Here is a 144,179-nt window from a genome sequence, read left to right on the forward strand (position 1 = left end):
CAGCTAGCTCTAAATGTAGAAAACTGTAAGTTAATCCAGATGAGTAGGAGAAACAAATCCATAAAGTTCAATACACTATTAGTAGTGTCCTGCTCGACACATTCATGTTGATTAAATATCTAGGCGTAACATTGCAAAGTAGTATGAAATGGAATGAGAATGTAAGGACTGTAATAGTGAAGGCGAATGGTCGACTTTGGTTTATTGGGATAATTTTAGGGAAGTGCGGCTCATCTGTAAAGCAGAGCGCATGTAGAACACTAGTGCGACCTATTCTTAAGTAATGCATGAGTGTTTGAGATCCCACCAGGTCGGATTAAAGGAAGACATCGAAGTAGTTTAGAAGTGTGCTGCTACATTTGTTACCAGTAGGTTACATCAAATGCAAGTACTACAGCGATGCTTCATGAACTCAAATGGATATCCATGTAAGGAAGACGTTCTTTTCACGAAACACTATTGTGAAATAAAGAGCCCATGGGTGTACTGCTGGCTCATAGCGCCCAGCGAGCACAATATTTCGGCGATCAGATATGTCACCATCGTCAGGTGCTCTGACGAGCTGAGATCCTGAGGATGCGCGGCCGACTAATATAAACTGGCCCCACGAACCATTACATCCCTGGTCTGCATCAGTGCCCGCACGTCGGTGGTGGTGGAGACTCTAGCGTCGGCGTCTGTGATAGCATTGATGTAAGTTCTCTGTCCATACTGGTCGCCATACCTGACTTGTTGGGATGCATCAGTCGGGTATGCCTGTGGTGTTCTTGGCAACGATCTTCGACGGTGTGCGCTGTCTGTCCAATATATGTCTTCCCAATTTGTGATGGAATCCGCTATACGCCGACCTCCCGCAAGCCGAGATCATCTTTGGCACTTCCCAGTAATGCTAGTCTTTTATTAGGTGGGCAAAAGACACCTTCACTCGGTGCTTCTTCAATATTCGTCCCATTTTTCCCGATAGTGCGCCAGTGTATGGTATAAAGGGAGCAGCTGCATCTCTCTCCGTAACTTCTTCCGTCTCCACAGTTTGTACTGTTGTGATGGGGAAGACAGCGCGCCTAATCTGCCGCTCTGTGTAGACGTTCTTTTTTTTTTTTTTTTTTTTTTTTTTTTAAAAAATACAATTCTGAGGCGTTCCAGGTCGAGGCAGACTTTCTGCATCTGAAATGGAGCACACCTTAAGTACTAGTGTTTTTTCGTATCTCATTCTTCCGTGAAGGGTGGAGGCAGCTATCTGCATGCAAATACAGGTCACTGCACGTTTTCTTCCGACACACACCGTGACCCAGGGTACCATCAGCTTTTCTCTTGATCATGACTTCCAGGAATGGTAATCTTCCTTGTACTTCAATGTCCATAGCGATTTTGATGCTAGGACGTATGGAGTTCAGATGTGTAAGCGTGTTAAAGGGTTTGTCCCTTCCATGGGGCCAGATGACGAACGTGTCACCTACATAACGAAAAAAACACTTGGGTTCCCACTTGGTTGACGCCAGGGTACCGTCCTTGGGATACTCTATACAAAAAAACATGACCACAGGCGAGAGCAGACTGTCCATTCTGACTCCTTCCATTTGGTCATAGTATTCTCCATTAAATAGAAAATACATCGAAATCCTGGCCAATAAGCTCTAGTGACTGTCTTAGAGGTACTCTGACGAATAACGAAATGACGTCAGAACATACCAGGATACCCGTGTTTTTCACACTGGAATTATCGAGGCGTTTGGCAAAATCCACAGAACTGCTGATATGATGATTGCATCTATGCACATAATTGAGTAATATTTCTGACACATATTTTCCCAGCAAATATGTAGGTTCCCTAAAGTTGCTGACAATGGTGCACAACAACACCCCATCCTTGTGAACTTGAGTGAGTCTATAAGTCTTGGCTGTACAGGTCTTTGAGGTAAAAGCTTCTTGGCGACGCCCTCTGGTAAAACCACGTCCTTGAGAGGAGCTCAGATCTTATTCTCCACCTTCTTTGTGGGGTCAACCTTGATCTTCATATAGGAGTCATCAACTAACAGGCTCTACACTTCTCAGTGTAATGCTTGTGGGAAAGAACAATAGTAGGGCTGCGTTTGTCATTAGGTAAGACAAGTATCTTAGGGCACTCTCTCTGGTCCCGAATAGCAGTCCTCTCTCTGTTGATAATGTTCGACTTCATAGGCTTAGTTCTCGTCAGAGTATGGCAGGTTTCGCAAAGTACTTCTTCAGCTGCTTCAGGCAGTAGTCGCACTGCAACTGGAAAAGCGTCTACAAGCAATTAAATTCCAACTGATTACTGAGTTGTAATATAAACATTCCATAATTGCATGCACCACTCCTGCTCTCTCAGAATGATGACAAAGACTACAATCAGAGAGTTGCACATTCACACAAGCTTAGAATTTTTACCAAGCCAGTAAATCAGACTACAGAAACCTTGCACTCAAAATGTCTTTAATGATAATCATCATGAACTGTTACTCAGACTGTAAATTTAAATGATAGAAAATATGAAATCAACTTCAGTTACAGTAACTGACTCTGAGAATAGTAAAGATTACATGTTCAAATGGAGTTTAATATACTAAGACAAGAAAATCTCATTTCAAGCAGTAGATAATAAAATATAAAAATGCTAATGTTCAATAACTCCTGTATTATCAACCAGTTTTAATTCCAAAATGATAAAATGTTATGCACAAATGGCGATAATAGTAAGACGAAGAAACCTTCATTTTAAACAGCAATAATTAATCACAACAAATGTTGGGTATTTATTCAAACAAACAGTTTAATCCTTGCCAATCAGCCATTTATACAATAGGGTATTACAATAAATAAGCTACTGAACAACCGACCACTCCTAACATGTGGCCAAACACTCAAAAAGCACAACAAGGCACCATCACTGCCTCCATGGGTGGAAAGGCCAGACAGAGGGAGAGGTATATCTACAAAACAATACATTGTTCATGAACAACTGGTGGACAGTGTACCATAGCAGATTACATAGGTATAATGTTACGTAAGAACACATTGTCACAAGAGCTGTTTCAAGATACAGAGCAGAAAACCACAAGCACGGAAGTGACTTATACAAAAGTGTCTGTGATGGCGGCCATGTTACAAGGAAGCAAAACACAGCTGCTGTGGCCCTTAAGACAGACACGTGAAAGCACAAAAAGGGAGAAAAAATCTATCAGAATGCACATGACAGATCAATCTTCGTTAATTGCCAACAGAGCAGTCAACCTAAATAATGAAATGGCCAGCCAACTAACAGTTGTATGCAACTAGTCTTGGTCGAAATAAACTTGGCGCCAAGTTCATGACACCTCATTTGAAGATATTACATAAGTTAATGTTGTGTACCCTTGCATGGTATGATTGAATTAATTACTGGTAAATGCTCCAAACCGACACAGTTCATGTAGATATTTACAACAATTAACTGACACTGGGCCTTTTAAAGGAACTGACTGACGTTTAAACATCGCTCTTGTGGTATCGTGTAATCTTAAGCTCAGTTTAGGTTCTGTGCAAGGCACGGTCAAGAAAACATATAATCAATTTAGGTCCAACAGGGATGGCTAACAAGGCACCAGATACCCATACCAATGGCCCACAATTCCATCACCAAAACACTTTCACCAACATGCAAAAAAAAAAAAAAAAAAAAAAAAGGTCACTGCATTGCACTGAACAGAACTCAGTCGGTTGCAACCCTAAACATAGCATTCTCATCCATACTCAGTTGACAAAATCAGTGTCCAGCAATTCCGGTGGATCGAAAACTATCTATTTGCAGCATACCACTCTAACGACGCCGCTGAAAACACAGTGATGTGCTGCCACGCCTGTTCCTCATGTGGCTCAGCCGACTGAAGAAGTACCAAAGAGCTGCTCGCACTATAGCTTTCCTGTTGCAGAACAGCAGGGAAGGTGAACACAAAGCAACACTCAGGTATAGAACTGGTATACAAGTTACCAGTTGCCGTCTAACGAAATGTTATTTCCAGCCTTATCGCTGCGGCTTCTCAAACAGACAATCTAAAATCTCACTGTGACTTCCTTCTGAAATTTGGAAACAAAATGTGGCCGTCACTTGTATCTCTCGTATCTCTGTTATTTAAATACTTCCTTGCCTACAGTCGCTTTTGCGTTTTCTGTTTATATCTTCTTTTCTTTGGAATAAATGCAGAAGCAGCTCCCAAGAGGGGATCCATAGCAGACTTATTGCACCATTGAGAAACGTGTGGACATGAGGGTGTCCATGCGTACGTGCTTTCTTTCCATAAATTTTGTGCATGCCCTTTTATTCCCGTGCGTTTCCGATAGCGCACGAGGAAAAAGGCAGCGTGGGGGCTAACTTTCAGACACACACACACACACACACACATATATATATATATACACATGCAAACTCATACGTCGAAGTCAGAACTTTTTACTCAAGTGATTTTAACGTCCCATTTCGATCCGTCGCTCTCAATTCCGTTGACGGTCTCGTTGAATGTTGTCATTTCAAATGCATTGTAGAATCTTTTGGGTTTCCATTCCAGTAATTGTGAATCGAACTTTCGTATTTTGTGAGGCCTGTAATTATTGCAAATATATTTTGAAGACACTGATGCACTGTAAACTGTCTGCCGATGAACGAACCAAACCTCGATCTTCTTGTTGGATTCGATATGAAACATTGTTGTCTCGAATTGCATGGCACCACTGACCAAAGTGTATCTTCGTGTGTGCAGTCGGTGAGAGGTTAAATCCTCCGAGAGGAGTGTGATACGCGTAGTGAAATTAAGGATTGTAATAACATTAGTGTTGACACCATGGGAAATGCGTGGGCTTTGTATGTGTCAGATCCTCAGGGTACTCCTCAGCCAATGAAAGAGCCTTCATTTGATCCGTTGCTTGGTTTCCCTAATGGGAGAAAACAGAGAGGTAATAACGTATCGCCCAAGCTCCCATTGAATTGTAGTAATTTTAACAACAGTGATGACAACTGATGATGGGTTGTTTCAAATAGAATAAAAAATAAATGGAGATTATTTTCGTTTGGCATTGAACGCTAGTTAATTGTGTAGCTGTCTAATCTCATTCTGCGATGGGTATTTTGGGTTGCAGTTTAGTCGTATGTAGTGGGAAATCCAGGTACTCCTGTTTGTGGATGTGCAAAGGGAGGTACGGGCGCTCTAATTTTGGTATAAAATTATATATGGTTTTAAGCCAAATATGTTGACCGTAAAACAATTACTTATTTCAATGTTACTCCAAAACACGAAGGCAAAGGTAGTCAAGGTTTTCACCCTAAAAGTGTAGCAATAAGCGCTATTTTCAGAAGTTCTAATTGTAACAAACAGATTCCTGTGTGAGATTTCACATTATAAGCATTGTAATACTCTACTTGAGTCATATGAAACTTTTGCTCCCGGTTGAAATTTGTCACTGACCTTTCGCAGTTTTAACTATGACATTAACAAATTTAGTATTGGACAAGTGCACCCATCCGTTAGATTATGTGGGAGGGGGCCAGGCCTGGGTGTATGTTTTATTTTTAATATTTTGGAAGATGAATGGTGACTTGTTAAGTCATAAAATGTTTAAAACCTATGTAATGTAGACTTTTAGATAAATTTGTTGAAACAAAAACACTTGTTTACACTTTTTTTTCTTTTCTTTTCCCCATGAGCTGGGTGGCCCCCATAGCTCATAGGTGTGAGTGCCCTTGGTGTTAGAAATAATTAGTCTTCGGCACTGCTCTTATGTAACACAATCAAATTTCTAGAGTGATACTAAGTGCCACTTCTAGTGGTTGTGGGTTTCTCCTTAGTTAACTGTGTAGAAACTGTGTATTATGAGTGCTCAGCAGGCACAAATTAAGTTAAAAGGCAAATGCAAAACATAGTGGTTACCATTACAATGGTATATAGTTTATTTAGTTAATTTACACTGATTTAAGTGGATGTGGTTAAGTTCCCTCTCAAGTGTTTCAAGTACTGAACAGTTAAAATACCAGTTTTTATGTTGGAGTGCAAGACCTTTGGCTAATCAAGACCTGTAGGAAACTTTTAGTCACATATTGTAATTTTCTTTAGAGACCCTATGTGAAGAGACAGCTTAATGAAATACAGTGAGTTATATGGAAGCTACTATTTAACTAAAGCAGGTGTTACGGAAATATTGAATCTACGGGTAGCACTAGTTAGTTTTGGCCCTTGTCATGAAATTGGTAATAATGAACCGCTTTCCAAAGTACAGTACATGTAGAATATGCACTGGAACAAAAATTATGACATAGCCTACCATTCATTGACTTTGCCAACATGCAACAAAACTATCTTGAACTATGCTTCACATTTGGAAAAAAAATTTATAAAAGAATAATGTTGTCAGTGTCTTTTCATATCTCGTTGTGTGCATGTGACATCACACGCATCATTATTGCCACAAGTCAAAGCCAACAACCAGTAGCACTCTGTTTGATAGACCCAACATTGTCATATTTAATGTTGTTCCTTAATATTGTTTTAGTGATGCTCGCCACTGAAGAAGAGATGATATCGGCCAAGATTCCACCAGAAAATCGTGATTACTGTGCTCATCTATTAATCAAGTACCAGGCTTGCAGAGCAGATGTTTGGCCATGGGCTTACAAATGTGCGCATGAAAAGCATGCGTACATGACCTGTGAGTTTGAGGAGTAAGTATTTAACAAGTCCAGAACATATTTACCGTTCTTAAGTTTCTTACCTTTGCCGCAAATAATTTATATCAATATTAACAGCAGTGCCTCTAGTCAACATGTTTTCTTTTAACACTTCATGTAAAAAGCAAAAATTTTTGATCTACTTTTCCCATTTGTGAATGCCTAAGTTGTCATATTAGCAATAGGTGATACTTAAAATACTGTTACAGTCATGCCATTTAAACAAATAATGTGCTCCTCACTGTTAAATTTATAAAGGGATTCTCCTGCCATCAAAAAGGCAAGTGTTTGTCATTCACCTTCCAATTAGGATAGTCATTAGAGAATTGTTAAGGTTTCATTCCATTGTGTTAACAGTAATTTAAAACAAATGAATACTGTTAGTGCTTTGTTACTGTAATAGCCAGCCTCAGTTTCATTGTGTAACCTGTTAAGCACAGAAGAGATCTGTGCAGTCAGGATGTTACTTGTGACTATAACGTATTTGTTTCTTTGGTGGCAGTCGACAGGATTTTACTCGCCCAGTGCCAGATCACTGAACAAGCAGTGCTACAAATCCCTTACAGAAACTGTGACAGTTTCACAGCTCAGTAAAAGTTGTGCACTCTTGCGGGCATCTATTTCTGTTTTAGCTGAAATCATTCCTCACAACATCCCATGTCTTTAGTTTCCTTTCAAAGTCTTCTTTAATTTGTTCCTACCATCTCTTTCTTGGGCATCCGACTGGTGTTCGTGTGTGTGTTCTGGTAAATTCCTCTCAAAGTACTGTTGGGAAATTCAGTTAGGTTGCATTAATTTCACATGACATCGGTTCCATTTCTCCATGGGCAATTCAAGATATAGTTCTCTCCATATGTGCTTTTATTATTTTGTTGTCATTATACAAATTAGATTCTTTGGCACCTCTGTGGATGAAACAGCAGTGAAAAATGCTATGGGAACAGCCAGGTTTTGTTTCTTGTAATGCCAATGATTTTACCTTGATAGAGCTGTATTCCAAACAACTGCATGAAGGCAACAGAGAGACTATTGTACAGCTGTTACACTTCAACCAGTGGCGCTACCATCTGCTCTACATATGGAGATGGTGTCACCTTGCCTTCTTCGTCTGTTATTTGAACTAACGTTGTCATTTTTCTGTCATGAAGTTGCACAATGCCTGCTTGTTTTCTACAATGGAACAGTAATAGTTGGCCAGTTAGTTGATTCAGTGATTTCTGTTTAAAATTATTTCAGTCTTTGACCATTTGCGTGGCACAATTTAAGTAGCATCTACACTTAGCTGATATAAAATATACTTAACATTTTCCAAAATACTCATCAGTTATGTCACATAAGCACTGCAACTGTTTGGAACTGGCAGTAGCAGTCTTATAACGAAAAATATGGAAAAAAGTAAACATCAGGTAATACTAGAGAGTACACTGTTTCAACAACTCCTTTTGAACTTAATTGGATGTGTAGGCATAACTGTTACAGTGTTTCGCTTCTCATCGTGTTTTAATATTTGGCTGGGTAAGGAGTGCTGAATTGTGAGATTTTCCCACATTTTGTATTGGCTACTTTTGGAATTTAGTTCCCATATAAATCGGAAAGAAGGTTACCATGCTGCCAGTGAAAACTGATTCCTGGTGTGCTTTCTCATACTCATATATATGCCTGCACTAATTTTTGTCTTGATTCCTGTTCCTCTTTGGGTGCTGTTTCAACAAGGCAATGAATAATAGCCTACTTTAGCCATTATCATAGTACACAGCTAATGTAATAATTAAATTGGATAGATAAAAAGTCTACTCACCAAGCAGTGGCAGAACACACACATAAACGAAGGTTCTAAGTAGGCAAGCTTTTGAAGCCAGTGGTTCCTTCTTCAGGTAGAAGGGTTGAAGTGGAAGGAAAAGGGGTGGAGGAAAAGGACTGGAGACATCTAGGAAAAGGGGTAGATTTCAGGAAAGTCACCCAGAACTGCAAGTCGGGAGACTTACTGCACTGGATTAGAAGGAAATTCATTCTTTCTCATCCAGTGCAGTAAGTCTCCCCTGACCTGCAGTTCCCCAAAATCTACCCCTTTTCCTAGACCTCTTCAGTCCATTTCCTTCACCCTCTTCTTTCCACTTCAACCCTACTGCCTGATGGAGGAGCCATGGCTCCATAAGCTTGCCTAATTTCAACCTTCTTTTATGTGTGTGTTCTGCCGCCACTTGGTGATTAGATTTTGTATCTATCCAATTAAACTGTTGTGTCAAAAATTGACAGCTGATATAATTACATAGATATTTTTAATTCAACTTTATACACAAACTCACACATTCAAAAACTCTGTAGGCTCTTGATTGCTATGCACGCATGTGGATTATATAGTGACTGACACACACATTCCAGTTGCTTTTTTTATCTAGGCTTGAGGTCCTTCTAGGGAAGACATCCATATTAGTTTCCATAAATCAAAGAAAATTATAACTACAGAAATATGACAAAACTTTTGAAAAGTGTAGATAATTTAAGGTGGCATAGGTAGAATACGAATACACCATTACAAGCTAAAGTTTAATGTAAGTACATGCTATGCTCATGTAATCTTACATGTCACATGCCTTTATGTCAATGCCCCACATGGCACAACAATTAAACATTGACCAGTATTTCAGTTTGGCTGCCTCAGATAGCACAATAATTGAACTCTGACCAGCATTTTAGTTTGATCATAGTTATTAGGGTCTATTCATGTTGTCAGCATTAATTCACAGTATAATATGCATGAATCAATATTTGAGCTAAATAAACCAATGGCCACATAACCCTTTCAGGTACATAAGAAAATCAAAGGGCTAAATACTTAGTCATCCACCCCCATGTTAATTGGAAGGTTTATAAACAAAATGTTATTATTTCAAATATTTTTGTTTGTACTTCTGGAAAAAATCTGGGACATGTTTGTCACTGTGTACCTTAAAGGACAGTTATGGAAAAAGAGACATATTATGTATCAAAGAAGTACAAAGGCTATGTATCTGTTGCCTGTTTGATGTGAAATTCCGCAAAACAGTTTCTGCTTTAATTAACGCATATATTAACACCACACTGCCATAGATATTCTAAGTGTGCTTTTTAATAAGCTTTGAAGCACAATGAACACATATTCTCACCTTCGATTTTATCGTTCAGTACTCTAAACTCTTTGAATTACAACACATTTCTAATCTTCTTTAGGTCTTTATGGCTAATGATAAATTCCTTTATTGACTTGAGTAGTTGCTGATTAGACCTCTTGGAATATATCATCTGAACTCTAGAGATGATGATGTTGGTTTGTCCTGCTTCTGCTGTCAATGTTGTATATATTATATATGTATTGTTCACACCAATGTCAAGAAGGTCAAAGAAAATTCTCAGGTAATACTTAATTTTTGCCTTCCTGTCAATCTCATGAGTCACTTTCTTCTGATCCATGAGGTACACCCCTCCCATCAACTTGTTGTACTTCACCACAAAGGGACACTGAACACTGATCTTCTCAGAACCAAACTCACACCCCTTCACAGTTGTATTTGGTATGGGGGTAAAAAAATTAGTCAGTAGATAAATTGGTTTGGTATCCATCCAGTTGAGGATTGTCAGTGTGTTGCTAATAAGACTGTGTGCATCACTGATTTTCATTTCTTTGTCTGGAGGGAAGGACATAAGGATGTTTTTGCAGTTGGTGTGTACTGTTCCTCATTATCTAATATCTTATAAAGGAAGGTAATGCTGCAGAACAGGAGAGTTAAAAAATTATCTATGTAAATTCCACATCCTGGTCTGGATATAGACTTTTGCCAGTTGTAGAACTACTGACTCACCGAGACCTACTTCAGGACATGAGTTCTTTCTGCCAGTTTTTAAATCAAATAGATGACCTGTGTCTGGATGACACCTCTGCCACATTTTGAAACCCTGTTTGATATACTATCATATAATATGCCCTTTGAACCAGAACACACGCTAATCAACAGATTGAGCCCTAGTTGCTCTAAGAAATTCCTGAAAGGTTTTTTCAAATGATCAATTACAGCTTTTACTTTGTATGAAGGATCATCCTTTATTGATTGCTCTTCATTGTTGGAAAAATGTAAGTTCTTTTGAATGTCTTCATATCAGTGTTGTCATAATCTGAGTTAGATAAGGAACATCTAAATCAGGCTCAGTTGGCAGTAGGTTCTAACTGTATGTAAAATATAAGGTACCTCATTATTAGGTTCATGCCAAAAAATGCCTTCATTTCATCTTGATTTGTGCTGAAAGCATTGCCAGTTTGTTCTGCTTATTGAATACATTGAGGAATTAGCATATCTTGCAACATGGCTTTTAGGCCCATTATTGAAGAAAAAGGCCAAATTGGTTTGGTATCCCACAGTTCTCACTGATATTAAACAAAAGCACTTTCCCAAATTCATCATTCACATTGTCACTGAAATGTCTTTTTCAGCATAATATGTTCACTTCCATTTTCCATCTTTCTTAGAAAATTTTTATCCCCTTCATCTAGTAATATCTTCGTCATCACCACTGCAAATCTTCAAACTCTGCTCAACACATGGATCACATTATCTAAAAGATGATTTGAAATCGTACAAGTTTTTCGCTGAAATACAAAGAAAAATAATACACTTACAACTGAAATTAAGATACCTTTCCACTACATGTAATATTAATGACTTCATATCACAAGTTATATTGTGGTACATTGGGACTATTGCCCATGGAAAGAAAATAAAATTTTTCACTTATTAAGTGCAGTTATTTTCCAAACATATGGTCCAAAGTAAAAGAGCATCTTACCCGAATATTGTTTCAAGCCTTGAAGGCAAGGCATAGATCATAAAACACACATAATAAGTGAATGATTATGTACGAGGGTTGGAACTTAAATAGTGGCAACTATTTATTCACAACTGATACAACAGGGTTACATGTTTGTACCTGTTACTATCCTTCAAAGTAGTCACCAGCATTGTGTAGAACCTGTTGCCAGCAATGTGGAAGGCGTCGTATACCATTAGCAGAGCTTGTTCTGATGATGGTGTGAATGGAGCGGTCTACCGCTTGTCGAATCTCTGGAACAGTTCTGAAGCGAATGCCACAAAGTGGTTTCTTCATCTTCGGAATCAAATCGAAGTCACAAGGACTTAACATCCGGGGAGCATGGTGGATGGTACAGTACTTCCCAGTCCCATCGACCGAACAGAGCAGCCACAGTTTGCGCTATATGCGCACGCGCATTGTCATGCAAAATGATGGGTGGGTTGAGCAGAAAGTGTTGCCACTTCTTTCGCAAAGCTGGTCACAGGTGATGTTCCAAAAACAAACAGTCCTTGTGATTTTGATTTGATTCCGAAGATGAAAGAACCACTTCGTGGCATTCGCTTCAGAACTGTTCCATAGATTCGACAGGCATTAGACCGCTCCATTCACACCATCATCAAAACAGGTTCTGCTAGCAGTATACTACGCCTTCCACATTGCTGGCAACGGGTTCTACACAACGCTGGTGACTACTTTGAAGGACAGTAACAGGTGCAAACATGTAACTCTTTTGTATCAGTTGTGAATAAATAGTTACCGGTATTTAAGTTCCAACCCTCGTATATACACTTGAAGCAGGTATCACCAACAATATACAACAATTGGTGGCAGTTATAGTAAGTTTTGCCCAGAAAAAACTATGAAATTAAAGAAAACAATTATCTCTTCTATAAGTAGAGCACCTGCAGCGCATCTACTGTCATTACAATCCAATTATTGAGGAGATTTATAAATAGGCCAAATGTGTCCCAAGTACGTGAAAGGGTTAATTCTGATATCTCGTAATTTTGCAAAAAAAAGTGATGTCCTTCATCGTTCTTGAAACTGTTGTTGTGTTCATGTATAAAAAATACATTGATTTTGGAATCTTTTAAAAAAAAATTTGATAGACAGGACAAATCTGCCTGTAAGAGGAATATGCTTGCTGGGATGGCATTCAGAGAATGAATTGAATGGTGATGTAGTGTAAGGTGCCAGATATCTCGTGCTAAAGTAGTTAACACTTTTCATAAAGGAGAGGATCCTCGGAAAGTGGACAACATCAAATCTATGTAATCCATTAAACTGTCAGTGCTAGCAGAGTGTATGTGGTGTCAGAAGGCATGCTTGAGATCTTTGGCCAGTGTTAGTTGTGTGATGATTTTCTTTTATTTATTTATTTTTCCAGCAAGAAATGCATCAGTATATATGACTAAAATTATAGACGAAAGACTGCTGACTTCGTTCCACATTAAATTTATTGAAAATTAAATGCTGCTTTGGCAAAGTGTGTATATAGTGTTCATTGTACACGAATAAGAAATTATGTATGTATGTATGCAGAATGAAGCAACAAACAAAATTTGTACTAAGGCTGGATTCAAACCCGGGTCTCCTGCTCACTAGACGGATGCGCTAATCACTACACCACCCTGATGTAGTGGCTTTGCACAAGTGTGCAGATCACCCTTGCATGCCTCTCTCCTCAATCCAAATTTTCCTTCATGCTTCAGTCCACTTGGTATTCCCCTGAATTCAACCAGAATTGCATAGGCTTTCTAACTACGTTGGAATAGCATCTCAGCATTGAATGAAATGGGGGAATCTTGCCTGAAACCCAGGCGTAGGTGCTTAATAAGTTGAAACTATGCGATTCCAGAGATTTTTCAAGTGAGGCGAGGTGTGAATGGGAATTTGGATTGAGGAGAGAGGCATGCTAGGGTAAGTCCGTGTAGTTGCGTTAAATCACTGTGCCCAGGTGGCATACTGGTTAGCACATCCGCCTTGTGAACAGGACACATGGGTTCAAATCCTGGCCTGGATACAAATTTCCATTTGTTGCGTCAGTCTGCAGATTGTACATCATAGATGTTTGAGATGAGCAGTGTTCATTTCACAAATGGTAAGTAAATTCATCTCATCCACAATCTCTTACACGAAAGCCTAGCAGGATGAATGGCTTTAGGATGAGCCACCTTGAACCAATTACCATTCAGTCGATTCTTGTCCCCTTCCGTGACCCCACACCTCTCTCCCTCCCCCTCTCCCCCCCCCCCCCCCCCCCCCAAGCTTTGATTGTCCACTTCTGAGTAAACATAATCTGTGAAGTTTTCCCAAAGTTGGTATTTCCTTGTCTTGTTCATTATACAGCAGCAGCTTTTGTGTGATAACATGTTTATGCATCTGGTCAGCATCATGTTTATTTTGTACCTCATGGTGCTTTTTCTTTGGGACTTCTACCCACACAATGAAGATACATAACCTGCCCCCGGATTAACTCTCCCTGAGTTCAGTATCTCTATCTTGGGCACAGCACTGGAGCAAGTTGACAATTTTTCATATCTTGGAAGCTTCCTGTCTAAATGGTGTACTTGCGAACAGGGTGTTGCTAAGTGAATTTGGGCTGCCAATGCAGAATTCAGATGGTTAATGCACAGTATTCATGAACAAACAGCTAAAACTGCATACCAAATTCGGATCCCGTATGGCTGTAAAACATGGTCATTATGGCCATGATATCCAAACACTTCAGTGCTTCCACCAGCAAAAAAATTACACACATCTGGAATTTTAAGTGGGAAGACCATGTGACCAACACTGTGGTTCTCGAGAAAGTGTATCTAAACAGCATTGGGAACCATCATTGCTGATGAGATGGTTGGGCCAAATTCATCACATGAATGATACAAGGCTTTAATACTATAGTAACCACTATAGTCGAATATCTAAATTCATGGAACAAAAGAAAATTGCCTCACTTACAGTGTTTGAGGTCAAACAGCTGTTGATATTGTTTAAAATGTGTGATTTTGACGAAAATGTAGTTGGTTTCAGTTTTGCCAAAAATGAAAAAGTGCAAACAAATGACTTGTTATGAGATATCTTAGGAGACGTATTAGGTAAAGTCTGTGCATGGCAGTAAGTTCAAAGCAATATGCTTGGTAAGCAACAGAATTACATCTGCCTCTCATGGAGGTAAATTAGACTTTTGAAACAGCATGCTAGGAGTGGAGGACACAAACTTAACGTGCCTCCACAAACTAAACCCCTGAAAGTAATTTTATTTCTTCCGCCCAATTAGTCCTTGTGTTCCACATAGTCCAATATAATCAGAGTTTTTAAAGCACAGATTGTAACAATACGTTAATGGCTGATATATTTGATTATTCAAAAATTGCAAAGTGAAGTTTCATGTGGCAGAACCAACGCAGAAAGCCAGAGTATGAATGTGCTAGCCCCCAGATGTATTGGAGATATCCATAGTGAAAGTACTCAGTTATGAAGACCTGTACTTTTTGATTGCAAGTATTCCATTAACAAAGGTAATTGTAAATGCTTCCATTGTGTTTAAGATGTTTCCCAGTAGAAAATGGGATGGAAAACAAATTGCTAGACTTTTACAACAGTGCAAATGGATCTGCTAATTCTTTTCATGAAGATGTCAATAATATAATTAATCACAGCAGTTTAAGCATGTACAAGATACCTTTGTATTTTGCTGATAGTAGTAATGTAACTAATGGTTGTCATAAATGTCTTTAAGCTACTTGAATCTACAAATGGAAAAAATTTTCATCCAGTTGTGTGCAGAAATTGGGCACAATACAATGATATATGACAATTACTGCCTGGATGTTGATGTGGAATCTCTTGTCATGAAAGTGTATGACCATTTCTCTGTATGTGCTAAGAGAAAAGTTGGAAGGGCGGGTATTGAATGGAGAGAGATTAAGGCCTGTACCAGCTCACTGACTTTCTTTGGATGCTGCAGCAGATTGACTGCTTCATAAATGGCCTGTTATTAAGTCATTGCAAGTCACTTGTATTTTGATCCTGAAAACGGTACGAAGTGTGTGTGTGTGTGTGTGTGTGTGTGTGTGTGTTTTGTTCTTCAGTGTTACAAAAATTTGTGTAGAATGTCAGTATCTTTGAAAGAGATATTGTCTCTGTTGTACAAGCCTATAAGCGCATGTCGTTATTAAAGCTAAAATTAGAACACAGAAGAGCAGATAATTTTTTTGGATTTTCAGTTAGAAATAATTTGAAACATTTCTTAGAGTCTTGCAGAAATAAAATTGAAAAAAGTTTCTTGCCGTTCTATGCTAAAGCTGTTCAGTACCTCTCACATGCTTATGATTTTTCTGAAAATAATGTTGCCAAAGGCCCACAAGTTAAGAACCTGGAGGGAGGGAGGGAGGGAGGGGGGGGGCAGCTTCATCTGACAAATGACCTTGGTATGGAATAATATGAAGAGCTTTGCATCTGTAAGATGATCTACATGATATTTATGGATGGGAAAATAGTTTAGTAGAAAAATGACCATGTTATTATGAAAGAACATGGTGCAGCTAACCTAAAACAATTCAGGAAATTAATGTTCTTCATTTTGAGTGTTACAGGTTGCAATGCATTTGTTAAACATGTATTTTCTCCATGGCGAATAAATGGGCAAATACAAGAAACAGATCTTCAACTTCTCTTATGAAGAACAAGCTTCTAATTAGCATTAATAATAATATGTATTGTAAAGAAATCTATAATGTGGTGAAAAATGACTTTGCACTCTTGAAAGCAGCTAATTCTGACATGTCAGTATTGTTGACAGTTCTTTCGCATTTCCGAGCATGTTCCATATTTTGGTGGAATGTCCCTCGTTTCGTTGTTGTAAAGATGGCAACCCTACATGTAATAAAGTTGTTTCCACTATGACTGGGTCTACCATTTGCCTACCCAAGTAAGAATTTGATACGGGATAAATAATATCAAAATTGAATGTTGTGGAAGTAACAATATAATAACATTAGCATCTGATTTGTAGAGGAAGTCGTGTTCATTTGTAGCTGAACCTGTGGATGCTGGACATGTAGTTAGCATATCATCACCTGACCATCACTGAAAGAGTTTGACTGTTGCTTCCCATATTATCCCAATTCTTTTCTGGTAGGTACAAGTGTGTCTCATAATCCAGGAAAATGAGCACATTGATGGCAGCCAGTAAGGCCTACATGGGATAGAACTGATCAACATGCCATTGTCTTGTGGACTGGAAACTGGCATAGAGGTGGAAGGTCATGTGCACATGGAATATGGAACAGCCGAAAGGGAGATGAAAGAAGTTACAGTTAGTAAAAGGTAATGTTCATGTATGGTGTTCCTCCTTCCAGTAACTGTTCAGGGCTGAATTAATTTCAGTGCACCACTTTGTAATATTGCCATTGTACATATTATAGAAGGCTGCAATGTTATTGAAAATATTGTATGTTCTGATAATACAACATTTGTAAATTGAAATATAACTGTGCCCTATTAGGTGACAACTAAACAGGGGTCATAAAATAAGCTAGAACTATGGCAAAACTGTTAGGATTGACACTTTAATGTTGAGAATAACTGATTGCCTATTTTTTGTTTAATCATCATCCAGACACACAGAAATCTTTTTCATAAATGATCATCTTCCTGTAATGCTTCTAAAAATTTTGTGCCCAGAAAACCAACCATTTATGTCATTATTTGAAATGTTACTGGAATGTCTTGTGTTTGAGATTTCAATGCTAGAAAATAACTATCCTTGAAAGAAAGTAAATATGAGGTGAATTTTTGAGCAATTTCACAAATAATTGGCTTTTGTATGTAAATGCCTGAAATATTCTGGCAGGCAGAGAAGTGTATCACTATCAGAGCAATACCAGCATGTTTCTTTCCTGCATGCTTTGCCAGTAGATTGTTGCGTCTTCTTTGAAAAAGTTTTGCTGTCCTGTGTTGGATGCTGTTTCATCTCAGTAGCAGAAATTTAACAGTAAGCGGTAGTTCTCTGTCTGTTGCCGATAGTCATAGGAACGATTCTTCAGCCAGTGTTGTGCCTTTCTGGAAGAGTCCACCAATTTCTTCAGACTGTTCCTGCTCTGATATTTCTCATTCCAACCCAGTCCTTCATCTAGTTTCCAAAATTTCTTACTCAACAGATGTGACATACTTGCAACAGAAATACAGAAAAGAGGCAAAAGTGGCTTGTGCACCATGAAACATTTCAGCCTGAGCTATACTAGAGTGCAGTCATTTGAAGGCAGTGTTGTGGTCAGAATTACACTTGGGCTTGGTTGCCAAAATGTTGAAGATATGTATTGGAGATTTTTTATGATAAGGAAAGTGTTCAGGGTACTGATTTTATGTACAGCTTAGTGCTGTTTTAATGACTATAATAGTTTCAACCACAATTATCTCATATTTCAATGTTAGGCCTTTGGAGTAATGCCCAGGGACAAGCAGTTTTCAAGAAATGATTTGTGTATTTATGAATAACACTTTATTTACAATTCATCTGGCAATGTGGTTACTGAAAACCATACTGTTCAGTGCTAGAACATAAATATTGTTGTTATAATCAGCGTAAAAGTGCTATATTCTGTAGACAATTTCTTATCATTCAACCACAATGGTGGTTTCATTATTACCTTAGATAGTAGGTTCTTTCTTAAAACATTATCTTTTAAATCTGCGATGAATGAAGAGATTTTATACTCCTAAGTCAGATACAGCACAGTATTTCAATAATGTAAGTGGATAAGAGTGTAAAATTCACATTGCATGGAGCCCGATATATTTGTCGCATTCCTGGCATGATGCTTTATGTGGCTGAAAGAATGAGATGCTCTTTTACTATAAAAGTCAGAAGTTTATAAATTTGGGAAGTTATTGTGACAGTGACTTGTTTCTAACCTGTATAATTTAGTTTTGACTGCAAATTGCGCAGTTCCATTAATTCTTCCTTTATAAAGATTTATTAGTGTTAATGCAGCTGCTGAAATAACTTTCATAGAAAAAAAATTATTTATTGCATGTTATGAGTATTACAGTATTCATTGTTTTGCCTTTTAGCTATGTTCTCCGCATGAAAGAGTATGAACGAGAGAGGAGACTGCTGCAACGACAGAAGCGCATTGCTGCCAAGTCCCACAAAGAGGAATTAGAGGAATGAAGTTATTCATAGTTTGGTGCCTCACATGAGTCGTATTTGTATTTTGTTGCATATATGTGTATATAAAACTTGTTTACTTTAAAAGAAAGTGTGTTTTAAATTTTTATTCTTCATAGATATAATTGAAAACTATAACGAAAGTAATTAACTTATAATTCTAATAACCTACCATTAGGGTTGCACATACAATACTATTATTCAAATGTATGAACATTTTTTTGTATAAAATTTAGATTGTTACACTATGGGCAGACTCCACGTTGCCAATGTGCTACACACAGCCATTTTGGGGACATTTCAGCTGGTAAAAAATTCGCCTCATTGAGCAGAAATTTAAATATTTAGCGTAACTGTGTCATACAAAGGTCTTCAGTTGTGTGAAACAGCTCTCATTATGTAGATTGTGGTATTTCAAATCAATACTCTCTGCATTCTTTTCGGAGCTTCAGTACTAGAGGCAGAGCCCTTCAGATATGCACTCCTTCGTACTATGTCTTGAAAGATAGGAGGCATTTTAATGATCAAACACGTAACTTCCAATGAATCAATACTACGGAAAATCACAACAGTTGAATTTTATTTTTTTTTAAATACATTTTCCTTATACACACATTGAAAGAAAAGTCTTACAACACAGACTTTTTCCAGCCATTACTATTCAATGTGAATGAGATTCATTCTGTGTTGGAAACAGATATTAAGGTGGGCCTGCCTGATCTGCTCATAAATTATTGAGCTGGAACTGAAGAGGATGATCTATACGAGGCTCAGTGCAGGAGTGGCTTAACCCCAACCAAGGTGTTATGAGGAAATAATGCTAGATAGTTCTTGGCATTGTCAATTATTCTATAGTTCCATTTTCGCTGTGCATTGGCGTGACTTAGTTATTTCATGTACGAAATATTATGTATACATGTGTCCAGGATGGTCAGAAACGGTCCATAAAGCTTGTAAGGATGTTACAAGGTAGGCCATTTCAGAGTTATTAGCAATGATGTTAGGCAACCAAGTTGTTTATGTTGTTGCTGTGTACAGATTCAAGCAGCTCACCAGAAACAATTAGTGTCATTCTTAACAATAATTTCTCAGTGCAGCATACCCTTACAAGCTTTCCAGACTATTCCTGACCATCCTGTATATGTAACAAAGAAGCAAAACTGGGATACCAAACAATTTGTCATTGGTTAGGCCCCACTACAGTTTTGGTGAAACTGTCAATAAGATGTAAAACATTTACATTAGGCCACTAGCAGAGTCTAACTTGGGTTTGTAATGCTTGTATCTCCTTCCCCAAATGTTAGCATGAAGTCCTGATCAAGTGCCAGGTATGAACATACACGGACTCGGCTCTTATGATTGATTTCTTCTCGTAGGAAGTCTGAATGAGCAAGTATACACTCGGAAACATTGAAAACAGTGCACCTGGAGGAATGAAAGTACACAAGCAAAACTTTGCAGATAAGAACAGTGAAATCCAACATGCAAATGATTGAAGTTTGGTGTCAATGCGCATGACCACAGACCCTGCAGTGACACTGATATTGGGCAGGGGAACCCTATTAAAATGGCATATAAACATCCCTACTCAAGGGGTATGTTAGCATGCGAGAATACCGGGTGGACATGTTAGACAACATTTGTCACAGTTAAGCCAGTTTGAGAGGGTCTAATCATCAGCATGGAAATCGCAGCCTGGTCGACATGCCGTGTGGATCATCAGGTCGATTGGAGGCTTCTGTCAAATGATGTTGGGAGCAGTGGACGCAATAGATAGGCACTACCAGGAAGACGAAGACATAAGATGATCAAAAGATCGTCTGCAGGTGATCAGGGATCCTAGTGACTCGCTGCAGGATACAAGCAGATGCACATGTGCATGTAGTTATTCCACAAATGATTCCCAGTCACCTTGTGGATCTAAATTTGCAATCTACATGCCCTTGTAGCGTACTGCCGTTAACATCAATACATTGGCAACTCCCGTCTGCTGTGGTGCCAAGCTAGAACGAAGTGGAATCAGACTGGCAAAACATGGTGTTTAGTGATGAATCCTGATTTGTTTTGGGGACGGATGAGGAGGCAGCCTGGTGAACAATACAGTTCCAACCGTGCTGTCACTTGCCACATTATCCACATGGCCCATTGTTGGGGGGGGGGGGACTTAGCCTAAGTTGTTCTTCAACCTTTCCTACATGGCCTACCAGGGACACTTTTCCACCTAGATAATGCTTTTCCACATGCAGCTCAAGTTGCTCAAGACTTCCTACATCATGTTCTGGCTCTTCCATGGCCAGCCTGTACCCTGGACTTGTGCCCTATAGAGCATGTGCGCGACCAGCTGAAATGCCAGATACCGCCATGTCACGCTGTACATGATTTCAATGTGGTTGTTCAAGATCTGTGTGCCAGTCTGCCCCAGGACGACATCAGACATCTAACCAACTTGATGCTGGATCGTGTTGCGGCATGTATTGCAGCAAAAGGTGTTTCAACGCACTCTTCACGTTGGACTGTGTTCTTTACTCATCTTCATTGTGAGATCAAGTGAATCATTTGTATCATTATGTCTAGTAAATTTAATTATGATCCAGTTGTTGTAGCTGAAGTGTTAATTTACAATAACATTCATTTTTACTAGAGCATCAACCAAGCTTAGGGACATAGTTTGGTACAAGATAGCCTTTAGCAATTGACTTATTCCTTTTGGCTAATTTTCTCTTTGTATATTTTGTGTCCACTTTTTTCCATTTGGACTTATATTCTTCCACTTTGATGTCCATTAACATTAGGGGGTACCAGGACATGCTTCCAATGTCACCACATCTGATGTCTGTTTAGTATCAGTATTAATATTGGTGAGATTGTCAGCAGATAAGAGTGAGCAGGATCATCCACTATTAAACACCTATCTGTCTGGATGACGTGGTTTTATCTTTTGAACTGAAGTTGTTACCCAGAGGTCCAAGGGGGATGTCTACAACAGAAATGTTACATTATTATGTACCTTCAACAACTTTCACATCAACAAGCCACACAATACAGGCTGTGAGCATGTGGTTATTACCTGTCAGTGCAGTTTCTGTATCACTTCAGCTTCATTTCATTTTACACTTGTTTCCTGCTGCAGTATGGTGCCCTCAACATGGATTTGATGGTCTGAGTCGAAATACGCTAACCATACCAACTGTCATTTTGTTTATAATGTCGCGGCCACATAACGTGTGATGCGCCATGGTATTACCCATGAGCTGCCATGCCCCAGAAAAGATCCATAGATACACAGTGCATTAGTGGTCGGTTTTGTGTAAGCCAGTATTGTGTCGTCCTCTCTCACTAGATCTCAGGAAGGGTGTCATCAAGAATGGGTAGGCTTGTGCAGCAAGATCTTATACGCGATTAAAATTTCTATGGCATTTCACAGTGTCGAGTGGTAGGTCAGCTACTGTCCAAACGTGGCTTTTCTCGAGTGCCACATGCCTGCTGTGTTGCCTGTTTTGTAGGTACGTGCAGCTCCTTGTGAAGCAAGGCTGGCTGCATGCCAGCAACACTGTTCACTACTGCTGCAGTCTGTCAATCAAAAAGTGATTTTAATCGGAGTATAATCACCTTGTGAGAAACATATTATTCCATCACATTTCGGTACTGCAGCCATTTTAAGTTGATTTCTTGCCCTATCTGTATCTAAAGGTGGGTGTGGTTGTCAGTCGAAATACTACACTATAAAGTTGATGTAATCTGGCTGCAATCCCAAAATCTTACATTATACCCATACCTTCTTATCTTGGTTTTATTTCACTGTAACATTTCTTTTTTAGTACTCTTAGGCTTACACTTTTGTTTCCTGTTCCCTTACGCACGCGCATATGAATGTAAGTGGTGTGAAACCATGTTAATAAAATTGGTGGCATTACCTTTTACTCTTCTAGTTGTACTTTGCTCTGTGACAAACATTGTCCCCATCTTGAATGGTTATAGAGATGAATTATTTTCTCATGTTGTCCATCCCCTCATATTGAAGTGCAGTATTTGCTTTTCATTAGCAAAATTACAGGCACATCAGTATAATTCTGAAGATAGATCTGCACAGAATTTATGTTTTCATAACAAATGGAATTATCCACGGCTCTACGTAGTTGTGCATTTCATTATATATAATTTTGTAAGTGTGGTTGGTCCATGTATACCACCAAAACTCCGCAACCCACCCCCACAGCCAAGTGGGGGTTATGTTATTCCCCATCTGTGAGAAAGGCCCTCCATTCTCCATCCATGGAGGAGGATTTAGTTTCGAACTGCAGGGGTTGGGTTAGAAGATACGGATTTCTTATGGAGTTCGTGAAGTACTTGAAATAGTGCCGAAGTCATCAAAACTGGCCAGAATGTTCTTGGCTATTCCATTATCCTGGCGTGGTGGGAATATGTTCCAGCTCAGAAGGGTATATGTAAGTAATGGTGACATGCATGCTTCATTGTACTTTAGGAAATCGATTACAGTGGATCAAGGAAAAGTGAAAGTGATAAAGTGAAGTAAATTTAAGTGAATTGTTTAAGTTAATGAAAAGTATATTAAGTAGTATTTTAGCTTATGTAATACAATGTAGCAGGATGTTGAAAAGTATTAGAGGAAAGATATTAGAGGAACAGATATTGCCAGTGGTGAACGGGGAGGGGGGGGGGGGGGAGACAAAAAAAAAAAAAAGTGAAAAAATCAAACAGATGAGGAGTGAGAAGCATGTTTAGTTTCGCAATGAGAGAAAATGTAACAGTTGAACAAGAAGACGCTAGAGTGACACACACGGCAATCAGGCATACAGGAAACTGCTGGCGAAACAAGACTGTAAAATGAACTACACAGAGGGATACACACGAACTAAACCTTTCTTTTTATCTTACCTGCCACCCACTTTCATATCTCTGTTATAAAATTTTCTAATCAACCAATACTTTCTCAGTGATACTGATTTATACTGTAGGGAAGTAGCTTTACTGTACAGAGTTTATGGAGCAGAGTTTAGGCAAGTTAAATAATAATAATAATAAGGATGAGATGGTCAGATGAAGTTAACTGACACCTCATGTTCTGTTATTACCAAGCAACAAACCTAGGAACCAACACAACTGGATACAGATCACAAGTATACACAACATTTATTACCAGATACCCAGAATTAAACTTTTTAACAGAACAACGGCTAGCTGATCAGATCCGTGTAATAATCAAAAATAACAGGATACCCCAGTCAGAATTAGAAAACATCAAACAACAAGTACAACAAATACTGGAACAAAATAATGTGCAATCAGAAGAAGAAGAAAATACAGTAATGGACTCAAACATCCCAGAGCAAACAAACGAAGAACAACACGCATCAATTAAACAATCAGAGGAAAACGAAATCTTAAGACAGCCACCAGAACAAGCACAAATAGAACACGAAGTGACACACATGTTAGATATAGAAGAAAAATTTCAGCTGACATATATAGAATACAAAGACACAAATACAGACATTAGACCATTCTTGCATAGACCACCAAATAAACCACAAGTCGAAACAACAATAAAAACTATCAACAAAATCATACACAACAAAATAAATGAAAATACAACTATGGAACAGTTACAACTACTGGTTGATATAGGAGCACTCACTACACTAAATATACACACTAGGCAGAGATCAAAACAACCCAACACACAGAAGAAACCCACAAAACCAGCATGGCAACACAGGCTACAGATCAGAAAAGAAAACTGAGAAAAGACATCGGACAACTAACACAATTTATAAGAAATGAAATATCAGACAAAAAACGAAAAAGGTTGGGTAAAATCTCACAACAAGAAGTGATAGAGCAATTAGATGAAAAGAAGCAGAAATTACAAGCATTGGCCAAATGACTTAGAAGATACAAAAAAAAAGTGAAAATAGAAGGAAACATTCAACACAAACTAAAAGAAATTTTACCAGACAATAGATAACACACACATTAAAATAGACAATCCACCAAACATAACAGACATGGAACACTTCTGGAGCAACATATGGTCGAAACCGGTACAACATAACACGCATGCACGGTGGATACAAGCAGAAACAGATACATACAAGATGATACCACAAATGCCTGAAGTGATAATTTTTGCAACATGAAGTCACCCAAGCAATTAATTCTACTCGCAATTGGAAAGCCCCTGGAAAAGATAAAATAGCAAATTTCTGGTTAAAGAAATTCACCTCAACACATTCACATCTAACTAACAGTTACATTGCAGACCCATACACATTCCCTGATACACTTACACATGGAATAACTTATCTGAAACCTAAATATCAAGCAGACACAGCAAACCCAGCTAAATATTGCCCCATAACATGCCTACCAACAATATACAAAATATTCACTTCAGTCATTACACAGAAATTAATGACACATACAACACAGAACAAAATTATAAATGAAGAACAAAAAGGCTGTTGCAAAGGAGCACAAGGATGTAAAGAGCAACTGATAATAGATGCAGAGGTGACATATCAAGGTAAAACTAAACAAAGGTCGCTACACTACGCATAGATTGATTACCAAAAAGCTTTTGATAGTGTACTCCACTCATGGTTACTACAAATATTGGAAATATACAAAGTAGATCCTAAATTGATACAGTTCCTAAACATAGGAATGAAAAATTGGAAAACCACACTTAATATCCAAACAAATTCAAATAATATCACATCACAGGCCAATACAGATTAAGCCCCTTTCTGGTTCTGCCTTGCTCTGAACCCACTATCCAACATACTAAATAATACAAATTATGGATACAATATTACTGGAACATACCAACAAAAAATCACATATTTGCTATACATGGGTGATCTAAAACTACTGGCAGCAACAACTCAACCAATTACTAAAGATAACAGAAGTATTCAGCAATGATATAAATGTGGCTTTTGGAACAGACAAATGTAAGAAAAATAGCATAGTCAAGGAAAAACACACTAAACAAGAAGATTACATATTGGATAACCACAGCGACTGCATAGAAGCGATGGAAAAAACAGATGCCTATAAATATCTAGGATACAGACAAAAAATAGGAATAGATAATACAAATATTAAAGAAGAACTAAAAGAAAAATATAGACAAAGACTAACAAAAATACTGAAAACAGAATTGACAGCAAGAAACAAGACAAAAGCTATAAATACGTATGCTATACCAATATTGACCTACTCATTTGGAGTAGTGAAATGGAGTAACACAGACCTAGAAGCACTCAATACACTTACACGAAACAGAAAGATTCACATTAAGCAGAAAGGAAGGAGGAAGGGGATTTAACGACATAAAAAACCTACATTATGGACAGGTAGACAATTTAAGAAAATTCTTTCTAGAACGAGCGGAAACTAGCAAAATACACAAAGCAATCACTCGTATAAATACATCGGCTACACCACTGCAATTTCATAACTGCTTCTACAACCCTTTAGATCACATAACATCAACAGATACGAAGAAAGTAAATTGGAAAAAGAAAACACTACATGGCAAGCACCCGTATCATCTAACACAGCCACACATCGATCAAGACGCATCCAACACATGGCTAAGAAAAGGCAATATATACAGTGAGACGGAAGGATTCATGATTGCAATACAGGATCAAACAATAAACACCAGATATTACAGCAAACATATTATTAAAGATCCCAATACCACAACAGATAAATGCAGACTTTGCAAACAACAAATAGAAACAGTAGATCACATCACAAGCGGATGTACAATACTAGCAAATACAGAATACCCCAGAAGACATGATAATGTAGCAAAAATAATACATCAACAACTTGCCATACATCATAAACTAATAAAACAACACATTCCCACATACAAGTATGCACCACAAAATGTACTGGAGAATGATGAATACACCACATAACAAACCTGACATCATACTCACTAATAAAAAGAAGAAATTAACACAACTAATCAAAATATCCATACCCAATACAACAAATATACAGGAGAAAAAATTGAAAAATACATCCAACTGGCTGAGGAAGTCAAGGACATGTGGCATCAGGATAAAGTTGACATTATACCAATTATACTATCAACTACAGGAGTCATATCACACAATATCCACCAGTACATCAACGCAATACAGCTACATCCAAACTTACACTTTCGTTTCCTGTTCCCTTACGCACGCGCATATGAATGTAAGTGGTGTGAAACCATGTTAAAAAATTATTGATACATGTACAATTACCCGAAAGTTCCTAAATGCAATGTAACATATACCGTCCAGTTAAAAGGAAGTCACGCTTGATCAAGGTCCGCGTCATTTTCTATTTTTAACCAGACGTAATGTCTGAGAAAGGAAAGACGGTAGTAATAATATTAATAATGTTACCAAACAATGGAAAGTCCAGAATGGAATAATGACAATATGATGAAAAGGATAGTTGTTACTCACCATCAGGGTGTACATGACCCAGTACATATGGGAGAAACTCTGAAATTTTTCATTGTTTTAGTTTTCAATTAAATTTTTATTTGTAAGAACTGATAATCTAACACAGAATTTTATTTTAGCCTGCTACTGCAAAACAATATGCAGCAATAAAACATAAACGAGAGAAAAACATCAAAATAAAACTTCGGTTGCAAAGAAAATGCTCCTTTACAGCAACAAAACACAGTGAGCAAACAAACTTCTACCTACAGCAAAATGTGTCAAAGGGTTTAGGAGGAAGATTATGCAATACTTCGTAATGACAAACTGCTTTCGATGACCATGACTTCACAACTGTTTACATTTCTAACGTGTCTTGGGAAAATATTGTGAATGGTGGTTTGGGAAACGGTACTTTCAAAGTAAATTAACTTTTACACAAGATGAAGTACATTACGTGTGTGATGAATTTCTTACATCACAGAGCATTTGACTCTCATTCAGAACTTAATACTTTGAGGAGCAGCCAGTTAGCAAAATTTTGAACCCATGAGACCAGACGCTCATATCATTATTTAAAATTTTACTGGCACATTTATATTTGATATATTTCCAAGGTTAACACATGCAAGAAAAAGATCAATATTATATGTGAAAGCTTAGCTTTTCTTGTAGCTGGACTCTGTGTATACTAATGTAAACTGTTAACTGTTACTTAACAGTGATGTTGCTAAGGGCCCGACTACATCACACTCTGAATATCAGCTCTCATTGGCTAGCAAAAAAGCATTGCTATCTCGATTTCTATGCTTCGGAAACTAATGCGCTGTGCTTGGTGGACTGCGTGTTTATACATTTGTAAAATGCAGTGTGCATGTTGCTGCATGTCAAAGATCTTCCCAAATTTTTTTTTTTTTTTTAATACTGGGTTGTGTTTCCAAAAGTGGTGGGACGTTCTGCACCTGTGTATAAAACCTTTCCCATTCAAAGGATTGAGAAGTTTCACTGTCACTTACAATGGAAAAAGTGTATTTTTAATCAGGAAATCTGGGAAAGATCAAGGATTTTTTCCCCTTGTCCACTTATACACCTTGATATAGCAGAGATGCTGAGTTGCAAATGGGCACAACAAAAAGACTGTCAAACACAGCTTTTGCCCAAACAGGCATTAATCAGAATTAAACATCCCCTCTGCCCCCCCCCCCCCCCCCCACACACACACACACCACTCACATAAACACCCATTTATTCCACTTCTAACAAGAAATAAAAACATAATGATAAATGAATCATCAATTAAACAATTAAATATTTTATTGTCCAAGCAATAGCATCGACAATACTATTATTTTCTACTCTGCTGATTCAGATGAAGTATCCAGTAGGATGAGAAAGAGAATTTATTTCCTCAATTATAATCAGATCCAACTCTCTCTCTCTCTCTCTCTCTCTCTCTCTCTCTCTCTCTGTGTAATTCTGATGGCTTCTTTGCTGAAAGCTTTGTTTTAATCTGTTGTGCCTATCTGCGACTCAGCATCTCTGCTATAAGGTGAGTAGCACCTGTCCTTTCTGTAATGTTGTAATTAGTCACAAAATACTTTGTCAAAATTTTATGAAAACCCAGTGGAAATGTTTTTGAAGCCCCTACCATCTATTGTCCACTGTGAAATCTGGAAGCCCACGAGTGGGCCGTAGGGACCATGTTGACTTCCACTGAACTAAACAGTATACAAGAAACAGCCATTAAATATTGCAGAACAACAATTTCCAGTCTTTAATGTATTTAGAGCACCTGTATGAGGTCAACTTTTAAAACAGTGTAAAGTAGTTAATGGTAAATGGATTAGTTACAGTTTCTGGAGATTTTCCAAAATAAACTCCTGCAGATGAAATCAGAACTTCAAATGTTAATCATTTCTTCAGCCTCAAGTGAAGAAGGTATAACTGAGAACAAATATCGATGAAGGAGAAGAGACATATTTTGTCGAAAATCTCTGATGGTGTAATTGGTGAAATTGAAATGACAAATGATTTACGTAACTCTGTCAACAATCTACATGAAATAGTAGATAATATTTACCCAAATATTGTTCAAAGTTACATAAATATATGTTGGTTATTTTAAAGAGCCATTTTAGCAGTAAGAAATGTAGTAGAATTTAAAATTCTAAACAACATTCCAGGCAAGGAAAGAATACATTAATCAATACATTTAATGGTTAAATGCATGAGTTAATTTTCCCATCAATTCAATGCAATTGCCAGGGATGACTTCATATGGTTTAGATTAAAAATGGAATCACCAGTTCTTTTGTGGTGAAATTTAAGATTCACAAAGATTATCTGGTGAAACAAGAATGGGTGCGACAGTTATCCAACAAAATAAACGAAGCAAGCAAAAAATAATACAATGTGCAATTGCCAGTAAGATTAGCATTTTGTATCACACTAAATAAGGCACAAGGCCAAACATGAAGGTATTGTGGTATTAATTTAAAAGAAATGTGCTTTTTCTTATGGTCAGTTGTAAGGAGCTTGCTCGGGTGCAGGAAACAAAACACACATACCAAATAATATAACAAATGTAGTTCATAAGCAAGTAATGTAAAAGAATAAGTGTAAAACAAAGTGAAGACAAAGCAGAGTTTTCTTTCACTAAATCAAACAAATACAATGGTATTGTGAAACACTTTAAATACCTAGTATTGAGGATAGAAACACTCTACAAGCAACAGAGAAGTCAAAACCAGAATAGCAATGGTGTGAGAGGCATTATATACACACTACAACAGAAGTTTGGAATATCATACAGTTTACTACAATGGCTTCTTATGGTACACCCACTGAGGTTTGTAAAGTACCTTATTAAAAAAATAAACACATTAACTTCTGTAAACAACAATTATCATTAGTTTTAAAAAAAATCATTACAAAACAAAACAGTCTGTCTCCTGCGTGTACATTTTGAAAGCAAGAACACTTAAAATCTCAATCTCTCTCTCTCTCTCTCTCTCTCTCTCTCTGATGATGATGATCTGTTTTTAGTAGTGAGTATGTCCTCCCCACACACAGATGGTATCTTCCACTCTGCAAGGGATGCTCAGGATGAGACAATCAAGTTTGTCCCACACCTCAGTTGGGTCCCAAAGATTGTCAGGTGGGTTCGGATGCTGTGCAATGGTCACCTTCCACAGGTCCTGTGCATACTCAATTGAATTCGTCTGGGGACTGTACTGGTCAGTTCATTTGACTGATGCTGCAACATTGAAGATACCGAGACACTGCTACAGTACAGTGCAGTCTTGCATTGTCATTGACTAGGATGAAATTGTCACCAACTTCATGTCTGTAGGGGCTTACAATCGTTTGTACGACCTCTTTTAGGTATCTATGACCTGTCAAATTGCCATAGATTGGCTCCCAGACCATTACTCTTCCAACTGCAAATGTATGGACTTCCTGATGGATAGAGTTTCTGGTGCCGTCTAGCGCGTCTCCAAACCCTAACACATCTAGTGTCTGGTCACAAACCAATCCTGGTCTCATCAGCAAACATAACATTACTCCATTCTGGAATGGTCCAATGCTGATATGTAAGAGACAAGGTCCTTCGATTGTTTCAGTCCTGTTGGTTCAGTGCAAAACTTCTCATTGGTCTTCTGTAATGAAGACTACTCTGGTGCAATCTTTTACTCACTGTTTGGTCTCAAATACGAATCCCTGTTGCTCAGGAGAAGTCATTTCCAATATTTCTGACAGTTGATGTTTGGTGTCTTGCGAGGTGACAGTTGGAGGAAATGATCCCGCTTTGCTATTGTCATACGAGGACAATCACTGTGTGGTCTGTCATTTATATTTCCTCCCTCCCTGTACTTTCTCCACACCTTAGACACACCACTTGAGCGATGTGTAACCGATCGGCAACATCTTGCTGTGTATAACCTGCTGAAAGTAAAGCCACTATCCTGACTCTATCAAAGTGTTGTATGCCTCTATGTGGCATGTTAGTGTGGTGCTGAACACAAACTGAATGAAGCTGTTCTTGATACTGGACTGCTTGTGGTGTGCTACTGCAGCAGCAGTATGCTTACCTGGCTGAGAAACAGTCACAAAGCATGCTAGTAGAAAACACTGTCCTCTTTATGGGTTCTAACTAGATAACGCATGAAGTCCCTAGGTCAATTATACCTCTAGTGTCGTAGATTAAATTCTACAATAATATTCCAAACCTCTGTTCAGCAGTGTGTGTGTGTGTGTGTGTGTGTGTGTGTGTGTGTGTGTACAAAGAATTTGAAGAAAGAGACTAATATAATGTTTTGTATGGACTGTCCTCATGTGTGGTGCTGAAATGTGGACATTGAAGAAGAAAGATTGAGCAAGGCTGGAGGCTTTCACAATGTGGACATGGTGGAGGATGGAGTAGTGAGTTAGATGGATAGAGTGAAAAATAAAGAGGAGCTGAAAAGAGAGAGAGGGTAAAACACTATTACTAATTCTAAAAAGGAAGGAAAAGAAACTGATTGGCTGTATACTAAGATGGGAGGGGCTTATAATAACAGCCATGGAGGGTTATGTGGAAAGGGGAAAGGAGGTAAGTGTGGGAGAGATTTCAGGTCCTGGGTGATGTGATGGATGACAGCAGATACAGCAGCAGTACGAAGGAAGCAGTGGATCACAGGAAATGGGAGTTGCAAAGGATCTGCTAACATATTACAAAACTTATATATTAATGTTTGTGCTTGCACAGGATAGAGTAGCTTGGAGAGCTGCATCAAACCTGTCTCTGGACTGAAGACCACAACAGCAACAACAACGATGTTTGTGAGAGAAGTTTACGACAGCTCCAAACCCACTAGCTGCCAATCACTACTATTTGTATCTGGTGGTACCTTTGGTTCCCCTGTTGTGCACTATAGCAGTTGTGGAGACACGAGTGTTCCAGGTGGCTGCATCACAGTGTGGTTGTCACCAGAATATCTTGCTTAGAGCTTTTACAAGTACTCTTGAATGTTAAAGGTTGTTTTCGTGGTTTCTAAAATACTCCAATGTATTCTACATGATTTCAGAATGTTGTTTATGAATTTCAATTTATGAATGTTTTGGGAAGTTCTCAGTTTTCAGTAAAGAAATAAATGAGACCAGAGTACTTTATTTCAAATTAGGGTATTGCTGAATACTAAAGGGGATTTAAGAGCACTCAAGAGTATGAAATACTAATTTTTCTTAAAAGAAATGCTCATTTTTATGACGGTCATGAGTGATTTTGACTGTTTGCAAAAATAGAAATTAAAATAAAGGCCAAGTGAGCCAGGTCATTTTCAGCTATTCAGAAGAATAAAATCAATCACAGGCCAGTGCAACATCCTTTGGTTAGCACAGTCATGTATTAGCAAGAAGCACATCATAACTGCTACAGAGTGGAAATCTCATTCTGGAAACATCCCCCAGGCAGTGGCTAAGCCCTGTGTCCGCCAATATCCTTTCTTCCAGGAGTGCTAGTTCTACAAGGTTTGCAGAACAGCTTCTGTGAAGTTTGGAAGGTAGAAAATGAGGTAATGACAGAATTGAAGCTGTGGGGAAGGGTAGTGAGTTGTGGATAGCTCAGATGGTAGAGCACTTGCCCGCGAAAGACAAAGGTCCAGAGTTCGAGCCTCGGTCCGGCACACAGTTTTAATCTGTCAGGAAGTTTCATATCAGCACACACTCCATTGCAGAGTGAAAATCTCATTCATCACAACTATTAATAACTGTAGGACTTAGCAAATGAGGATTTTGTACTTGCAACATAAACTACTTGACCATTAGAGAATTAATTGTGTTGTTATTAGGAATTGTGCTGGCATCTGCTGGACACATCTGTGGATATAGCTAAAAATTAAACAGGGTTGCTACTACATTATAGGCTCAACAACTTGTTAAATCATGTTAACTAAAATGAATAAGACAAGAACTGACTAATATTGGTATGAAGTATCCTCTATTTGCAGAGCACTTGGTAGTTGCTTATTGTAATACTGTAAACCAAGTAAAAGTGGATACACATTTAATGGCCTGGTGGCAAAACTGATGCAGCACAGCATGTTGGATATGGAACAGTCTATGTGGTATTTGTGAGGTGTAGTTCTTGTTGGTCGTACTGTATACAGCGTGCTACATTTTTTGCAGTTAGTACCAGTCATCAGCCATTAGACATTTCTGACATCAAACTCTTGGTTTTGAAAGTGCTTTTTAGTTTATCAAAAGTATTCAGGGCCATTTGAACCTTGTTTATTACTTTTACTGATCACTGTTTTCAACAGTTGTAAATACAAAACTGGAAATGGTGCTATGTCTTCACTGTTAATTTGTACTACTTTCTTTTCATTAATAAAGTTGTACATTATCAGTCTTTTGGCACAGATTTTTCAGGTCTGCTTTCAGGCTTGTTAAAGTTTGGCTGTATTACAGCAAAACAGTATATTGCCATCTGCTAGTGGTTCCATAGTGTACCATTAATATACAGGGTGTATAAAAAAGAATCATCCTATTTAAAAATATCATAACTATTAAGTTATTTGAGATATGTGTGTGAACAATGTACTGTTGGAATGAGCAAACTCTTGAGTTTTACATGGTTCCTGCTAGGTAGCAGCAGTGTGCACCCAATCCAGTTTTAGTAAAAAAGATGTCGGGGCAACAGAAAGCATTTTGTGTACTATGTTTTGCGCAGTACATGTCAGTAATAAATGTTCAGTGTGACTTTCATACTAGGTATGGTGGGGATCCTCCTACAGCTCAGAGCATTAGACAATGGCATGAACAAATCCGAGGAACAGGTAGTTTGTGTAAAGGCAAGTCACTGGACCATCCCCGAGTGTCTGACACAGATGTTGAATGCATTCGCCATACTTTCACAAGGAGTTCACATAAATCCATTTGCCATGCAGCTCAACATGCCCCCAAATGTCCATCTGGTGTGTGTTGCGTCAATGTTTACTCATGAAACCATACAAAATTCAGCTACTGCAAGCTCTTCGAAGTTGACGAACAACAACAGGTGCAGTTCTGTAATTTCATTCTTCAGTACAACCTATCCTTGGTTCTCGCCACCCTCCTGGCCTTCATTTATGTTAATTTCTTCTGTCCCAGCATGTCTTCACTGTAACTACTATTTGCTTCACTCTGTTTTCATTTTCTACATCTTTCAATGTCTTTCCCATCTATTTTTCACTGGTCCCCTCCCACCTCTGTTACATACAACGCATTCAGTTTTTCACTCTTATTAACTCACGCACAATGTTTTAGCAGTAATCTCTGTCTTGCTCATTACCTGTCTTCCAGCTTTAAGCTCTCAGGTTTTTGCATCTTGTCCAATACAGTCCCCAACAATCAGTCTTTCCTTCTCATTCCGTGTGGTAGGTCTCTCCTGACCTGCAGTTCTGGGTGACTTTCCCGAAATCTACCCCTTTTCCTAGACCTCTCCAGTCCCTTTCCTTCATCCTTCTCCCTTCACCTTCAACCCTTCTACATCAAGAAGGATCCAATGGCTCTGAAATTACAACAGTCTTTTGAGTTCTGCCAAAACTTGGTGAGTAGATTTTTGTCTATCAAATTAAATAATTTTGTCAATATCCAATCAGAATTACTTCTTTGTACCTTTCATCATTTCTACAGTTGAAGGAGTGGAATCATCACCCATAATAAACTCGATATCTATTTATATTTCTCTGTACATTATTTGAGCCATTTTAAAAACTTCACAGTATTTTATTAATATTGCATGCCTTGTGTTAAGAGAAATGCCAGTACTTTGCAAATTTAGATAATGGCAGTTTTTTGTACCTGGTTTCGCATGATTTTATCAGATCATATTAAAGATCAAGGATGGTATTGTACAATGTTTGCAATAATCAATCAAATGAGAAATAATATATTTATTATGTGTGTTCACAAGATACACAGATGCCAAAGATTAAGTTATATAGCAGTCGTGACATTAAATTACCTACTATCAGACTATGAGAAATAAAAGTTTACATCTAACAATGGAAGATCGTTAACATCCTATGAACACTGGATCCAGGAAGGAAATCAGATCCATACTAGTGTAGTTCCGAAGAGTTTATTACAACAACAAAAACCCTGATAAGCTAAATGGCTGGTTATCTGAACCACACTCATCCCACTTAAAAGTTCTCTCTCTTAATTACTGCTACAACTCGTGGACAAACAAAGAAAGGGATAAAATCACAATGACTAAAGTGCGATTCAGTATAACATTATAAGGAGCCTACTGCAGGAAAGTATTAACTAAACGAACTAGTTTCTTAGAGCCTGCCAGAAGTTTAAATAAAAACTGAGACAATTTTCATTTTCTTATGATCTGGGAAGCTCAATTCATTCTTGAGTGAATCTAGTCAAATATCCTCAAGTTACACAGCAGTAGTACAGAGATATTGAAACTAGATTTTAAACATTTCCAGGGCGAGATGTGGGCTCTGACCATCATTTGTTGGTTATACACTACAGAGTAAAACTGAAAAAATTACAAAAAGAGGGAATTCAAGATGGGACCTGGATAAGTTGAAAGAACCAGATGTTGTGGAAAGTTTCAGAGGGAGGGGGGAAAGGAATACAACAGATGATGAATGGGTAGCTTTGAGAAATGAAATACTGAAGGCACAGAGGACCACAGGTAAAAGGACAAGGCGTAGTAGGAATCCTTGGATAATACAGGACATATTGGATTTAACTGATAAAAAGAGAAAATATAAAAATGAAAAATTAACAGAAGATGCAGAGAGGCTAAACAGTGAAGGCTAGAGAACAAAAGTGCACAACTAGTGGAAAGACAGATGCTGCCTATCAAGAAATTAAAGAAATTTTATGAGAGAAAAGAAGCAGCTGTATGAATATCAAGTTCGATGCAAGTCAGTACTAAGCAAATAAGGGGAAGGTGGAAGGAATATACATACTGTCTATATAAGAGAAAAACTTGAGGACAAGGTCAGAGAAAGAGAAGAGGAACTAGCTGAAGATGAGATCAGAGATGTGATACTGTGAAAAGAATTCGACAGGGCACTGAAAGATGGACCCTGGAGTGAGGGCATCCCCTCAGAATTACTGAGATCCATGACAAAATGATTTCATCTGGTGTGCAAGATTCATGAGACAGGGGAAATACCCTCAGTCTTTAGGAAGAATGTATTAATTTCAAAGAAGGCAGGTGCTCACAGCTGTACCATCAGATTAATAAGTCATGGATGCAAAATATTGACAATTATTTACAGAAGAAGGAAAAAGTGGTATTAGTCAACCATAATATTATTGCACCTGGGAGTGGGGGCACTTCAGTCGGCTTGGTGAGAGTTTTTATCGTACTATTTCACGAGGAGATGCTGAACCATATGATGGTATACGAACAACTGTCAGTCATTCAAAATGCGATGTGTTTCCCTTAGTCATCACTGTACTTGTTTACAGTAAATTTGCCGTGTGCTTCTGACAATGGCCACAGGAGGCTAACTACAGTAACATCAAGGCCAGGTAATGGAAGCAGATCTTGAGGAATGTAGGAACATGTGAGGCAGTACTGAGTCTATGTCTCATCTTGGAAGACAGGCAAACCTGCACTTGTAGCTTTAGAGGAAGCTTTTGACAATGTTGACTGACCTACACTCAATTTTTTCAAAGCTGCAGGTGTAAAATAAAGGAAGTGATGGTTATTTACAACTTGTGTAGGAACCAGATTAGTCACAGGGTATAGAAGGGGAGCAGTAGTTGAGAAAGGTATGAGACAGTGTTGTAGCCTACCCTCAAAGTTTTTCAACTTGTACAGTGAGCAAGCAGTACAGATAATCAGGGAAAATTTTGGAAATGGAATGACAGGTTAGGGAGAAGAGATAAAAAATTCGAGGTTTGCTGATGACACTGTAATTCTGTCAGGGGCAGCACAGGACTTGAAAGAGCAGTGGAACATAATGGATAGTGTCATGAAAAGAGGGCATTAACACAAGTAATGCAATGTAGTTAAATTTAATAAGGTAATGTTGAGGGAATTACATTAGGAAATGAGATACTAAAACCAGTAGAAGAGTTTAGCTACTTGGGTAGTAAATTAAGTGATGGTCAAAGTACAGAAAATATAGGATGCAAATCGACGACAGCATGAAAAGCATTTATCAAAAATAGGGATTTGTGTACATCTAATATAAATACAAGTGTTAGGAAATATTTTCTGAAGTGTAGACTTGTAGAGCAGTAAAACATCGACGATAAGCAGGTCACACAAAGAGAATAAATACTTGGTGCTATAGAAGAATGCTGAAGATCAGATGGGTACGTTAAATAAACTAAAGAGGAGATACTGAATCAAACTGGAAAGAAAAGAAATATATAGCACAACTTGACTAAAAGAAGGGATTGATTCATAGGACAAATTCTGAAACATCAAAGAATAGCGAGTTTGGTAACATAGGGAAGTGCTGGGGAGGTAAAAATTGCAGATAGAGATATAGGCAGGATCACAGTGGATGTAGGTTGCAGAAGTTACTCAGAAATGAAAAGCCTTGCACAGGAAGACTAACATGGAGAGCTGCAGCAAACCAGTCTTTGGACTGAAGATCACAACAACATCCTCATATTCAGTCATTATACAGTTAATGCCGACCAGGGTCTAAAGTAGTTAGTCATACCTACAGAACACAGAGGGAAAACAGGTTATTCAATTGTAGTACTCAGTAACACAATTTTATTCTCCAGCGGTGAATGATGACAGCTCTGTAGGTTTCCTAGGCCATGCAGGAAAACATGTTTTCTGTACAATGTTCCATGCTGCTCTGTAATGTTCTGCCATTCCTTTGATTTGTGCGTAAGTCATGTTGGAAATGTCAACACCATTTATAACATGCGTGCAATGCATAAACTGGCATAACAGTTCTTTCTTACATATCATCAAGCAGCAAGTAGAATGCAGTTTTTCTGATTTCTTTGTTGTACCCTTTTTAATTCCATTTACTGCAACTTCCAGAGGCCTATGTAGATAAAACAAAAAGGGAATTTTAAAAATATTTATACAATAATGAGACATCATATACTACTTTATTACTACACTTGTCTTAATAATATCTTACTAAACTAATTTAGACTTACCCCATTTGTTCCTACTTCAATTTAACTATTTGCTACTAAAGCGAATGTCCCTATGATTCAATTACAGTTGCCACTGTAAATCTCTATGATTCCACAACTGTAAGTCCAAAGAAGCAACTAGATTTATGTATGTTACAAAATTTGTGGACCCTCTTTGGATCCTGCCCTAAAAGCAATCATGTTGAAAATGAAATATATATGATGAAGCCACTTCTGGAAGTCGGGGCAAGATATGGACAGTGGAGACATTGAAACTGATATAACAAATTAATAAATGCCCCCAAAAACTACTTGCACAGAAAAAAGAAAGCACCTGTTTACAATGACACTTAGTAAGTTGTTCTCTGTTTGTTGATACTGTCACAGTAATTTAGGTCCATGCAACCATCGTCTATTTGCCTTCATGCCATAACACTATTTTTTAAAGGTCACACTAGAAGTTGACCACAGTGACCAAAAATAAACACCTAAGTATTTGCACACTTGTTGTGCTTCTACAGTGAATGGCTGCTTAAAGTTTTATTTTAATAATGTCATGTCATACGCAAAGTAAATATTACAGGAGGTACAGTCTGCAATGCACAGTCTTGTTAATATGGTGATTCATATCCTAAAAAATTTCAAAGCTGAAATATGTAATTGTTCAAATATTCTCAGTGTATGTAAAGACAGAGCAGAGGTAGAGAAGGAAGTAACTACATTAGGCTAACACAAAGAAAACAAATATTACGCATAGGTACCATACCTATATCTGAAAGGTTCATACCACAGATAATGAGTAACATACTGTCATTCTTCATCATACATACAAAGCAAGGGCTACTTTACCATCCATAGTCTAAAGGTCTTGTTTTAAATAAATTTTTCAGAAACAGTTTTGCTCATTTCTTTACCACATAGATAATTTAATTTTGATTTCATTTTCTTGTTTCCTTAAACAGGTATTAAATAATTATCTACTGGAAACTGAATTGAAATAAAAATTACTGTATTCAAATTTCTGTGAGAACAATTAGTTTACATACAACCACTAAGAATAACTCAATGTTTTATACATATCAGGTTATTCTCTCTCGAAGTAAAATTGTTACAATGTAAACCAGTGTGTGAAGTATCATCAAAATATTTGTAAGGTTTGAAAAGAAAACATGCTCTTGAGGTAGTAACTTGGAGGAACACAAAAGTTGTATATTTTACCTTCATTCCTACTGTTGGCTTCCACATTGTTAAAACTACATATACCTCTACAAAAATTATGTTAGACAACTGCCATGGAATGTTTGTTTCTAGTTTAAGCATGCACACACATGCACAAGTGCACTCACCCATGGCTATGAACAAGAGTGTGTACTTACACTAGGAGAAAGTGCTAACTAAAAAAGTCATGCTTTAGATGTGTTACACAATGTACATCAATCTGCTAGAGGTGAGTGGCTGCCTTTCTTCATTTTAAGAGTTTTCATCCTGGAATTTCCTTAATAGTAGTATTAGTAGGACGGAATGCATAACATTCAATAAATTTTCACTGTATAAATGCAGACTTATCTGTGGAAATAGACAACATGACAGCCATGCATACTAGATTTGCTGTAACTGAACAACTATTTTATATTGTTGTGGGATCAATTAGCTGCAAAAGTTGATGTAGAAAATGAAATTGAGACCAAGTCTTTGTCTGTGAGCTCTTTGGACAGACCTTTTGTGGTATCTAACTTAAATATATGTGTATTGTGGTGTCTTGTATTTATGCAAATGAAGTGGATCAATTTCATTATAGCAGTACGAGAGTATAAATGCACCTACTGACATGCATAGAATTTCCCACTTGGTAATAAACCAAGAGCCATGGTATTTAGGCATTTAGTAGCAAAATTTGCATCTGTTACATTTTTTATGCCAAGGATTGCAATCTGGTTCCCTTCAGACAACTCTATTCATTCCAAGACAAAATGTAACATTATGTACATTATTGTAGGTTGATATGGAAAGCTAACTGTGACAAGAAAGCACTGCTTCTTTGTATGGGAAATGTCAGTGAGTCTTTAAACAATACGGGTGCAACCATAACATTGACTAAAAACAGGATACCCATGTTTCCAAATAACGGTTTTTCTTTTTTCAATGTTCTCACATTCATAATACATGAAAACAATTTTTTAAGATAAGGAAGACGTCATTAGAATTATTAATAGAAACAGAAGTTAAATACTTGATGGATGTTCTCACCTATCAGGTACTGCACTCCACACTATGCTTTCAGCACAAGGCAATTTTCCTGGTTGACGGGCATCTGAGAAAGGCAATGTAGAATGTAGAAATATAGGTGATGACAGTCCATATGGTGGTTTTAGGCCAACTACGCCAGTTGTTCTTCCCACAACTGCTCGATGAAGTGCATCATATGAGTATGGACTGCTGCCACCTATGTTGAGTGTCTTATAGTAAACAGGTGCATGCAAAAGCAAAGACAATAAAGCACCCTGCAAACCCACTGCTGCCCACCTTGCTAATTTATCACTACAGGATAATGATAGACTGCGCTCTCCGCGACCTGGTTTCCCTCGAAGTACTCCTGTTACATGATAGTTTGCTCCAGGAAGTTTAGGATCTTGTAATTTTTCCCCTGGGAGGCACTTTGAACCTGTTCTGTAAACATCGGAGAAAGCTGGTTTTTTTGACAATGGGCTAAGATTTTCTTCGTGCTCAGATGCACGTTTCAGTCCAGAGCACTTATAGTTTTCATCAGTTGAATTTGTATGAGTGTGGGGTGACACAGAATGGAGCTCACTTGGCTCGATCACTGTAAATTTTACTTCATTTCCACAGTGGACTGCTGTTTTACACTCTTCACCTGTAATTTCTTGGAGCCTTACTGTTCTTGGCAGTTGAACTTCTGAATCAGTATTTAACTGCTTAACAAATGGTCCTTTCCCGGTTGGTAAATGGTTATGGGAGCAACTGGCTTGACTCACATCAGACTCAACTCCATCATTAGTCTGGAATATAGTTTCTGCTTCTTTGCTTACTGTATTTTTAGATAAATGTTTATTTGCATTGGCATCCTGCATCTTGGATACTTCCTTTAATGCATGTGAAAATGAAATATTAATTGGTAGGGTGCATGTGCCATCTGAATAATCATCAAATTTTGGAAATATTGAAGCATCACCACAAGGAACATGGCTGGTGAAAAAATGGAATGTAATATCATTTTTCATGATGCAGCGACCTTCATAATCAGTGCCACTAAAGAGGGCTGATTTACCCGTATGCAGCTGTTGAAAGACTTGATAATATAAGTAACGAAGAAATCCTCGTCGCGCCATCACTTCTGCATGGCAGTCATTCAGTCTTGTAGAAGACATTTTTGACTGCCCCACACATTTTGATCCAGTTCCAGCTGAAATCACTTCAAACACTGGATCTATACCCCAACCATTTACTTTGACAATTGCTGCAAGTAGAGTCCACTGTCTATCATTTGGTTTTCCATTCTTCGGAAGAGTGTCATATTTACTATAACAAAGTTCTGCAATTTTGTTGCAGAAACCTTGATCAAATGTAGCAGCCATAATTAAAGAACATGAAAAACAAATGTTTCCAGTTTGGTGTAGTGCAAAAATATTAAGCAACTATTTCAGGATCCCATGCAAACTTTTTCACAGTTTTTAAACTGTTCAATAACTCCATATCTTTTGGTAGAAGCTCAAAGTTTAGAGCTATATTAGATGCAATGCGATCTGGGTTCACAGATTTTGGAATCACAGCTGGAAAAAAAGAAGAAAAAAAATAATTAAAACTCAGTCTTTGCTGCTGGTGTTATATTTAAAGACAATGTACAAAAATTAGCAATTTTTTTTTAAATATAAACTCTGTGGACTGGTGGACTTTCATGATTACAAAACAAAAGTTAAGGAAAATATCTACATCTGACATATGTAACAAGTAAATTTCAGCATCACTGTGTGACACAGCAAGTTGGAACTATTCCATGTGTGATGACTTTTATGGCTGATTTTGCCTTTGGGCTTGTTATATTATGAACTTTGACACTGCACTTTTGTTGCTCTATTTTTTTCCAAATCAAGGGTCATCCCTCACTAATTATATAATTGATATTTTGAATAATTTATCATTATGTGAAATAATTTTCAATACTGCACCTGTACTCTTAAGTACATAATTACCACTGTAAATTCATAAAGTGATTCCTTGCTTACCAAATGTTTTGTAAACAAACAAAAAAACTGTCATTACTTATACCACATCCTAAACAGCAAAGTTTTACATAGTCATTTTTAATGACTGTATAATATCCAAAACAACTCTACGTTAATACATCAGTTTTTAAATAGTCAGATGTCACTCAAAGTTAGTCAGTCTGCACCCAGTCGTGAGCAAACTGTCAAGTATGTAATACCTATGATAGTGATATTTGCTCATGTTACATGTTTGCACAGTTCATTCGTGAAGTGCATGCACTTTTACTAATGAAAAATCAGTAACACTGATGTCTAAAAACTTCAAGTGATTTCTGTAACACAAATTAATGGATATTTTGACTGAACTGTGTGGTACTGACCTGACAGCAAGCGACAGTAATTTCAAGGATGAGGAAAACTCGTCGCAGTTTAAACAGCACAACTTTGAGGCTAATAAAATGTGTGAAAAAGTGCAATCTAAATTGTAATATCCTGTACATTTTTCTTGAGCAGACATCATCAATTATTAAGAGTTTCAGCTTCAGGACAACAAATGGATGTGCTGCTGAGGAGGTGACAGAGATTACAGATAATCAAGTTGGTGCTTTATAATTAAGCACAAACCAGGGTATGTGAACAATCTGTAAGAGGAATCATGGAAATCTATCACAAAAAAATACTGTGCATTCAAAGGAGTTTCCCCAATATAACTAAATGGTAATCAAGATAAAAGGCTTTTTTTTTTTTTTTTTTTTCAAAATATACCATATTTACTCGAATCTAAGCCGCACTTTCTTCCGGTTTTTGTAATCCAAACATCCGCCTGCGGCTTAGAATCGAGTGCAAAATAAGTGGAAGTTCTGAAAAATGTTGGTAGGTACCGCCACAACTAACTTCTGCTGTTGAATAAATGCAGCGCTAAACAGGCATGCTTTGCAGGCACAAAGATAAATACTGGCGCCAAAACCTCTGCGTCAATAAATAAATTAAAAGGAAAGGTGGGAAGACGAGCTTTTTTCTCCGCCCCGAGTTTCGACCACTGCATTTTCATACTTCATCCAATGAAGTAAATACAAATTCTATATTGTTCGTCTTCGAATGTAGCAGCATTTCAGTGTACTACGAAAATCCGACTGGCAAGACGATTTGGGATGTTTGATGTTTGTCAATATGGCCAACTCTACATTCTGAATTTTTTCCTACCTGTGAGAAGAGATGGTTGCTAATAGGAACTTTTATGAATTGTGAATCACATGCAGTATTCTCTTCACCATAAGAATAATACAACTATAAACATATATAAACATTTTGCCATGTATTCTTTTGTGTTTGCTGCTGTCTCATTTAAATCCTGTCTGCCTAATAAACTACGAAACTAGAATGCCACAACAGTGAACGTAGAAGAATATACATATCATGTCATGTTTATATTTGTATTATTCTTATGCCTAATAGTGATACAGTCACAAATGAAGCACGGCAATTGACTAGATTTTTGAATCTAAGATGACTCTAATTTCTGTGCAGAATGTAATGTACTAAAGAGGCGTCTGCAAAGATTTTCAAACGGAGAAAAATTTTCGCTAAACTCTCGTTCAGAACATCATCTATCATACGCAGTCTATTATTTGGTTCTTGTTGATCATGATCAAAGAAAGCAGCAGTGTAAGTAACAACAAATAGCAGTCTCTTGCCATTGTTTTGCTAATGAGACGATTCCTCTCTCTCTTTTTTTTTTTTTAATTGTAAGCAGCGGTAGCATGCACAAAAGCATGCCATGCCGTGAGCGGCGACTGGCTGTAAACACTCATTATCAGAATGTGACAAACAGTGCATGACACAGTACAGTAATGCATTTTCAGCTTAGAGTGACTTCAACACGTATAACAAAGAGAACGGCACTTATCAGATCAAAGTAAAATAAACAATCAATTCAAACCAGATGAAGCACGTGAAAAAGGAAGGGTACCCGCACAAATACAGACGGAGCGCCTGACGCATAGCAATGGCTACCTGGTAAAGCTTAACTGCTAAACTTACGACTCGAACCAAACTACTGTAATTGTATCATCATTCATTTGACCTAAATTGTGTCTCATATTACAATGGACCAACTTTGTTTCGATTTGGAGGTGGGGCCTAAAACTTTTCTCTCACCTTGAATTTCAAGTCTCAAATTTCAGGTGCGGCTTAGATTCAGGAAATTTTTTTTTCCTTGATTTCGAGTCTCATTTTGCAGGTGAGGCTTAGATTCGAGTGTGGCTTAGATTCGAGTAAATATGGTATGAAACAATTCAAAACTTCCTCATCTGTCAACACGGTGATTTTCTCCAACATTGGCATATAACATTAAAATTATTTTTGTGAAAAAAAAAAAAAAAAAACATTATCTTTGAAAGGCTGTATAGTTATCCTTTATTGTTGCGCAATTGACCAATTTTTACTCTTAAGTCATTTTCCAGCACTTTCATAAGCAGTACGCTACATGCCCTAAGTGTTGTGGCGGCATACAATTGAAAAAACCATTACATACGTACATCCATATGTGGAACACGAGAAATAAAACATCTCCATTGCAAAACATTGCGCTTGAAGCAAATGTCATTTGTAAACTACAAGACCCCAATTCTAAGAGGTTATTCTTTCTTCATAACCCTAAGAGGGGTGTAAACTAGCTCGCGTCCGTGGTGAAATACTACATGTGCACCCCGGGAAGTGCTAAATAAGCTAAAACGAAATGGCAGTCAGACCAAATATTGGATTTCCTGGCTAAAAACGTGCAAATCAAAATCAAAAGTCCCTAAGAAATGGAATATTTCAGGACTCTGTGTGTTCAAGTATGCCATTTAAACAGAGAAAGCATTAGCCGAGCTAAAAGCAAGTACCTATCTAAATGCCATGTAGATAATAATATTGATGTATCTGTAATCCGGGAAACACACACTCCAACCAAGGAAGACTCACATAAAAGAGGTAGGAATTTCCGCAGGGCTGACTGATGGAGTTTTCCTGATGATCTATATCAATATATCTGTTCTATTCCACCAGAACCTAAAAACTAGCCCTCTGTTTCTCAGGGCTGTTCCAACTGCTGCTAAGAAGTTTATCCCTTGTGAACGGGGAGAGGAATATACAGGATGTTACAAAAACGTACGGCCAAACTTTCAGGAAACATTCCTCAGACACAAAGAAAGAAAATATGTTATGTGGACATGTGGCCGGAAACGCTTACTTTCCATGTTAGAGCTCATTTTATTACTTCTTTTCAAATCACATTAATCATGGAATGGAAACACACAGCAACAGAATGTACCAGCGTGACTTCAAACACTTTGTAACAGGAAATGCTCAAAATGTCCTCCATTAGCGAGGATACATGCATCCACCCTCCGTCACATGGAATCCCTGATGCGCTGATGCAGCCCTGGAGAATGGCGTATTGTATCACAGCCATCCCCAATACGAGCACGAAGAGTCTCTACATTTGGTACCGAGGTCGCGTAGACAAGAGCTTTGAAATGCCCCCATAAATGAAAGTCAAGAGGGTTGAGATCAGGAGAGTGTGGAGGCCATAGAATTGGTCCATCTCTGCAAATCCATCGCAGTCACCGAATCTGTTGTTGAGAAGCGTACGAACACTTCGACTGAAATGTGCAGGAGCTCCATCGTGCATGAACCACATGTTGTGTCGTACTTGTAATGGCACATGTTCTAGCAGCACAGGTAGAGAATCCCATATGAAATCATGATAACGTGCTCCATTGAGCGTAGGTGGAAGAACATGGGGGCCAATCAAGACATCACCAACAATGCCTGCCCAAACGTTCACAGAAAATCTGTGTTGATGACGTGATTGCACAATTGCGTGCGGATTCTCGTCAGCCCACGCAGGCTGATTGTGAAGATTTACAATTTGATCACATTGGAATGAAGCCTCATCCGTAAAGAGAACATTTGCACTGAACTGAGGATTGACACATTGTTGGATGAACCATTCGCAGAAGTGTACCTGTGGAGGTCAATTAGCTGCTGATAGTGCCTGCACTTGCTGTACATGGTACGGAAACAACTGGTTCTCCTGTAGCACTCTCCATACAGTGACGTGGTCAACGTTACCATGTACAGCAGCAACTTCTCTGACGCTGACATTAGGGTTATCGTCAACTGCACGAAGAATTGCCTCGTCCATTGTAGGTGTCCTCGTCATTCTAGGTCTTCCCCAGTCGCGAGTCATAGGCTGGAATGTTCCGTGCTCCCTAAGACGCCGATCAATTGCTTCGAACGTCTTCCTGTGGGGACACCTTCATTCTGGAAATCTGTCTCGATACAAACGTACCGCGCCATGGCTATTGCCCTGTGCTAATCCATACATCAAATGGGCATCTGCCAACTCCGCATTTGTAAACATTGCACTGACTGCAAAACCACGTTCGTGATGAACACTAACCTGTTGATACTACGTACTGATGTGCTTGATGCTAGTACTGTAGAGCAATGAGTCGCATGTCAACACAAGCACCGAAGTCAACATTACCTTCCTTCAATTGGGCCAACTGGCGGTGAATCGAGGAAGTACAGTACATACTGACGAAACTAAAATGAGCTCTAACATGGAAATTAAGATTTTCCGTACACATGTCCACATAACATCTTTTCTTTATTTGTGTGTGAGAAATGTTTCCTGAAATTTTGACTGTACCTTTTGGAACACCCTGTATACCAGGGTGGAATGAACATGCGAACAATTTTACAAACAATATAGTGAAACTGGCGACAGCAATACTGCAAACAGCCTCCTCCAAAGGCTTGACGCTGCTAGAAGAGTACAATGGTGTGAGACGGTAGGAAACATAAGCTTTAAACATTCAAGTAGAAAGGCAAGGAGCCTTCTGCATAAGCTTGGTGTAGCCTGCAATAAACTGGTCAGAAGTTGAATTTCAGATAACCAAATCAGTAGCCATATATAGTTGAAGCACCTACATCATCCAGTGAAACAACATACTTCCAAAATAAAATGAGAACTCACCTCTCTAAAAGCTCAGTGCCCAAACAAATCTGATTTCTCTTCACCATTTACACTGACTGAATTGGATGAGGCCTTGAAACAAACTAAACATGGTAAAGCACCTGGTCCTGATTAATATACACATGGAATTTCTGATAAGCATGGGTAATGGTGGTAAAAAAAGGCTAGTCTGCTTCTTCTCCAACAGCCTAGATAATGGATCACTGCCTAATGGGATAAAGAGAACAAAAACAGCGGCAATTTTGAAACCAGGTAAACCAGCTGACCGCCCTCAAAGTTTCAGACCAATTTCCCTTTTGAGCTGTACTTGTAAACTCTTGGAGAGGGTCATTTATAATAGAATTAAAGGCTTCATTCTGGAACATATCCCAGCTGATCAAGTAGGTTTCAGGCCACAGAGAAGTTGCTGCAACCAGGTACTGGCCCTAACAGCTTCCACAGAGGCTGGTTTCCAAGAAAATGTGAAGATGTGTTGCATTCATAGACCTAACCATGGCATATGACACAGCCTGGAGAGAAGGGATGATATACAAGTTATTAAACATGACTGGCTGCCAAAAAACTGTAACTCTCATCACCACCATGATAAACAATAGATATTTCCGCATTTACATGGGAGAAAAAAATGAGCAAGTAGAGGAAATTAAGCAGTGGTCTACCACAGCCCCCCTATTACTCAACCTATATATCTCCAAGCTTCTCTATACCAGGTTAACAAAATTCTGCTACACTGATGATATCACTTTTGTTTGTAAAACAAACTCTGTACAAGTAAAACTGAAGTACTTACATTCCATCTGAACAACAAACAAGCCACTGTAGAGCTCAGAGTGAAACTTCATAGAAACTCTCTTTGCCATAACAAGTACTCTAAGTACCTTGTTGTCACCCTTGACCACAACCTTTCACACAGAAAATATCTTGAAAATACCACTGCCAAGATAAAAACTCATATCAATATTATTCAACAATTGTGTGGAATGACATGGGGAGCTTCAGCAGATACCTTGCGCACATCATCAACTGTGCCTGGTCTTCTCAACAGCCAAGTACTGTGCCCCAGTACAGCTAAACAGCTGCCATGCCAACTTGATTGATATCCAGTTGAACCATACTATGCGGTTAATAACACCCATTTATTGGTTTCCTCTGCTAATCAACATCTATCCACCCACAATCCATAGAAGTGAGGCCTTGCTTACAGAATACTGCAAGCTGCAGGAGCACCTGGAGTCACCCATACAGGAAGACATACCAAGTCTACTACAAAATAGACTGTTCAAGAAACCCACTATTGCTGCAACCAGAACATCTAGATGTCAGTAATATCGAGGCGAGAGACCTGTGAGATCAGAACCATCAACTTACTGAAAATCATGAAGACTGTGAGTGATTCTAAAAGAATAACTGTTATACTGCTGGCACAGACTTGGCAGGAAACTATGGGTCAAACTGAACAACGCTCACACTGGGCATGACAATGTGCAGATTCTCTTTACAATGGGGTGTTACAGAGTCTCCAGTTTGTGACTGGGGTTCTAAACCAGACAGCGCATTAGAGATGAATGCCCCTTGAGTTCCTATCAGGGTAGTTGGTACAACCTCATAAAAGCTGATGATACAACTCGGATTAGGAACTTAGATACTGACATTTAGTTAGTTTTATATATAGTTTTGTATTTTGTATTCTTGTTATATACATACACTAATGTTATATACCTGTATTTTTAAACTGAATGTGAGTCATACAAATAAATAAATATCCCTAAGTCATTCCATGAATTGATGATTGCAGTATGAACAACAGTATGATACTACATGCAGGTGCGTGGGGTACCTAATGTGTTCTGTATTGTATGGTATGCTTATCACACCATGAAGACCTGCTGCCTGTTGACAATGCCAAAGTTCTCTTTCTGCTATGGTTATTCTTCTTCTTTTTAAGATGTAGCCACTTACCACAATGGCTTCAGATATTTTAAAATGCCTCTCCTGGAGCCACACCATAAGGGTTTTCCCTGTTTTAAAAGTTTCAGGCTCTCCAAAAATATTCATGACCTACTAGTGTTCCATTATTGCATGCTTTTCCAGTTCCAGTGTGGATCCAAAGGCACAGGTGGGTAAGGGTGGGCAAACAGCTACTTCTGGATGGGCAGTCTGGAGACACTAGCTCAAGCATGAAAGAAAAGTGTGGGGTTTGGTCGGACAGAGGTGGTCAGTTCGCTAGCAACCGGAACACACACTGGTTGCGCTGGGCAGTGGAGGGTGTTGATTTGGAAGGACAGTAGATTTTCTGCTTTAGGAGTAGCTACATGAAGGCCTTTATGAGGAGAAGGACTTTTCTGATGACAAGATAGAAGAAGAAACAGGAGTCGAAAGGACAGGGATCCAATATTAAAATCAGAATTTAAAAGAGCTTTGGGCAACCAAAGATCAAGTAAGGCAGAAGGGAAAGACAACATTTCATCAGAATCTCTAATATCATTGGGGAAAGTGGCAACAAAACAGCTGTCCATGTTGCTTAGCAGAATGTATGAGACTCGCAATATAGCATCAGACCTTCGGAAAAACACCATCCACACAATTCTGTAGATAGCAAGAGCTGACAAGCGTGAGAATTATCGCACATTCAGCTTAACAACTCGTGCTTCCAAGTTGTGGACAACGATAATGCACAAAAAGGAAGGTAAAGACACCAGATAGGCAGTTCTCACATTGTGGCTGATAATGGAAGCAAGACTGCAGAAAAATCAAGAAATGTTCATATGATTTGTTGACCTGGAAAAAGAATTCAACAGTGTAAAATGGTGCAAGATGTTTGAAAGTCTGAGAAAAATAGGGGTAAGTTATAGAGAAAGACAGGTAATATACAATGTGTACAAGAATCAATAGGGAACAGTAGGAAGGATGACCAAGAACGAAGTACTCAGATTGAAAAGAATGTAAGGCAGGGATGTAGTCTTTCACTCCTACAGTTCAATCCACACACTAAGGAAGCAATGAAAGAGAAATGGAATGGATCAAGAGTGGGATTAAAAATCATGGTGAATGGATATCAATGATAAAATTTTCTGACGACATTATAATAACTGAATTGTGTCAACAGCAAGTGAATTTAGTAGCCCTCATGGGTGTTCCTGGTTGGTTGGTTGGTTGGTTGGGTTGGGGAAGGAGACCAGACAGCGTGGTCATCGGTCTCATCGGAATAGGGAAGGATGGGGAAGGAAGTCGGCCGTGCCCTTTCAGAGGAACCATCCCGGCATTTGCCTGGAGTGATTTAGGGAAATCACGGAAAACCTAAATCAGGATGGCCGGACGCGGGATTGAACCGTCGTCCTTCCGAATGCGAGTCCAGTGTCTAACCACTGCGCCACCTCGCTCGGTGGGTGTTCCTGTGACCCATCATTGATATGTAATTTTATTTAAAATTCTAAGGCAGTGTCAGCAGTAACTTGTGTGTGCTTTGGGTGATTTAAATGTATCAAATTATTGCACCATCCAGGCAGCATTTTGTCATAAAAAGCATATGCTTTAAACTGCCTGAGTTGGTACACACTTGAAGATATGCTATTTGGCAAAAGGGGCCATATAACAACTGATTAATCATTGCTAAATTTATTCATGCAATTTAGCAATGTGAAAGTTGTAAGCCCAGTTCTTTATCTTAAATGATTTGCAATTGTTTTTAAGGTACTTGTATAAGTTGTAACATTATTGTTTTCCTGTATTAGAGCTCTAAAACTTAACTGTTTTTATTCCATCTGTTTCAAAATTACCAGGACGACCTGTTGGGAGCGTTGTTAAATGTTAAAATCAACTTATGTGGCAAAGCCTTGTTGTTCATCAACTACTGTCTGAGGATTTTGATATAAACCAAGCATTGCCACTTAACCTGTCAGTGTGACCTTATATATATGTAGTATGAGTGTTTGACTTAAAAGATCAAATATGTTCAGGTTTCCAGTGTGTGCCTTGTGTAAATTGTTTCATCATCAAATACATTTATCAGGTCTTCTGGTGAGTCTGCGCTCACTTTTTAACCACATCCAGATCCCTGAATCCTACACCTGTAAGGGAGGACAGAGACTGAAGTTTATACAACAAATAATTGCAGGTTATGAGTGTAATTAACACAAAAGAGGAAAGTGTGGAGGGCCATTTCAAATCGTTACAAGACAGCTTTCCACTCCTGCTCCTCTTTAAAAAAAATCTAGATTTAAGTGTTTTCAGTACTTGTCATTATCTGATGGCCAACAGCAGTCTTCAATACATGCTGGGATTGCCTGGTTGCTAACACTGATGTTCGGTACAGGCAGCTTCACTGCAGGAGTGAATAACTCCACACAAGTATGTGGCCGAGTGACCTTAAATGCCTGATTTGCCTCAGAGTATGAGTAGTTGGATAATATTGATTTACAGAGTCTTTTTCTCTTCAGTGAAGGCTTAGCAGTCTCAGTTTCAAAAGGATGCTTGTCAAAGCATTTGGCAGAAGTAGGTGGAGCAGCACATCGAATGGTCATTGGAACTGCACAGGTCAGCAGGCCTCTGCACACTCCATGGTGGTGTACCTGAAGAACTGACACTTGATGCAAAACATTAGATTTGATGGGTAAGCCCTAATTTTGTAGTGGAAGAAATCTGCTGCTATGTTCTCAAGTAGCTTTGGAACATTGACTTTAAGAGCAAATATGGCACTCTCTTTGAGTTAGCCTATTTGTCTCTTCATAGCTTCCTAACTACATGCACACCACTTTGATAGTTAATGTTGAGCTCTTTGGTGGCCAGGCACATTAATGTCTGCATGGGATAATTATTTACTTTAATTATGAACAGTGTGCAGCTCAGTATCACAAGGATTGGAAAGTCATATAATGGTGCCCGTTTCAGTTTTCAAAATTTATATCTGTTGAGTTATGAGTCCAAGTTTTTCTATGAAATCCAACACTTCACGTGAAATTAATATATAATACTATGGAGTGTTTATGATGCTTGCCCACCTGCATTGAGCTGCAGTGCCCAGCGCAATAATACTTGTGCTGGTGTTCTACCAAGACGCTGTGCTACTTCAACCACAGTGGAGTCATTCAGCAAATGGTTTGCTCCTGCTGATCCACCTAAAGAGCAGTATGCCTGGACGAGAATGCCAGCTTTTTCACATGCAGTTCTCAGTTGTTCTTGTCGAAAATATGGATGAAGCTCAACCTAAAAAGTATCATACATCATCAGATATGTTGGGGAAAAAATGACTCTCTGTAACTTTATACAGTCAAGATCATATTCTACACATCTCCTGAAATGATAAAATGTTCCTCACAGCAGTTGCAAGAAAATATATTGAAATTAATTGTTAGTGACAATACAAGCAATTATGAACCTACAACAGTTTCTTTTGTCTGACAATGTAATGTCATATGCTGTTTACAAAATTAGACAAATTGGTGTTACCTTCTAAACCAGTACAGATGTGAGCCTATGAAACTGTCACCCAGACTGAAGCAATCACTCTCTGGGGATATATGTATACCTGCACAGTTCTACTCAATATGAAGAAGATACAGGGCATAATTAGAGCATCTAAAGTGACACACAAAGTATTTTATGTGACAGACACCTTATGGATGACTAAATAAACAGCTGAAGTGATGGTAATGAATCCTTACTTGACACAAGCTAAGAGAGACTATGAGGCTTGTGAAGAATGTAATTCATATATGAAACATACTGCTTGTTGCCATATAAAACTCCAGCAAAAACTTTAACAACATCAAAGAGAGCTCACTCTCCATTTTCACCACCAAATGTAAAAGTACATTCATCTATATATATTTTATGACAATATTTCATTTTGATATGATGTCAAGTTCACTGCGGCGAACCGATCAGAGATGGTTACAAAATGGTGATTATAATGTTTACAGATAAAAAAATACATGTACGAACTCCCCTCTAACATTTTCGTATTTCTGATTGGCATTAAAAACTAATACCCAAACACAAAAAATACAATTACATTAAAATGAAGTGAACTATTGGCACTAAGTAAAGAAATTTTTTGAATGTTCTCCATTCTGTAGCATTAATTTACTGCTGCTTCAATGAGGAAACAGCCTTTTCATTAGAAACTGACTGATCATCTGACCTGATTAACAGCAGGCTTCACAATGTTGTCCTTGTCAAGCAGCTCTGCAAGATGCCGCACAGTGTAATTAGACACTCCAATGGCACGGAGGCAACCGGTGTTGTACAAGTTTGTCAGTGTTTCCCAGGTTTCAAAACGTTCCTTACGATGGACACTGCTGTCCACTGGAACACTTGACACACCAGGCCAGTGAATCAAGTACAGATCAATGTAATCTACACCCAAGTTCTTAAGAGACTTCTCAACAGCTTTCACAGCTCTTTCACGGCCAAAATCAGATGGAGCTAAATTTGGTTTAAAATGCAAATTTGCTATTATTACAATCTGTTATTCAAGTACAAAACAGAAAATTAAAGGTACATCTTAATCACCAGCAAGAAATCTATTACTTTAAAACGGCAGAATATGGCTTACATGAAGACTATATACATTTATAAAGTCAGAGGTTTACTAAGCTACCCAAGATGCATTTACATGATACTTCCAAAATTAAGGGAGTTGTATGGTAAATATTTTTTGCCAATAAAACATTGGAAGCAATCAGAAATGGAATATCTATAATAATGTGGATGGGCCTTCATCATCACAAATGCAAAAAAGTTTTCTTATCTCTTGCAAGAAAAAACAGTCTCAGATACTAATCTATTATGCTGCCTAATCCATTGGATCTCATCCACCCTCCTCCTCCAAATGACCTAGTCATCAAAATATCCTTTTTCAGCTGCATCCCAACCACAATCTAGTCAGCTTCCATCAGTCCTTAACCCTTACCAACCTAATCGTCCTAAGCAACATATCATCTAACCTTGTACAGTAGGTAAGTGAGAATATGCCTATGAGGCGCGAGGTGTGGAGCAGATACAGAGTTCTTTCCCTTTATCTCTTCTCTCCCATGCCTGCCTGAGAACCGCATTATTGGCCTTCCAAAAAACATTGCTGTATCAGTGGACTCGACTGTCAGCCTTGTCGTGTGTCACTATTCACTAGTTGTGGTCTCACAGTTTCTTTCTTTTTTATTATTTATTGCTCCACAACAAAGGAGATAATTCAAGTGAAACATGAATGCAGAATTCAAATCCACATTAAAAGGAAGAAGCAGATGAAAATATGCAGCCATTGGAGATGTTTTAAATGGGAAATGCCGTGTGGCTAGGGCCTCCCGTTGGGTAGACCGTTCGCTTGGTGCAAGTCTTCCGAGCTGACGCCACTTCGGTGACTTGCATGTCAATGGGGATGATATGATGACGATGACAACAACAACACAACACCCAGTCCCTGAGTGGAGAAAATCTCCCAGCCAGGAATCGAACCCAGGCCATTAGGTATGACATTCGGTCGCACTGACCACTCAGCTACCAAGGATGTTTTAAATGAATAAAATGAAATAAGTATCATAATGAAGGAAAAAAGTCAGCACCTACATGTACAGTACTAGTATTATTGATGCAGTAATTATTGATTCCATTTATGCAAGTGGAGGATTTCACCAACATTATTTAGGAAGACACAGTGCAGAGACAGTTTAAATATTTATATTACTCGAATCTCTTCATGTTGGTCAAAGTTACAATTTTCATATAGGCCAAGTAATCGAAATGTTTCAACTGTCCACTATCACCACAACAGCCTCTATCAAATCTTCTCATCCACCTCTCATGGCCACTGTAGAGAATCCCTTCCATCACACAACCTAAAAATAGAGGCCTCACACTAGATTTAATTTTACTGAATTTATCATGGACCTACTTTTTTATCTAATTCATACTACAGAAACATTTGTATGTCACCACCCACCCCACGCGTAAGAACTATTAAAATGTTCATCACTCAGTTAGCTTATCCAACCAGGCTCTTCCCACAATCCCACATGATCATATCCTGACAACATTTCAAGAATACTTTACCTCCAGCCAAGACTCACTTTCTTTCCCTACATCTCTTACTAATGATACAGTTATTAAATGACAGAGGGCTGTCAGAAAAAAAGCAACATTAGGATTTAATGTATCGTGGAAGATGAGGTCATTAGAGAAAGAGAAAGAGCAAAAGCTCAGATTGAACAAGGATGGGAGAGAAAATAAGCTATGTCTTTTTCGAAGAAAAAGTCTTGACACTTTCTTTAGTCATGGAAAACCCAAATCTAAATGAACTGATTGGGCTTTAAAACTGGGAATGTGAGTCCAGTGTCTCCATCATTGCGCATCTTTGCTTGGTGCCGGCTGTCAGACACACTGACATACAAGCCCTGTTGCAGTGACTATATCTCGCAAGTTCATCACAGCCTACAGTCCCTTCTCAGATCCCTACACTATTTTCAAAACCTCTGTCCCCACATCACTCCTATAAACACACTTTCAGTAAGCCTCCAAAGACCAATAAGTCTAACACATGATATGCCTCAGTGTGGCTATTGCTGCACACCAGTGAAAGAATCTCTGCTGTTGTAAGCCAACACCTTAAACCTATTACTTGCAGATTACTCTTCACTAGGGACTAACCAATTCCTCACCCATGCTACTGAAAGATATTTTAATCCTTGGTTCTCTACTTGGACAAATGGATGTGATTTTGGTTGCTAAACACCAAGGTCATTGGCATCCATCTTTTGATATAACAATATGAGAGTAACTAAAATACTTGCAGAGGCAAAACAGCTATTTATAAAATCACTCGTCAACATGTTGCATACACATTCATTAGTATCTCAAAATAAATTATGGTTTTGAGACCCACACTTACAAAATTCACTTCTAATAATTGTTGTAGGAAAGTTCCTGTAGAATGTAAATAATATTGCATTGAAGGAGACCACTCACTGAAAATCAGATGCCTTGAGTTGTTGTTGAGCTAGTGTAAAAAAAACACACACACACACACACACACACACACACACACACACACACACATACACACACACACACACACCTATGCCTCTACATGGTACCAGCTTAATTAACGGTGCCAATGCTATTTGTCAGCAGGTGGACTGGTTTGGTAGGGGTAGCACCAGGAGGGGTGGGTAGAGGGAGGCAGGGAGAGGGACAAGGGGTGGGGATGCAGCCAGTTTCCCAGCTAAGAATGCAGGAGGGAGGTGTGGTAGGTATATGGGATGGCACAATTGTAGCAGCTGGTGGAAACTGGCACTTGCTGAAAGTGATGTGGGGACATGAACTGGGAGAGGGTGACAGGATAGAAGAGGGGGAAACTCCTGGTTGGAGGGTGCAAGGACAGTGGGTTACCTGAGACTAAGGCCAGGATGATTAGAGAAGAAGAGGATGTGTTGTGAGGATAACCCCATTTGTGTAGTTCAGAGAAACTGGTGGTGGACAGAAAGATCCAGATTGCTTGGGTTGTGAAGAAGCCACTAAAATTGAGCATGTTGTGCCACCAGGATGTCAACTCTGTTCTTGCCATCAATTTGGTGGTGGCCATTCATCCTGGTGGACAGCCAGTTGGTAGTCATACTAACATAAAAAGCTGTGCAGTGTTTGCAGTGGAGCTGGTTTGTGACATGGCTGCTCTCACAGTTTGCCCAGTCTCTAATGAAGTAGGGTAGGCATGTGACAAGACTGGAGTAGGAGATGCTGGGTGGGTGAATTGGGCAGGTCTTGCACCTTGGTCTGCCAAAGGGGTTGGGAGTGGGTGTGGCACAGGAATGGACTAAGATGTTGTGTAGGTTGGGTGGGCAATGGAACACTACTTTAGGAGGGGTGGGTAGGATCTTGGGGAGGATGTTCCTCATTTCATGGCAGGATAAGAAATAATCAAGGCACTGGCTAAGAATATGGTTCAGTTGTTCCAGTCCAGGGTGATAGTGGGACACAAGGGGGGGGGGGGGGGGCAGTCCTTTATTGCTGATTCTTGGGAGAAGTGGGAGGATTGGACGTGTGTGGGGTATTGGCACAGAAAATCTGTTTGTGAACTAGGCTTGGAGATAGGGGGTGTAATGCCTGTCTGTGAAGGCCTTTGTAAGGCCTTCAACATACTGGGCAAATGAGTTCTCATCACTCCAGATACACCGTCCACAGGTGGCTAGGTTGTATCGGAGGGAATTTTTGGTGTGGAATGGATGATAGCTGTTGAAATACAGGTACTGTTGGTGATTAGTGGGTTTACTGTGGACAGAGGTGTGGATGGAGCCATCAGAGAGGTGGAGGTCAACATCCAGGAAGGTGGTGCACTGGGTAGAGGAAGATCTAGTGAGGTGGATGGGAGAAAAGGTGTTGAGGTTGTGAAGGAATGTGAATAGGGTTGTCTTGGCCCTGAGTCCAGATGAACCTGAACCAGACTAGAAGCTGGAAATTTTGGGAGGCCAGGAGGGTTTCCTCTAGATGGCCCATAAGCAGATTCACACATGCAGGTGCCCAAAGGTGTGCCATCAATTTGTTTTTAAGCCTTTCCAGGAAAAGTAGCTGTGGGTCAGGATACAGATGGCAAGATGAATAAGGAATGAGGTAGTGGATTCAGAGTATGATGGACACTGAGAGATGTAGTATTAAATAGCAGCAAGACCATGGGCATGAAGGTTGGTACATAGGGAGGTGGCATCAACATTGACAAGTAGAAATCCAGGAGGTAAAGTGGTGGGGACGGTGGAAAGTTGGTGCAGGAAGTGGATAGATACCTTTGAAGTGGGAGGCTAGGTTTCACACAATTGGTTGGAGATGTTGCTCAGCAAGACTGGAAATATGACTGATCAATCACCCACTCAGTTGTAAAAGTGAACAAAAAATGCTGTCTTATTATCTAAGGTACAGGAGTTTGTTTCAATGGGTAGAAGTCTCCTCATTTTAAATCACAGTGTGGTATTGGACGTTATCATTCTCATATGTAAAATTCAGACAAATCACTCAGTACTTTGGAATTAGGGATTCAATAAATAATGATTATATCAAAGAAAATAATCACTTTTTGAAAAATATAATATAGCTAACTAGATAAGGAAACAACTCACCAAGCAGCAACAAGATTAAAAAGCATATAAAAGCTAAGGAAATGTGCAAACTTTTGTAGCCAGTGGCTCATTCTTCTGGTATATGTGTTGGAGGGATAGGAAGAGGGATGAAGGAAAAGGACTGGTAATGTTTCGGAAAGGGGGAAAGTTATGGAAAAGTCGCCCAGTACCCTAGGTCAGGGGATTACTGGACGGAATGAGAGCTCTTTGCAGTTTTGGAGGTGACGTTTTTCTGGCCTTGACTCATGATCCATGGGACAAACTTAGCAGCAACACGATGCCTTACAAGATGCTGTGTCAGGATTTCATTACATGATCCAACTGAAATGTTACACTCTTCTGCAATCTCTCGGACAGTCAGTCTTTAATTGGTACGCATGATTCCATTGATGTTCCAGACATGAGTGCCAGCAGTAGATGTCGAAAGGTGTCCTGAGTGACAGCCATCTTCAACTTCTGCCCGGCCATTTTTAAATCGTGTGAACCATTCAAAACACTGAGTATGGCTTAAGAACTCATCACTGTAGGCTTTCTGTATCATCTGGTGTGACTGTGTAAAGGCTTTCTTTAGTTTCACATAAAATTTAATGCAGGCGCATTGCTCCTCTAATTTTGCCATCTCAAAATTCGCAAACTATGTGACACAGCATTCTACTCAATACAGAACTGAACAATAGCTAAAGGACATACAAAAATGAAACTTCCGGCAGATACACATTAAACAGAGGCATTGCAAGGGTGCCAGCTGTGTTTCACTCCAACACACCACTGACGTGAAATTACAAATGATCAAGAATTTTTTGAACAGATCTCGTATGTCATTGTCTTTGAAGCTGCAAAATAAGTCAAAAAGCTAGTTGCCTTCTTTTACATCCTAACTCAACCCAGGACATATTTGCCTTTTTTTTTGTATTATGATATGAGCATTTTTCATTCTAATTCCCAACTTTTACTCACCATAATTGTGACATTAGATTGCCATAGCTTGGCAACTGATTCAAATTTTTGTTGACTTGGGTGACTTCTGATCTGGTGTAGGTTTTTTATTGTCTTTCAAACCACGGTGCTTATATCATGGCAATGGATAAAACTTTCACAAAACAACAGGACAACCATTAATTACACATATTTGTCTACATTCTTGCAAAATTTGAACCGATTCGTACAAGGCTTAAACACAGAAGTGGCATGTACTGCATTTAGCTCGACTCTAAACCATCATATCTCAACAATGGATAAAGGTTACATGGAAAAAAATAGTTTTGACTTTATCCTTTTTTGTTTATCTTCATGCAAAGTTTGAACTGATTGGTACAAGTTTGAAGTATAGAAGCGGCATGCTTCATAAACATTCCAGAAAAACATAGTTTTTGCCCGTAAAATCCAGCATGTATAAAAAACTCACAAGCTAGCTTTCAATTTTATCATAAGAATGCATTTTTTATTTATCTGATCTACTTCTAACCATTTCTGCACATTCAATTCACATAAGAACACATTTTACATGCTACATTTTACTCGATTTTAAACCACCATATCTCAATAACAGGTAAGGATTACTGGATGAAAAAAAAAAAAAAGTTTTCACCTTATCCATTATTTACCTTCGTGCAAAGTTTGAACTGAGTCATACAAATTTAAGGTATAGGAAGTGCTCATTTCAAAATCCACTGATAAAAAATGTGTTTTTTGCATGTTTTGGACATAAAATCCAAATGGTTCACATACAAATAATGCCATTGGCTGAGTATTAATTTCAGCCCAATTAAAATATTTTGCAAAAGGAATTAATCAATCCATACAATGTGCCTGGGCATCCAACTTTAGTTTGTCAAACCTTGCTTAATACTGTATAATGTAACATAGCTAAAATAAAACATGTGTTTGAATGGCTGTACAAAAGGCTGCTGATCTGGGTCTAACTAGAAACATTTTACCCTTTGTTCCTTGCCCAAATGGGAACTAAGTGTCAGGACAACCCTAATCCCAAACCATGATTCTGCAACATATTTGTTTTTTCAAATATATTAATTAAAGCACTTCTGTTGCTGTTGCATCCAAAAACCAGCTATTAGTAAATTTCTTAGTTGTTTTTTCTAATTACAACACAGAAGAATGTTTCACAATAATTATTTCATTTTACAAAATTAATTTTCATAATTTCAAACTATTGTAACAAGTGCCTAAGTGGTGTATTATTTTATGTTAACTCAAATAAGTCTTTGTAAAATATTTTCTTTGTATGTAAAATATACTTTTATTTCATTTTGTGTTAGGAGTCTTGGCAAGAGAGGTGTTTGTTACACACTTCACTTAAAATTTCTGGGCTGAAGGCCATGGTTGATATGTAAGACTTTCCCTTAATGTTTCAACTCTGGCTGCAGGAGACACCCACAGAGGTGAAGTGACAAATAACAATCAGAACTCAAGGGAGCGCTGAATATATAGGCATTATAGAGAGCACCACAGTCCACCAAGTAATGTTGGCTATGAGACTATCTCTGATAGTGCCAACATTCTCCATTGAAAGTAATCGATTATCATTCTGCCAGTGCAAAGACGACATCCATATTTTATCTAATTTTTCTGTTAGAATTATTACGATGTTTATAAATCTCAATAGCCTTCGTATATATGCACGCATGACAGTGTGATATTTTCAATATGACACTCATCTCACTGAATTTTATTTCATGACTACCCTCTTGGCACCCACGTTCTGCCATGGCCATTTTAAATGTATGTGCCAGACAGCAATTCCTCTTATGTTCAACTAGACAGTTGAAGTCATTAAACTGGAAATAGCAACTGTTAGTGCCTGCTGTTGCTTGAGAAGAGATTTAAGGACTGCCTTCATGGAAATTAAACTCAAAGGACTGGTGGTTGAGGTGGAATGCATGGAGTTGAATACCATATTTATCACCAAAAAGTGTTCGAACCCAAGAACACAGAAAATTATTGTTTGAACAGTACACACGCATGGAAGGCAAGGTATAATACAATTAGCAGTACACAAATGGCTGGTGGAGCCATGTGCTCCGGTTTATGTATTAATTTGCTCCACAGGGGGTGCAGCTGACAGGATGCGCAAGCAACTACTGTCGTATTAGCAGGCCGGGTGGCTGAATCAAACTTCATACGCAAACTATGAAGCAGCACACACACGAAGTTTCATTGCAAAGAAGTAAGCATGGTGATCAAGTCCATTTCTTCTGCAGTTGATGCAGGTTGTTCAGTCATGCAACATACTGCCACCAGTGTGTAGGCCAGGAAATGGCTCGAGTGTGGACAGGTGTAATGCCCACCCCCTGTGAGCAGCCCATATGGTAGGACAGCTGACACTGGTGCAGTGTCCCTTTTCATATCCAATTCCAACCCCAGACAAGGAAGTTTGAGTGAAGGTGGCAGAACAGGCAGTAGCAACGGAGACCTCAGCTGTGACAGCATGAGAGCCGGGGTCCCACTGGGGGCCCCCAGCAGATGGAGGGGGCTCCCCACAGCAGAGGAGACAGTGGTAAAAATATCAGCAGTAGCAGTGAAGAAGGAATGGGCACTGGAAATAGCAACTGTTAGTGCCTGCTGTTGCTTGAGAAGAGATTTAAGGACTGCCTTCACGGTACTCTCGATTACCACCAGCACCCATTTCGGCTGGCAGCCAAACCTGTGAGCCAAAATAGCTGTGCCAGGCTGGAAGCATTTCACGCCAATGCCAGTGGACAGTCTTGCATTGGCCTGCGCAAGCAGATGTAGCAGAGTCGGGGGCTGACAACTGTGCAACAACGCTGCCATACTTTTATTGCCAATATGGGTGAACCCATAATAATTGAGAAACTGGTCAACAGATACCTCTGATGACACATCCAAAACGTATATTTTCATCTGAGTCTTAAATGTTCATACTACTTATTCTGTTTCTCCGTTTTATTGGGGGTGGAAAGGAGGAGCTGTGGCATGGCAAACACTACCTTTTTAACAAAAATCTTCAAATTCCCAAGATATGAACTGGAGGACGTTGTTGGTAACTTTTGTATACAGAAGACCTTCCAGTGCAAAAATTTTTGACAAAGAGGAAATTGTTGCTGCTGCAGAAATAGACAGACAATGCACCACATACGGAAACTTAAGAGTAAGCATCAATTACAACAAGCAAGTAGAACTTCCAAAAAGATCCCGCAAAATCAATATGAATTCGTTTCCAAGGCTGCTGTGTATCAGGCCACAGTGACAAAGAAGCCCAAGGAGCTACCTGATAGATGGCACACTGTGGGCAGGCTGCAACAGCTCACGTTATTTGCCCATCAATGCCTGGCCAAAAAACATGTCTGCGTGCAGTGCTTTTGTAAGTGACAGACCCCAGTGGCCCACTTGTAATAAAACCATAACCTCAGGCGGAAAGGCAGATGGGACTAAAGCCCAAGGAGCAGTGTTTTCTGTAGCTTACAGTAACACTCTGCCCCAAAACAGGAAGACTATTTTGTAATGCATAGTAATTTCTCAAAAGATCAGAGGCATGGCCCAGAGGTTTGTCTGGCCAGCCATGCTGCACAAAAAAAAAGAAAAACTTAAAACAGGATCTGTGGCTGCAATTTTAATGCTAGTAGTAGGAAACCCATCAAAAACATTCGGAGCTTCGATGTCTAAATGAAAACAAAGTAATTCCTCTTCATCAAACTATGTCTCTGAACCAATCGGTTAGTGTGTTTAGTGTTTTTTTTTAACGTCCCGTCGACAACGAGGTCATTAGAGACGGAGCGCAAGCTCGGGTTAGGGAAGGATGGGGAAGGAAATCGGCCGTGCCCTTTCAAAGGAACCATCCCGGCATTTGCCTGAAACGATTTAGGGAAATCACGGAAAACCTAAATCAGGATGGCCGGAGACGGGATTGAACCGTCGTCCTTCCGAATGCGAGTCCAGTGTGCTAACCACTGCGCCACCGCGCTCGGTCTGAACCAATCGGCAAACGCATGTGCATGTTGCACTGTAGGTCAATAATGTATCTCATAATTGTACTGAGACAGGAAAAGAGCCCACAACAGTACGCACTGTGCAGCTTTATCTGGAAGGAACGCCGAAGGGTTAAAAAGAGACAGCAATGGTTCGTGATGTGTGACTGGTGAAACTTAGACCCATATAGAAAAACATGATTTTTTTTTTTTTTTTTTTTTAGAGCACAGACGACTGCCAAATCCTGTTTCTCTATCTGAGAATAATACTGTTGTGCTGAATTTAAGGATTTAGAGGCATAAGCAATAAGGTGCTCAGAACCGTCTGTATACTTATCAGCAAGGACAGCGCCAACACCAAACTGAGATGCACTATTGCTAACACAAGGTGCTGGCTCAGCTGAAAAGTGACCAAACAAGGGGCTGACTGCAGCTTAGTTTTCAACAACCAGAATGCCTGGTCACAAGCCAGGGACCAGTGGGAAGGAATACATTCCACAATAACGCGTGGAGTCGTCATGCCACGATAGCAGCATCTGGTATGAATTTGTGGTAGTATGCAATTTTGCCTAAAATACCTGTAATTTCTTGATGGACATGAGGTGTGGCAACACGGCAACAGCATCAATATGCTAGTGCAATGGTTTAATGCCAACATGTGACACTTCAAAACCCAAGCAAATGATGGGTGGTTAAAAAAACTGTGTCTTGTCCAAATTTCACTGTAACTCTGCAGACTGTAAAATAGAAAATGGAGCATGAAGGTACTACAAATGTTCTGTAGAGGTACCAGATGCTACTATTACATCTAAATAGTTGATGCAGCCTGGAATTGATCCAATAAGTTGCTTTAAAAAGTGCTGAAAAAAATAGCTGATGCACTTGCAACACCAAAAGGCAAATGCTGGTATTGATAAAGCCCAAACAGGGTATTAATAACAACAAGGCATTTAGATTCCTGGTTGAGCAGCAGTTGTAAATATGCCCCTGACAAGGCAATTTTTGAAAAATAATGGCGACCCAATAATTATAATTTTGTTAACAGCTTGTCATTGTGCGGCAAAGGAGGTATAATTTACTGGTAGGTTTTTTGACTATAACCAGTGTTGCTGATAATTCACTGGAAGAAACGGGTCAAATAACATCAGGGGATTGAAGAGAATCTAATTCTGCTTTGACTTGATCCTGTAAGGTTACAGTATCAGGCGGGTCCTGAAAAATCGGGGGTGGGCAGACTGTTTCATCATAATATAAGTCTGAAAATCTGTTACACAATCCAGTCTCGGGAAAAACAGAGAGCAAAATTTAGCAAAGAGAGCATCTATCTGTTAATATGGAACTTGATCAGAAACCAAATGCACTTCATGATTGAGCAGGCAAACTAAACAGATTTTCATTTTAAGCACTGCCGCCAACTAGGAATGTTAATGAACATGCCACAGCCTTGTAAGTCACAGGTGCAGATGCATTTCACATCTAGTATTGATACCAGCTCATTTTATTCTGCCATCTGGAATTGCAGCCAGCCAGTGACAGCATCTGTAAGTTAGTTGTAAGTGTCAGTTATCTGAACACAGGCCATTTTTCCAAGAGAACAAGCATAACAACTTCTTTTTTTCACAAAGTTTTTAATAAAGTTAGTAAGTTCATAATGACTATCTAGGGCATGATGGCTTTCCACAAAATTTTGCCTGTGGTGACATTGTTTCTCGATTTTTACACTGTGAAACCACTGATTGACGATATCTCACCACCACCTCTGGCCACAAACTGCATAAAATTCAGAATGAATGATATTTACTATGTGATTTTTTTACCTGGTAATAATCATAATGCCCCACTTATTTCACTCATAAAACAAAGTTCAGTTGCAGCACTCATTCCGAATTATTATTACAGGCAAATGAGAGAATGCATAGAATTCGCACAAGCAAATCTGGATGTGTAATAAGCAACTGAGTACCTTGGTAAAGGAATGCTGTCACTTAACATATCTTTTCTCAATAAGAGTTAAATGATAGGGGCACCTGTGCCATTTTTTGCCACTAATGTTCATAACATGCATCAAAATACCCAGAGATTTGTCTATTATCTGTTATGACATCTTTGAATTTACGTTGCAGTTTTAATTATTCATAAAGAAATACTGGTACACTTAAAATAAGTCACAAACATTGGTTATGACTGATTCAGACTGAAGTTAGAAATGGCACTACCAATCAGGCAGCAGGAGTCATACATAATTATCATCTGATGTGTATTAAAAACAGAGCAAATGACATCAATAACAAATGTAAATCACTCTGACACCACAACCAAGACTTTTCGGGGAGCCACTATGCCAATTTAACCTAACGTTTCATTCTACATAAAAATTCAGTTTGCTCTCTGGTTAGCTTTCTTGTAATAGGAATTAGACATTTAAAAATTGGACTTATGAATAGATTTATTGTTTATATCTAAAAACAAAGATGATGTGACTTACCGAACGAAAGCGCTGGCAGGTCGATACACACACAAACAAACACAAACCTACACACAAAATTCTAGCTTTCGCAACAAACGGTTGCTTCGTCAGGAAAGAGGGAAGGAGAGGGAAAGACGAAAGGAAGTGGGTTTTAAGGGAGAGGGTAAGGAGTCATTCCAATCCCGGGAACGGAAAGACTTACCTTAGGGGGAAAAAAGGACGGGTATACACTCGCACACACACACATATCCATCCACACATATACAGACACAAGAATGTCTGCTTGTGTCTGTATATGTGTGGATGGATATATGTGTGTGTGTGTGTGTGTGTGTGTGTGTGTGTGTGTGTGTGTGTGTGTGTGTGTGTGTGTGTGCGCGCGAGTGTATACCCATCCTTTTTTCCCCCTAAGGTAAGTCTTTCCGTTCCCGGGATTGGAATGACTCCTTACCCTCTCCCTTAAAACCCACTTCCTTTCGTCTTTCCCTCTTTCCTGACGAAGCAACCGTTTGTTGCGAAAGCTAGAATTTTGTGCGTTTGTTTGTGTGTCTATCGACCTGCCAGCGCTTTCGTTCGGTGAGTCACATCATCTTTGTTTTTAGATATATTTTCCCCACGTGGAATGTTTCCCTCTCTTATATAGATTTATTGTTTGTTACTTATAAACAAAATGCATTTATCTACCTAACTTGGTTGTGATAAATATATCTTCTCTTTTCAGGTTGTATTTTGGCAGTAAGTCTTTAAGTGCTAAGCCAATGTCCTCCTCATTGCCATACACTGCAGCAGTGTCTGAAATAAAGATAACACATTTTAAAATATCGGTGGAATCAGACCATACCATGCTTCTGATCGAGACATTTGGAGAGGATCCCAATGTTACACTTAAATTAATTACATACATTTATTTTTGTTAACAACAAGATAAACATTGAGCACTTCCTAACCGCCACAGAATACACATGCAAAAATATTAAATATGTAGAAGGTAGTATACAAATACCCTTTCTTTAAGCATGTCACAAAAATGTGTTTGTTTTATATTAAAACGCTAAAGACAAACTGAATTTAAAAAACTGAACTTGGATGGCAATGTGAAACTGAGCACAATTTACATACTCATAATGGAAGCAACACTTTTAAATACACCACACTTATAGCTGTTTAATAATCTGATGGTTGTGATCAGTATTCCTTTGGTGGGGGCGTAAATATTTACAATGAATGGTTTCGTGTCAAACTAAACACTAATTACATAAATTAGTGACAGCACACCACTTTAGGTAGATGGTCTGAAAGTAATTTTGAGCAATAAGTAACTACAAAAAACAAACACACTGTCTTTGAAATACAGAAACAAAAGTATAGTACCTAGTATTTTCATTGCTAGTTCAGGAAGAAAACTCGCTGTTTGTTTTGCAATAATGTTCAAAATATCATTTTCGTCAAAATTAAATGTTTGCTGACCTCATATTTCATGGCACATGTCCTTTATTTGTTTATCTTGGCCTCTTCTTCATGATAATTTTCTGTCGAATGCCCAACTTACATTCTGCCAAAGCTATGTTCAAATGGCTCTGAGCACTATGGGACTTAACATCTGAGGTCATCAGTCCCCTAGAACTTAGAACTGCTTAAACCTAACTAACCTAAGGACATCACACACATCCATGCCCGAGGCAGGATTAGAACCTGCGACCTTAGCAGTCACGCGGTTCCAGACTGAAGTGCTTAGAACCACTCGGCCACACTGGCCGGCCCAAAGCTATGTACCTCAGTTAAGATCATTTCACTAACAGATGGATAGGAGTAAACAGCCAACAGATGGGGGATTTGCTTATATGTCAACACGATGTTTTGTTTCAGCTATTCCTCCCCCCACAAAAAATTATGCTTTTGCAGTAAAAGGAAAGTGCACAATCCTGAAACTCCATAACTGGTGCAAACAGGACTGTTATTCATTTAACATATTTCGTGCAGATGTATAAATGTCTTATATACACAGGTTACAGTCATACGTTTCACTGTATCACATCCCCAAATCCCACTACAGCCCCCATGAGATGTAGCAAGGAAGTTACATTCAACTTTTAGATTAAAATCATTCTCTAAAAAACATAGTAATTACAGTTTAGATAAATTTTTGAACTCTTTCCAACACATTAGTATGGAACAAGAAAATAGTTTCCCTAAGTCTGGAAATTTTTCCTTTAGCTCAATTGATGATGATGATGATGATGATAAGAATGCTGTAACTAAGTATTGTCACATTAATGACTGTCACTTACAACAATATGAGTTTTCAAGCTCATTAAATGAAACACAAATTTTAAAAGTGGTATTTTTTTTCATGGTTTCAGTGAGCAATATTGTTTTCATTTTGATACAGTGCAGTGAAATCTACTTTCAGTAAAAGTCCCTTTTCCCAACTTGCTTGGCAAGAGCATCTAGAAACAGATGAATTACCTGAGCGATCAACAAGAAATTTTAGTCTCCAGCACTGACAATGTTGAGCACCAAAGGACAAAGTTCGAGACTAGTACTGTGCAATAAGTATAAACACATATGGTGTCAAGCAAAGTTTCATAAAATTGGGAAAGACCAACCATGGTTTGACAGTCATGTTAGAAAGCTGCTATGAAAGCAAAGAGAGCTTCACTGTAAATTTAAACACAGCCAATTCTTCACACACAAACAAAAACTGAAAAAAGCCAAAATCAGCACAAGGACAGCTATGCATGAAGCATTCAGCATTTTTCAAAGTAAAATTCTATCTACCAACTTGACTGAAAATACTCTGAATTTTTGTTCTGATGTTAAATCAGTAAATGGTTGCCATAATGCATTGAAACAGCTGTTGACACAGATAAGAGCAAAACATTAAACATCTTTTTCACCAAACTGTTTCACTGAGGAGGATTCACTGTAGTTCTTTCTCTAAATCATCATACAGATGTCAAAATTACACATCAAAATACGTGACCGTGAAAGAGACAAGCAACTGAAATCACTCAACAGAGGGAAGGCCACTGCAACTGATGAGATATCAATAACTTTCTACAGAGAGTATGTGAAAGACCTTGTTCCTCTTGTGGCAGCAGTGTACCCTAGGTCACTGGAGGAGCAAAGCATTCCTAATGATTAGTAAACAGCACATGTCATTCCCATTTCCAAGAAGAGTCATCAAAAATATGCACAAAACTTTAGGCCTTTATCTCTGACATCTGTCTGTTGTACAGTTTTGGAACAAGTTTTATGCTCACATATTACGACATTTCTGAAAACAGAAGAACACTGAATGAATCAACATGGGTTCTGAAGAAACGATCAACCTAACTCAGCCGCTTCATCCTCAAGGCCCAGAAAGCAGTAGACACCAGTGTCCTGGTGATGCCACACTCCTTGTCTTCTGGAAAGCATTTGGTGCAGTTCTGCACGTCACCAAACGAACAAAATATGGGTGTATGGACCATCAGACAAACTGTGTAAGTGGATTGAATAGTTTCTATCGGACAGAACACAACATATAATTCTCAACACAAAGGAATCTTCAGATGTAAATGTACAAGGGTGGTTCGAAAAGTTCTTGGAATCACCACGAGAGGTCAGCGCTAGTGCAACGAGTTGTTCACGTGATATTCATTGGACTGTTAACTGGAAACACATGCCACATCAGTGCTCTTGCAAGAGAGATGTGGCAGTGATGTGGCTCTGTTGTTCCCATGTAGTGATTTGTGAAGATGGAAAAAATAGAGATTCGAGCAGTGATTAAGTACTTCATAACGAAAGGTATGAAAGCAAAGGACATTCATGCTGATTTCCAGAATACACTGGGGGACTCTGCTCCTTCATATTCAACTGTTTCCAAGTGGACAATTGAATTTTAATTTGTTCAGGAGAGCTCAGATGATGATCCACACAGTTGTTGGCCATGATGTGTCACTACTCCAGAAATCATTGCAAAAGTGCACAAAATGGTCATGGAGGATCATCAATTGAAAGTGTGTAAAATTGCTCACACTTGCCAGATGTCATCTGAAAAGGTATATCACATTTTAACTGAAGAATTAGAAATGAAAAAAATTATCTGCAAGATGGGTGCCACGACCCTTGACGCTGGATCAAAAACACAAGAGAATTGACATATCGGAACAATGTTTGGCCTATTTTAGGAGAAACGAACATGATTTTTTGTGTCACTTTGTGACCACAGGTGAAACTTCGGTGCACTACTATACCCCAGAGACAGAACAAGAGTCAAAGCAGTGGAAACATGCTGATTCTCCAACACCAAAGAAAGCAAAGACAATTCCTTCGGCATGAAAGTTCATGGCATCAGTGTTCTGGGATGTGAAGGGGATTCTGTTAGTAGATTACCTCCCCACTGTGCAAACAATTAGTGGAGAATATTATGCTAACCTCCTGGAGAAACTGCAACAAAAGACACATGAAAAAAGGGCAGGTTTTGCAAGAAAGAACGTTATCTTCCATCAAGACAATGTGCACCTGCACATGTGCAGTCGCCATGGCAAAATTATACGAACTACAGTATGAATTGTTGCCACACCCAGCTTATTCGCCTGATATGGCTTCATCAGACTTCCATCTCTTCCCAAAACAGAAAATTTTTCTTGGTGGATGATTCACTTCAAACGAAGAACTGATAGAGTTGACAACTATTTTGCAGGCCTGGAGGAAACTCATTTTTGAGATGAGATCAACACACTGGAACATCGTTGGACCAAGTGCATTAATCTACAAGGAAACTACATTGAAAAATTAAAAAACTTTCAGTGATGTAAGTACTTTTTTTCTATTCCATTCCGAGAACTTTTCAAACCACCCTTGTAACTTCAGGGAGTGTTATTTGACTGGTACTTCTCAAAATATATGTAAATGACCCATTGGATAACGTCAGAAGTTTAAAAAGGCTATTCACACAGGACGCTGTTGTATACAGAGAAGTCACATTGCTAGAAAACTGTATCAAAATGCAGAAAGATCTGCAGAGGATCAATGCTTGGTGCAGGAAATGGCAACTGATCCTCAAAATAAGCAAATGTAACATATCGTACATAAATAAGCAGAAATAGCCATTACTGTACCATTACAAAAATGCAGATCACTGGAGACAGTCATACCCATAAAATATCTAGAAGTATGTGTACAAAGCAATTTATACTGGAACGACTACATAAAACTAATTGCAGGCAAGGCAGATGTCAGCTTGAGATTTATTGAAAGAATCTTCAGGAGCATTAGTCTAATCACAAAGGAGGTAGCTTACAAAACCTTCATTTGACCAATGGGATCTGTACCAGATAGAATTGAGACGAGGAAATAGAGAAGAGCAGTGTGCTTCATTACAGGCTCATTTAGTAAGTATGAAAGTGTCATGGAGATGCTCAGCCAACTTCAGTAGCAGGTGCTGCTAGAGAGATGTTCTACATCACAGTGTGGTTTACTGTAAAGTTCTGAGAGCACACATTCCTAGACTAGTCAAGCAGTACATTGCTTCCAACTATATGTGTCTTGCAACAAGACCTTAAAGATAAAAATTAGAGAGATTGAGCACACAAAGAGGCTTACCAGCAATCATTCTTCCCAGGACCCATTCACACTGGAACAGAAAACGGGAGAAGTGACAGTGGTACACAAATCACCATCCACCACACACTGTTAAGTGGCTTGCAGAGTGTAGATGGGATAACTTTCTATTCCTAACACAAAACAAATGAGAAAGTAATGGTAAAATTTTGTGAATCTGATGCAGCAGATACTCAATGATATCATTGCCTATGGTGCCCATCAATTTCCGTCCACTGCTTTCAACATTGTTCCTTCTTTGCACGCAATAGATTTGATTAACAGTTCTCCTGGTTCTGTGGCAAAATTCATAATGTTACAGTTAATATTATATATTAAGAAGTTGAAACTGGCAGTGTCATGATCTTTTACCATTTTTACCCCAATGAAGATGAATGAAGGCCTACCATGTAGTGGCAGTAGTTTTACAGATATTCCTACAATGAGAATCTGCTGATCTCAGGAGCTGAAGTTATATCTTTGAACTTGTGTACTTAAAAAAATATTAATTATGTATGCAGAAGAAAAGCAATAGCAGTAACTGCAGCATACTGGCTCTAGGATACACTTATGGTTGTTGGGCAGAGCCATACATTAGCCAGTAGCTAACAGCTAGGGCATACAAACTTTGGCAGTGATTCAAGCAGTGCTTGGAATGTCAATTTAACTGCCCATTTATAAACAAAAGCAAAGGCTGATAACATTAACCCCTGCCAATTAATATTATAGAGGAGCAAGATTGCTTTTAGAGTGTGGGAAATTCATGATAGGTTCCCAATGATCCACAGAGAGACAAATTACAACTAGAAATAACCTGGTTGTCTTGCTTAGGACAGGTTGGCACTGGATTTAAAGTACAATGATTATTTCTGTTTAAGTGGGATATAGTTCAGACTCAGCCAACACGAGAAGTGGGATTCCCTTTTCTTTCTCCTCTTTTTTTCTTTCCAAATGTGATGAAAATCACTCAACAAAGGATTTATTTATTATGCTGTCTGCGCTGCAATTAGCTAGGGTTTAGAGTGGTTTTGCCAGTGCAGAGACAGAAGGCCAATTCTGTTCTTGTATTATAAAGGGAATTAACAAGGTTTTCAATTAAATATGAACACAATTTCCTACTTCGTAGTGTGCCCTTTTTATCTCCTTGAACTACAAAATGGTAGAGTTTGAGTGAACAGCCAATCAAGTTTTTCAGTCACTTAATCATTTTAAGATTTAGAGGAGGCTGTAAAGAAAATTCTTGTTTAATTCTGTTCAGGAAAGCATGTTGGATGGTGATTTTTAGTCCATGAAAAAGAAAATGTTAAATTACCTCTTGTAAAGAACGAAGTTCAGCTAATCTTCTCCTGATTTACGACAACATTAACTGCTGCATGGTAGAAAATAATTAAAAAGATTCAAATAACACTTGCTTTTGGTTCCAGTAACTGTGCACTATGTCAGAAATTATTTTGCTGCCTGAGAACGGCAGTTAAATAACAGCTCTGGTATTAACTATCTTCTGGTAAACCTTCCGGGATGTAAGGTCGTGGTCCATGAAACTCTTCAGCTCCTAACATTTCGTCCAGAGCTGCGCTGGACATCTTCAGAGGGGTGTTTCTCCTCCGGTGAGTCTTGCCGACTGACAGGTCGGACGTCTGAGAGCGACTTATGTATCGTAGAAAGTGGGCCTGACCACGGCTTTGTAGAGAAGCAATTGAAATATATAAACATAGGGATAATTTTAATTCGGAAAGAAGAGACCATGAAACTTAGTGATATTTGGACAGTAGCACTACAGAATTGCTAGACAGTTTTATCCGTGACGAGATTACGATCGATAGTTAAGTTTTATCTCTGACAAAGGTTATCTCTGCATATCACGTGTAACTCTGGTCACGCCCACTTTCTACGATACATAAGTCGCTCTCAGACGTCCGACCCGTCAGTCGGCAAGACTCACCGGAGGAGAAACACCCCTCTGAAGATGTCCAGCGCAGCTCTGGACGAAACGTTAGGAGCTGAAGAGTTTCATGGACCACGACCTTACATCCCGGAAGGTTTACCAGAAGATATGTCATCCGGTCGTGAAAGCCTCCATACTATGATCTGGTATTAACTGTTATGGAAAGTTTTCCTCTGATTTCAAAACAATTATGTTTAGTAGATGCAGATCAGATATTTAGTTATGGCTATTTTCTTTTGATGCCACGGCATCCATGTCATTTATTCAAGGGTAAAAAATGCCTTCCACTGCCAGTAATTTATAAATTCATATTATACAGCTAGTTTTACAAGGATTAACTCAACTGTATACATTTATGTGCAAATAACACACTTCCACTGTATGTAAGAGAGTCCTCATTATGGCTGTCATTATTCTGTTTGTTAAGAAAATAAAACACATAGGCAGTGGTCACATCAAATGTTGGTTTGATTTAGAATATTTGTCTGAATTGATTTAGGAAAACTGCAGAAAACTCAGATCTGAATGGTCAGTTATTGTCATGATAAGAGTAACTGGACCTACTCAGAGTAGCAGCTCTGCTGTACTGCTTTTCCAATTTAACATCCAAGTACTGTGGTTTTCTACGGCGTTTATTACTGGATTGGTGCACAAGTTTGTAGTGTTTCTTCAGTTGAAACTTCCGGGCTGAGAGGCTGTGGTCGATGTATAAAATTTCCACCAAACGTTTTGTCACCATCTGCGGGAGACATCTTCTGAGGTCGTCCGACTACTCAGCCCAGAAGTTTCAGCTGAAGACAACACCGGCTGTGAAAGCCTACATTGGATGATTTGTAGTGATTATCTACAAGCTTAATAAACATGACAGATACACATCACACACTTTAGTCATCAATAATACATTCTCCTTTACTATTTATAATAGTCTGGCAAAACTGGGGTAGCTTTTTGATTCCGTGACTGAAGAAATCATATGGTTTTGAGGAGAAGACCTCATGTTCAGAGTGCATTTTTATCAGGAAAGGAAGTTCCTTGAAGGTTGTTCGATAGAGAGCAGAAAAGGTGAAAATCTGAGGATCCAAGATCAGGTCAATAAGGTGGGTGTGGAATGACCTCCCAATTTAACTCCAGTAGTCTTTTTGTCAATCTAGCAGAATGCGGGTCAGCGTTATCATGGAGTAGCATCATCACATACAATTTTCCTGGTTGTGGTTCTTGGATTCTCTCTGCAAGGTGTCTTAATTGTTGGCAATAAATGTCAGCAGTGATGGTTACTACTTGGGAAAGTGATTCGTAGTACACCACATCGTCACTGATCCGCATATGCAGAACATTATCCTTTGTGGATGCACACAGTTCTTTGAATAGGGCAGTTGTTGGTTTTGTTTGGGTTCAAACATTCCTTTCTTAGCATAAAGACATCATTTATCACTACCAGAAATGATACAGGACAGGAATGGTCAGTGTTGTTCATGAGCCAATTGATAACAAGTAAACAGAGATGCACATACGGGACCCCACAGATTCTTGTGATTTTATGTTAGAGCATGAGGTACCCACACACCTGATTTTTCTAACTTTCCCCATTGCAAGCAAATGCTGCACGATGGTGAAATGATCACAGTTGTTCACATTTACCAGTTCTCAAGTACACTGAGATGAATCACTGTGGATTAATGCATTTAAACAATCCTTATCAAATCCTGAATGTCTTCCTGAACATGGAGATTCACTAACGCTGAACCAATCCTCCTTAAAACAACAACACCATTTTCTTGCTGTGCTCCGTCCAATGGCTTTATCCCCATGCATGGGATAAGTGTTTCTGGCTGTGTCCACTGATGTCACCTCTCTGTGGAACTCAATCAGAAGGATATGCCAGCAATGTTCTGATTTCCTCATTTGGCACTCCATTTTCTAGCATCCACAACTCCACTCACTATTTCCAAATGACAATATGCAAACTCAGATAGCAACTGTGAACTAAAAGTAAAAAATGACAACTGACAAATAAAATCATAGCAACCAGCATATCAATAAGCAAAACAAAAATGCTACAAGCTTATGTACCAGCCTAATATTTCTTGTTGATGCCCTTCTTTTATCAAAGGCGATGTAATTTCAACAATACAAAACCGGAAGAGCAGTGTTTTCCTTCATGTTTGATATCTGTCTGGACAGACAAAACATAAACACCTATCTTTCTGAACTTGAGACCAGTGTCTTAACAAACACACTACCTCATTTGGTTCTTCGTTTATTTCATTACATAGATTCATGGAGGTCTTTTGTTGCTAATGAATATGTTACATCAGTGCAGGCAATAAATCTTTATGATCACACAAAAATCTGTCCTAAACAATAAGCAATTTACATCACCAAAGCTGCATAAGGTTATTTTTAAAAAAAATTACATTACTGGTTCCAGGCGTTACTTTTCTTCAATAGATGTGAGACCGATGTTATACAAACAAAAGTACACATTCACTATACACTTCAGACAACAACATAAAAAGTAAATTTAACAATTAATAGAATAAACAAGAGATTCTTATATAATGTGTTTATATATAGGGTTTGTATAAATGTAAGGAATCCGTATTCTGGATAAAATGTATTGAAAATATCACTACAAACAATTAAAACTCTTCAAAATTGGACCCTTAGTTGTCAACACACTTCTACCAACATATTTCCCACACTTGGAAAGCACAATGGAAGTCAGGTTTCTTGAGATCTTGGAAGTCATTTTCCGGAATGTACTTCAAGCAGCATATCAAAGTCAGTTTGACCTGAGCTAAAGCCTCATTATGTTATTCTTTGAGGGTTATATTCACTCAAGCGAACAGATAAAACTCTACCAGGGTCCCTCATGACTGGAGGGGGTTGGGCAAGCACTGTGATGCTGTTTCAAGTAGATAGTCATTGACCACAAAGCATTGCAGTTGGTCATGATGCAACATCCAACTGCAAGCAAAGCCTGGTCTCACTCAGTTGACCCTACTCTTCAGTCTTCTCTGCATGTCTATGAAATCACAGTCTATCCATCACTCACTCAAACGCACAATGTCCTCATGGTTGAGCTTTCTGCTCAGGGTTCATTTTCTACACTCTATCATCTTCAAAGCACATATGGCATCTCAAAACAGCAGCTTTTCATAAGTTTTCACTTGCAAACACTTTCTGCATCATGGTCAATGTCTCCATAAATAATCTGCTAAGTCTCACACAGAATTTTGTGGTGTAACACTGTACAGTAGAATGTTGTGTTCTGAGATTCACCTGAGCCTACATACTGGGGTACACTAAAATTATGATACCAACCATATGGAAGCTCGTGGGCAAAATGATACCAGGTGAAATTTGAAGGCGGCGAATCCCTTCATTGAAGCTATCTGGAGTGAGTACACTGGGACATACAGTAGCATCCAAAAACTTTAGGACTCATTACTATTGCACAAACCTTGTATGTATATGGATTAAAGTGTATTTTTTTTATTTTTTATTTTGAGCTGCTCATCATTCTGTTTCCTACAGTGTACAGGGATCGTGTGTTCCTGTTTTTGTACAGCTTAGATCTTGTGTTACTAGATAAACAGCAATGCCTGAAACTGGTCATGAAATAAAGCAAATTTTATTCATCCGTGGTGATTTAACAAAGCACAGTAATTTACTTGCCAAAGGATCATTTGATAATGAATAGCATTTTTCAGTTTAATCTGAGAAAAGCCATAAGCAATATACACAGACACATAAAGGTATAAACATATGTTTAAGACAGATGGACAGCCTTGGGCTTGTTAAAGTAACTATTACTACATATTCATTAAGTGATTTAGAATGAAATACAACAGGATGGCCACATAATAGTGAGTGAGCCTCCACCTTCCAAAATACAAGGCCAGTGTCTTAACAAATGCACTACCTCAATGAGTTCATACATACCATACAATTTTGGGGACTAGTGTAGCAGGGGATACAACCCGTCGGCTTTGGACATTGACGTCACAAGTCGCCAATCGAGAAGCGATTCTTCTTAGTGTTGTAGCTCCTTTCAGTGGCTGATAAGTGTTTTTTGGCTTTTTAAAAAAAAAATCTCACGATATAGAATAAACAGATCCACTTTATTAAGCAATCAGTAAAAAAAACGAAACTGAAACATAACAGCAAAAGCGAAAATGGTAAATTGCTATCTGGCGACTTGTGACGTCATTGTCCAAAGCCGATGGGTTGTATCCCCTGCTACACTAGACCCCAATTTTGTTATATTTTTATGTACTTGGAACAATTTAGTTTGATACGATTGGAAACTATTAGATGCTTTTCATTGCCTATTGACACTCACTGCACACACAACACCACACATGAAGGGGCTGCCACAAATCTTCCTTCAGCACTTCTGAAAATGCTGAGTCAGAATCCCCTCATGATGAGTGAGATGCTGAGCTCAGAAAGATAATTTTGGTTCCCTAATACAGCTACAAAGGAGACCTGAATGAAATCCTTAGAGGTATTAGAGCCTTTCAGAATGAAAAAAATGGCACCTACAAAACAGCTCGAATGAGAAATGATCAGGTAGTTTGATTTTATATAATACTACATCACAGTAAGAAAAATTAAGAAGTAAACACACTAGTACACATGTCTGAAATAAATAGCTAAAACAATAAATTTAAATGAATATGGAATTGTTAAAGCAGAGAAAGGGAAAGAAGTCAAATGTGAGAATATTATTTCCATTTAAAAAAATACCATCATAATAAGACATGGTCCAAGTGAAACAGATCATTTTTAATAAATACTTTTTAACGACAGGTTAGAAACTGATGCAAATAAAGCAAGATGTAAAACAAGCTGAAGAATCAATGCAGAGAAAACTTAATGGCATTAAAATTTTTCTCTCATCCTACTGGAAATTATGAAGAACATCAAGGCCCTCAAGCAAATGTTCACATGTGGCTGCAGTACTATAATACATAACATTCTTGGCCTTATTAATTCATGTTATACTCCCAGGCAGACAAAAAAAGATTCATATCTTGTACTTAATCACACTCTTAAGATACCCTGTATATTTTTAATAAATGTGAACAATTTTTGCGCAATTGACAAATTGCTCATCATAGTATTTACTATGAATATGATCTACAGAACAAAACAAACTCAACTAATTCAGAATAAGTAAATGAAACGGAGAATTTTTTTACAAGTTCAATGAATTAGCTAATTTGCAAGTAAGAAGACACAATCAATTTAAACTTTTTTTCCAGCTACAGTGAATTATTGTGCAATGACCACCTTCTATGAAATGTGATAGACTCATGCCCTGAACTGTTATATTCTCCACATCACTGCCTTGCTTTGATAGCTCTAAGCATTACAGACACCAATAAGAATACTCTGACATATGGTTTTCCATTTTTCCGAGGGAGTGCCTTAGTCTCTCAAGTAGGCTACATCCCATTTATAATACATATACCTAAATTTCAATAATTAGGTCATTAGCTTTATTGGCATCAGGCTGTTTATATAACAACGTTAGGGAAAAGTAATTTATTTATTCTAGAAAAATGTTTGATGCAGCCTAGACATTTTCTTCAATCAGCTGCAGCATCTCTTGCATGTCACATATTTCTGTAACACAGGTACGAAACTCATTTCTGAAACTCAGTCTGCAGGTAGGCACACACACTTCAGATGGATTGTTGTTGACTGGTAAAAATCATATGATAAACTCACTTGCAGTCGCCAGTATCCTCAAAGACAAAACGCATTAATAATATTTTCTCAAGTGAGATAGTTGATAGAGTTGTCGCTACACATATCACGTAAACCACAAACTTAGCAAATGTAAATTAAGCTGCAACATTGGCAAACCTACTCTCTTTTCCCCAATTTCTGAACTGAGTTTCTGTGACTTACGTTTTGGTCCATTTAACAAAATAAATAAAATCCTGTTATGCTAAGAATAGTGTTGGGCCACCACTTTTTTGGTCTCGATGCTTGCGTACTTCCTGTTAGCAACTTTATCGTATAATACAATCAGTATATTATTCAAAAGTTTTTAACATCTTACCGATAGATTTGTATCCAGCTTTGAGTGCAGCATCAATTACGCTGTATATTAGATTTTTTCCCTTTATTTTATATGTGCCAACTGAAATAGAACAAAGAACGGATAGCAGGTATTACAAATCAACGCCACTCCTTACAGTCAGTCAAGTTTTATTCTTACATCCAACCATGGGAAACTCTCGTCCTGTATTTAACTTGTATACATAATCTTGGACATCCATGACACGGAGGTGTACTAAAAATTTTTTGTTATTTACGGCTTAAATCTTCTTGAAATTGTACTCAGTTCTACTTCTATCATTCAGAAACGCGCCACATCACATGAGTATATTTATTTAGATTTCGAATTTGACCACGCCGATAACAGCTGAGGCACAGCTCTCTTTCAATCACAACAAAGCAATGAACTCGTGACGTAGAGATTATTGTGACAAAATGTGAGTAGGATCTTTGAACTATCGAATCGCAATACAGAGATCTGGAGCCGGATTTACACACTCGTTTTGACTTCATAGCCAGTGACATATTGCTGAGGCACACAAAAAAATGTATTTTGCGCTGTTGTTCGTCGCGCTGTGTTCTCGCCTGCTTGAGTAAAAATCGTGACCTGTTGCGTATCCCAGTAAGAAGCAATATTTCCTTTTTTTTTTTTTTTTGTAGTCTTCTCAATTGTTCGCATTACTTTCAGAGTGAAATAAGCGAAAACGCATCGTACTCTGCGTTTGCTAAGTGCATTAACTTTGAGCCTAGAACCGAGGGCATTCATTACCACTGGTTTACAAAAGATTTTGAATTGCAACTTGTTGTAAACGAGAGGACAAGATCAATATTAAGAACACAAGGATACATTTCGAACATTTTCGTCCGCAGGATTACAAACGGGACATGCAAAATGAATTGTTGAATTTATCTACAAGGAAGTTGCTGAAGTCAGATGTAACTCCGTCCCAAAAAATACCTAGCAGTAGACTAATGACCTTAGAAGTTAAGTCCCATAAGATTTCACACACACCTAGCAGTACGGAAGAGGGCTCTCAAAACATTCTAATTCTTCTTTTCCAAGAAAACAAAACTGGACAGGTCAATTAAATCAGAAATTCATTCTGATTCGGTCATTATAAGCAATCAGCAAGTAATTAAGGACTTTGAGGAAGAATTGGCTATTGTGAAGAGAGCAAAAATTTTACTGAAGCAAAAATTCGCAGCTTCTTCATAGAAGAGTAAGTAATGAGGTTATTCAATTGAACTGATTTACTTGCCTGTAAAAAAAAGTTTTGTGTTCTATGAATTATTGTCAGTCCACACACAATTATACAAATGGTAAAAATATGTAAATATTATTACATACACATATTATATTGTACTCATCATATGATTTCTATTACACAGATTACACAAATCACAAATTATGTTGTATGCTGTAAGGTACAACATTCTTTGTTAAATCACATTTATAATGAAAGATCATCTTGTTTCAATAGATATAAATTCATTCAAGTTATAAAATGCTGTCTCTTTCAACTATGTATCTACTACTATTTTAAATTCATTTTCATGTAATGCCCCTTTTTCAAGTGCTAAATTATTGAAAAATACTTTGCCAACACGTAGAAAATTATTTTGGTTGACTGCCTGGTTGGTTTTGGGGAATGGACCAAACAGTGAGGTTATCAGTCCCATCGGATTAGGGAAGCATGAGGAACGAAGTCAACTTTGACCTTCCAAAGGAACCATTCCAGCATTTGCCTGAAGTAATTTAGGAAAATCACAGAAGACCTCAGGATGGCCAGACCTGGGTTTGAACTGTCGTCCTCCCGAATGAGAGTCCAGTGTGCTAGCCACCGCGTCACCTAACTCGGTATTATTTTGGACCTTGACATCTTGGGTTGTCGGGTGTTCTGCCGGATATCAGCGTCGTACTTGCACGAAATTTCGGTCACGTAGCTCGAGACCTTCATCAGGTGCGACCTGAGACTGCTCCTCGAGTGGACTTGGTCCAGTATTTATGCCTATAGCCTTCCCCCTCCACCAACGGCTGCAGGCGCTTCCTCTGTGGTCCGCGCCCATTCCCTGTGACCTGCTGCAACGTTGCTGCTCCGTTTTCCGTCCGCTGCGGTTCTAGGTGTTCCCTCTGCGGTCCGCGCCCACCAAACCCGCTCCTGGGGGTTTCATCTACGGTCTGGGGTACCAGGCGTTCCCCCTGCGGTCCGCTCCCGCTCACCACGACCTGTTGGAGCGTTGCCGCTCCGTTTTCCGTCTGCTGCGGCTCTGGATGTTCCCTCTGCGGTCCGCGCCCACCAGTCCCACTTCTGGGTGTTCCATCTTCGGTCTGGTGCTCCTGGCAGTCCGTCAGGGGCTCGTTTACCATCTCCATATCTCTGGTTCTTCTGTTTGTGTAGTGTAGCAGCTGGCCCCGTTGCTCCTTTAACAATTCCAGAGCCGGATCCCAGGCTCTGCTTAGCTGGTACCCTGTGTCACGATTCATAAGATCGTCAGCCATTTTAATCTCAATCGATTCTCTTACAACACTGTCCCAAAATCTGGGTGTTTGTGCTAGAATCTTGGTATCCTCATACTTCATGGCATGATCTAGTTCTAGACAGTGTTCAGCAATGGATGACTTAGTCACCTGTCTTAATCTAGTGTGCCTCTGATGTTCTTTGCACCTGATCTCCACAGTTCTTGTCGTCTGGTCAATGTAGGACATGCCACATTGACAAGGTATATTGTAAATCCCTGGTTTTCGTAACCGCAGGTCGTCTTTGACACTCCCCAGCAGTCCCCCGATCTTGTTGGATGGACAGAAAACACACTTGATATTGTGTTTACGCAGGATCCTGCTGATTCTGGCAGAAATAGAGCCAGCATAGGGCAGATATGCCACCTTCCTTGCTTCATCTTGGTCTTCTTCAGGAACCTGTGGTATAGTGGCTGGTCGGAGTGCCTTCTCAATTTGTCTGTCCATGTATCCATTCTTGGAGAAAACTGATTTGAGACGTTCTATCTCTATGGGTAGATTCTCTTGGTCTGATAGGGCACGTGCTCTGTGGACCAAAGTCTTCAGAACCCCATTCTTCTGTGCAGGGTGGTGACAACTGCTGGCCTGCAGATATAAATCAGTGTGTGTAGGTTTTCGGTACACACTGTGGCCAATTGATCCATCTGCTTTCCTCTGGACTAGTACATCCAGAAATGACAGCTGGCCATTCTTCTCCAGTTCCATGGTGAACTTGATATTAGGGTGGCATGAGTTAAGATGTTCAAGAAACTCATTGAGCCTGGCCATCCCATGTGGCCAGACCACGAGGGTGTCATCCACATACCTAAAGAAGCATGTGGGTTTAAATGTGGCTGTCTCCAATGCCCTCTCCTCAAAACTCTCCATAAACATGTTGGCGACCACAGGGGACAGTGGGCTGCCCATAGCTACACCTTCAGTTTGCTCGTAATATTGGTTTCTGTACAGGAAATACGTGGATGTCAGTGTATGACTGAACAGGTCCAACAGAGCACCATCAAATTTCTCTGCAATCAGTTCTAGTGAGTCCTCCAGCAACGCTGCAGCAGGTCACAGGGAATGGGCGCGGACCACAGAGGAAGCGCCTGCAGCCGTTGGTGGAGGGGGAAGGCCAAAGGCATAAATACTGGACCAGGTCTACTCGAGGAGCAGTCTCAGGTCGCACCTGATGAAGGTCTCGAGCTACGTGACCAAAATATCGTGCAAGTACGACGCTGATATCCGGCAGAACACCCGACAACCCAAGATGTCATTAGATCGCCGGGAAAGCCTGAAGAGTTACATTTTGGACCTTACTTAAAAGAATCCAAGGAATGTTGAGTAAGTTCCTAATTCTGGTTTCATTTGAGTGCAAATCTGATCTAAGTCTATAATGTCTCAGTGTTTCACTCAAGGATTAATTCGTTGGCAGATGCAGTAAAAAAATGTAAAGTAGCGTCCAGAGGACATTGCAGATGCTCTTACTTTGAGAGCTTTATCTTCAAAAGCATAAGCTCACCTAAAGAGGAAAAAAACTATACTTCACGATGTCATCCAACATTCCAAAATGGACAAACCAGTTTAAGTGTCAACCAAGAATTTTAAAGAAAGTACTAAGTTTAATTAAGGCAAAATCATCAATGTTTACGCCGTTTGAGGCCATAGCTACCCTAAGCTTTGATTAAATGAAGCTTTAGAATCGTGTGAGCTACAACTAATCTGACGATGTCATACCTGGCTACACAAGTACGTTCAAGGAACCATGACAATAAATTTGTTTTCTAAGTCGAAGCAGCCAGTATATTAATATTCTGATGTGACAATGACCAGCAGTTTGTTGCAGACAGTCATTATAATACTTTGAACTGGGGTCTGTGTTGTAGCAGTTACATGCACTATGGGAGAGAAAAAACGCAAAATGGTGGTAACAAGTTGGTGTATTTACAACTAAGACGTATTTTTCGAACGCTGTGGACAATACAAGGAGAATATTGGCTTTTTATGATGTACTGCATATTCTAAAATATTAAGAAATCATGTTATTGACGATAGAATCACCTTGTCTGACAGAGCCATGTGGACAAAGACTTTAACATACGATCTTCTACACCACAAGTCAAATGATCTTTTCATCACCTACCACATGTTGGAAGTTCACATGAACGTGACCAGATGTGCATGTAAGGACGTTCTAATGGTTGCACAGCTGTTTTCACATCACCCTGCCCAAACTGTGTGATACATCCTTCATAAAGACTGCAAAAGGAGCTTCATGGAATTGATAAACAACGTTTATGATGTGTTGAACTCGAGATCAGAAAGCATCTCTTAGAAGTGGTTATTGTTTCAACCTCAGAAGACAAGAAAAAATCCTGAAGAGATTTTTGGAAATTTAATCGAATTTTCATACAGGAAAAAGAAAAAGTCCCCTCCAATTTCAAAAAGGATTTGTTACATCAATGAATTCACTATTCACAGATGTGAAAAATGCTGGGGCAACCTACACCCTAACTGCCAGACTGAATCAAGATCGTCCTGAAAATTCTTTTCTACAATATCTGGTCTTGGCGCATTTTCAAGGTGAAAAATGGAATTCACCTATTATTACTGACTGGCAGTGTCACATATATGCCTTTATCCCTTTGTACTTCCACTGCAGAGAAGAGAGATCAAAATTTTGTAGGAGAAACTGCGGGAGAATTCGAGAATTTTATTTCTTTTTGGTTGTGCAACAGAGTAGCCAGCACATCATGTCACAGTATTCTGAATGAAGAAGACTTGTTTTAGAATGTGATCTCGGTGATGTACTCATAATACTTTAAAACACTTGGCAGGATACATCGCATTTTTAAGTGCAGAAACATCGGCAGTTCATGAGGAATCACAATAACAAAACGCCATGTCTATGCAAAATTAACAGCAAAACAAGACTGGATAAGCGTACTTTCGAAAGATGAATTTACTTCTTCATCTCCTAAGTAGTTTGATGCAATATTCAAGTTAAAAATTACGTTTATATTTGTTAATGGAGCAATATTTCAAATGTATGGTGAAATATTACAATCTAGATTTCCCATATTGATAAGAAAATAATTAATTTATATACAACAACGATAATTTTATCTGCTTTATATTTTTGAAGAAAGGAGCGAAATGGGATATGCTGAAGTGAGCTTTGATGAAAAGAAATCTTCATTGGGGCGTACTGTCTCCAATAATTTTGACTTAAAGTCTCCTCATTGGCACCGCAAATTTCGTCATTTCTCTCAGATAATTAAGTAGCACGCAAAATTGTAAAATGTTCGCGTTAATCATGTACTTCAGTCTTAAGTATGAGTGGCGATCATGCACAATTTACTATCTATCTGAACACCTAAAAATTTGAACTGTTCAGTTTCACTAATCATATGCACATTCTGTGAAATTTAAATGTAAGGTTTTGTTGAATTCTGTGTTAGAAACTGAGTCTTACTGTTATTTAGCGTTAGTTTAATTTCTACAAGCCATGAAGCTTCGTCATGAGCGGCACTATTTGAAACTGAGGCAATGTTACACACAAGATCCTTTAATTCCAAGCTAGAGTCATCAGCAAACAGAAAGATCTTAGTGTTACTCGTAATACTAGAGGGCATATCATTCATATAAGTAAGGAACATGAGTGACCCCAACACTGATCCCTGTGGCATCTCCCCCTTCCCCCCCCCCCCCCCCCCCACTTGACTATATACCCCATTCAGACCTCACATCACAACCATTCTCAAGATTGTAAATAACGACCTTTTGCTGTCTGTTGTAAAGTAAGAGACGAACCAATTGTGAGCTACTCCCTGTATTCCATAATGGTCCAACTTCTGGAGCAATATTTTATGATCAACCCAACTGAACGCCTTAGTTAAGTCAAAAAACCTGCCTGGCGTTCGAAAACTTTTACTTAACCCATCCAGTACCTCACAGAGTAAAGAGATTATAGCATTTTCAGTTGTTAAATGACTTTTAATGCCAAACTGTACACTTGATAGCAAATCGTGTGATATAAAATGATCAGTTATCCTTAGATACACAGCCTTTACAATAACTTTAGCAAACACTGATGGCTTTACTACTGAGTACTTTAATCGTTCAGGAAACTGACCATTCCTAAAGGAAAAATTACAAATATGGCTAAATCAGGGCTAACATATGCAGCACAGTACTTAAATATTCTACTAGACAATCAATCATAACCATGAAAGATGTTAGTTTCCAGTGATTTAAATATTGACTCATTCTCCCCCTTGTCTGTATCACAGAGGAGTATTTCAGACATCAATATCAGAAAGACATTTGCAAAGAAAGTTATATGATTCCGTGTAGAAAGTAAATTTTTATTTAACTCACCAGCAATGCTCAGAAAATGATTGTTTAATACTGTACATATATCTGATTTTTCATTAACAGAAATATGTTTACTACAAACTGACTTTATATCGTCGACCTTGTGCTGCTGACCAGTGACTTCCTTCACAACAGACCATATAGTTTTAATTTTATCCTGTGAATTAGCTATTCTATTTGCATACCACAAAATCTTTGCCTTCCTAATAACATTTTTAAGCACCTTATAAAACTGTTTGTAATGGGCTACTGTAGCTTGATTGTGACTACATCTAACATTCTTATACAATTTCTTCTTTGTTCTACATGATATCCTTACCCCACTAGTCAGCCACCTGGGCTGCCTACCCCATTCGGAACATTCTAATGGAAAGCAACTCTCAAAGAGCATGAGATATGTGTTAAGGAAAACATTATACTTATCATCTATGTTATCAGCACTAAAAACATCCTGCCAATCTTGTTCCTTGACTAGGTTAAAAAAACTCTCTATTGCTGTTGGATTAACTTCCCTACATAGTTTGTAATTATATGTGACACTTGTTTGAGTGAAAAAGCCTTTTCATGTTAAAATTTGTGCATCATGGTCTGAAAGGCCATTCATCCTTTTACTAACAGAATGTCCATCTAATAATAAAGAATGAATAAAAATATTGTCTATGGCTGTGATACTGTTCTCCTGCACCCTAGTTGGATAAAACACAATGTGCATGAGATCATATGAATTTAGGAGATCTACCAACTTTCTTTTTCTTGCTTGCTCAATCACACACAAAATTTATATTGAAGTCACCACATATAACTAATTTTTGGTACTTCCTACAAAGTGAATCAAGCACCCTGTCCAGCTTTAGCAGAAATGCATTATATCTCCTGAATTCACCTTTATTTCATGATAACAATATGCGACTTTCAGTTCTCTGCTTTATTCAGCAAAAACTGAGAAAGCATCATTTCTGCTATATTTTTTTGAAAATTCGTCATGATTCCAAGTTAGCTTCACTTCCCAGATTACATTCAAGGTAAGATTTTCTTTTTGTGTCATAACATCACTTCAAACTCGTGTACCAGATTCTTCGACTTTTTTGGCTATTGTATGTCTGCTGTTTGTTGTAAGCATCCCCTGGTAATAGACACCAAAATAAGTGAATTATTTGTTTTTAAATCTTGGGTAATACATTGCTGCAGTAATTAAAGTTAGTGCAGAAAGACGAAAACTAACATCCAATCGTCTGTTGACATTTTCTCAATAAAAAAGTTGCCAGTGTGCTGCAATATTATGGCCTCTCTTATCTACTCATACCCAGCATCTCTTCTGAAATTTTTGAATCTCAGTACTTCATGTAAGTGCTTAGATGTGTGTTGGATAGAAAAACTATTCCATATTATAATGGAAATCTTATTCAAAGGTAATTCTAAAACACATTCAGATGACTGTGGACATCCAGCATCCCTACAAAAACGTTTGCTTACTCATTTGGTACCACTACAATCACAAAACTATTGTTTAATTATATCAATGAGACACCCACATCTGATAGTGTTAGCAATCTTGGCACGACACAGGAAGCTGCTGGAGATTAATAGTTTCTGTTGGCTGTATTGTCATCTTAGCTACTTATATAGAACACTTCCACACATGGAGGAAGAGAGGGGGGCTACTACTAGTGCAGAATCAGCTAAGGTTTTCCGCCTATAAAGTTTTTCTGTGTAGCATTTGTTACACTGTAAAGTGAGTAAAGCTGTGCTCAAACTGAAGAATGGTTTGAACTCTAAAGTGTATCACTAGGCATGGTGATGTCTTTGCTTTCTCCCACCTCTGAACTGATTTATAAAGCCAGCTAAAAGAAAACCTAATGTTAAAAATGCACTCCATAACATGGTCCAGCTTGAGTTGGCAATTTTCTCGGTTTAGAAGTGAAAGAACCGGTAAGTAACAGAAGAAGTCATAGAACCAGTGGGAGATTGAATACGACACCCTCCGCTTTTTTATGCACTGAGCCACCAAGGGACATTTATGTTCAATCCGTCAATAAGTTATTTATCAAATAGGAACTGCAGTGAGACAAGGGATCAAACACTATTCATAGGAATACAGGAATTAAACAAAGAAAATTCAGCGGCATTCGACCTTATTCATTATTTAAGTTAAAAATGATTTACTCACAAATAAATCTGCTTGCATGATGTGCTTATTCGAATAATTATACAGACAGAAATTTATCTGAATAATCTTTGCTGAGCTACCTTCATCTTTCTGTTCGCTGCAGTTAATATCATCAACAGTAATGAAACCCATTAGTTCATTAATATTGGAACAGAGGTAGAGATGGCGCACTTTGATTGAGACGTCTCCCATACTAATCCCAAGACCAATATCACCCCCTCTCACCCCCTCCAAAAATTAAGGTCAAGATCAAGACAGTCACTGTTATAGCAGATTGTATACGAAAAAAAAAGAATGATAAAGGCTTTAACAACAGAGTTTAACAACCAGTCACATGATCATCGAAAATTGTCTGAAGTGGTAAAATATGAGAAAATGAAAGATCAAAAAGTTCCACATCAGAAAAATTTGAACTACAAATGTGATAGAGAGTGATACAGACAATTACGATGTGAACACTACACTCGAAAGATAAAGTTTTAACGATATGAATTTCACCACTGAAAACCGATCAGACAAAGTTTTTTTACGAAAAAATGGTAACCCCAAAAAACGATACGAATTTCACCACTGAAAGAAATTTTTTTACGAAAAACCAATCATCATTGACATTACGAAAGCTATGAGAAAGTTAAAAACAAAGAAATAACAGGAGTGCCTGCAGGGTAGGAGGAAACATCTTCATTCATGGGTGTGTAGCATTGCACAGCCTGTCCACCTGTAGTGGTCCCTGGCACAGTGGAGCACAGAGCAACCCACATCTGCCAGTGAAGTAAGTCTACAACATTGTGCATGCAGCCATCCCAGCAGCCCCAGTCCACCACCAGCAGAGGGCGCATACAACCCTACATTCCTCACACTAGCGACCTTCCCCACCTGCTGCCACAACAGATGGACTGATACTGTGGCATGCAGCTGTGTGGGCTCCCATGGCAGCTCGTCTTTGTAAAGTCATGATGCTGTAATGACACTCAGATATCTGCTGGAGATAGGTTTACACCTGCAGTCGATAGCGCTCTCCAAAGAGCCCACAACAGACTGGCCTTGTGTGTCCCACAGCAAGCTGGTGTGAGTGTAGTGGGAAGCCCTATACGAGTCGCCATTGCGCTTTATGGATTGAGCGATAAACCAGGACAACAGCTTCACTGGCTCATTTAACTTGGCCAGCACAAGCCACCCAGTTGGGCCAACTAACCTGCAGTGATGTGAGCAATTGCAGTTACGATGTAAAAAGAGACAAGAAGAGAAACAATATAGTTTCGAATCTCAGTTAATTTTTAAACAGAATTAAACCATATTTAGCATTACCGTTCGCTACTTATTGGAACAGACAGAAAGCATAACATGCTCCCATTTTTAGGTAGCATAGTACTGCAATTAGAAACAAGAGTAATGACACTTCTGAACTTAAGCAAAGGGTACTTTTTTCTGTATGAGCTAGGTGTGACTCAAAAGCGTATTCCAAAGATTTCACTGTATAGTTGAATATTGAAGCCACTGGTTGATTATGAGTTGATCAACAATAGGATCCATGAAGCCACCCAAGCGCCATATTTCCACGTCTTGTTTTATGACATGCTGTTCAGTAGTGTCATGGAAGAAGCTTTGTGCATTGCTACAAAAATGCCTTAAATTTAGTAAATAAAGTCTTTGGAAAACTTCGACGACGATTTTTTTCTGTAAACTTGCCAAAAGCTTAGAGAACAATCTATTTCTTGCCACTGTGTGCATGTTTCACTACAGAGCAGGAAGCAGTGTCAGGCATACCTATCAACAACACACCAATCTAAGAACGTCAATACAGGTACAGGAACTGTACACGATTTTTGAAATAAATCTACATAGCCAAAGAATGATCCATAAATAAACTCTGATGGCTGTTAATACATTAGAATATCTTAAAGTTTAATTTACCATAATTTAGTAACAAGATATCTAACACAAAATTAGTGTATGGTTACTGACTAATCATCGTGTGTGTGTGTGTGTGTACATCTGGTTTATTCTTATGACGAAAAAAATATAGCATTGTAATCTGTGGCATACTTAAGAAAAAAAGGACCGCTGAAGATTGGTATTATTAATTTTGTGACTCAGACTGCCAGATCCAAACCTAACCTAGACCTGAGGCTTAAATACAGATCAGTCTGTAAATAAGTAGGAAACGAGGCAAGCCACGCCTTAATCTACTTTTCAAAGCCACCCAGCTAATCAAATACAATTGATTATGAAGATAACCGTAAAAGACACATGTAGATTACGACAAATACGAGACTTTAAGTGTTCAAACAATTACTGTGTGTTGTCGGACATGAAAGGAACAAATACCACACTTTGAGGTCCCCCTTCCACGCCAGTCCTACCATGTAGCTGCCCCCATAGTCTGCATGGTTTCAGACGAATTCCTAAAACTACACGATTTTGCATTTAAACACCCCCCAGTTTCAGAAATGTACAGTTTCTGGTCTCTTAGTCATGTGGACTGCTCCCATATTCCACTGTAGGTAATCCATCTCCAGTACATAACATTCATTCACCTAGTTGCATTGCTTATGTAGGTCTCTACACACTAGGGCAGCAAATTTTAATATGACGAAACCCCTGTACAGAGGCAGCAACAACCACAAACTTTATGTATGGGCGTATTATTCTGTAAGTACCCTCGATTTTGTTGTTGTTCTTGTTTGCATGCCTTGGTGTGACAAAATTTTTTAACAGCAACCCTTTATGAGGAGTAATTGTCAGCATCAACGATATTTTCCAAGAGCTTGGCAACTGAGATGTTATTTTATTTTGACAACAACCAGTTTCGGCATTCCACTAAGCTAACTATAAATCTGAGCTGTGTGAAACGCCAGTAAAAGAAAGTCTTACATATAGGGGGGGGCGGGGGAGGGTGCGCAATGGACTGTCGTTATGACGTGGTAAATTACACTCAGATTATTGTCAGGGGATGGATGTACCTGGCTCACACACACGACTGCAATTGACAACATTCTCCCTTAACTTTCATTTTTGAATCCTCAGACTTTTGGCTGGTTTGATGCAGCCTGCTACGAATTCCTCTCCTGTGCCTACCTTTTCATCTCAGAGTGGCACTTGCAATTATTTGCTGGATGTATCCCAATTTCTGCCTTCCTCCACGGTTTCTACCTCCATCAGCTCCCTCTAGTAGTATAGAAGTTATTCCATGATGTCTTAACAGATGTCTTACCATCCTATCCCTTCTCTTTCCTGTCCGATTATCTGGAGAACCTCATCGTTCCTTGCATTATCAGCCACCTAGTATCAAGATCTTCTGTAGCACCACATTTAAAATGCTTCAATTCTCTTCTTTTCCGGTTTTCCCACAGACCATGTTTCACTACCACACAATACTGTGATCCAAACGTATATTCTCAGAAATTTCTTCTTTAAATTAAGGCCTATGTGTAATACTAGTAAACTCATCTTGGTCAGGAATGCCCTTTTTGCCGGTGCTAGTCTGCTTTTTTATGTCCTCCCTGCTCCATCTGTTACGGGTTATTTTGCTGGCTAGGTAGCAGAATTCCTTAATTTCATCTACTTCGTGATTAGCAACCCCAATGTTTAGTTTCTCATTGTTCTCATTCCCACTACTTCTCATTACTTTCGTCTTTCTTCAATCTACTCACAATCCATATTCTGTACTCATTAGATTGTTCATTCCATTTAGCATATCTTGTAATTCTTCTTCCCTTTCACTCCTGGATAGCAATGTCATCAGTAAATTGTATCATTGATATCCTTCTGCCTTGAATTTTAATTACAGTCTTGAACCTTTCTTTTATTTCTGTCATTGCTTCTTTGAAGTATAGATTGAACAGTAGTGGTGAAACACTACATCCATGTCATACACCTTTTTTTAATCAGAGCACCTCATACTTGGTCTTCCAATCTTATCGTCCCCATGGGCTCGGTACATATTGTATACTACCCATCTTTCCCTACATCTTACCCTTATTTTTCTCAGAATTCCTAACATCTTACACCATTTGACGTCGTCGAACGCTTTTTCCTGGTCGACAAATGCTCTGAACATATCTGAATTTTTCTTCAGTCTTGCTTGCATTACCAACTGCAGTGTCAAAATTGCCTCTCTGGTGCTCTTATCTTTCCTAAAGCCAAATCGATACTCATCTAACACATCCCCAACTTTCTTTTCCATTCTTCTGTATAATAGTTTTGTCAGCAACTTGGATGCATGAGCTGTTAAGCTAATTTTTCGGTAATTCCCACACTTGTCGGATCTTTCAGTTTTCAGAATTGTATGGATGATCTTTTTCTGAAAATCAAATGGTATATCGCCAGTCTCATATACTCTACACACCAATGTTAATAGTCGTTTTGTTGCCACTTCCACCAATCATTGAATGTTATCTACCCCTACTGCCTTATGCAAACTTAAGTCTTCCAAAGCCCTTTCAAATTCTAATTCTAATACTGGATTCCTTATCTCTACTATATCGACTCCTGCTTCTTCTTCTACCACGTCATCAGACAAGTCTCACCCCTCATAGAGGCTGCTTCACATCTATCCACTCTCCTCTGCATTTAACAGTGGAATTCCCATTGCCTTCTTCATGTTACCACCCTTGCTTTCATTTTGCCGAAGATTGTTTTGACTTTTCTGTTTGCTGAGATATTCCTTTCAACAATTCTTGTGAGAGGGAATAGCTTGCTCCATATCTTTATAATTAGCTTATTCCTTCATATTATATTGAATGATATGGACAATTGAGAAACTTTAATCATTTTTTCCAAATTTAAGAAGTATTACACCTCGAGTGAAGAAATCGGCTACCTACTTATTTAATTCATAATTACATAAATGCACTTCTTTTCCTTAATCCCTCTACGTTGCCTTGGGTTAATTAACTTTGAGTTTGTATTAAGAGTTTATCTGCAAGTAGTGGCAAGGCAGAAGAGATGTGGTCACTCTGTCGGTTGGTTAGTGCCAACATAAATGTGGGGTAAAGGCAGCGATGATGCACCTGTTTGCCAGAGGTAGTTCGGGGTTGGTAACAGGTTCCCATCCCCTCTAGGGTGGAAGAGAACGGCCTGAGAGGGCCGCCATGACTGAGGCACTCTGGAGGAAGTTGTTGAACTGTGCGGACGGAATCGAAGGCGATCTTCGTTTTACCGCCAAAGTCTCTGTGGGATGAGGTATAATTTATTATATTGTTATTAATTCGCTCTTTTTCGGGATGGAAGTAGTTAGCATGTCGTTCTGGCCATTCATGGGAGGCCCACGTTATCCATTTGCACTAATGCAATTAGTTAGGGCCTTCAGCAGACTAGAGCAGCAATAGTATAAAAAAATCATAAAGTTCCACTTTTAGCAGTAGCGTTTTGCAATTTTAAATTTCTTACTGGTCTTGCTAGAGCAACATGGATCCTCAGTCTGCCTAGTCAGCTTTACATGGTTCCGTATGAAACCCTGCTAGGATTTGCATGTGTTTTATGTGAATTATTTAAGGTTCTAGGTGTGTGACGTAATTTTTTTAGCAAATTCATACATTTTGTGCATAGATCTCATGAATCATGACTAACCCCCACTTGCAAGCAGCAACCCAGACGATGCTCCATGTCCTAACTAACTGGTAAGTAATAGGTTGTGTGTGTGAATAATTGCATAGATTGAAAACAAGAACGAATAGTGGGGTGAGTACAAAAAAATTTGCCATTGGTGTCGATCACCCGCGTGGTGTCGAATCGCACTGCCAGCGAGCTACCAGTTCGATCTTGAAAATAGTTAACGTGAGGATGCTTGAGTGTGAAGTAAACCATGAATTTGCATGTGCCAAATTTTATGGGATGTTTTATTTTCAAAAAAGTGTTTTTGTGTATATGGGAGATGTTTGTGTCTGCTTTGTTCTCCTGTTTTCCAGCCAAGAATCTTTGCTATAATTTTGACTAAGGGAATAGTGCTGGGAAGTAATTGGGAGAGTGACCATTGAGGAACCGAAGCATGGTTATTAATTCATAACCATTTGGTCCAGTTTCAATCACTGTCCATGCAGATGGACTACATGTGCAGCAACTTAGATCCCTCCCCTTTCCTGCGCACAATATGAAAAAGAGACCAGATAATATAAGCACATTCAGTGTGAGAGAGGGTTGAATAGATTTCTGATAATATGGGCACCTTCAGTGCTAGCCGGCTGGGGCGGCCGAGAATTTCTAGGGGCTACAGTCTGGAACTGCGCGACCGCTATGATCGCAGGTTCGAATCCTGCCTCAGGCATCGATGTGTGTGATGTCCTTGGGTTAGTTATGTTTAAGTAGTTCTAAGTTCTAGGGGACTGATGACCTCAGATGTTAAGTCCCATAGTGCTCATAGCCATTTTTTATTCGTGTTTGCTTTGTTAATTGCAATTATGAGATCGCTTAAGTAGCGAGTAAAAGGAATGGTTAAAACATTTGTAAAGTTTCTGGGTAAATAAAAAAATGTCACTTGTATTTAATCTCATGGATTCTGTGACTGATCATAACATCCCCATCGTGTGTAGAGAACAATGTTGGTACTAAATTGAAGTCATGATAACCTGGTGGGAATGAAAATTAACCGGCTGCTTGAGCCCTCGCCTGCGTTATCCGATGCGAAATATTAATATAATAATCAGCTAATCAATCAGATTCTAACTTCGAGCCGGTCCCCTTTCAATTAATCCTTCCGAGCATTGAACCAAGTGGGTAAGCAGCGTGTATATGAGGTGCCTTGGCACACACTCCCCTGGCAAGCTCTAACACAGATTGAGAGTGTGAGAAAAAAAAGATAATAACGGAGAAGGTAACTGTTCAATTTCTTTTTAGATTTCTTCGTATTTTCCATGCAGATATTTCGCAAAGGCGCTTCCTATTTATTGTATTCCTACGTGACTTTTATTTTTGTATTCCTGAATTTCTCTGAACATTTTTGTACTTCGTTCTTTCGCCAATAAACTGACGTATTTTTTTTCTGTTACCAACGTTTCTTCACAGTGACAGTCTTTGTATCTATCTTTTTCTTTCCAACTTCTGCGATTGCGCTTTTAGGGACGTCCATTCCCATTCAGGAGAACTGCCTGCTGAGCTATTCATTACCACAGTATCTATAGCCTTAGGGAAATTTAAGAAACTTAGTGCTTCTGTATCTGACTTCTTTGCACACTGATTCTTCCTAACTAGTCTCTTAAAAAAATAAAGTTCTTTACACTCAGCACTTCTTAACATTTGCATAATCTTTTTCACAGCATATTCTGATATATAATGAATGACATTCTCCTGGTATTCAATGAATAGTGTTGAAACAAGAGCCTCAAAATAACTGGTATCTCATTGTCATAAGTGGACTTATCACTTTATTTCTTGTTCTGCATGAATTCATGAACACTGAAAGAACTTACTTTCTCAATTTCATTTACACTATTCTTGTCACTTGCAGTAACATTGTTCTTGAGCAATATTGGTCTTAGAGCAAACTGGAACTGTAATGTGATGGGATTACTGTTCTAACCAAACCTAGATCTGATGTAAGAGAAAGGAATTGAACTCATAGGTTGGTGTTCAACATCCAGATAGTATAGAGATCACTGGAGGAAATACTACTATAATCTATATACACTACTTTTCTTGCATAGTTAATTTAGAGAGAGAACAAAATGACTCGTGGAAATGTCTATGTACAGTAGTAAATCCTTGCACAATACAACAAAATACTTGTGTAAGGAAATCAGTTTCACAATCTGAATGGTTCACAGGTAAATAATAATTCCTGGCAAAATATTATAAAGACTTGGAATTTTCGACTTCAGTTTCACAATCTGAATGGTTCACAGGTAAATAATAATTCCTGGCAAAATATTATAAAGACTTGGAATTTTCGACTTCAGTGTTTTAAGCGAAGTAATACCTGATACTTGCAGAGCTATATACTCTACACTGAGAAAATGTTTCATGAATTAAAATAAGCCAATAATACAACGGACTTATATCATTTGTGACAGGTTAAGATCTTTTTGTTAGGTTGTTAGTGTGTTTGGAGCTCCATATATATATATATATATATATATATATATATATATATATATATATATATATATATATATATATATATGGAGCCTCCCTCCATGAACCATGGACCTTGCCGTTGGTGGGGAGGCTTGCGTGCCTCAGCGATACAGATGGCCATACCGTAGGTGCAACCACAACGGAGGGATATCTGTTGAGAGGCCAGACAGACATGTGGTTCCTGAAGAGGGGCAGCAGCCTTTTCAGTAGTTGCAGGGGCAACAGTCTGGATGATTGACTGATCTGGCCTTGTAACATTAACCAAAACGGCCTTGCTGTGCTGGTACTGCGAACGGCTGAAAGCAAGGGGAAACTACAGCCGTAAATTTTCCCGAGGACATGCAGCTTTACCTTATGATTAAATGATGATGGCGTCCTCTTGGGTAAAATATTCCAGAGGTAAAATAGTCCCCCATTCGGATCTCCGGGTGGGGACTACTCGAGAGGACGTCGTTATCAGGAGAAAGAAAACTGGCGTTCTACGGATCAGAGCGTGGAATGTCAGATCCCTTAATCGGGCAGGTAGGTTAGAAAATTTCAAAAGGGAAATGGATACGTTAAAGTTAGATATAGTGGGAATTAGTGAAGTTCGGTGGCAGGAGGAACAAGACTTTTGGTCAGGTGATTACAGGGTTATAAATACAAAATCAAATATGGGTAATGCAGGAGCAGGTTTAATAATGAATAAAAAAATAGGAGTGCGGGTTAGCTACTACAAACAGCATAGTGAACGCATTATTGTGGCCAAGATAGACACAAAGCTCATGCCTACTACAGTAGTACAAGTTTATATGCCAACTAGCTCTGCAGATGATGAAGAAATTGATGAAATGTATGACAAGATAAAAGAAATTATTCAGGTAGTGAAGGGAGACGAAAATTTAATAGTCATGGGTGACTGGAATTCGTCAGTAGGAAAAAGGAGAGAAGGAAACATAGTAGGTGAATATGGATTGGGGGGAAGAAATGAAAGAGGAAGCCGCCTTGTAGAATTTTGCACAGAGCATAACTTAATCATAGCTAACACTTGGTTCAAGAATCATAAAAGAAAGTTGTATACCTGGAAGAATCCTGGAGATACTAAAAGGTATCAGATAGATTATATAATGGTAAGACAGAGATTTAGGAACCAGGTTTTAAATTGCAAGACATTTCCAGGGGCAGATGTGGATTCTGACCACAACCTATTGGTTATGAACTGCATATTGAAACTGAAGAAACTGCAAAAAGGTGGGAATTTAAGGAGATGGGACCTGGATAAACTGAAAGAACCAGAGGTTGTAGAGAGTTTCAGGGTGAGCATAAGGGAACAATCGACATTCAATTTAATTGATGAAAGGAGAAAATATAAAAATGTAGTAAATGAAGCAGGCAAGAAGGAATACAAACGTCTCAAAAATGAGATCAACAGGAAGTGCAAAATGGCTAAGCAGGGATGGCTCGAGGACAAATGTAAGGATGTAGAGGCTTGTCTCACTAGGGGTAAGATAGATACTGCCTACAGGAAAATTAAAGAGACCTTTGGAGAGAAGAGAACCACTTGTATGAATATCAAGAGCTCAGATGGCAACCCAGTTCTAAGCAAAGAAGGGAAGGCAGAAAGGTGGAAGGAGTATATAGAGGGTTTATACAAGGGCGATGTACTTGAGGACAATATTATGGAAATGGAAGAGGATGTAGATGAAGATGAAATGGGAGATAAGATACTGCGTGAAGAGTTTGACAGAGCACTGAAAGACCTGAGTCGAAACAAGGCCCCGGGAGTAGACAACATTCCATTAGAACTACTGACGGCCTTGGGAGAGCCATTCATGACAAAACTCTACCATCTGGAGAGCAAGATGTATGAGACAGGCGAAATACCCACAGACTTCAAGAAGAATATAATAATTCCAATCCCAAAGAAAGCAGGTGTTGACAGATGTGAAAATTACCGAACTATCAGTTTAATAAGTCACAGCTGCAAAATACTAACGCCAATTCTTTACAGACGAATGGAAAAACTGGTAGAAGCGGACCTCGGGGAAGATCAGTTTGGATTCCATAGAAATGTTGGAACACGTGAGGCAATACTAACCTTACGACTTACCTTAGAAGAAAGATTAAGAAAAGGCAAACCTACGTTTCTGGCATTTGTAGACTTAGAGAAAGCTTTTGACAACGTTAACTGGAATACTCTCTTTCAAATTCTGAAGGTGGCAGGGGTAAAATACAGGGAGTGAAAGGCTATTTACAATTTGTACAGAAACCAGGTGGCAGTTATAAGAGTCGAGGGGCATGAAAGGGAAGCAGTGGTTGGGAAAGGAGTGAGACAGGGTTGTAGCCTCTCCCCGATGTTATTCAATCTGTATATTGAGCAAGCAGTAAAGGAAACAAAAGAAAAATTCGGAGTAGGTATTAAAATTCATGGAGAAGAAGTAAAAACTTTGAGGTTCGCCGATGACACTGTAATTCTGTCAGACACAGCAAAGGACTTGGAAGAGCAGTTGAACGGAATGGACAGTGTCTTGAAAGGAGGATATAAGATGAACATCAACAAAAGCAAAACGAGGATAATGGAATGTAGTCAAATTAAATCGGGTGATGCTGAGGGGATTAGATTAGGAAATGAGACACTTAAAGTAGTAAAGGAGTTTTGCTATTTAGGGAGTAAAATAACTGATGATGGTCGAAGTAGAGAGGATATAAAATGTAGACTGGCAATGGCAAGGAAATCGTTTCTGAAGAAGAGAAATTTGTTAACATCGAGTATAGATTTAAGTGTCAGGAAGTCGTTTCTGAAAGTACAGGTATTTGTATGGAGTGTAGCCATGTATGGAAGTGAAACATGGACGATAACCAGTTTGGACAAGAAGAGAATAGAAGCTTTCGAAATGTGGTGCTACAGAAGAATGCTGAAGATAAGGTTTGGACAAGAAGAGAATAGAAGCTTTCGAAATGTGGTGCTACAGAAGAATGCTGAAGATAAGGTGGGTAGATCACGTAACTAATGAGGAGGTATTGAATAGGATTGGGGAGAAGAGAAGTTTGTGGCACAACTTGACTAGAAGAAGGGATCGGTTGGTAGGACATGTTTTGAGGCATCAAGGGATCACAAATTTAGCATTGGAGGGCAGCGTGGAGGGCAAAAATCGTAGAGGGAGACCAAGAGATGAATACAATAATCAGATTCAGAAGGATGTAGGTTGCAGTAGGTACTGGGAGATGAAGAAGCTTGCACAGGATAGAGCTGCATCAAACCAGTCTCAGGACTGAAGACCACAACAACAACAACATATGGAGCTCCATATATATATATATATATATATATATATATATATATATATATATATATATATAAGGTGCCTCTGCTACGGGTCGTCAGGCACATTTTCTCTGGTATTTCGACAGATATTTGCGATTTCGTTTCTGCTGTAAGTAGCTGAAGTCAGCCCAAAAATATCCTGTTCTTCACATCTTTAATATGATGTCTGGCGTCGATGGAAAGCGTCGGTATGATTCCAATTACAAACAAGATAACTTTTTTAATCAGAATTTTTCGTGCACCTTAGAATGAGTGGTCCGAAATTAGTCTAGTAGGTTATTTGTATTGTCGATGTGTATTAACAAGAACAATAAAACACGAAGAATGATCAATACGCCAGCAGTGAATAAGCAGAGCTTCTGCATAGCGCTAGAAGTCAGCACAGACCAGGGCAGTGCTCACTGTTTAAGTCTTAGTTATTCCTCATCTTTTACTGTCCCTGTTAATACATATCAATAAAATGAATATAGCAGCAGACTAATTTAGGACTGCTATTTCGAGTGGAGACATAAAATTCCACTTTATCAGTCATTTAGTTCGTAACTGGAGATAAACCAAACCTTACCATTGACACTGGGCGTCGCTTGAAAGGCGTGATGAGCAGGATTTGTTTGGACTGACTTAAACTACGTGTTACAAAAACGAAATTTCAAATATCTGCTAAATCACCAGAAAAATTGTCCTGACGACTCTTAGAAGATGCAACTTATGTTAATATGTTTGGATAATAACATGGAATTTGGACTGAAATGCTGATGTTTCATTTTTCTGAAGCCTAACTGCTTGAGCCTAAGCCTCATTGTCGACTTAAATTATTTGGGTTACCTGTGTGGATGGTCGCCAAACTCCTAATGTTGTTGGAAGCAGATGAGTTTAGTGACAGCAGACCATGCTTGTATGAAATATATTGCAAAAAAAAAATATTTGCATCACATTACTCAGATGTAAATCAGACTTTGTTGAACTAACTTGGACTGCAAGGTTCGACTTTTTCTATATCATGCAAATCTGCACATAATAGTGTGTAAATTATGTGCATATCAACGTGTCAACAAACTGTCTCGTTAAAACTTAATTGACATTGAAATATAACAAACTGTATGTGTCATTAGTGAAAGGTAGTAACCTCATGTCAACAAATAAAACACTGACTAAATCAAAATTTCTAATTTTTATTTCGAAAGTTCTTATGAACAAAAGCAAGAGATGCTTACAGTCTGAGATGCAGTAAGAGACAGACCAATGACAGGAAGGGATTCATACCTCTCTTATTTTGAAACAGGAACATCGAAAATAGCAGCAACAATGGTTGAAGAAATACACACACACACACACACACACACACACACACACACACACATATATATATATATATATATATATATATATATATATATATAATTCTCTATAGATATTATTCTCTCTCTCTCTCTCTCAATATATATATATATATATATATATATATATATATAATATATATATATATATATATATATATATATATTATTCTCTATAGCGAGGTGGCGCAGTTGCTAGCACACTGGACTCGTATTCGGGAGGATGACGATTCAATCCCGTGTCGGCCATCCTGATTTAGGTTTTCCGTGATTTCCCTAAATCGCTCCAGGCAAATGCCGGGATGGATCCTTCGAAAGGGCACGGCCGACTTCCTTTCCTAACCCGATGAGACTGATGACCTCGCTGTCTGGTCTCCTCCCCCAAAACAACCCAAAGAGAGAGAGAATAATAAACCACAGAAGTGACCAATTAGATATATTTTACTTTGTTTCTGAGTATCCAAGAAATTTTAGTTCTCAGCCGCAAGTCTTCTACATCTACATCTACATTTATACTCCGCAAGCCACCCAACGGTGTGTGGCGGAGGGCACTTTACGTGCCACTGTCATTACCTCCCTTTCCTGTTCCAGTCGCGTATGGTTCGCGGGAAGAACGATTGTCTGAAAGCCTCCGTGCGCGCTCTAATCTCTCTAATTTTAAATTCGTGATCTCCTCGGGAGGTATAAGTAGGGGGAAGCAATATATTCGATACCTCATCCAGAAACGCACCCTCTCGAAACCTGGCGAGCAAGCTACACCGCGATGCAGAGCGCCTCTCTTGCAGGGTCTGCCACTTGAGTTTATTTCTGACAAAGTTTTACAGACTTTCAGAATTCATTGTGGACAAAAAGACAATAAGTAGTAAATATACAACTGATTTACAAAATTTTCGCATGCCACATTTCTAGGGGTTTCCAGTCAGTATGCTACTATTTGTCTGTGCAGAAGTGATTTGCGCCCACAGATTGGAGCAATTTTCTTCAAACCTACAACACCAGATTTGCGCTGCACCTAGGTCCATGGAGAGAACACATTTCTGAAGCTAATTCTAATGGTATGTCTGGGATGGTTTAGCAAGGACTAGGATTCTCTGCTCAGGATGTGTTGAGCAGCTGAAGAGAGACCAAGTATAGTTACATTGGCTTATTTCTTGAGTTTTGAACACTAGATGGCACACAGAGAAGATCCCAGCATTTCCCCATGCAGTGGCCTCCGGCTGCTGATTGAACATTCTGCCGCTTCTGCTGTTGCTGACACCGTATCAGCAGGTTTCCATTTTTCTGGGCTGTACTAACTGGAACTGGTAGTGGCAAGTAAGAGGACATGCAGCATTCGACATGTAGGGTGTAACAAAAGTAAACTGCACAGGACACATTCCTCACAACAGACAAAGATATTACGTTATATGAACATGGATCTGGAAACGCGTTGTTTCCATGTTTCCATTTTCTCCTACTGATTAATCATTGGTAATACAGAAGAACAGAATGCACCAGCATACTACATGCTACTCTTTATCACAGGAGATGTTCAATATGCCCTCCATGGACGTTGAGACATGCATGAACCAGCTTTCATAGTGAATCTTCGATGCACTGATGTATCCCTTGAGTATTGTCCATGGTTTTGCAGAATTCCATTCTACAGGCACAGCGACTCTGAACATCTTTTACTGGGGTTCCATACACAAGAGCTTTCAAATGCCCGCAAAAATAAAAGTCGAGTGAGTTTAGGTCAGGAGGTGTGAAGACCAGTCACCTAGTCTATCTCTACCTATCCATCTGTCACCGAATTTGTTATTTGGAAGCCGACAGAAATTAACACTAAAATGAGAAGGTGCTCCATCGTGCATGAAGTATGTGTTTTGTCACACAACAAAGGTGCACTGCTAGCAGGTAATGTAGAACATTTTCTACGAAATTATGATCACTTTGTCATTTGACTGTGGGTGGAAGAAAATGAGACCCTACCAAACAGTCACCAAACGATGCCTCATCTGTAAACAGCACTGTTGCACTAAAATTAGGGTTGACACTTTGCTGAACAAACCGTTCATAGAAGAATACCCATGCAGGAAAATCAGATGCTGACAGTGCTTGTACACGCTATAAATGGTATGTATACAGCTGGTCCTCGTGTAACACTCGCCAGACAGTCACGTGGTCAACATTCAGTGTTGCAGCTACATGTCTTGTACTGACACTAGAGTCGTCATCAACTGCATGAAGAATTGCCGCCCTCTGTTGCATTGTCCTCGTCCTTGTAGGCCACTCATGGTCGAGAGTATCAGGCTTCAGTGCATCACGTACCATAAGACGACGATTAACAGCTTCAAACGTTTTTCTGTTGGGACTCCTTTGTCCTGAAGATCTCCCCCAGTACTAACGATGAGCGTGAGCGCCTTTGCCATCAGCTAATCCGTACATCAACTTGGCATCTGCCATCTCTGCATTTGTGTACATGGCCATTGCATGAGCCAAGTTTGTGATTAACTCTGCATAGTTCAAAATGTTGATATGGCTCTGAGCACTATGGGACTTAACATCTGAGGTCATCAGTCCCCTAGAACTTAGAACTACTTAAACCTAACTAACCTAAGGACATCACATATATCCATGCCCAAGGTAGGATTCAAACCCGACCGTAGCGGTCGCGCCGTTCCAGACTGAAGCGCCTAGAACTGCTCGGCCACAGCGGCGGGCCTTACTATATGTACTAACACATGCACTTGAACTGATCACTGGAACAGTTGATGTTACATGTAAACAAGTAATGACGTATGTCGCATAACAACAAGGATGTATAAAACAAAATACTGGCGGCACACTGTGTAACATGACGTCACCAAGAGTGCATGTTCCTCACGATTCTAAAGTTTGGTTTGTCTATGTTTCCTGTGATTTATAAGTCGGAGAAAATGAGTTGTAACATCCACACAAAGCCTTTCCAGACCCATGTTCATATAACAAAATTTCTCCGTCTACATCTGAGGAATGTGTCCAACAATTTATGCCACATATGTGCACTGAAGAGCCAAAGAAACTGGTACAACTGCCTAATATCGCGTAGCGTCCCTGCGAGCATGCAGAAGTGCCACAACATGACATGGCATGGACTCGACTAACGTCTGAAGTGGTGTTGGAGGGAATTGACACCAGGAATCCTGCAGCGCTGTCCAAAAATCCGTAAGAGTATGATGGGGCAGAGATCTCTTCTGAGCAACACGTTGCAAGGCATCCCAGATATGCTCAATAATGTTCATGTCTCAGGAGCCTGGTGGCCAGTTGAAGTGTTTAAATTCAGAAAAATGTTCCTGAAGACACTCCGTAGTAATTCTGGACTTGTGGGGTGCCGCATTGTCCTGCTGGAATTGCCGAAGTCCGTCAGAATGCACAATGGACTTGAATGGATGCAGGTGTTCAGGTAGGGTGCTTACGTACATGACACCTGTCTAGATGTATCAGGTGTCCCATATCATTCCAACTCAATACGCCTCACAACCATCACAGAGTGTGCACCAGCTTGAACAGTCCACTGCTGACATGCAAGTTCCATGGATTCATGAGGCTGTCTCCATGCCTATGCATGTCCATCCACTGAATACAATTTCAAATGAGACTCGCCTGACCAGGCAACGTGTTTCCAGTCATCAACAGTCTAATGTCGATGTTGATGGACCCAAGAGATGCATAAAGCTATGTGTTGTGCAGTCTTCAAGGGTACATGAGTGGACCTTCGGCTCCGAAAGCCCATATTGATGATTTTTTGTTGAATGGTTCGCACGCTGCCACTTGTTGATGGCTCAACATTGAAATCTGCAGCAATTTGTGGAAGGGTTGCACTTTGTCGCATTGAACGATTCTCTTCAGTTGTTCTTGATCCTGTTCTTGCAGGATATTTTTCCGGCCGCAACGATGACGGAGATTTGATGTTTTACTGGATTTCTGATATTCACGGTACACTCATGAAATGGTGATACGGGAAAATCCCTACATCATCGCTACCTCGGAGATGCTGTGTTCCATCGCTCGTATGCCGACTATAACACCACGTTCAAACTCTCTTAAATCTTGATAACCTGCCATTGTACCAGCAGTAACCAATCTGACAACTGTGCCAGAGACTTGTTGTATTGTATAGTCGCTGCTGACTCCAGGGCCGTATTTTGGCTGTTTACTTATTTCTGTATTTGAAAACCCATACCTATACCAGTTTCTTTGGCGATTCAGTGTATATGGAGAAGAACTGATAGGTAAGAAAGAATATAGAGGCTCCAAGAGACATTGAAGGAAGGAAGATTGGGTCTGACGTCCTATCGACACCAAGGTCATTAGTGACAGAGCACGAACTCGGATTGTGTCAAGGGTGGGGAAGGAAATCGTCCTTGCTCTTTCAAAGGAACCATCCCATCATTTGCCTGGAACATTTTGGGAAAAACATGGAAAACGTAAATGTGGATGTCCAAACGCGGTTTTCCAACATTATACTACCAAATGTGAGTCCAGTGTGCTAATGACTGCCCCATCTCACTCGGTGTACAAGTCATTGTAACTGGGGGAGGAAGGATAAAGACTATAAAATGTACAGATGAACAAGCAGTGCTGGCGGAATCAGAACAGGAGATACAGAAGATATTGCAAAGTATTGCAAGGAGAGGCAAAGAGTACAGAATGGAGATAAATACAATAAAGAGAAAAGTGACTAGAATAAGTAAGAAGGGAACTCCAATTAACATATTCTTACATAGAAATAAGATAGAAATAACCAAAATTCAGTGACACGGAATGGAAGCTGTACAGAAGAAATAAGGTCGAGGAGATCTATGAGAAAAAGAGCATTTGTAAAGTTGAAGCAGTTACTAATATCTTACAGAATTCATATGGAGCTGAGGAAAACACCCATTAATTGTTATGTCTAGAGTATAGTGTTACATAGTAGTGAATCATGGACAGCTAATAAGAAAGAAGGAAAATATTTAGGAAGTTTTGAAATAGGCTATCGAGAAGAATGCTTAAGGTGAAGTTGACTGGGAGACTTAAGAATGAAGAAGTAACGAAGGAAATAGGGGAAGCAGGAGGAATTGACATCTGCAACGAAGTATTATATATGCAAAAGTGGAAGGAAGGGATAGGAAGAGAATTGGAATGATAGATTGCAGCGTTGGAGGACGAACAAACAAACAGATGAAGGAAGACACCAAGACGAAATCAGGCCGTTGCCAAATGCGGCTGTAGTCAGCAGTGGATTGTGTGGTCAGCAGCTTCGCAATACCTCTGTGATGACAGCCACATCTGCCAATGCAGGCCAACCTGCATCGAGTATCACAGCCTGAATACGACATCTAGGTCGTCGCTCCATTGTAGACTATTCGAAGTGACACACTAACACCACCATTATCATGAAATCACCTGGAAGCAGCAGTATTTAAGAATGCAAGAAACAGCTCTTCATCGTCAAACAATTGGGCAGTTATGTAACGTCAAGCCTGAGATGTTCCACGCTATGCCGGCGATGCAGACGTCTCTGCCTCTAACAGGACACAAACTACTGTCTGCTGCTTAAGCATCTGGGTGGCAGGGGCAGCACACTCTTTATCACCGCCCTGAGAGTGGAACATGATATCCATCCATCATCCCTGCCCTCACCGAAGTATCACCAGAAGATCACTATGCTCTGGGTCTTCGAGCATGATGCAGCTTGACATCCTCATAGCCGATGCTGCCAACAACACTTACATTCCATAGCAGAAACTGGAATCAAATTTGTCTTTGCAGATGTGATGTGCAAAAACAGTTGTAGAGACAGAGCCAACGTTGAGTGAATACTGAAAGGATAGGCATGTGGGAAATGAAGGTGGTGTATTTGTCACAGTAGACAAGAAATTCAAATCCACCATGAAAGAAACTGAAGCTGCATGCGAGACTGTTTGGACAAGACTTAATATCAAGAGTGGACAAGAACTTACAATTGGATCGTTTCGCCAACCACCAGACTAACCACGACATGTAACCAAAACTTTTGGAGAAAACCTCAGCTTGTTAGTTCACATGTTCTCCAATCATACTGTCATAATTGCAGGAGGGTTTTAATCATCCAGCAATTGACGCATATAATTACAATTTTTGACTGGTGGGTGCGACAAGACAGCCTGCTAAACATTACTAAATCCCTCCTCTACAAACCATCTAGTTGAGACTGTTCAGCAATGTCTCAACGAAAATATGTTAGACCTAGTGGAGAGAAGCAGACCTGATATGTTTGAGGATGATGCTGTTGGAAGTGTTATCAGTGACCATGAGGCAGTTGAAGCAACAATAATTGCAAAAGTACAAAGATTAGCTAAAATAAGTAGTGGGATTTACGTATTTGGTAAGCTAGATAAAGGGAAATTCATGTCAGTCCTCAAAGAAGAGCTCAAAACATTTCCCACTGGGCGGGAGTATCTAGGATATCTGTGGTTCAAGTTTAAAAGAAAATACTGGATAGATATGTACAGTCTTAGACATAAAACAAGGCTGCTGGCTGGCCACCTGAGAGTTGTCCACTTAAGTTGCCAATAAAACTGGAGGCCCATCAGAATTCTAAGTCCACCCACTTGGACTATCCAATGCTGTATGGAGGTGTCTGCAGGAAGTGTTGCCTTCCGCCTGAGCTGCATAGTGCTGTATCTGTTAGTGGTCTAGTGGTAAACTTTGCGCAATGAAGATACAGTGTAGTGAATTTGAGTCCATTCATTCTTTTCAGCTGTCTGATTAGTGTATCAGATTGATGAAACCTTAAAGATAACTTGCTTCGCTTTTTAACCACCACTAATAATAAAACTTTCCACAAAACAGCTCGTGTCATAATCAAGATCAAAACAGTTTATACTCCAGAATTTTCACCAATTTTTAATAAATTTCCACAAACCTCCTGCCACCCAGCCCCTTAACCTTTTGAGTCCCAACCTTTATGACCATAGTAAGAAATAAATACAAGAAGAAATTTGCAAAAGAAAACAATTAATTGTTGTACAGAGTTGAGTGCACATTAGAATATAAATTTCAAATTTTTCACATGAAACTGACAAACAGTCAGTTGTATTAAGGAGATGGTTTCACTTTGGAACCACTGGGACATACAGTTTTCAACTGAACATCCTTTTTTGTGATATTTATTTGAATGCAAATTCACCCTTTTCCTACACAAAATCCCACATCTCAAAACTTCTATGAACTCATAAAGTCTAAGACAAATTACAGTCTTAAATAACAAGCAAAAATGGACCTAAAATTTAATAAATTTTTTACCACAACAACACACTGTCCCAATGGTTTCATTTTGATAACATAAAATCTGTAATACAAACTTAAATTTACATTACAATAACTTAGATATACTTTCACTGTCAATGATCTCGTCATTATGGCCACAATCAAAAAATAAAAAAAGCATGTCAGAATCTTCTCCAGTCACATAGCTCAATCGCTGCACTGACTATTGTTTTGAATGCTTTGACTTCTACAACACATTATATTCAAGAAGTATATCAGTGTACCAATAAAAGCCAAAAGGCAATGGTACTTAAAAAAAATGGTGGTTTCAGGCAGAAATCACTGAGGCTCAGAGGGTTAAAGTCACATGCTGTCTGCCTAGGTGATAATGGCACAGTGCACTTTGACTTGTTTGTGCTCTTGCATTGTTAGCATACAATTTAATGAAGGGGTGCAGTCAGTGATAGCAGGTAGAAACATTTGTGTCATGTGTGGGGGTGCATACTATCAGACTAATCACATCAGTAAATGATTTTCTTGTTTCAAGCAAGATCGTTCTGTCATGAATGATTTTCCACACTCATGAAATCTAGATAACTGACATATGTGATACATTGCAACATTTTCATCCACTAGGCTAGATGCACAGGTTGGGTGTAGGAGTAGTGTATGCTCTAATTCAAACCGATAAAAATGTGCTTTAACAATCAGTATACTATCTGAGCAGTCCAGTGCTTTACTGTTGCGAGTAACAGGCTATGATGCCATTATTTTAAGTTCTTAAGAAGGGATTAACGACTGAGCTCTAACAAAATTTTTAAGCATGTTATCTTTGAGGTTTCAACACCTCACGTAAAGGGCAGTGTAATCTAAGATTATTTTGCTTCTAGTGGCACAAAATAGGTATTGTGCACTACAAACTCCCCTCCCCTCTGCATGGGTGTTTCCAACACAGTTGGCATATTGCCAACAACAGAGACACCTTTGAGTCACAGTATATGAAAAATGATCAATAAAACTGCATCAGTTGTCACTACTACACGATAATGCACTCTACATATTTCACAAACAAAACTACCCAGAAGTTTGACTTGGGAGTGATCCCTCATGCAATTATTCAGCTGAACTTGTTCCTCCAAATACTTACCTTTCCTGTTTCTTACCGAACAACTCCAAGAAAACACCTTTCCAGGGGGAAATGAACATTAAACCTGATGGGATGAAATCCTTGATGCTGAACAAAAAGATTTCTGCAGGCTTGGAATCGATGAACTACCTGAGCATTGTCAAACTGTTCTAGATAATGTTAGACAATACATTGTTGATGATTAATTTCTTTCTCATTTGTCATGTTAGATGAATTAATGGAAAATCGCTATTAAAGTATGCACTGTACTAACACATGTGAATTACAACTTACCATGATAACCTTATGACAGAAGTCTGTGTTAATAATGGATAAATACCTGTAACATGAGAATATCTAAAATGTAAAATAAATGTAGTAAAATATTACGCACTTTGGACTTAGAAAGAGTGTGTATTCACTTGATAACCAGTGTGGTATGGTAATATGGCAGTTCGCGTAGATGCAAAAAGGAGCCAAGTTGAGAAATCACTCATTGCCACAATTTCACAAACAAATTTATGTATTCACAAAATTAAAAAATTATGTTAGCAGAAGCAGGGAACAGCATTGTCAAGCGTGCAGTATCTTAGGTTTCCTGCCCTTACAATGAAGAGTACTGAAAGTAGTGAGCGATGGAAAAGTTTTCTTAACATTCCCTTATTGATTTTCGATCTGGCAACTGGAAGCTCTGTCACAAAAAAAACTCTCCTCCATTATACTGGACCTGAGGCCAAATGCAGCATTTACTTAACAGTGCAATGTCATTACCTCAGAGCTAGCAGCATTCATCTGCCCCATATTGCCCCAGTGGTGGCTAACACAGATAAACCACAATGTAAATGAAGAGATTAGCTGTATTTACATGTGGAACGATCAACCTGGACCCAGACCCATAAATAGATAACTCGATGTAACAGTTAAAATGAAAATGGCTCATATTATTCAAGGGAAATTCGAAAAAATATCAAGTGAGTTTAGCAAGATATTTCTGTGCAATCCAGGAATTAACTCGATGGTCACACAAAACGAAATCTCAGTGGTCCATTTGCAAGCAGTTTGTTACTTACCACATTACTTAATGATATAGTATTTCTCCTCCAGTCTCAAACTAGGTTAACTAAAGGCTCTAACGTTAGGAGCAAGATGATTCCTTCAAGACCGTCAATTGCTTGTAACTGATAACGCAATGTACTGTCACATGCATGTCAAAAAGCTATAGCTTATGATGTTCTGAAAATAGTTAATTTTATTAAAGGTTGTCCTACTAATTATATAATTTTGCAGTCCAGTATAACAAAATGGCAAATATTTATAAGTTTTTATTACTGTACACAGAAGTTAGATAGTTACCTCATGGGAGAATTGTTCTCATATTCTATGAAACTTATCTTTTCTCATCAGCTACTCCTTCTGCAAGGCAGAGTCTGGCTTCAGACTATTGCTTATTTGTCACACATTTTCTTAAAGGTCAACAGTTTAAATTCTTTGCTTCAGGGACCAAACACAAACCCTTTCACCGTGTAAGACCATATCAAGTTGTTCATTAAAAATCTTAAACTTTAGGAAATCTGTTTATACTCCAATCAAATTGAGACCTTCAATACCCTTCACAATATCTGAGTAGAAATTCATCTTCCTTCAGACGAAAATATTAAGAACATAATTAAAGAATGGTTGATTAGATTAGATTAGATTAGATTAATACTAGTTCCATGGATCATGAATACGATATTTCGTAATGATGTGGAACGAGTCGAATTTTCCAATACATGACATAATTAGGTTAATTTAACAACATACTTAAGTTAATATAACAACTTTATTTTTTGTGTTTTTTGTTTTTCTTTATTTTTATTTATTTTTTTATTTTCTTTAATATTTTTTTCTTAATTTATATCTAAAAATTCCTCTATGGAGTAGAAGGAGTTGTCATTCAAAAATTCTTTTAATTTCTTCTTAAATACTTGTTGGTTATCTGTCAGACTTTTGATACTATTTGGTAAGTGACCAAAGACTTTAGTGCCAGTATAATTCACCCCTTTCTGTGCCAAAGTTAAATTTAATCTTGAATAGTGAAGATCGTCCTTTCTCCTGGTATTGTAGTTATGCACACTGCTATTACTTTTGAATTGGGTTTGGTTGTTAATAACAAATTTCATAAGAGAGTATATATACTGAGAAGCTACTGTGAATATCCCTAGATCCTTAAATAAATGTCTGCAGGATGGTCTTGGGTGGACTCCAGCTATTATTCTGATTACACGCTTTTGTGCAATAAATACTTTATTCCTCAGTGATGAATTACCCCAAAATATGATGCCATATGAAAGCAATGAGTAAAAACCCCCAGAGCCTATTTCCCAGCTCTGTGTAATAATTTTGATTCGCAATCTCTTGGAAGTGAGCTTAATTTTCGAATCCATATCGATTGTAAATAAAAATGAGCAGTTCTAGGGACTTTAAGTTTCAGGAACATTTTAAACCTTTGTCATGGGTAAGTATCTTGTTAAGCTTAAGTGCGTAATTCACAATGCTATTAAATAAAGCAGTATCAGTTTTATTTCCTGTCTCATCAACATATTTGTGTAAAAAGGCTTTTCGTCTTACTTTTATATAAAAAATAAATACGGCAACAACTTCTTGCTGAAAGCAATCTGAGGCTGAATTTAACTTCTGTAGCTCCCGACTAAAGTTGTGCATCATCTAAAATAACCAGATCGTTCTCACCGAATCCCAAGAGACGATTTAGGCAGTTAATTCCATAATGAAAACTTGTAGATTAATGGAAACGTATAATACACTTTAATATTGCGTACTAGTGCTACCCATTGTGCAAAGGCCTTCATCACCCCTTTTGATGTGATACAACTTAAACACAAACCTCATAAAAATATTAGGGCTATTAAATCATTTGTTTGTAATTCAATTACTTGTATGTAAGTACGTTTTTTATGGGGTGGGGATTCGCACATATCAGGTTTTCGTGGAAGTGCATCACAGGTCGAAAAAGTTTAGGTACCACTACTCTTAGGTATCTGCAAGAATATCTGCATGACATCAAAGTTGTATGACAGATCCACTAAATTATCTGTTGACTGCTGATACATTGGTTAAAATTAGAATCTAAATTAATGAAGGAACACAACTTTTTTGTTTCAAGAAAATAATGAAATAGTCTTCTTCTCTATAATGACATTTATTCTTATAACAAACAATTAAAAAGTTAGAGGTTTATGATAATGAAAATAGTATGTTATGGAAATGTATCTGAAACTTGCAATGGTATTCTGGTGCACAGGAACCAGATAATTCATATTTTTCATAGTTATTCCATTATGTTTGTAGGTAATGACATGTCCAGTTCTACTAAATACCCTCTCGCTAGAGGCACTAGAAGTAAATGTACAGAAAACGTCTTATGCCACTTGCGATGGGCGACGGTAAAAGTTCTTGATTTCCACCACTCCAGAAATGACTGTGGTCCTTCACCTGGTTTTGACACAGACAGGTACATGGAGACTTGATCGACAGTTGCCTCCTCCTCTGCCCATGATGCGAAGACACTACAACATGCCTGAATTGAGGATAAATGTGTTATATCGTGTAGCTGTATTTGCTTCATTGTTCATATGAATTCACATCTTTTCACTATCATGCAATCAACCTTTGAGGACGTTGGTACTGATAAAATACACTAAGACAAAAAAAGCCGACGCCCTACTAAGAAATTGTCCACATGGAACAGAAATTGGTAGATATGGCGTACATGTACAGACTAACAAATGATTACAATTTCAGAAAAAATTGGATGATTTACTCAAGAGCAAGCGCTTCACACATTGAGGAAGTCAATAACGCATTGATCTACCTCTGGCCCTTATGCATGCAACTATTCGTCTTGGTATTGATTGGTAAAGTAGTTGGATGTCCTCTTGAGTGATATCATGCCAAATTGTTCAACTTGAAGCGTTAGATCACCAAAATCCCGAAACGGTTGGAGAGCCTTGCCCATAATGCTCCAAACGCTCTCAATAGTGGAGAGATCCAGCTACCTTGCTTGCCAGGATAGGGTTTGGTGAGCATGAAGACAAGCAACAGAACTCTCGCTGTGTGTGGGTGGGCCTTATCTAGCTAAAATCTAAGCCAAGGATGGCTTGCCATTAAGGACATATCGTTGATGTAGCACTGTGCAGTGAGGGTGCTGCAGATGACAACCAAAGGAGTCCTGCTGTGAAATGAAATGGATTTTCCTTAGTCACACTTGCATGATGGCACCAAACTATTTGAAATACACGTGAATTAGAGTGCTGTACTAATTTATTCATAACAAATGGTCACTTTATTTCTGAACAGTGGAAGTAAGAATACAGTGAACTGATTACTCAACAAGTTGTAACATATAGAACCTCTGTAGTTAGTGTCATTTCATTTGCATAGCAGATGGTAATATTTGATATGCAGTTATCTGACAAACTAATATACTTACAACAATGAACTCTGTTATCATTTTTGTATTATTAGCATCTCATAAACTGAGGATCGTGTTTGTGTAGTCAGGTTATTCAGATTGATGCCAAACAGAAGCGATGTCATTTTCAAGTTGATCACAAGCTGTTTTGGAGAACAACAGTGCATGATTTAAATGCAAAATGGGCATCATTTAAACCATCATACAACATGAAAAATGTTATTTACAGAAGGATATGCTTAAAGAAGCATTAAATGAGCAGAAATAGTAGTATAACATGCGAGATGAACAATGAAGCAAATTCATCCATTTTTGAATCCCAGAACATATTCTGATCTCAAACATAATGAGGTATGTCAAACAGAATGACCTTTACCATGCCAACCAACCATCGACCATTCGAAACTCAACTTGCCCCTTACACTGTCCTCTCATGGCATCCTACCACTGTGGATCAAGGCAACCAGATAAATACAGGATTATCTCCAAAAAGCATTTAATTTGATACAACACAATGTTTATTACCGAAAGAACAATTACATGGAGAATCAAACAAAATTTATGAGTGGGATTAGGATTCCACAATGGAGAACATAGAGCATGTGTTCTTGGGTGTAGAGTCATCGACAGAATTAGAAGTAACTTCAAGTGTACCCCAAGGAAGAGCTTTGACACCTGTGTCGTTCATATTGTTTATTAATCACCTGTCACAGACAATTTTAATAGTAATCCTCAGATTTTTTCACAAATTATGTTATTATCTCTAATGTATTTGCCAAAAAAAGCTTCACATAGTAATAAGATTTCACAATGGTGCAGAAATTGGCAACTTCTTTTAAATATTGAGAAATGCAAAATTGCATACTTCACAAAATGAAGAAACGTAGTATCTTATGAGTCCAGCACTAACAAGACACAATTAGAATCTGTCAACTCACATGAATGTGTGGGTGTAACAATGTGTAGAGAGATGTAAAAGAATGATCATATAGGTTCAGATGTAGGTTAGGCAGCTTTCAGACTTCATTTCTTTGATGTAATACTGGGAAAACTGAGTCAGTCTCAAAGCAGATTGCTTACAAATCACTTGGGCGTCCCATCTTAGATATTGTTCAATTATGTGGGACTTGGAAGGTATACAAATAAGGATAACAAGAATGGACACAGGTTTGTTTGAGTTGTAAAATTTAAAAATTCGTATTGGCAGATCCTTAAAGCTAGACACAGATAATCCCACAAAAGTATAATTACATGTTTTGGGAACAATTATTAAGTGATAAATCTGGAGATAGAATAAGTTTCTTTATTTCATGACTATGATCACAAACTTGTAGGTCGTCAGACACCTGTTTTCGTCACCAGTGTCCATCTTCAGATATGCAGCAAAACACTATAAAAACACAAATACAACTAGTGGATTGTCTACAGCTTCAAACAATAAAAAGGCAGTGATGAGAAACATTACTGACATGAATGTGAAAATTATATGCTTGAAATCTGATGAGGCATACCTATTTTAAAACACGTTTAATATAATGGAGCCCTAGCGTCATCATCAAATGGTAGAGACAAAATCAGCACCACCATCATCAAACAAATATAAAATATCCTATATGCTAGAGTCATCTTCTTAAGAGCACTACTGATCAAAACAAACTGCTATACAATAGCCATAAAAAATGTTTGTGTTGCAGGATCGCCAGATGTCACTAACGTAGGCAAAAACATATTCTTCAATGATATAATTGTACAATATCAAATAAAAAGAAAAATACAATCAATATAGTCCTTAGTTATAAAAAAATAAATTAAAACATGACAAAAGTTAGTTTGTTACAAAGGAAATAGTTAAGTGGCTACAGTTCTGATACGCTCTTGTGTCGAATTTTAGATGAAAATATAATGATGTAATGTAAGAACAAACTTACAGAGTACAAAATATACTATAAAAATGATAAAACAAATAGCGAAAGAAGCCAAATGAATGAAAACAGACTGTGGTAAACAATCAGCGCCCTCTGGTTATGTTACCGCCATCTCGCTGCATAGGCGAGAAGTGCTTTGAGGAACACGACTTTCATAAGGACCCTCATCCCTGTGACACGCTGTTCCATGAAAAGAATGATAAAACACCATACTAGTCCATTAAAAAGGTTATCTGGTTAATAAAATGTGTTACATAAACAGAGAAGATACACGAAAACACGAGGGTTTAAGAAAACAAAGTAAATATATAAAGCACTCTATCCTAGGAAAGACATAGGCAAGATATGTAGAAGATAGGCATTCAGTGATTAAAGTACAACATTGTCAAACTAAGGAAAGCAGGCACTGGGTACAAAATCGCTCTGCCCATGGAGCACTTTTGTTGTTTTTTTTTTTAGCTTTATAAATTTCAAGCTCTTCTAACAAGTTGACAGCATGGCCTTTATGCACCCTGTGGAGGATACTCCTCTTATTCTCCATGATTCCTATGGAATGGCCAGTTTCTGACAAACACAGTCCCAAAGCAGTTTCGTTGCGTGGCTGTGAATACTACATAAACCTTACGTTAAAAGATAGTTCCTTACGTTAAAAGAGAGGTCAGTTATCACCGTTATTTCAATCAATCCTGTATGCTCTAGAGCATTCAAATTTGTCATACACCCTTTTCAGTTTATGTTTTACTCACAGTTTTAGGGTGTTATTAACTTGAAAGCCAGAGCTAATATTAGATTTCTGAATCATTTTTCTATTTGGTGGGACATTTTGCTATGCAGCTTCGTAGGAATGGCTTTCGTCTGTTCTTTATTGGTTCTATTTTCTGGGTTAGTGTGCGTCTGCCTACTGTTTATTACATGTTTCTTTAGCCTACTGTAAGGGTGCGCGACATCATTTACAGAAAAGGCATTAGCTATTGCAGTTTGCTTAAAAATGATGAGTTCTTTACGTATTTTATTTGGGTCAAAGATAGATGAAGGAGCCAGTGAATTATTGAGGGGGAAAATGCTTCTTTATATCGTGGAGGACAGCAGGAATGGGCATTGATGATACTATCTGTACATGTAGGTTTTCTTAAAACGAAAAATGTACGTTTGCGACAGCTTCCTTAACAGTAAGGAAATTTTTGGAAATTTGTGTTGAGGTCTTATGGGACCAAATTGCTGAGGTCATCGGTCCCTAAGCCTACACACTACTTAATCTAACTTAAACTAATTTACGATACGGACAACATACACACCCATGGCCGAGGGAGGACTCAAACCTCCGATGGCGGGAGCCGCATGGACCATGACAACGCGCCTCAGATCGTGCGGCTACCCTGCATGGCTTAATACTAAGGACAAGGTAGTTAATGGAGTTCTCTTTTTCAACTTCTGCAGTAAAAGTTATTTTTGACTGCTTGCTGCCTATTGCTCAGGCAGATGTGTTAACCTCACTGGTGTCACCCTGGATCAGTAATAAAATTTCGTCAACATATCCTTTATAATAAATCGTTTTTTCTTTTAGTTGTGGAAACTTGGCAAAAAATTTACATTCTAAATCGTTCACAAAAATATCTGCTTAAGCCCCAGCTAGTTATTATCCACCACGAGCCTACCTTTTTGATAACATATTTTGTCACTGAAAGTAAAAAAAAGTAAGCTAAAACAAAAACTAGAAATTCAGGTAGTTATGTACACTCTACAGTACTGAACTTGTTATGGGATAGCAGGTTACATCTAATAATTTCAATAGTTTCTTTTTTGTAACATTACTGTAGAGGTTTTTTACATCCAAGGATTGTGATGTCACATTATTTGGTATAGGTATATCCATGATCACATATGCAAGCTCAGAACTGTTTTTAACCCAAAATGAGTATCTAACATGCAAACTGAGTTAAGTTTCTGAACAATAAAAGCCTTTAGTGTATAGCATTGTGATGACATATTGTTCACAATCAGATGAACTGAATTTCCATCTTTCTGAATCTTGAGATCGAAGCTGGGTAAATTTAGCATCCGTCATGTTAAGTGATTTGTTTTCGTACTGGTTAAAAGAAATTGGGAGCTGCCTATCTTTTTACCCAATATCAGTCTGAAACCTCTCATTTGAATCTTTGTAAATTTCTATAATAATGTTCTTTTCAAAACATTTTTCCATCTTCTGTATTCGCCTTATCTGCTCTAATGACCATTGTCTTCCCTTTCTCTAAATTTGTACTGAGATCTTTTAAAGTACAGTTCTTATGATTCCAACATTACAAGAACTAGTTTGAAGTAATAAAGCTTTATTGACCTTGTTTCGTCATCCTACCTGTTTCATTTGCCATATTAGTTTCAATTATTACTCGCTTAATATTTTCCTTACTAACATCTGGAGTGATATGTTGTAAACTTTTATTCAGCAAAATATTAAGCTCATCACTCAGTTAAGTTAGCTATTCTTTCATTGAAGCTATGTTGTCCAGTGCCATCCTCACTTTTGCCATTCTGAGGTTTGATTAGTTTAGCCAATTTTTTGTTATGCGTCTTTTCGATTTTCTCAACATTATTCCTGTCCCTATTAGAAATCTCTTGTCACACAAATTAAAACTGGTACAAGAAAATTCGTTGCTTAGGCAACATATAATCATTTTGACATCATACTGACTGATGTCGAAAATTAGGTGGGTGGGCAAGGTAAGGAATGATGAGGTTCTCTGCCGAATCTGTGAGGAAAGGTGTATTTGGAAAACACTTGCAAGAAAAAGGGACAGGACGGTACGACACCTGTTAAAACATCAAGGAATAACTTCCATGGTACTAGAGGGAACTGAATATGGTAAAAACTGTAGGGTAAGTCAGAGTTCGGAAAAGGTGCAGCAAATAACTGAGGTTGTAGTTTGCAAGGGCTAATCTGAGATGAGGAGAGGAATCCATGGCAGGCCACATCAAACCAGTCGGAAGACTGTTGATTTAAGAAAAGGTGATTTATTGGAGAAGCATTGGCTCATATTCTCACTATATTCTGTGCAACACAGAAATGGAAATTTGGGAGTGTAGGAACAAGAGCGAGGTCCAAACTATATGGGCAATTGCACGATTTTTTCCCTTCCAAACTGTTTAAATTGTTACGAAATATATTTTGACGATAGCATCACCTAGCCTGAACGACTGTACTTACAAAGATTATGGATGATCCTGAGTAGGCCTACGGTTTTTAATCGGAAATACCATACTGCATTTCGAACTATGCCTACTAATACTGATTGATGGTACGAGGAAAATGCCTTCGTCACTCGCATTTTCGAATGCAGAGGACAGAAGTAAATATTCCAGCTCTGTAGACTATGTAATACTGACAGAAGAAGCTGAATTATGTGTCATATTAACCAAGAAATCATTACATGCGATTGCAAATAAAGGGTAATACTCTCTACTTTTTATCAACAATTTAGGCGATAGAAATTACTTGTAACTCTCTTTGACGCAATTGTTTCTCATTGTAAAGATGTAATGGGAACTTCAGTAGCTCTAAAACATTCAAAATTTCCAGAAATCAGAAAATAAAGTTGTAATTCAAACAAACAACTTTAACTCGCATTTGGTGTCTAAATAAAAGTTCTAACTGAGATTCGGTGAAGTGTACTATAAAGAAATCGTTTTTCCCTGTATACAACCTTTGGTGAGTGCTGTAACTTCGGGTTAAATTTTCTGTGCTTATATGAAGCCTATAGTGCAAGTCTGCAACTCATTCCGATTTTGTTCAGTGAACACATCTGGTGAAAATGAGAATGCAACATTTACATAACAGTTACAGGCTAAAATTATAATCACAAGAACCAAATGTTTGCAGTTATGTTTTAAGCCTGGTCCACACATGCAATTGACGTAGCGCCACAGTTTGTGGCTTTCTGTAGTGGCATCATGAGCTACCATCGACACAGGCTGCCACAGATTCTACCTAGTTGCACAGCTTTCAATATGGTGTCAGTTGGAATCATATCGGCAACAGTGCAGATCATAGCGCTAGAGGATTTACAAGAGTTACATACAAGGAAGACGAAACCCAAACTTTGGATCTGTAAATCGATTTCGTACAGGGATCAATCAGGGACCACAAACAGTCTTATAAGGGAATTAACATTCAGAGACGCAAATGCTGTCTGCAATGGCAAACTAACCAATTACTGGCATATAAATTTCATCTGCAGACACGCCACTCTTTCAAGATTTTAGAATCTTATTGCATTCATTGATATAGGCATTTCGAGTAACTAATTTTTAGTTTAACAGCTGTCACGACACAGTTGGAGCTATTTCGTGCATATAATCGACAATTCATACAATGCTTGGTCTCACAAAGCACAAAGTTTATATGACTTGCTTTTTTTGGTTACATGCATTAAGTTCCTTTATTTATTCAGGCAAAAATCTTTTATGATTGTGGAATGTGTTTGCAAATATTGCTGTTCCTCCTCTCCACACGTACACAGTCGCTGTTCTTGTAGTTCCAGAAGCTGTGAAAGTGTACCTGTCGATCACTATGTTCAGTAGTAAAATGAACGCACTCTGAAATCGAATGGCGTATAGTAGCAATTAAGGTGCGTCCATATGATGCCGTTTTTATGTTCAATTTTGCGTATGGCGATTAATTTCCAAAAGCACGACTACACATGTGGATCTGAGCAGGTGTTATTTCCTGGAAATGGAGGTGGTATGTAAAGTGTATTGTTACCGTAGCTTCAGCTTTTTAGCAGGCGACAGTTCATGGGGTGAAAGCTATATGGGAGAGGAGGCAACAAGCCATGTAGTTCCTCCAGACCACTAAAGGCCCTAGGTGTCAGACGAAGCTGGATATGACCAATGAGAGCTGTCCAATGGCGCTTGTTGATATTCTGTCGTCTTGTTCTCTACTGAAGTCTGCAGTTACAGTCGACTTTGTATTTATTTCATATTTACATATTACTTATCTTATTATAAACACGTTTTTTACTTTAAATTTCATAAAGATCACTGTGGAATTGAAGAGATTTCCTGCTGAAAGAAAGTCCGCAATTAATCCTAAGGTAAGACATTTAATTTTTAGTAAATAATCTTGTAGCCTATATATGAAATGTATTCTCGTCTATCATGAATTTAGCTATGTGGTTTTCATTTGTTTATTCCAATTACTTTGATATGTCAATAGTAGTTTTATTTAATGAGTAATTTTATGTTTTTTTTCAGAATATTCAACACAACAAGCTGGCATTGAAATACTCATGTAAATTCCCTGGCTCTTCATCTGGATATTACATGGGTTCAGTGGAGAAAGTTAGCAACCAGCATTTCTACGCCACATGGAGTAGCAGTGCGGTTTGGGGCGCCATGTCACAGACTGCACGGCCCCTCCTGCAGGAGGTTCGAGTCCTACCTTGTGCATGGGTGTATGTGTTGTTTTTGGCTTAAGTTAGCTGGTGTTACTTTAAGTAGTGTGTTTTTAAGTCTACGGATTGATGACCTCAGCAGTTTGGTCCCTTAGGAATGTACACACATTTGAACATTTTGAGCATTTCTACAGTTTTGGAAACCAACCTCAAGAGTAGCTTCTGAAGTGGGAAAGTGTTTGTAGACTATCACCTAATGTGAACTGTGCTACTTATTTTGTATGTGAAGACCATTTTTTCGAAGAAGATTTTATGAATAAAACAAGGCACAGGGTAAACAAGGGTGTGTTTCCAAAACATGTGGCCTGAGTTCCTTGTGAGATTGCTAATATCAGTAGTGAATCAGGTGAAACTGTTGTTAATAGTGAAATTTTTATTGTGTGCTTGAGAAATAAAATATAAGTTTTGTTTTCATTTTACTGTTTTTATCCAGGTTTCCTATTTTTGGTACTTAATATTAATGTCATCTTTTTTGTGTTGTATCATTTACAATTGTAAGATGTAGGAACATTTTTTTAAGAAATTAGTGGTCAGTAGTCCAAGTTTTGTGGGCAATTATTCAGAAATTACAGTCCTGAAACATAGCTGTAATAAATTTTAGAGTTCTTCATTAATTAACACTGTGATAAAAATTTCTTAATTGAACCACTTTAACTGTCAATTATTCTCCTGAGAAAAGATTTTTTTCTCCATTGACCCCACAGCTTGTAAGACGTCAGAGAACGTCATTATTCAGGAATATCTGTAGTCCAATTTAGCTGCTACAATTTTTATTTAGCTTGTGACAGTTATTTAGACTAAAAGCTTTTTTCGAGTGTTGCGTCTAATTATTATGATCCACAAAACGTCCTGGAGCATGTATATGCTAACAGAAATCAATATGAGTGTGTCAGTTTGCAAGTCTATCCTTGACATTTGCGCCTGAAAGTTAGTGCTCAAGAAAACATCATAGGAGCAGTGATTGTAGTTTAAATAACTGAGGCTAAATACAATTGTTGCACCTAAATTGGACTACAAATATTCCTCATTAATAGGTTTGTCACTGCTGTATTGCAATGCGCTATAGCTGTGTTTAAATTATTTTATTATGATACTAGCCAAAATAATTACATAGCACATTCAGGAAACTGAGATAAAAAATTAAAAGCAAAAAAAAAAAAATATATATAATGTACAGAAGCTAGAAGGAATGCAACCTGCAATGTTTACCCTTTTTTAATTCATCTCCGTACCACTACAGGCGCTGCTATCGGTCTGTGCTTCCCTCTTTTTTTCTTGTTTACTATGGACTGCGGGCAGCAGGATGTGATTTGAAGTATGTTGAGGTTATGTTGTAAACCAATTTATGTGCATTAATGTCTGTTGACTCCAAAGGAAGCAGACTTAAGTTTATAGATGACAAGGACAAAGAAAAAAGTCGTGTGGAGTGCTGCTTCTGAAGATTATTCTAATAAAAATTCGAGATGTGTTGCTCTGGGTGTCATCTATTATATGGAAAGTCTCCGATCACACTTCTGTAAAGAATAAGATACCATAAGTTTCGAAGTAGGACAACTAAGAAGAAGCCAAAAATTTATGAAAAGTTACATATATGAAAACTGTGGACGAATATTCATGCTATGACGGCCTAAAACCTCAACAACTGTTGAGCCTGACATCTGATCAAAAGAAGTGATGGGGTATGTGTAGCTCCTTAACAAACTACTAAAAATAGAAATGAAGCACACCGACGATGCAAAAAAATACAAAACCGAAAAACACAACCTCCATTCTAGCGGATTTCAGCATCTATGAAATTCCCAAATTTATCGTATCTGGGGATGTTAATCTACATATTTTATGATTAAATACATATGACATATTGAAAGTACATTAACCTTTACATAACGACAAAGAACTTACCTTAATCATTTCTCAGTTCCAGGAATAATCACTTTTACTTTTATTTATTCCTGTTCTGTTGGTTTGGTATAAAAGAGAACCACACAGGGACTGAGACATTATACATGAGATCAGTACTTATAGATATTAATAGATTGAAACTTCAGTATCATATAGGAACAAAATATTTTAATAATCACAAACTTAGGCATTTCCTACAGTAAAAAGAGGTATAAAGGAAACAAACAGCAAATTACAATTATTCCACATTACGAGTAACAGATTTGATGGAATTGAAATGCTTTGTTGTGAAATGAGGATAAAATAAGTGAAATGAGTATGTAGTTACTAGCTCACAAAATTTTATAGCCAGCCTTATCGCTACAGTTTCCCAAGCAGAAAATCGAAAACTTCATTGTGACAAAACATTGCCGTCACTTTGTATTTCTCATACTTCTGTTGTTTATATTCTTCCTTACCTACAGTCACTTTTGCGTTTTATTTATTTTGTCGCCTTTTCGCCACAATATACGTAACACAAGCTCCCAAGCAGAGAAGGGGATTAAGAGCAGACTGCTTGCACAATGAAGCAACGTGTGGACACAAGAATGCCCATGTGTACATGCGCTCTTTCTCGGGATTTTTGTGCATGCCCTTTTATTCCCATGCAACTGCACACAATGAAAGAGGCATTGTGTGGATGTACTCTTACTTCACAATAACTGCAAAACAATGCTCGTGTTTCGAAATACTGCCATCAGGGAGCAGTGGTAGAAGGGAAGTGGCACAACAAAGTGCAACCAAGTTTGTGGTATGTCAAAAGTTACGTCTCTTAGGTTGCGCCACTAAAAGCTGGGAGTTCACAGATGCAACTGCAGTATGACACAAGCTGTGGCATCATTTTTGTTGTGTGTGTGAAACTCCCTTTAGGTTTGCATTGTGACAAACTTTGTCATATTTGTTATTCCTTAACGTTTTTCTTTTGATTATGTGATGTACTGCTTGCTTAAAGGAATGCTGTTCCCTTCACTGTCATACTCTACACTGAATAAGAAGAAGAGACATAGAGAACGGTAATTATTGCCAGCTCGACATTAAAAAAGGCACAATGTTAAACCAGGTTCACATGCGCAGCTAATGTGGTGACACAGCTTGTGGCTTATGGTCATGGCATCGTAAGCTACCGTTAACACAAGACGCCACAAATTTTACGTAGTTGTGCAGCTTTCAGTATGGGGCAGGTATGAATGTTACATTGCAGTTTATGGCCTTAGAGCTGTGACAAGATTTAAATACAAGGAAGATAAAAGTCAAAAGCTATATCCGAAAATAGAGCTCAGTCAGGGATAAATCAGGAAAAAAAATCTGTAAAAGAAATCACACTCGGAGGCAAAAATGCTGTCTGCAATGGCAAACTAACAAATAGCTGGCATGTAAATATCACCAGCAGACATGCCATTCTTCCAAGATTTTAAAATCTTATTGTGTACATTAATATAGGCGTTTCAAATAACCAATTTTTAGTTTAACAGCTACCACATCACACTGGGTAGCTGTTTCCTGTAGTCCACAATGTACACAATGCCTGGTCTTACAAATCATACAAGTCGCTATTTTGATTACAGATGTTGATTTTATTTTTGACAGATTTCTTTGCAATTCGTACTCTGCAATATTGTTATGTATCATTTGCAATCACGTTTACATCTACACAGCTCTGAAAAAAGTTAGTAAGAAGGAATACAAATTTCAGAAAAAAGAGAAGTTCCTTGTGTAGCTTACAACAGAATAAGTGACAATAAATTTCAAGACTATTTCAAAATGTGTTAAAATTAACAAGGTTGTCTGTGAGGCAAAGAAATTGTACAACTGACAGTTTACATTCTACTCTAGGAATAAATACAAAGCCACGGTATGCCACCAGTCTACAATTTAGCATAGAATGGCATTCTATAAATTTAAGATGTAAACACAAATTGAGAAATAGCTTCAGGCCTAGTCTTGTGATCGAAAAACACTGTGTTTGACGGAAGGCAGATTTGTAAAATTCTACTACAGCTGTCAGTATAACTGAAACAAAATACACTCCTGGAAATTGAAATAAGAACACCGTGAATTCATTGTCCCAGGAAGGGGAAACTTTATTGACACATTCCTGGGGTCAGATACATCACATGATCACACTGACAGAACCACAGGCACATAGACACAGACAACAGAGCATGCACAATGTCGGCACTAGTACAGTGTATATCCACCTTTCGCAGCAATGCAGGCTGCTATTCTCCCATGGAGACGATCGTAGAGATGCTGGATGTAGTCCTGTGGAACGGCTTGCCATGCCATTTCCACCTGGCGCCTCAGTTGGACCAGCGTTCGTGCTGGACGTGCAGACCGCGTGAGACGACGCTTCATCCAGTCCCAAACATGCTCAATGGGGGACAGATCCGGAGATCTTGCTGGCCAGGGTAGTTGACTTACACCTTCTAGAGCACGTTGGGTGGCACGGGATACATGCGGACGTGCATTGTCCTGTTGGAACAGCAAGTTCCCTTGCCGGTCTAGGAATGGTAGAACGATGGGTTCGATGATGGTTTGGATGTACCGTGCACTATTCAGTGTCCCCTCGACGATCACCAGTGGTGTACGGCCAGTGTAGGAGATCGCTCCCCACACCATGATGCCGGGTGTTGGCCCTGTGTGCCTCGTTCGTATGCAGTCCTGATTGTGGCGCTCACCTGCACGGCGCCAAACACGCATACGACCATCATTGGCACCAAGGCAGAAGCGACTCTCATCGCTGAAGACGACACGTCTCCATTCGTCCCTCCATTCACGCCTGTCGCAACACCACTGGAGGCGGGCTGCACGATGTTGGGGCGTGAGCGGAAGACGGCCTAACGGTGTGCGGGACCGTAGCCCAGCTTCATGGAGACGGTTGCGAATGGTCCTCGCCGATACCCCAGGAGCAACAGTGTCCCTAATTTGCTGGGAAGTGGCGGTGCGGTCCCCTACGGCACTGCGTAGGATCCTACGGTCTTGGCGTGCATCCGTGCGTCGCTGCGGTCCGGTCCCAGGTCGACGGGCACGTGCACCTTCCACCGACCACTGGTGACAACATCGATGTACTGTGGAGACCTCACGCCCCACATGTTGAGCAATTTGGCGGTACGTCCACCCGGCCACCCGCATGCCCACTATACGCCCTCGCTCAAAGTCCGTCAACTGCACATACGGTTCACGTCCACGCTGTCGCGGCATGCTACCAGTGTTAAAGACTGCGATGGAGCTCCGTATGCCACGGCAAACTGGCTGACACTGACGGCGGCGGTGCACAAATGCTGCGCAGCTAGCGCCATTCGACGGCCAACACCGCGGTTCCTGGTGTGTCTGCTGTGCCGTGCGTGTGATCATTGCTTGTACAGCCCTCTCGCAGTGTCCGGAGCAAGTATGGTGGGTCTGACACACCGGTGTCAATGTGTTCTTTTTTCCATTTCCAGGAGTGTATTTAGTTCAAAACTACTGACCAGATTTGCCTGCTTAGTCAGCTTCAAGTCAGTGTTTTCGTATGTTCGTACTTATATTGCATTAAGAGATCTTACAGTGTCATAAGAGAAACACGACATCAGAGACTACTCCCAGCAGCATCGGAATTTCATAAACCATACTAAGACGCATCATTCCGCTCTAATGGCACATTTCTATGTCCAGATGCACTCTGACGTACCTTATATTCAGCTTTTGTATGTGGTTTTCGGGATAACAATTTTGTTGGAGGTCCAGTACTGTATTCTCATGATTGGTTCTTTATTATGGTATAATGTTATTAGTCCCAGAAAATAAAAATTTGCACTTGAAATTGAACGAAGTTGAAAGTAGCCAATAGTACAGAATGAAAAACGTCGTTTCAAATAAACTAACTGCCACAGCCGAAAAAATTAATAGAACTAAATTTCTCTACAAAACTGACGGAAATAGCTTTATTAAGACATTAATAGTTGATTGCTAATAACGTGGAAATAATATAAAATCAGAAAACTGAAACTACTAACTTATTTTAGTCTTTCATGATTATGAGAGTGTATATTAATTCACTTGATGGCTCGCGGCCACAGAAATCTATAACTCAGCTTGCTCTGCACATGCGTGAATCTGGCAGCTTGGGCACGCCAGAAAAATTTTTCCGGGTAGCTTGTGGCTACTTGCTGCTACTGCTCATACGGCAAACAGCCACGCTTCAAGTATCCAGAAGCAGGAGAAGTCACTGCTCATACGCGAATTCAGCTCTGCGCATGCGCACGAGCCCGCTGGCAACTGCTCAAACAAACCTAAAGTATTAAGTTGAACTTTTTGTGACATGGCAAAACTTGTGTCTCTTAAAACTAAGAACTGGGAGTTCACTGATGAAACTTCAGTATGCCACTAGCTGTGACGACACTTCCTTTGCGTATGTGAACCCGGCTTTAGACCTTGGCTGCCTGTTGACCAATGAAAGAACATCTTTCTACTTCATGTACAAAAGTACATTTAAATAAGTACGTTAAAAGCTATAATGTTAATGTATGGGCTCGATTCAAACTGGACGTCATGGAACGAAATGTGAAAACAGTCCTGAGTGTATTTCGTATGGCACTTTTGCTTGGGCCTTCACCGGAGCAGCACGAAACGGAAAGTTGCCGTCAAGGATCCTAAGAAAGAATATTTTTATGCTTAGTGCTGTCATTGGCGTCTTCTGTTATCATTGGAAGTTAAGCATCCAACATCTATGCTTGTCGCACACGTTGATACTGTTACGGTGGATTTTGTTCCTTCGTCACTCCTTAATCTTTATTTTATTGTTTGTTTTCTGCTCATGGCACATTGCAAAGATACTTTGAGGACTTGGTTATTTTATCTGTGTGTTATTCCACAAAAAATGCCAATTATCAGGTAGCAAAACCTAATTTTGTTTTGACAGTACCTGGATAAACAAAAATCATATAGTGTGCATGAAAAGAAAGTAAAAACATTACAAAAGACACATTTGACATTCCTTCTTTTGCCTTATGAGGACGAAAACAAAGCCACGGATAAATATGACTTACATGAGAAGACAGATTAAATAAAGTCAAACCTACATTCATAGCATCTAGCTAGATTAAGAAAAAGTTTTTATGGTGTTGATATTACCCTTTGATATTAAGAGCATAGCAGGATAAGATACACAACTTACATAGAGTTGAAGGTCATGAAAGAGAAATGGTAGTTGAGAAGGGAAGGAGAAAGGATTAGAGGCTAGTTGTTACTTAATCATTACATTGAGTAAGCAGAAAAGAAATCAAGGAGACATCTGAAAAGGGAATTTAAGTTAAGGAAAAAATAAAAACTTCACAATTTGCTGATGACATGATTGTCTCTGAGATGTCAAAGAGATGGAAGGAATGGATACTGTCTTGAAAGGGGGTTATATGATGGACATTAATAACAGTCAGATGTCACTGAGGGAATTATATTAGGAAATGGGACACTAAAGGTAGTAGAAGAGTTTAGGTATTTGGGTAACAAAACAACTGAGGATGGCTGAAGTACTGACTATATAAAATACAGACTGGCAATAGTAAGTAAAACACACTGGAGTAAGGGAAATTTCTGAACATTAAATATAATTTTAATGTGAGGAAGTCTTATCTGAAGTTATTTCTTCTGGCATGTAGCCAAGCATGGGAGCAAAATTTGGGCAATAAACAGCCCAGATAAGAAAAGAATTTAAGCAATTGAAATATGGTGCTACAGAAAAATGCTGAAGTTTAGATGAGTTGATTGAATAACCAGTGATGAGCACTGAATGGAACTGGGGAAAGAGAAATTTAAGACAATGTGACTAAACAGAGATCATTTGAGAAGACACATCATCAGGCATCATGTAATAGTCAGTTTGGTAACAGAGGGAAGTGTGGTAGTAAGAACTGCAGGAGGAGACCAAAGCATAATCCTTCGAGTATCTGGGTGTGACTATTCGAAATGATCTCAAATGGAATGATCAAATTACACAAGTAACAGGTAAGGCAGACTCTAGATTGCGGTTTATTGGTAGAATCCTGAAGCGATGCAGTCCTTCAACAAAGAAAATAGCTTACAATAGGTTAGTTCATCCAGTTTTAGAGTATTGTTCGTCTGTGTGGGACCCTTACCACTTAGGTCTGATTCAAGAGATTGAGAAGGTCCAAAGAAAAGCGGCAAGATTCGTGACTGGTACATTTGGCCATCGCAAGAGCATTAAAAAGCTCACAGAAAGTTTGAAGTGGGACACACTTGCAGATAGACGGCGTGTTAAATGGAAGGGGCTGCTGACTAAATTCCGAAATCCGATCTTCACTGAGGATGTAGAGCATACATTATTACCACCAACTTTTAAATTGCGCAATTATCACCTTTCAAAGATAAGGGAAATTAGAGCTCACACTGGGGCGTTCGGACAGTCGTTTTTCCGTCACGCGATCTGCGAGTGGAACAGAAGGGGAGGGGGGATATATGACTTTGGTGGAAATTGTGCCCTCTGCCACACACTGCTTGGTGGCTAGCGGAGTATATATGTAGATGTAGATATACTAAACAGGGCCAAATGGATGTAAGTTGTGTTAGTTATGCAGACATGAACAGGCTTGCACAGGATAGACTAGTATGGAGAGCTGCATCAAACCAGTGTCCAGACTGAAGACTAGGACAACAACTCACAATCACCAAAATATGCAACACAAAATACACTACTGGCCAGTAAAACTGCTACACCACGAAGATGACGTGCTACAGAAGCAAAATTTAACCGACCGGAAGAAGATGCTGTGATATGCAAATGATTAGCTTTTCAGAGCACTCACACAAGGTTGGCACCGGTGGTAACACCTACAACGTGCTGACATGAGGAAAGTTTCCAACCGATTTCTCATACACAAACAACAGTTGAGCAGCATTGCCTGGTGAAACGTTGTTGTGATGCCTCGTGTAAGGAGGAGAAATGCGTACCATCATGTTTCCAACTTCGATAATGGTCGGATTGTAGCCTATCGCGATTGCGGTTTATCATATCGTGACGTTGCTGCTCGCGTTGGTGGACATCCAATGGCTGTTAGCAGAATATGGAATTGGTGGGTTCAGGAGGGTAATGCGGAACGCCGTGCTGGATCCCAATGGCCTCGTATCACTAGCACTCGAGGTGACAGGCATCTTATCCGCATGGCTGTTACGGATCGTGCAGCCCTGAGACAACAGATCGGGACGTTTGCAAGACAACAATCATCTGTATGAACAGTTCGACGACGTTTGGAGCAGCATGGACTACCAGCTCGGAGACCATGGCTGCGGTTATCCTTGATGCTGCACCACAGACAGGAGTGCCTGCGATGGTGTACTCAACGACGAACCTGGGTGCATGAATGGCAAAACGTCATATTTTCGGATGAATCGAGGTTCTGTTTACAGCATCATGATGGTCGCATCCGTGTTTGGCGACATCGCGGTGAACGCACATTGGAAGCGTGTATTCGTCATCGCCATACTGGCGTATCACCCAGCGTGATGGTATGGGGTGCCATTGGTTACACGTCTCACTCACTTCTTGTTCACATTGACGGCACTTTGAACAATGGATGTTACGTTTCAGATGTGTTACGACCCGTGGCTCTATCCTTCATTCGATCCCCACAAAACCCTACATTTCAGCAGGATAATGCATGACCGCATGTTGCAGGTCCTGTACGGGCCTTTCTGGATACAGAAAATGTTCGACTACTGCACTGGCCAGCACATTCTCCAGGTCTCTCACCAATTGAAAGCGTCTGGTCAATGGTGGCCGAGCAACTGGCTCGTCACAATACGCCAGTCACTACTCTTGATGAACTGTGGTATCATGTTGAAGCTGCATGGGCAGCTGTACCTGTACACACCATCCAAGTTCTGTTTGACTCAATGCCCAGGCATATCAAGGCTGTTATTACGGCCGGAATTGGTGGTTCTGGGTACTGATTTCTCAGGATCTATGCACCCAAATTGCGTGAAAATGTAATCACATGTCAGTTCTAGTATAATATATTTGTCCAATGAATATCTGTTTGTCATCGGCATTTCTTCTTGGTGTAGCAATTTTAATGGCCAATGGTGAAGATATATGCAACAACCATCAGATGAAAAACATACACCTTTATATTGTGTCATTGCTGTGGTAGCACCTCAGCATAGTGTTGTACCATTCTTTCATTGCATTGAGTGAGCTCACACAATAGCTGTGTTGCTGTCAACTCTTTTTTACGTAAATAAGATTGCCCTATTGAGTGCCACTGTTAACTTACAACTAATTAACTAACCCACGACAGAACTGATCAGTACTAATCCTGATTGGACTAAGACAGTAATGTGTGTTATGGAATATGCCCTGGGTATGAAATTTGAGAAAGTTTATAGAACTATTTTTTTGCATCCATGTTTGGAATATGCTAACTACAAGTATGGTAGCTATCTTTAAATTTATTCTACATTACCATAAATTATGCAGAATCTTGATTACTGGCTTAATCGACTAATGAGGTGTGTCATTTTGTTCATAAAAATATGGCAAATAAAGTACACTTGCAAAAGTCAGATCTAACATACACATAAACAAAATCTGCCATAAAAATGATAGAATGGAGTTTTAGTATTCATTATTTCATGGGTTAATTAGTTTCTGTTAATTTATTGAAGAGTTGGACAGTCATCCTTTATAATGGTATGTTGCAAGCACTGAAAGACATAGTCGAAAAAGGCCCCTGGAGTAGACGACATTCTGTTAGAACTACTAATAGCCATGGGGGAGCCAGCCATGACAAAATTCTTCCATCTGGTGTGCAAGATGTGTGAGACATGCGAAATAACCTCAGACATGACAAAAATTTAATAATTCCGTTCCAAAGAAAGCAGGTGCTGACAGGTGCGAATGTTACCGAACTATCAGTTTAATAAGTCACTTTTGCAGAGTATTGACATGAATCATTTATAGAAGAATGGAAAAACTGGTAGAAGGTGATCAAAACCTAGGAACACGTTAGGTGATGCTGACCCTATGACATATCTTACAAGGTAAGTTAAGGAAAAGCGAACATTTGTAGTTAGGTTGTGAGTGAGTTTTGTTATTTGGGTAGTAAAATAACTGATGATGGCAAAAGTGGAGAGGATATATATTATGGACTGGCAATGTCAAGAAAAGCACTTCTGAAGAAGTGAAATTTATTAATGTAGAATACAGATTTAAGTGTTAAGTTTTTCTCAAAGTATTTGTGTGGAGTGTAGCCTATATGGAAGTGAAACATGGACAATAAGCAGTTCAGACTAGAAGAGAATAGAAGCTTTTATATGGTGCTACAGAAGAATGCTGAAGATGAGATGGGTAGGCCACCTAACTAATGAGCAGCTACTGAATAGAACTGGGGAGAAAAAAAATTGTGTCACAACCTGACTAGAAGAAAGGATCGATTTGTAGGACATATTCTGAGATTAGATTAGGTTAGGTTTCAAGCAATCACCAATTTAATACTGGAGGGAAGTGTGGGGGAAAAAAATTGTAGAGTGAGACCAATTGATGAATACGTTAAGCAGATTCAGAAGGTTGTAAGCTGTACTAATTATTTGGAGATGAGGTGGCTTGCACAGGACACGATCAGTGTGGGGACCTGCATCAAATCAGTCTTTGGACTAAACACTACCACTTCATGTTACTTCATCCAAATACGAAGTGTGTTTTTTAAGTAAGTACCGTTTTGAAATTTAAAAAAGACATGCTAAGGTATCTCAATAATTTTATTTTTACATGAACGCCTTTACCTTAATCACCTAAAGCTACTTTTCTACATAATTTCCGTCAATATTGAGGCACTTGTCATAATGTTGCATCAGTTTTTGAATACCCTCCTCATAGAAGTCTGCTGCCTGACTTGTTAACCACTGTTTTGACTTCGTCATCATCTTGAAGGCGCTGACCACCCAGGTATTTCTTCAAGTGCAGGAACAGATAGTAGTCACTGGGTGCAAGATCGAGGCTGTACAGAGGATGATCTAGAGCAGGGCTTCCCAGCCTTTTCAGCTGGCGGACCCCTTCTTCAGTCGAATAGCACAGTAACCTTAAATTTCAGAGCGAAACCCATGGGAACTGAAAGCTTCTTAATGCAGGTGCCATGTTCCCAATGACCCCCCCCTCTGAAGTATCAATAGTCTTTGGTTTAGAGATGAATGAAGACAACTTGAAATTAATGATCCAATTTGAATTCACACTGTATCCAGACACTTACTAGTGGATTTACTCCCTTTGTTCAACAGACTATAGCCTGATTAAAATTACTTGGTAATTGACATTTCACACGTTGGAGCTGCCTTCCTCCAAGAGCGATCAATGTCACGTCCAAACTATTCACTGTTGACAAGCTGCCACTTGTGGTCTGTTAAGTTCCACTGTTTGGCTACTGTTGTTTAAGTAGCATGCATATTTCGGAACCGGAACAGTTGTGTGTGTGTGTGTGTGTGTGTGTGTGTGTGTGTGTGTGTGTGTGTGTGTGGTTTTTCGTGAAATCCGAAGAAAAGTGTTCAAATGTATGTAATGTCTATGAGACTTCACTGCTGAGGTCATCGGTCCCTAGTCTTACACACTATTAACTTAAGTTTAACTTCCACTAAGGACAACACACCCACATGCCCGAGGGAGGACTCGAACCTCTGGCGGGAGCGGCCACCAATCCACGACGACATGGCGCCCTAGACTGCGCAGTCATTCCTCGTGGCTGTGAAGAAAAGAGGCAGACCCATGATTTGGGGTACAAACACATCAAGAAAGAAAAGAGGCCAAGAAATTGCCTTTAAAGGACTGTTGTGACATCTGTTGTGCAATGTGTGGGAATACATTCACCCATTTTACATGTGTTTCCAGAACCTGATTTCGTAAGCCGATTTCCCAGTTCCGCTGTTGATTGGTCAGGTAAACACTTCAAAATCGATTCTGGAAATCTGCTTTTATAAAGCCTTTTTCCAGTTCCACAATCGATTTTCGTGCCCATGTAAACAGCTCGGAAAGTCTAGTTACTTTTACGTCTGCGTATCTACTGAATGGCAGCTGTCAGCCCATAGCCGGCAGCTAGCAGGCGGCGTTGCAACAGTGTCCTGTCAGTTGGTAGCTGGAAACTGGCAGGAAGCGTGGCAACAACTTAGCCACAGCTGACAACTTCAACTACTACTTGGACACTACATCGTGGCAGTCAGCCTCAACTGTAAACAAATTAGGAAAACAAACAAACAGACTCTCTTATTTCAATATAAGAAGACAAAGCATTTCACAGAACGTAAGACTTTCTTTATCAAAGGAAACAATTCTGGCAGAGGAGGTTTACCTTTTACAAGGTGGCACGTGAAAAGCCCTCATTTGTTTATGCTCGCAGCCAGTTGCCACAATATAGTGTCAGGGTAATAGCAAGTAATTGTAATTGAAGTATAGGCAGGCCATATTTTTAACTGAGAGGAGGGAATATATTATAAAGAAAAGAAATTAGCTTTAGAGATCATTTTAATTTTCGTAACAAAAATATCAATGCCAACAGAATTCAATTAATAATTATTTTGTAAATGATAGAAGACAGAAACAAAATTACTACAGAGTTATAGTTCAGGTACGTTCACTGAGCGTCTACGAAGAAAAATGTTTTCTTCTTTACTATAGATGAGTCTGTAGGAATAATTATGGAATCCTAATGTGATGGTTGAGGGTGCTTCTGCTGACACAATTTTGAGAAGTTGGGTACAATTCTTGACAACTGGAGACAGATGTCTGGTTCCGCATCTAGACAGCTTCGGTACATAGTTTTGTGGGCAGCATAGATCGAGAATCCAGATTCACACATGTATGTTGTGGCAAACGGAAGTAGTACACATTTTGCCTTTTCAACAAGGGGGTAGTATTTCTTGTTATGCAGACGGATCCAAAAGTATGAGTAACCGTCAGTGTCAAAACTTGATTTCAAGATAAGGTCTGTGGCAATTTCCATCAACAACTCATATTCATTTGATGACAGAATGTTCGGCTTTTTGGATACAGTGAATGGGTTGACCACCCATTCGTATTTCTGCAGCTTCTCATCTTCAGCTGTTGGGAAATAATGCTCCAACAATGACATCAAGCTTCGGAGATGTTCCAGGATTTTATGAAACAAATTCTTCCCAAGCGCCAATGTCTTGTTTTTCAAAAACTCCTTGAAAAGAGGAAAACACTCGACCTCCCCCTCCTCGACACTCTCTGCCCAAAAATTGATTTTCCTCTTGAACGCTTGAACTCTGTCAATAGCAGTGACCTTTGTTTCCCTTTGCCCTTGGAGTGAAATATTCATTTCGTTCATTTTGGAGAAAATATGTGACAAATAGGTAAGTATACACTGCAAATTTTCGTCATTAATAAGGTCTGCTAATTTGGCTAATGCTCCAAAGAAAGCTAAGACTTCCAATCTTAATTTGTTCAACCGAGAGAGTGCATCCCCACGTGAGGACCCCCTCACTTCTGTGTGGAGAAGCAGGGAACTATGAAAGCTTCCCATATCTTCACGCAGTATTGTGAAAAGTCTTGACTTCAACGGCCTTGATTTTATGTAGTTAATGATTTGAATGGATTTGTCTAAAGCTTTCTTGAATGAAACAGGCATTTGTTTCATAGCTAAAGCGTATCTGGTGGAGAGCACAATGACTACTGCTGCAATTCTTGGCGTTTTCTTTTATTTTTGTTATTGCTCCGACTGTAGGACTCGTCATAGCTTTTGCACCATCTGTGCACACATCTATGCAATTAGACCATGAAACTTCGTTAGTCCTTAAAAAATCATCCAATAGACGGAATATTTCAGCACCTGTTGTGTGGTCTGCACAATAAGAGGTCCTCCTCAAACATCCAGAATATTCATAATGGACAAAAGCCAATAAAATGGCAAAGCCTGCAACATCAGTGGATTCATCCATCTGCAGAGAAAATGCATTGTGTTGGATGCAAGAAACAAGAGTGTCTTTCACATTTGACATGTCAATAATGCATCTCTTGACAGTATTGTTTGATAAAGGCACCGAAGATACAAGCTTTACTGCCTTTTTGTCTAGCATGCAAGAAACAATGTCATTAACAAACGGCTTTACGAAATTTTCTGAAATGGTATGAGCTTTGCCTGTTTTTGCCACTCAATAACTAACCAAGGAAGAAGGAATTTTCATTAATTGTATTTGCATAAGTTTTCATGCAATGATGAAAAGCAGCTAGTTCAGCAGTCTTCCTTTTGAAAAAATCGATGTCTTTAGACTGGAAATCCGGGTGAGTACCTTCAAAATTACAGCGCAATTTAACTGGAACCATTGAACTGTTCGGAAGGACTCGCACACAAATTACACTCTGAGCTTTACCCTCCTTTGTCCCCATAAAGCCCATTTCTAAATAGCTTTCGTTGTACTTAGGCTCCTTGGTTACTCCACTTCCACAGGATATTGCAATCAATGGAGTACTTGCAGCCTTTTCACATAATAAATCCGGCTGTGGAGCTTCTTGTGATTGTTCTTCCTTTGGTGGTCCTGCCTCCTCATTCATTTCAACTGGAAACTTCTCTTGTTGTGAAGGCGATGGAGAAACTTCACCCACCGATCCATGTTATAAGTAACAAACTGGTCAAAAATCGACTTATGAAATAGGTAGTGCACTGACAAAGCAAGTTTTAACATTTAATGATGCCTGGGACTGCACACGTGCTAGCGAGTGCTGTGATTGGTCGAAAAAGCTCGCTCCGCGCATGCGTAAAAGGTTTCAGTGCATCTGGCGCCGTGAGCCGGTGCACAAACGACCCCCTTATTGTTGCGAAAGAATTGATCAGAGAAGCCGCATTCTCTGGCACTAAACTGTGTATGCGTTCTCACTTAGGAACCGCAAAGGCTGCTTGGGAATACGACCTGACGTAAAAGTACGCGTTTTTCACACACATACGCAAAAATAGTGATGAATTTGATTTTCACATTTTTATTCAATAATTTTACTCATTACTTTACATGATTTGGTGGAAGGTGGCCACGGACCCCCTAGAAAGAGCCGGCGGACCCCTAAGGGGCCCGCGGACCACACGTTGGGGAGTCCTTAACTAGAGTTAACCATCGAAAAGATGTGATGAGATCTTTGGTCTGATTTGCCACATGTAGACGGGCAATGTCTTGCAGCAAAACTGTGCCCTTGCTCAACTTCCATGGATTCTGGTGTGACGTAGGCCACCCATGTTTCATCGCTTGTAACAATTTGGCTTAAGAAATCATCACCATCGTTGTGGTACCGATCAAGGAAAGTCAATGCACTATCTAAACGTTTGGTTTTGTGCACATTCGTCAACATTTTCGGTACCCAGCGTGCACACAATTTTCAGTAATTCAAGTGCTCAGTCACAATGCCATACACAACACTACGAGAAACATTAGGAAAGTCATCCCGCAAGGAGGAAATCGAAAAGCGTCTGTTTTCTCTCACCTTATTGTCCGCTTCCTGCATCAAACTTTCATTAACAATCGAAGGACGCCCACACCGTTGTTCATCATGCACATTTGTGTGGCCATCTTTAAATGCTCTCACCTGCTTTCAACCATTCTATCACTCATAATGTTTACTCTGTAAACTGCAGAGATCTCACGATGAATATCGATCGCTTTTAGGCCTCTAGCACTAAGAAATCTTGTAACAGCCCATACTTCATAGTCGGCGGAACTGTCAATTATTTGAGGCATCTTAAACACCCAGTACACAACGTAAACAAGGAAGAATCAGTCAGTAATGGCATCAGTGCCTAGATTAAGGTACAGGCTTTCATTTAAAAATAAAATTATTGAGATATCTTAGCACGTCTTTTTTTAATTTCAAAACGGTACTTACTTAAAAAACATGCCCCGTACATTGATTAGTCCACTAGATATTGCACATGATGAACAATAGTATTAACTTCAATTAGCTGTATTTTTTAACTGACAGAGTTTCCATGAAAACTGTGTTTGATGATGTAATCAACACATTCAAAATAATAATGTGGAAAATAAATTCCCCTAATTACTGACTTGAAATATTTATGTATATGTTACATATATAATACATAGATGATTGTTTTGAAAAGTGCATAATAATAATAACAACAAAATCTAGTAATTTAATAGGTATAGAAATATAACAGATGGAGAGAGAGTCCACCTTTGCTATGTCACATGTTGTTATGAGCATTTGATTACTAACTTTGGTGCCACTAATAGCTTTTACATACGACCATAACATCTTTGGGTTTTGTGAGATGACTTTCAGTATGATTCTCCCATGGTGATATTGGTATTTCTCTATCTATAGGGCATTAAGGTCCCTCCCATCATAAACTGTTCTGCTAGGTGTATATGCATCCAGTGCTTGGTCATCTATACTTTTAAACTGTCTTTCATCATTAAAACAAAGTTACCCAAACCTGTCCGATCTCCCATTTTCCAGGGTGCTGCATGCAGCTGTGACTTCTACAATGATGGAACATGCACACACTCTCATTCAAGGTGATCGATGGATCACAATAAAACGTTTCCCTGCACAACTGGATGTGTCTGTTGGTAGTGCTTACACACTCATTTAAATGAACTGAGATCTGAATCCCATGATTGTTGTAAGCATTATGTTTAATGGCACTAAGAAACCATCACTAGGGTGAGATACAGCAAGTACCTTTCAAAGTTGGGGTCCAACTACGAAGCAGTCTTGAAAAGTTTCTGACCTCAGCGTAGAGATGACAGCACTTGTCAATAAAAGTTGGGGTATTTGTTAGGGCATGCCCAGTAAGGCACGCATCAGAATTTCAGCCATGTTGGACATACAGCAGTTCTTTGACAGTAATTTTAGCGAGTAAACGCATATGTTTGTGTGAAAATGGGCAAAATCGGCTACTGAGCTGTCACTGTATCATTGAACATGAATTGCATGCTGTTTATGGGGAATCTGCACCATCACTTACTACTGCGAAATTTTGGGCAGCTGAATTTAAAGGGGACCGTACCGACCAGGGTGACAATAAATGTTCAGGTCGGCTAAAAACTGCAACCACTGATGCAGAAACATTGCTTAAGTTCACTGAATGGTGGTAGAGATCTGTTGAATTAAAGTGAGAGAGATAGCAAAGGCTATGAGCATATCTAAAGAACGTTTTTGTCACATATTGATTGTAAATCTAGGGTTGAGAAAGCTGACCACACACTGGGTGCCACAATTGTCCACTGTGTGCCGTCTTAGACCTTAGCAGTTGCCCTGGAGAAAATCCACAGTCTGCAGTTTCAGCTGCTTGATCATGCTCCTTATCATATCTTCCTCTCAAATGACTGTTTATGTTCCGTCAGCTAAACGTTGAGCTCAGAGGACAGTAATTTTCATTGAATGAAGAGGGCATCACCTTTGTAAACAACTATTTTCCAGAGAAAGACACTGACTACAAGATGGGTTAAAGAAGTGGGAGCATGTCTGAGAGATGATTATAGACTTACAAGGAAATTATGTTGAGAAATAAAAATAAATTTGAATAAATAATGTCTTGTTTCTTTGTTAGGTTGGAAACTTTTCAGACTACTCTCATAGCAAGCAATGGAATATGCACTCAACACCTGACAAAGATAACTAGGGAAGCTATTAAAATTATTGATAAAGAGAAAATGAAAACTTAGGTGCAAATCTGAAAACTTGTACTAAAATCACAAGTTTCTGACAGAGATACAGTTTCCTTGTTCTCCTACACAGTACCTTTATTTCCTCAGTAATCCATGGCACTTTTGTAGCCTATGGTCCAATCTGAGCTATTTTTCTGGAGGAAATATTTCCAAATATGGTGAGGACTTTATTAACACATGTGTTGTACTTTTCATTGATGTCAAAACACTGTATACATCACTCCTTTTTGTGTCCAAGCAGTTTTCTAAAATAAACAGTTTGTGACAGATTGTTTGACAATCAGAATTCAGATTGAGTATCCAGATCACTATCAACATTTAACATTACTAACTGCAGGTCTGATCTCGGATACTATTGATTTTGTAATATGAATTTTTTTTATATATTAGACTTGTCTATAAGGATACAATCAATGGCAGTTTGGGAACTACTAACTACTGTACTCCTGTACGAAACTTTCCAGTGGGAAGTAAGTTAATGATAATATTACAGATTGTAATAAATTCTTACTAGCAGAATCATTAAGTGACTCTATATTAAAATCACCAGCAACCAATTTTTTTTTCCTGACAAATCGGTCAATAGAGCTTTATTGATTTATGAACAGATTAAAATTTTCTTTAGATGCTTAGCATATGCCTACAAAAGGGATTTGCTCTGAAATTTGTCCTTTGTACCAGATGGTTTTAGATGCTGCTTTAAGAAAGGTTAATACCTTTGTTCATAAACATGACAATTTGTGATGATTGTGGTAACTCCCCTATTTCTGTTCTACAAAAGTGAGATGCTAACTTAAATCTTGTAACACTAAATCTGTACAAATGGCCACATGATATTCAGAGAACAAGATTATGTCAACTGAGTATGACAATTTATCAGTGCAAATAAGTAGTTCCAGATTAAATGTGACCCTGGAAACATGACCAAATTTGATCTGGGAAATGTAATAGGAAGAGAATAAATACAAAAAAAACAATGTTGAAGTTTCAAACCAGTTTGAAGCTCTAAGTTGCATGAGAGAAAATTATGAAATGACTAGTAATTATTGCTTGAATAGAATAAAAGAAGTCATCCTCGCAGCTGCAAGTAATAAACTACAGAGAGTGAAAAAAAGGCGGAGAGAAATAGTTGAGTGAATAATGCGAAGAAGCTGAAGACAAGATTATGAAATTATGCATGAAATGGTACAAGCAAAACAGAAGTCTGAAATAGAACTTACTTATTAGTGGGCACAAAATCAGTCTGATAAAGTAAACTGTGAAAAAGAAACAATACCTAAAACAACAGACTGAGTCTGTTCACAAATATCATCAAAATTACAATGTTCTGAAAATTTATAGTTTAGTTGACAAAATTAAAAGAGGTTTTAATTACAAATTGCAGGTGATGAAGGATAAAAATGGCAATATGATTATTGAACCAATACAAAATTTTATCATCAAGCAAGAAATATTTTGACGGTCTAGTGAACTGATCTGATCTGATCCAGAATCACCAATTACAAATTCCAGCAGCAGCCTTAATAATGAGCAAACTTTAGAACCAACATATGAAGAGTGCTAGGAAATATTAAACAGCTGAAAATGGCAAGGCAAATAGGACTAATGGAATTCCAGCTGAGATACTAAAATATGGATGGGAAGCACTACATAGATTTTTGTTTCACCTGATTCAGGTAATCTGGTCAACTGAGACCCTACCAACATAATGGAAAGAATTATTAATAGTCCCAAAACATAAAAAAGGAGAAAGGGAAGACTACAGAAACTATAGGGGAATATCATTAGTCTACACTGTTTATTGCTAAATCACTTGAAATCATATGCAAAAAAGTAATGGCGAGTATCAGAATGGCTTTCATAGAAATAGATCCACTACCAACAATATACTTGTAATCAAAACAATAAATGGAAAGGTATGTAAAAAACAGTTCATTGATTTTATGAAAGCTTATGAACCCATTCACAAGCAAAACCTGTGGACTGTAACAATGGACTTAATGAATATTCCCCCAAGTTTCTTTTTCTGCAGTGAGAAATTCAATGACAGCACATTGCTTGTAACATATATCACCTACAGATGCCATTATGAAACTGTGCTGCAGCAAATCTATCTGTTGGAAGTGACAGAAACTTGGCACACACACTCAGGAGACTTCAAATACTACATACGTAATGTTTCACAATAGTAGCATTGCCGTTGGTGGGGAGGCTTGCTTGCCTCAGCGATACAGATGGTCGTACCATAGGTGCAACCACAACGGAGGGGTATCTGTTGAGAGGCCAGACAAACATGTGGTTCCTGAAGAGGGGCAGCAGCCTTTTCAGTAGTTGCAGGGGCAACAGTCTGGATGATTGACTGTTTTGGCCTTGTAACATTAACCAAAACGGCCTTGCTGTGCTGGTACTGCGAACGGCTGAAAGCAAGGGGAAACTACAGCCGTAATTTTTCCCGAGGACATGCAGCTTTATTGTATGATTAAATGATGATGGCATCCTCTTGGGTAAAATATTCCGGAGGTAAAATAGTCCCCCATTCGGATCTCCGGGCGGGGACTACTCGAGAGGACGTCGTTATCAGGAGAAAGAAAACTGGCGTTCTATGGATCGGAGTGTGGAATGTCAGATCCCTTAATCGGGCAGGTAGGCTAGAAAATTTCAAAAGGGAAATGGATAGGTTAAAGTTAGATATAGTGGGAATCAGTGAAGTTCGGTGGCAGGAGGAACAAGACTTTTGGTCAGGTGATTACAGGGTTATAAATACAAAATCAAATAGAGGTAATGCAGGAGTAGGTTTAATAATGAATAAAAAAATAGAAGTGAGGGTTAGCTACTACAAACAGCATAGTGAACGCATTATTTTGGCCAAGATAGACACAAAGCCCATGCCTACTACAGTAGCACAAGTTTATATGCCAACTAGCTCTGCAGATGATGAAGAAATTGATGAAATGTATGACAAGATAAAAGAAATTATTCAGGTAGTGAAGGGAGACGAAAATTTAATAGTCATGGGTGACTGGAATTCGTCAGTAGGAAAAGGGAGAGAAGGAAACATAGTAGGTGAATATGGATTGGGGGGAAGAAATGAAAGAGCAAGCCGCCTTGTAGAATTTTGCACAGAGCATGACTTAATCATAGCTAACACTTGGTTCAAGAATCATAAAAGAAGGTTGTATACCTGGAAGAATCCTGGAGATACTAAAAGGTACCAGATAGATTATATAATGGTAAGACAGAGATTTAGGAACCAGGTTTTAAATTGTAAGACATTTCCAGGGGCAGATATGGATTCTGACCACAATCTCTTGGTTATGAACTCCAGATTGAAGCTGAAGAAACTGCAAAAAGGTGGGAATTTAAGGAGATGGGACCTGGATAAACTGAAAGAACGAGAGGTTGTAGAGAGTTTCAGGGAGAGCATAAGGGAACAATTGACAGGAATGGGGGAAAGAAATACAGTAGAAGAAGAATGGGTAGCTCTGAGGGATGAAGTAGTGAAGGCAGCAGAGGATCAAGTAGGTAAAAAGACGAGGGCTAATAGAAATCCTTGGGTAACATAAGAAATATTGAATTTAATTGATGAAAGGAGAAAATATAAAAATGCAGTAAATGAAGCAGGCAAAAAGGAATACAAACGTCTCAAAAATGAGATCAACAGGAAGTGCAAAATGGCTAAGCAGGGATGGCTCGAGGACAAATGTAAGGATGTAGAGGCTTGTCTCACTAGGGGTAAGATAGATACTGCCTACAGGAAAATTAAAGAGACCTTTGGAGAGAAGAGAACCACTTGTATGAATATCAGGAGCTCAGATGGCAACCCAGTTCTAAGCAAAGAAGGGAAGGCAGAAAGGTGGAAGGAGTATATAGAGGGTTTATACAAGGGCGATGTACTTGAGGACAATATTATGGAAATGGAAGAGGATGTA

The 144,179-nt window shown here is 38.8% G+C and overlaps 3 protein-coding genes across 3 annotated transcripts; 1 reads left to right on the plus strand and 2 right to left on the minus strand.

Annotated features, from left to right (window-relative positions):
- The first annotated feature begins 4,725 nt into the window (after positions 1–4,725).
- LOC124790008 (NADH dehydrogenase [ubiquinone] 1 beta subcomplex subunit 7) lies at positions 4,726–18,816 on the plus strand. Its single transcript, XM_047257552.1, has 3 exons — positions 4,726–4,944; positions 6,535–6,703; positions 18,629–18,816. The coding sequence occupies exons 1-3, from the start codon at positions 4,833–4,835 to the stop codon at positions 18,726–18,728; spliced, it is 381 nt and encodes a 126-aa protein (XP_047113508.1). The 5' UTR covers positions 4,726–4,832; the 3' UTR covers positions 18,729–18,816.
- Positions 18,817–35,097: 16,281 nt separating this feature from the next.
- LOC124788000 (tRNA-specific adenosine deaminase 1) lies at positions 35,098–41,901 on the minus strand. Its single transcript, XM_047255042.1, has 2 exons — positions 40,556–41,901; positions 35,098–38,211 (listed from the first exon to the last, which is right to left on the minus strand). The coding sequence occupies exons 1-2, from the start codon at positions 41,899–41,901 to the stop codon at positions 37,929–37,931; spliced, it is 1,629 nt and encodes a 542-aa protein (XP_047110998.1). The 3' UTR covers positions 35,098–37,928.
- A 52-nt stretch (positions 41,902–41,953) lies between these two features.
- On the minus strand, positions 41,954–80,049 carry LOC124788001 (uncharacterized oxidoreductase MSMEG_2408/MSMEI_2347-like). The gene is made up of 6 exons (XM_047255043.1): positions 79,827–80,049; positions 79,668–79,748; positions 66,745–66,852; positions 53,697–53,980; positions 52,555–52,759; positions 41,954–42,096 (listed from the first exon to the last, which is right to left on the minus strand). Exons 1-6 carry the CDS (start codon positions 79,885–79,887, stop codon positions 41,954–41,956), a joined length of 882 nt encoding a protein of 293 aa, XP_047110999.1. The 5' UTR covers positions 79,888–80,049.
- Between the last annotated feature and the right edge of the window lie 64,130 nt (positions 80,050–144,179).

This window comes from Schistocerca piceifrons, chromosome 3 (assembly GCF_021461385.2).
Source record: "Schistocerca piceifrons isolate TAMUIC-IGC-003096 chromosome 3, iqSchPice1.1, whole genome shotgun sequence".
Lineage (NCBI taxonomy): Eukaryota > Metazoa > Arthropoda > Insecta > Orthoptera > Acrididae > Schistocerca > Schistocerca piceifrons.

What these genes read in the sequence shown, in the direction of transcription:
- LOC124788001 (XM_047255043.1), bottom strand. Translation starts at nt 79,887, where the DNA reads ATGGATGTCCAAGATTATGTATACAAGTTAAATACAGGACGAGAGTTT. An exon ending in AGCTGGATACAAATCTATCG is followed by an intron (nt 66,853 to 79,667) that starts GTAAGATGTTAA and finishes TCTTTATTTCAG; the next exon opens with ACACTGCTGCAGTGTATGGC. An exon ending in TGAAGCCTGCTGTTAATCAG is followed by an intron (nt 52,760 to 53,696) that starts GTCAGATGATCA and finishes GATACTTTTTAG; the next exon opens with GTTGAGCTTCATCCATATTT.
- LOC124790008 (XM_047257552.1), top strand. Translation starts at nt 4,833, where the DNA reads ATGGGAAATGCGTGGGCTTTGTATGTGTCAGATCCTCAGGGTACTCCT. An exon ending in TAATGGGAGAAAACAGAGAG is followed by an intron (nt 4,945 to 6,534) that starts GTAATAACGTAT and finishes ATATTGTTTTAG; the next exon opens with TGATGCTCGCCACTGAAGAA. An exon ending in ATGACCTGTGAGTTTGAGGA is followed by an intron (nt 6,704 to 18,628) that starts GTAAGTATTTAA and finishes TTTGCCTTTTAG; the next exon opens with CTATGTTCTCCGCATGAAAG.
- LOC124788000 (XM_047255042.1), bottom strand. Translation starts at nt 41,901, where the DNA reads ATGGCTGCTACATTTGATCAAGGTTTCTGCAACAAAATTGCAGAACTT. An exon ending in TGGAGTGCAGTACCTGATAG is followed by an intron (nt 38,212 to 40,555) that starts GTGAGAACATCC and finishes TTATCTACATAG; the next exon opens with GCCTCTGGAAGTTGCAGTAA.